The sequence below is a fragment of the Lampetra fluviatilis genome, chromosome 36 (genome assembly GCF_964198595.1).
Source record: "Lampetra fluviatilis chromosome 36, kcLamFluv1.1, whole genome shotgun sequence".
In the NCBI taxonomy this organism is placed as follows: domain Eukaryota; kingdom Metazoa; phylum Chordata; class Hyperoartia; order Petromyzontiformes; family Petromyzontidae; genus Lampetra; species Lampetra fluviatilis.
Window position 1 is genome coordinate 11,763,719 of NC_136310.1, and position 144,179 is coordinate 11,907,897.

Consider the following 144,179-nt stretch of genomic DNA (forward strand, 5'->3'; position numbering starts at 1 on the left):
AAGTGGCTGTGACGTCACCACGGCGCTTGTGCCAGGCTACGTGCACCGAGGCCCCGTGAAGTGTGGTCGGCTCGCTGCGGACAGGCTCACGCGACAGACCCAGGTGTCATGGGCTGAGATGGCTGGCCGACCCACAACAGCTGTGCTCCCTACGGTGCCAGTTTGCTGCGTTTTAACCGCCCGGTGCTCTGCTCGTTGTTGTGAGCGTCGCTCCTCCGCCCTCCACTGTTTCTGGAGAGCCACTGCCTCAAACTACCCAGCAGCAGCAGCGTCCTTCGTGAGCCTCCTCCAGAGGCCGATCTTGACCCCGCTGGAACCAGTCATCAGCAAATTCGATCATGTGCTGAACTTTTTTCGCACCGTACGTAGCCAACCGGCCAAAAAGTAGCTGCTTGGTCATACGGTGGCTGAGCATGCGGGCGACATGACGTAGCCAACGTCGCCTCAGCTGCCGGATGAGCTCACTGATGACGGGACCGTGTCCAGATCTTTCAAGGATAGCTGAGCTCCTCACACAATCCAGCCTGGTTAAACCCAGCTGATGAAAAGACAAAGCCCCTCGCGCACTGCTCACCCTCAAGCACCGCTCACCGCCACGGACCGCTCACTCTCACGCACCCCTCACCAATCACCGCTCACCCACAGGCACCCCTCACCTTCACGCACCGCTCACCATCACTCACCCTCACTCACGCACCACTCACCTCCACCACGCACCACTCAAAGTACAACCCGAAAACAAAATTGGGAAGAGCTAATACAGCACCAATCGCCATAACCTAAAAAAACTCGACGCAACTAGTAAAAACATTTTTTCACGAAAAGAGGAAAAAAAACCTGACGCACAATGCACGCGTGTATATATTTCGCAAAAAACCTTTTGCCTTTTTATTTCAAACGCCTCGTAAACGATCGTGTGGTCCACACGGCAGGGGAACCACCGCCACCATCTTGGTGGCCAAAGGGAGTGACCACCAAGATGGCCGCCGGCGACGGCGCCAACTCCGCCGCCAAAATTAAAACCATAACTGTACCTGAAGTTTGTGGAATATTAATGTTAGCAACGAACATATTCATGTGAGCAAGAGCGGTTTCGAAACAACAGATTTTGAACTGTGGGTAAATAGTTTAAATAAGTAAACGTGGTTGCCGGGTGGTGTTTAAATGCGTGTAAGTGGCGATGGTTTTTTTTGAGACCGGGCCACCGCCCGCTTGGATAAGGCTCGCCGTGAAGTCAATACCTGGACTCCGTTTCGTCTATAATCCAGGGAAGAAGGAAACTCATCGGTTTCACAAGGCCGATCCTATCAATCAACTTTAATGTATTAACTTTCTCTTATGAAGAAAAAAAAGTTGCCGTGTGATTAAATTAAAACATGTTAAATGATGGACAGACTTAAGCCTGTTCCTGGCCATGGAAATGTGAAATTGCCACCAGTGGCTCAGAAGGGGTGAGAATGCCTCACCTCCGACGCTTTAAAAATGGGGAGAAACTTTTTAAACTTTAACTTTTTTACTTGACCCAACGACTTTTAAACTTGCAAAACACGCTTATTCGTGACGCCGATAACAACTCTGCGGATCATAAACACAGCCGACAGTCGAAGTATAACAAAATAAACTCCCATGCCTCTCGTCGTTTGCGATGTGCGGCGTTCGACGCGGTCTAAACCGGGCAAACTCCAGAGGCAAGGTTGGTGGATTGCGATGGGATAGTGTTATATTGTGTGCATCAGGTGCCCACCGCAAAACGCCCGCCTATTCTGTCATCGGCGGATGCAACAGTCGAGCAGGTTGCGTCCAAGGATATTGCCCAACCCCCACCCCTGTTAAGTGGTGAGAGGTGCAGAGGGCCCTGCAATAACTCGCTTCACGCCACTGCTGGTAGAGCAGCCTCCATGAGAGGGAGCCCTTCCAGACGATATATTGGCCTATATTTTTGGCCTACTCATCCACGCCGGCGAGACAGACGTCGTGTAAGAGGTGGGGGATAACCCACACGCTGATCGACAAACTGGGTAGTTACCCATCTATACCGAGGCGGGTCCGTTAAAACAAGCTGCGCCGTCATTTTAACTGGATTGCAGTGCGCGGGGCGTGAACCGTTACACCAAGGACACATCCCGAAGCCAATTCGGGGCCCTCTTCCAAAAATAAGCCTCGAGAGACTGAGCGAGGCTGCTTAGGATCAACGGAGGGCGCGACTCAAGCGTGCCCTGCAGCAGCAGCCAGCAGGGTCTACACGGTGGGCAAGTGTTGTTCTATGCCGCCACATCAATGACTTCACCAACCCGGCACCGCCAAGCCTGATTACAGTCAAATCACCACCCCCGCGAGCTGCAAGGCGTGGGTGGAGAGGCCCTCATCCAGCAGTGGATTTACAACATGGCTATACATGTGGATAAAATCAAGTAATTTCAAGCAAGTTTGGTTGGTCAGTGCACTCGACTCCCAACCTCAAAAGTTCTCATTTCAAATCCTAACCGAGAATCGGCTCAGCCCACCAGCACCACCATGCTCCTGGGTCGGTAAAATACGTACCATTTTGAGGTAACTCAACAGTCGTTTCCCTATGCACAAAATGCCCCCCCCCTCTCCCCACCCGCCATAGGAATGCAGCATTTCCAGCAATGTCGCAGGGGCACCAACAGAGAGAGGAGCAGAGACTTTCTTACTGCTCCGACGTTTCCACTGTACGACCGAGGCGTACCACGCCAGCAGGGCCCGGTTTCAAGGAGGCGCCAGGTTGTTTTTTCCACTGCATAAGCCGAACCGTGCCGCCGACACACGCAACGAACTGGGACTCGGACACGCGCGCAGGTGACGCGTGGCGATGGGGGTCACGAGCACCCGCCCCTGGCCCCTGCATGGCGCCCCGAGCCAGATTCGGTTGCCTTGCGAGGCCAGCGGTGGAGCCGTTTGGTTGTGGCTCAGCTCGGCAAATAGCCGGACAAACAAAAAAGCCACCGGTAGCACGAGGGGCCCCACGCTGGCGCAGTGTGGATGTAACAGTTGGAAGGGACTCTCTCTAAGCCTTTAGAATGTGAGCTTTGCCCGCTTATCCTAAAATAATAAACAGCAACATTGGCTCGTATGGAATAATATGGTGGTCAATGTCAGCTGTGAATAATACAAATGAGGTTTGCTTAAGGTATAAAAAAAACACATTAATACTTCATTTAACTTAAAAAAAACGCTGCCGGTCGAGTAACGGCAAGCGACGAACCTCGAGGGGGGTAAAGCGAGAAGACGCAGCTCAACACGCAGGGAACTCGCTCACTCGCTCAGGCACCACATACTGACGCGGCGAGCTCCGGGTTGTTCACGAGCAACCAGGAAGAACAATCGTGTGCGTGCATGGACTGCGCAACGTTCTGCGACGCGTTTATCCTCGCAGGTGGCGAGTCGGCAATGGTGACGACGACGATTAACGGGAGGGCCCCGCTTCAAGCGCGCAAGGAAACACCACAAGCAGCGTGCGCAAAATTAGTTGCAGGCTGCTAGGAGGGGCCACCTTGTAGGCAGCAGAAAGGGGAAAGTGCAGCGACATCCACTGTTGTACCGCGCTCAGCTCCTGCCGTCACCAACCTGCACACTGACCAGCGTGGTTGAGAGCACGTGCCAGCAAATAACACTCCGCATGCCCAACGTGGCGTTGGAAGAAAGCGTGCGAGGCCCTCATCCAGCAGTGGATCGACTTAAGACAGCTGTACATGCACTTGTGGTGACATCACTGCCGCCTGTGTAGCAGCAGTGGCTTTTTAATCCGTCACCGCGGCACCCCCTCAAAGTCGCTTTGAAAATGTTTTTTTTCTCCCGTCAATAACGATCTTTAAACTCGAGAGGGGACAACCCAGGACACTGCCGGGGCCAGTGGCTGAACAAGAGGTGGTTGCGTGGCTGCTCTCATGCGCGGTTCCGGGTTTCGTACCGCGTGACGTTCGGCGCGACGTCCGACGGTCCGCACCACGCGCCCCGGGAGCTCGCTTCAGGAACGATGGTTCCGAGACCTGACGAGCCGTCAGGGGGAACCGGTTCCTGAAGAAGCTCCCGGAGAGCACCGTGGAGTGAAACGGCGGGGGACGCGGTGCCGAACGACGAGCGTTGGGAGTGCCGTACGGTGGCACAACCGCAACACGTTGAGGAAATGGAAGCTCTCGAAACCCACGATCCACCGTCGAGATGGATGCCACAAAAAAGCCGTCGCTCGTTCTACCTTCGTGGTGAGCGCCAACGTCGTATTATTATTTTCATCACGAGCAACTGCCACTTCCTCCAAGAACAATCAACAAACACCAGTGGGCTCCCCCCGACGCGGTCTTGGGGGGGGGGCGTGCCTAACCGCGCTGTCGCTCGGCGTGACGTCCGGACGTTTCGCCCCACGTGCCAGCACGTGGGGCGAAACGTCGAACATCGTGCCGAGACAAAACTACACGCTAACGGCGCGGTCCGAGAACGCATCGGAGAGCCGCGCGGCAGCACGATGACGACAGCACTTATGCAGTGAAGCCCATCGCTCCTCACTGGCCGTCTTCTCAACGTATCTAAACCCACCGTGCCGCGTAAATATTTGCCTTACTTTGAGGGTGGATTATAAAAAAATATTTTACAAATTTTCGTGGATGTCCGATCAATTTGAATGAGAAACCCAGTGACCTGATGTATGATGAGGTGTGGATGAAGAGGGGTGATACAGACTTCATAGGCCTGCATGCGCATCTTTAAGCTTAATCATCATCTCGTTTCCTTCTCTCTCAATAGAAATTGTGCGAACCGATTGGCAGCTAAGCAAAGGAAGGAATTCGAGGGGAACGTCAACCGGGGAGATGGATGAAATAAGATCATGCTCAGTGGATTATCAAATCTCAGGATCGTGAGAGGAGGTGGTGGTGGTGGCAGCTCAGGAAGGCTTTCGTCCAGCAATGGATTGACCAGAGGTGACGATGATTACTGGACTTTAAAATAACGCATTTGATACTTTCACAAATACAGCTTCATGAATGGTATATCATCTTGTTTTAGTATCATACACTTGTTAAACGAACCTTACTCTACTAGTGATTTTTAACGTTGGACTTTTTATCAAATAATGTTCTTCCGCCTGTGACGCGAGGAGAGTCGTGGTACCACGAGATGAAGAGATGCCCCCCCCACTCCCCCCACACACAATCAGCTGATTCGCATTGTACCAGGGAACAGGCCCTGCAGATGACATCCCATGGGCAAAGAGGATAAACTGGTATCACCCAAAGTAGGCCATAAACCAATGCAGTACCCCATTTATAAGTGCGAATTACTCAAAAACACCACCCATTTCCCAGTGGTTCTCACACAATGCACTGTTGGAAACCGAAAAATGACACTAACCTCAGGTGGTAGCGACGAGTGGGATATCTCGCCTGGGGCTCAAGGGACTCAGACCCCCCCCTCCAACACCAATAGCGGCGTTCTTCTTCCCATCAGGCCTCTCTCACCAACGTTAGACGGTCGCTTGTTCACAATCCCTAACCGGTGGTCCCCCCCCCCCCTTCACGTGTCGGTTATCCGATGTTCAATTTGTAAAGTCGGCGCTCGCAGCCGTTAGGTTCCATTGCACAGTCAAGCGACCGGTGAGCGTGCCGAGGCCGTCCACTCGCTACACTTGACAGGGCACCGTTTTTAAATCGTCGTGGGAGTTTTTAGTCAAGGTTTCCGCAGCCTTGATTACAATCCAGTCATTCACCCGGTCTCCATCCACCACAAAGGTCAAGCGCAAACCTTAACGCGGCTGGTGGTTCTCAGCCAATAACGAGGATCCATAATTGATTTCTGTACTTAGGCCGGCCACACAAACGATCCGATCGAAATTTGTGTTAAGATCCCTTCACCACCGGATGGGGCCAAAAAAAGATGGCTCGGTCAGATCGTTATGTGGCCTCGCCCAAGATATCAAATGAATCGCAAAACAACGTCCATCTGCCTTCGTGACCGGCGCACCCGCGTACATAAGAGTTTGAGCGTGCGTGCGCAAGCATTGCTTATGCCGTCGATGGAAACCGGGTGGAAGGTGGGCAGGCGACTTGAGCAACCAAGTGGTTATGAAGTCACTCGCAGTCACAGCCGGACATGGTAAGAATACGAGTCGCAAGCACGGGCAGCGGAAACCTAGACGCAAAAAACCCACCATCTCAGCAATGCTGAGTGCTGTGACAAAATCAGCCCTCGCTCCACCAAGGTGACAACTTCAAAATCACTTCCTTGCTTCTGCCAGATCCCAGAGCTGACGCATAGTCGACACCCAACCTCCAAGTTCCGACACGGGCCTTTACGAACAGGCCGAGCCAGCCAGGCTGACCTCATATATAGGTGGCTGTATATTAATAATGCTGCAACAGTCTGTGTCACAACTTTAAAAATATAAACAGATTTCCCTGCTTGGTTACCAAGCGCGAATTCGCCGCTTAAAATCAACGCCACCGCGAGCCGTGCAACGCGCGCAACCGTTTCGACGGCATTGGCATCAGCGCCTCACGGCGGGCAGGAAGCGTGAGTGTGGGTTGCCCGCCGTGTCAGAGGCCGGGAGGTCAATGTATCCCCCCCCCACCACCACCTTCCCCCCGCCCCCACCTCTTCCCCCTCCGCCGCCCCCCGCCCAAGTGGGGGCATCGCTAATTGTAATCCACGCACAAGCAAGGGCTTGGGTGCCTGAACCGTTTGTGAGCTCAATCCAGATGATGGGCCCAGAGAAATTTTCAAGTTAACGCCAGCAAAGTGGAAAACGTGTGTGTAAAAGGGGGTGTGTGTCTGTCTGTGTGTGTTCGTGTGGTGTGTGCGACTAACATCAGTTGCCCCAACAGTCTGAAAAGGCTATGTTTGTTTGACTTGTGTGTGTGCAGGGTGCGTGCATGTGATGTGTATTATGTATGTGCACGTGTTTGTACTTGAACGTGTTGTGTGGTGAATATAGTGAGTGTACATGTGCTTCTATTAAACAAAACATAATATTGTTTTACCACCAGGTAAAGCTCAGAGCTATACAGCTCTTTTTCAGAAGCGACCTGGCCACAAATGACAGCTCAACGAAGTGGCTTACCATGTGGAAATTTACAGCAGCCAAATACTCTAAACGCGTGATGTTGATTCTAAATGTGGAGGAAAAAACCAGAGGACCCGCAGAAAAATCCACGCGACCACGGGGAGAGAGACATGCAAACTCCAAATATACAGCAGCAGGCATTGTCAGGGTCGGGATAGAACCCACAACCTCCTGCGTACTAGGCGAGGGAGATAACATCTTGTCACCACGGCTTCTGTATTAGTGTGCATGTAAATACATACGAGTTTAGATCTGTGTGTGTGCGTGTAAGAACGTATACACGAGTGTATATACGAGCACATGCGTGTGCGCGTACATTCATATGTGTGTACGATTACGTCTGTGGGTGTTTGGACATGAGTGAGTGCGTGTGTGTGCGTGCGTGTGTGCACGTGCATACATGCGCGTACACAAGTGTATGCGTTTAACATGTGCTTACAACTGTGCGTGCATGTGCGCGTGTGCATGCATCTGTCAGTCACGCCCAACCCCGCTGGCATTCATTTCGACAGCCAAACGAAAATATATATAACAAATAACGCTAAATTATTACCGTTTGATAATTGCGATCGTACAAAACAAATGCGAGAAAACCGTAGGGAAAAATCTCTTTCGGCCAATGCGTAACCCCCTTTCAGTTTTGGACATTTATATAAAAACAAAATAACTGCAAACTCCAGCAGCGGCGGTCCAGTGAAGTCACAAGTCCCCATCAGAGTTTAGTATTTTTTCCACGTCGTGCAACCGAGACAATGGCGATGTCTCCCAACTGCTGTGGTGCCAATGAGTGCCAAAACTCCCGCGATCACTCTGAGACAGCAGTGGCGGCAGCTTCCGAGGGTAAGGAGAATTCCAACGCTGGTGAAACCCTGCTGTTGCGGTAATACCTAGCCCGCGGCCGGCAGTCCACAGCTCCTGCTGATAGCTACGAATCCCATCAACGGGGATCTTCCTAAGCGATGACTGCAAACAGGGGGTGAGGATCAGCAACAAATCCTTCCAAGAGACGTCAAAGGCTCCCAAACACTGACGACGGTGGTCAAGCGATGACTCCCACTGATGGCGAACCCCAGCATTGCTGTCGTCTTCCTCGAGCAGCGGGGCTTGGCGGCCCCAACTTGCGGCAATGTGCTCCAACCGCAGCCGACGACTCCCAATTGTAACGAGGACTCCTCTTCCGAGCACGTGGCAATGACTGTCCAGGCTCTTGCTCACCCAGTCTCCCGCTGGACAGTTGTCTAACTAGCCCAGGTCGCCCACTAGCCCCGGTTTCCCATTCACTTGGGTGTCCCGGCGAGTCAGTCGCCCCCCACTTTCTTGCCCACCTGCTCGCCACAGTTGCCCACTTCACCCGGTCACCCGTGAGCTGGGTCGCCAAATAGCCTGGTCATTCACAAGCCTGGTCCACCCACTTGGCCCGGTCACCCACTTAGTCTGGTCACCCCGGGGATAGACTGCTCATATCTGCACCACGTCCTCCAGCACTCGGTAGCAGATGAGGAAGTATGGGTAGCACTGGTCATTGTCGAAGACGACGTAGATTTGTGGGTCGGCCAGGTTGTCTACGCAGGAGTCGAACAGGTCGGAGGTCAGGTCGCACGGGTTGATTGGAGGCGGCCTGAAGGTGGTGGGGTCAAGGATCGCAAAGGTTAGGGGTTAAAGTCAGACATTAATACAAGTCGGATAGACAACAGAAATGCAGTCAGACAACCAGATATGCAGACAATGATAAGTACAAATGCAAACAATATGGAGCCACACAGATACACAGACACACAAGTACATAAATCAGTACACAACCAGATACAACACGACGTGTCTATGGCACATAGACACCATTGTAAGAACACACACACGCAGTGACACTGCAACAGTAACACACATCCATACGCACAAATCCACCCATCCACACAGTGACACACAGCACCACAGTGACACAAAAATACAAAGATCCCACGTATAGCCTTTAACAGACTATTGGGGCAAGTGCTCTTAGTGGGCACCTATGAAGGCCGGCACGGCACACGAGAGAGTGGGTGGTCAGCACCACGCCCGGCCGCCTTTGTCTACCCAGTGGTGATGTTTACACACCGTGCCGGGAACTCATTTGAGGCTGTGTCAACCTAGCGGATGCCCAGAACCGGTTCAGATAATCGTCACTGGTGTTGGCCCCGAGCGGGAATCGAACTCAGGATGCCGGGTTTAGCACTGCAGCACGCCAACTGCTACACTACTGCTCCCCAAACAGTGACACACACACCAACCATCACAACCCACACAGTGTCACACATAACCACGTACCAACAGAGCCAGACACAGTGAAACAACCACCCACCCACACAATGACACTCAACCCACCCAACCCACCCAAATCACCCAATCACCCACTAATCCACCCTACCCACCCACCAATCCACAAATCAACCCACCCACCAACCCACCCACAAACCAACCAACCAGCCCGCCAACCCACCCATCCGTCAACCGGCTCTCACCTGCGAAGCGTTGGCCTGCCTTGCGCGTGCCTGCCGACCAGCACCTTGGAGAGGAACATCCAGCGGAGGCCGCGCTCCCCCGAGGGCCGTGCGTAGCCGTGCGAGTAGACGGCGCGGCGCGCGAAGTAGCAGCCCTGCCCGTAGGCCGTGGCGTGCTTCCCCGATACGCGAGGGTCAAAGTTGTGCTTGCAGATGGCGGCGCTCGCCTCGGCCGACGTGCCGTGGAACAGGTGGCGCTCTGTGGTGCGGCACAGCGGCTCCGGCAGCCGGCGGCACATGTGCTCTTTCTTCCTGGTGGCGCCAAGACAGTTGACAGGCGAGAAAGAGAGACAGAGAGTTGTAGACGAGTGGTTATATCACTGCTCGTGGGTTTTGGATGTGGCTTTGGTCAAAGCGCTCCATCTCGCAATCACGGTCAACCCAGTGGCATCAAGACAGAGAGAGAGAAAGAGATCGACTTAAAGAGATACAAGAGAGAGGTGGTGTGAGAGACAGTCGGGAGTGGTTGACCGAGCGGTTGGTTGTACGAGTGGACGTGCGAGCGGTTGGTTGTATGAGTGGACGTGTGAGCGGTTGGTTGTATGAGTGGACGTGTGAGCGGTTGACCGAGTGAACTCTCTCTGTCTCACTATCTTCCTCCGTGTGTCGCGAGGCCCCCTCACCTGCAGTACTTCTCCCAGAGGAAGGGGTTCTGTACGCGGTGGATGGACACGATGGATGCCTTCGTCTCGGGCACCGTCTTGTGGAAGAGCGAGTAGACGGTACGGAAGGCATGCTCGCTCGCCGACATCTCCACCTGCACAAAGTCGGCGCTCGGCTCCATTGGCACCCACGTGGCCGGCAGCAGCGGCGCCGATGACGAAGACGACAACGAGGAGGATGAGGAGGACAAGGAGGAGGAGGAGGATTGCGATGGAGTCACCAGCATGGGGTTCGCCAACTCTGCCGGGTCGGCCAATGTCCTGCGGAGGAGCGGAAGGGTCGAAAGGGTGGTAGCACGGTCGGTTACAACATCTCTCTCTCCGCTCTGCTGTCTCCCACGCTGGGGTCGGCTCATAAGTCGGGGGTTGCAGGTTCGAGTCCCCGTTAAGGGTGCGACAGCACGATTAAAACCGCGGTGTCTACAGAGTGAGTTACCACCCTTGTGGTAAAGTCAAAAGTGGTTAAATTTAGACTTTAAGCTTTCGTGACTGCAGGAATTTTAACTTTCGTGACTGCAGGAATTCATATTCTTGGTTCTTTCGGTAAAGTCACGTAGATAGAAAACTTTGCAAGCCGACTGGCTATCAACAAAGAGTCATTCACGAAGCCATCCATATATACAGACACAAACACAATTTCAACCGAGACGATGGTTAAAAACTCAAGAATCATTGGAAAGATGCATCAACCACTTTGGGTCATGATATTAATTTGTGTTTCCTTGTCAAACTCTCCTGTCAGCAGTCCCTCTCGCAGCAGGTGCGTCACCATTCCTCCTCCTCCTCCCCCATTGTCTGATGGGTGTACCGAGGTGAAATCCTCCCTCCTCCCATCTCTACCCCTCTCTCCTCCCCCCCACGTCTGCCCCACCCCTCTCTCTCACCCTGTCTCTCCCCCTGTCTCCCGCGCAGCCCTTTCCCCCGCCCACTCACTCTGGAGCCCTTATAAGCAGCTACATCTGGAGGTTTTCTCTCTTTTCTTTCCACCTGAAGAAGACCGCTTGTGTTGCAATCGAAACGTCGTGGGTTTTTTGCTTTTAATTTAGATTTTTGTTTTCTATCTACGTGACTTCACCGAAAGAACCAAGAATATAAAAAGTGGGTGGTCTACAATAATAAAGACTTGCCCCTACCATAAGAATGTGGAAATTCCACCACTGGCTCAGGGCTGTAAACTGGGGATGAACAGTCTTATTCAATACTAATTAGAGCAGGAAATAGTTGTGAGTATACTCCGATTAGCACGGTTGCCTACGTAAGGTACGAAAGAAGTTACACGTACAAAACATAGGTTCGATGTTTGTCTATGGGTCTCCGTGTAAGTCAATGGGACTCTATGCTCGTCTATATGTATCAGTGGCATAGTCATTTGCATGGCCCCCTTCGGTGTAGTTGCATCACCTGCACACTCGATAGCTACCCCATTGCATGTCTCTCTGCACAACACGTGGGTGTGTGTGTGTACCGGATCTGGCCACATTCCCATCAGCGAGTTCCTCTGGCGGGCAAGGCTGGGTTGGCTGGGTCATGTAGCCCGCATGCCCAGCCACTGCATGCCCAAGCAGCTTCTGTTTGGCCGCATAGGGGGGGCTAAACGGGCACGATATGGGTTGGAGAAGAGATGGAGCTGATGCGGTACGGGAGGATGTGGAGCTGAGTGGACTTTCCTACTCGTATCAAAGGTGTCAAGATCGGCCTCGATGGAGGAGGCTTGTGAAGAACGCTACTGGGCAGTTGGAGGCGGTCCCCCTCAAGCAACAACAGAGGGTAGAGGAGCAATGCTCACAAGAAAAAGCGGAGCGCCGGGCGCTAAAATGCAGAAAGTTGACACAGCAGGGTGTACCAGCTGGTGCATCTACCAGTCATCTCAGTCAGCCAACCCATGGCATCTGGGTCTGTCCCGAGACCTCCTGTCAGCGAGCCTTCGACACTTCACGTGGCCTCAAAGTGCACCTGGCCTGGCAGAGGCATCGTGGTGACGTCACCGTCACAGGTGTGTGTACGCGAGTGTGTGTGTACGTGTGTGTATGTGTGTGTACGAGTGTGTACGTGTGAGTACGCGAGTGTGTGTGTACGTGTGTGTTCAAAATGTGGGGAGTGGTAATGTAGCAGTTAGCACACTGCGTTATGAACCTGCCGACCAGCGTTTGATTCCTGCTCCCAGCCAACATCTGTGGCGAATACCTGAACCAGTGCCGGGCCTACCCTAGGTCAACTCGGCGAGTACCTGGTGTGGTGAGTAATGGCACCGGAGAGACAGCCAGGCGCGGTGCCAGCAGCACCACTGCCTCGTGCACCGTTATCGGCCTCCACAGGCGCTCGCTAACAATGGCACACTCGTCCCAACAGTCTGCTAAAGGCTACATGGGAGGGGGGGGGGATCTTTTTCCATGGTGGGGCATCGTTCACCTGAGCAGAGGCAGCAGCAGCACGGGCGAGCGGTAGAGCGGGCGCCGCGCCACACGCTGCTGCGTCCCCAAGGCCAGGTCGTGCTGCACGGAGCTCGCCAGGTCCACGACCACCCCGCCACCACCAACACAACCGCCACCACCAGCACCACCGCCAGCACCAAGAGCCACACCAGCAACTGCACCGCTCTGCTCGCGCCGGGCGGGTACCACCACCTCCCGCTGCCCCGCACGCCAAGCTGCCTCCAACTGCAGAGCCAGTGGCTATGGTGGGGGGTGGGTCATGGGAGGGGGTCATAGGGTCACGGTCACGGGGTGCGGAAGGCAACAAGGGCAATGATAATGAGATGGGTGAGTGAACGAGTGGGTAGATAAGTGAAAGAATGAATGAGTGAGTGAATGATCGGGTAGATAAGCGAAGAAGCAAACAGAGGCAGAGGAGACAGGAGGGGGCAGAAATAGGCCGGAGAAGACAGCAGAAGAAGCAGAAGAAGCAGGAGGTTGCAGGGGCCAATAGGGGTCCAATAGGGGCCAGCAGGGCCCAACAGGGGCCAGCAGGGCCCAACAAGGGCCAGCAGGGACCAGCAGGGACCAGCAGGGACCAGCAGGGACCAGCAGGGACCAGCAGTGGACAGGAAGGGCAGTGCCCACCTCATCGTACTCCTTCCAGCACAGCTGGTCCTTCCAGTAGATCTTCCACAGGGTACAGAACTCGGGGTTCGCGCCTCCGGGCTCAGACACGGAGAGGCGGCGCAGGCGGTCATACCCGGAGTCGCGCACAAGCATCGTGTGCAGGTCCACCACCATGCGGCGCAGCCTGCACACCGTGGGGGGAGGCCAGTGGGTTAGTAAACAGATATGTGAATGGGTGAAAGAATAGCAGTGTGGTTGGGTGAGTGAATGAGGGAGTCAATGGGTCGGTGCATGTGTAGTACCGTCGAATACAGGTCGACACCCGGGGTTGAGGCACACTGAGGTTTATTACACCAAACGTTGTGACATACACACTTGAGGGGGTATTGGCCCCCTCACCCGTCTATCTGAGGACACACCTCCTAGCTAACCCTAGCCTGCCTCAGAGTCCTCCTCTCGTGGACTAGGGGAGGCTATCTTGGCCCGACACTGGTCAGTCGGGCCCGGTACTCAGAGTCCAGACCAGCACTGGCTCTGGCTCTGGCACCACGCCACTGGCTCGAGCCTGCGCGGTCCTGACAAGGACGGCGTACCAGGGGAAGACCAGGGCTCTATCTAGGACGTCTTCCGTCTTCTATTCTTAGCTAACCCAACTCTCCCCAGCCCCCCGATACATTCCCCTTTTATACATCCCCCTCCCTGAGGGGTGGGGCCCCGGGGGATCGTAGCGTCCGAAGCGCGGACGTCGTAGAGGGCACCTGCCCGTGCACTGACGTAGCCCCGCCCACTGTGCTAGTTTCCCGTAGGATCCCATACATATCAGCTCTACACATATTTCCTCCGTAAGACCCCTACACATGTGTAGGGGTGTTAGAGAGAGAGCCGTTATGCATGGCAGCTTATGGGAAACAAACACAGTGGGCGGGGCTACGTGAGTGCACGGGGGGGGTTGCTCTCAACGACGTCCGCACCAGGCAGCCCGGGGCCCCACCCCTCAGCGGGGGTGGAGTATAAAGGGGGATGTGTCAGAGGGCTCGGGGCAGAATGTTAAAGCTAAACCAGTGAAGACCGAAGATCGTCTAGCTAGAGCCCTGGACTCCCCTGGGACGCCGCCCTTGTCAGGGCCGCGCAGGACCGAGCCAACGGCGTGGTCCCGAGAACCAGAGCTAGTGCTCTGGGACTCCGGGTACCGTAGCCCGACTTACCAGTGTCGGGCCAGACAGCCTCCCCTAGCCCGTTAGTGGAGGACTAGGAGGTAGGTCAGAGATAGCTAGCAGTGTATTCCCAGCTAGCCGGGTGAGGGGGCCGATACCCCCTCTAGTATTGTATGTCCACAGTTGACTACTTGAACGGAATAAATACGTGTGCCTCACCAACGGTGTCCAAGAGTCATCAACGGTACTTCATCTGGTGTCAGAACAACTACGAACATGGACACGCGCCGGACAGTTCGAGCCGGAGTACCGCAGGTGGAGGACACCGCTGAAATTGTCGAGCCCGAGACGGCTCAAGAAGACATCGTGCAGCCGGGGCCGGACGCATTCTTACCGGGGCATCAGGATGAAGAGGAGCCGCCATCAGAAGGGCTGAGGCTGGCTCACGCGAGGCTGGCGGAGCGCCACACTCGAACACATCACGCGGCTGGGGGCTGGTGGACCACCACGGGGCGAGGAGAACCGACGTCCGATGCGCCTTCCCGCCATCTCAACGGATTCAAACTTTGAGTCTCCCGCCATCGCCGCAGCAGCTGCTGAGGGCGTGGCCGGCCTGAACCTCGCGTTCAACATCGCTCTCGCTGGGGCTGCCGCGTCACCGCCAGCGGAGGGAGCGTCATCACGGCTGCGACAGGCGATACCATCTGCCGTTCGCGCCGAATCGCAGCCGAGTTACGGGGACAGCAGCCTGCGAGCTTCCATGGCGACCGCTGCGCTGCACCAACGGCTGCCTCTGCTCAAAGAGTTTGTTGGCGCGGAGGGCGACTGGGGCGGCTTCCAGCGACGCTTCCTCGCCCACCAAGAAATGGCACGGTGGTCGGATGCTGAGGCTCTCTGCGCGCTGCCGGCGCTCCTCGACAGCGACGCACTCGCCGCCCTTACATCGGCGCCGAGGGAGAAGCGCTCCACGCTACAGATGGCGCTGCAGTTGCTGGCCGGGGTCTACGGACCTTCAGCGGAATGCAGGCAGCAGTTTTACGATCGCCAGCGGGGTGCAAAGCAGTCGCCCCTGGCGTACAGGACGAGTCTCCTGGCACTGGCGAAGACGGCCTTCCCTCGAATGGACGACGACGGCGTGGACGCCATGGTCACAGAAAAAATCCTCCTGCTGGCAGACGACCTGGACATCGCCGTCGTTGCACAGGAGGACACGGAGATGAGTTCCCTCCAGGCTGCGCGGCTCCTCCACGCCAACCTGCTGTCACAGCGTCGGAAAGCCAGCAGGGCAGCGGCCGGGCGTGCGGTGGCTGCAGCCACCCTCCCGGCGGAGGAGGTTTACGCCGTTGACCGTCGACGGCAGCAGGGGACGGGAGCACGGTCGGGCCGGGATGGGTCGAGCCGCTTCGACCGTCCGTCATCGCCGCCGGCGCTCCCGCGTTGCTTCAACTGCGGCGTCCGGGGCCATGTCGCCTCGGGGTGCCGCTCTCCTCGGCAGCGCGGGACGACGCCTCGACAGGACGCCGGCCCTCCTCCTCCCAAGCTCCATCAACATAATCCGGCGAGTCGCGGCACCCCTCATGTTTGGCCCAAGCACACACTCGTCACACACTCGCACACCGCAACGAACGGGGGGCCGACATTGCGCTGCGACGGGCCAACACGCACCACTATGGGGACTCAAATCGAACCCAGGCAGTGGTCCATGTTGGCCCATCGCGTTGTGGCCGCGTCGTCGGGGTCGTCGGCCGTGGTGGGACACATTGACGGGGTGGAGGTACGCATCCTGTTCGATACGGGGGCATCGGCGACCATCATTTCCGAACTCATTTACAATATTCTACCTGTCCAGAGCCGTCCTTTACTGCCGGTTAACGTCCCATTCTATGCTGCTAACAGGGGCTCTCTTGGCATCATTGGACAGATTCGAGCGCAAATTTGTATCGGGGATATCAAATTGTCGGGCCCGATTTTTGTTTCCTCCTCGCTGGCGGTTCCGTGCCTGCTGGGGACGGACTTCTTGGGCAAAATGCCGATTCGTATTTTAATAGACCAGGGATGCATTGAGCTCCCGTCGGGACGACGCATGGCGTTCCTGCCTTCCCCTACTGCGGCTCGGACGGCGTTCGTAACAGTACCAGCGTTCGTCGTTAAAACAGTTCGTGTGCCGCCGGGAGCTCAAATGTTGGTGCCTCTAAAACTTCGTCGGCCCTTCGCTGAGGGCATTGGGGACCAGGGAATTCTGCTGGGACCATCTAGGGCCGGGGTTAGTGGACCTTATTTGATTCCGGCCCAGACCGTCGTAAGAGGGGACGGGGACCCTTTCATCGCGGTCCTCAATATGGGGTCGCAGACAGTGGTAGTTCCTCAAGGGACGGTGCTTGCTCACGCGACGCCGGTGCCCTGCGAGGAACCTGTTGCGAATCACGTCGGCACTGCTCCCCGGCCGCACCCACATTCGGACAGTGATGGAGGAGGGCTCGATGCGCTTTGTGCGGGATCGACGGACCTGTCAAATTCAGAGCACCAACAGCTTAGAACGCTACTGCGGGAATTTTCCGACGTTTTCAGTCGGGACAAATACGATTTGGGTTGCACTCATCTGCTGCGTCACCATATTGACACGGGTGACAGCGCGCCAATACGCCAGAATCCGTTTCGGTTAAGTCCCGCCGAAAAGGACCATGTCAAATCGGCTATTGATGACATGTTAGCCGCCGACATCATTTCTCCTTCCACCAGCCCTTGGGGAGCGCCGATCGTCCTGGTTAAAAAGCAGGACGGCTCGTTGCGGTTTTGCGTTGATTTTCGGCGCCTTAACAAAATTTCGGTTGCCGACGCATACCCGCTCCCACGGATGGACGAATCGCTGGACGCCTTGGCGGGAGCGCGATTCTTCTCCACACTGGATTTACTTTCGGGATTCTGGCAGCTTCCTCTGGACGATGATTCAAAGCCTAAAACTGCTTTCCGTACACCGCACGGCCTGTTCCAATTCAACCGGTTGCCGATGGGCTTACACTCAGCGCCGGCAACTTTCCAGCGTTTGATGGAATTGGTTTTGGCTGGATTGCAATGGGAGTCGTGCCTGATTTATTTGGATGACGTTATCGTCTTTAGTAAAACTTTTGACGAACATCTCCAGAGGTTGCGGGCGGTTTTCCTAAAGATGCGGGCTGCTAATTTGAAATTCAAACCCCAAAAATGCCATTTGTTACGCGATTCGGTGCGTTATTTGGGGCACATCGTGGGGCGCTCAGGTATTGCTACCGATCCCGCCAAAACGCAGTGTGTCAGCTCCTGGCCGACTCCCACCTCGGTGGGAGAGGTCAGGAGTTTCATTGGCTTCGCGTCGTATTACCGACGGTTCGTCGCTGATTTTGCGACGATTGCCAAACCCCTACACGCTTTAACATCAAAAGGGGTTCGGTTCCACTGGGGTCAGGAGGAGGAGGCTGCTTTCTGCTCCCTTCGGGACGCCCTGGTAAAAGCTCCTCCCTTGATTTACCCCGATTTTTCGGAACCATTTTTGCTCGACACCGATGCGAGCAACACGGATATTGGGGGCGTGCTTTCCCAGGTGGTTGACGGCGTGGAACGGGTGGTTGCGTACGGCAGTCGGGTGTTGTCTCCAGCGGAGCAAAGATATTGTGTCACCCGTAGGGAACTGTTGGCAATTGTCTATTTCATCCAACAGTATCGCCCATATCTGTACGGTCGGCATTTCACCGTCCGCACAGATCATGCGGCATTGCAGTACGCCCTGCGAGTTCAACAGCCATCGGGACAATTGTCCCGATGGTTGGAGATCCTCCAGGATTTTGATTTCGAAACCACCTACCGTAAGGGCGTTCGCCACACCAACGCGGACGCTCTGTCGCGCATGCCAACCACCTCCGAATGTGCATGCCTCCTGGGGTCGGGACGTTGCAAACCAGCAGGGGACATGCCGGTTCCGGTCCTGGCGGCCGCCGCCGACGACGAAACATTGCTTCCAAATTCTATCGCACAACAGGGAAAAGATTCCCTGCTGGGTTTGCCTGTTAATGAATGGGGGCGCCTCCAGATGGAGGATACCTCCCTCCTCGCGTCGCGTCGTCGCGCCGGGGAGGCGGGGCGGGGGACGGGTGATGCCGACGCATGGGAAATGCACGCGGGGTTGCTGATGCATTGGGACGGGAAATCCCATCGACACCGGCTGGTGGTCCCTTCTGGGTTACGGGGTAGGGTGGTGTGGGCTGCTCATGAGCGCCTCCTCCACTTGGGTACCCAAAAGACCCTCGCCTTGCTCCAGCTTGATTTTTTTTGGCCAGGCATGACGAGGGATGTCGCAGATCTGTTGGCATCATGCCCTCGGTGTGCGCAGCGAAAACCACCAGCACGGGAGTCAAACCCGCCTTTGCAGTCTATCAGAGTCTCCAGAGTGAACGAACTTGTCGCGCTGGATATTCTGGGGCCATTTCCCGCCACCCCTAGGGGCAATAGATATTTGTTGACCGGGGTGGAATACTTTACGCGCTGGCCTATTGCCTGGCCCCTGGCCAACCAGTCGGCAGCAGCCATCGTGGAGGCCTTTGTCCAAGGTTACGTCATGGACAAAGGTGCTCCGGAGCGGCTGCTGACCGACCAGGGAAAATTTTTTTCCGGCAAACTCCTCCAACAGGTCTGTGAGCTCCTGGGAACGAAAAAAATTCGTACCTCTCCCTATCACCCGCAAACTGACGGGATGGTCGAGCGTCTGCATCGAACCATCACGTCTATGTTGTCACAGCAGGTTTCGGACTCACAGACCGATTGGGACTTGCAAATTCAAGGGGTCCTGGCAGCATACAGATTGGCCCCCCATGCTGCAACGGGATTTTCACCCTTCTTTCTCATGTATGGCCGCGAACCTGACCCACCTGTTCGGGCACAGCTGCAGATCCCCGCGCCGCTGGGAAAAACTAAATTGGCCGACCATGTTAAATTTAACCTTGCGAAATTGACTGAGGCACGGGATGCTGCCATGCTAAATTCCGACAGGCGTCAGAAAGCGAATGAGCGCCTCAGACTGGGTCGCGCGCACGTGCTACAGTGGAAGCCGGGGGACAGGGCATGGCTGCACTGTCCCCAGGTACCACTCGCGACCTCCTCAAAACTGGTGCGGCCGTGGCGGGGCCCCGTCGAGGTGGTCGAGGTTTTGCGGCCTCAGTGCGTTGGCATCAAATGGGGGAAGCGCCGGTGGTTTGTGCACCCCTCTAGGCTGAAACCCTTCGTTGCGGTGTGAGGCCCCACTCCACACATGCGTGGCCAAACATGTGGGGGGTCGGCCGACTCAAAGGGTCCGTCTCTGCTGCTCTCGCCTGACGTGTTGCCGGCTGTCCCGCCCCCAGGTGCACCAGGAATGACGGGCTCCCGCCCAACAACCCCTACGGGGGATGCCGAGGGTCTCGCGACATCAAGCGCAGACTCACTTCGAAATGGACAGCTGCCACCGGATGGTCCGCCATCCGGGGTTGCCCCGTGTGACGGGCCTGCGGCAAGGACGCGCGCAAGAATGCGCAGACTCTTGTGATGCACAAAAAGAAGAATTTTTATTTTATTTTTTATTTTCACGTGTATGGTTACTGTGCGCTGCGTCGGTGGTGTGCTCCTGGCACATTGTGTTGTGTTGTGTGTGTGTTGGGGGTTCCTTGCGATTTGTATATACGTTGCTTTTACGGAATTCGTATTTATTCGGGGGGGTGCGTCGGGTTGTTTTCCCTTCGGGGTTTTCTGGTTCTTGTTGTTGTTCTCTTCGCGTTATGTTGAAAAATAGTGAGGCACACGCGCGGTCAGGGGGTAAATGCGCTTTTATTGTCGTTTTTCTTGTATGTTGGCAGCCGGGACGGCTGCAAGCTATGCGGGGGGGGGTGATGTAGGGGTGTTAGAGAGAGAGCCGTTATGCATGGCAGCTTATGGGAAACAAACACAGTGGGCGGGGCACCGTGAGTGCACGGGGGGGGGTGCTCTCAACGACGTCCGCACCAGGCAGCCCGGGGCCCCACCCCTCAGCGGGGGTGGAGTATAAAGGGGGATGTGTCAGAGGGCTCGGGGCAGAATGTTAAAGCTAAACCAGTGAAGACCGAAGATCGTCTAGCTAGAGCCCTGGACTCCCCTGGGACGCCGCCCTTGTCAGGGCCGCGCAGGACCGAGCCAGCGGCGTGGTCCCGAGAACCAGAGCTAGTGCTCTGGGACTCCGGGTACCGTAGCCCGACTTACCAGTGTCGGGCCAGACAGCCTCCCCTAGCCCGTTAGTGGAGGACTAGGAGGTAGGTCAGAGATAGCTAGCAGTGTATTCCCAGCTAGCCGGGTGAGGGGGCCGATACCCCCTCTAGTATTGTATGTCCACAGTTGTGACTACTTGTACGGAATAAATACGTGTGCCTCACCAACGGTGTCCAAGAGTCATCAACGGTACTTCACATGCGTGGGTGAATTCCAGTGTGGATGCGTGAGTGGGTGGGTGAATGGGCGGGTTAATGGGCGAGTGGCTTCAAGTGTGGGGTTGCTGAATGGGTGACCCACTTCCATTGTGGATGAGTGAATGGGTGGGTGAATGGGGTGGGGTGAATTATTGAGTGAATGGCAGAGTAAATGGGCAAGTGGGCGCGAGTGTGGACACGTTGATGATCTTGCGGGTGGGTGGGTGATTACGTAGCCGACTCAAGGCCAAAGTTGCCGCATAAAGGAACCGAAGCCAGGTGGGGCTATTGAGACCAAGGGCAGCCCTTACAAGGGGAGGACATAAATCCATTGTGAGGTCGCGGCTCGGCTCAGGACTGGCTCTGGACTGGCCCTGGCTGGGGCGAGCCGGCTTCGAGCCACCACGCTTCACTTAAGCCGGCTACTGAGCACGGTCCGGGCCATGCTCAGGATTCCCACAAGCCCAAGCCCCGAGCAACAGCTGAGCCGCTCATTCATGCGATCTTTGGGAACCATCGAGTGGTTTGGGCCAGAGTCCAACCTGAGTGTTAAAAAGCCAAGCCAGAGCTGAGCGCCCGAGCCACGACTAAGAGGGTCACTCAAAGCGAACTTTGGAAGTCGCCAAGCGGCTTGGGCCAGAACAGAGCCTCGAATAACAACCACGAGAGAGCTTTCCTGGGAGGCCGCGGCATCTGCATTGACCGCAATGCAAGAATCCTGGCAGCAGGAAAAGAAGCGACGGGAGATGCACGGTAACGTCAACCGCACGGCAGCATCGCCGTCGGTTTTTTCCCCCCAAATTCTTGATGCGACAAAGTCGCCAACAAAAATGTGCCAAAAAAGTGCTGCGTGTTTACAAAACAAATCCCCCAAGGGAGGGGGTTTACCACAGAAAGACAAAGACGCCTCTGGCTCAAAACCCGTTGCACAACAACCAAAAACCCCACCACCCCCCCAGGTCAAAACCTGCAAACCGAGTTGTGAACTCGCGTTATGACGCATTCATTGCGGGTGGCCTTCAACCTGCCACTCGCTGCATTCCCGCGCCGTGCCGCCGCCGCAGTTGCCAAACGAGGTGTTGCAACTTTACATACAAACACGTGGCGGGAGGGGCGGTGTGGGGGACAAACGAGGCGCCCAGCCCGGCGTGAGGTTGCATTACCAATTGAAAGAATTTGAAGCTGTGGCCTCGTGACTCGTCAGGTGACTCACTACACTGCTCTGCAGAGATGTCAGGGTCCACCCAAGGTGAAATCGCAGCCTCAAAACAAACCTAAAACCTCACCAGGAGCCCACACAGCCTCGCCAGGAGCCTACAGCTGCAATGACTAAACTACACTTTTAATCTATTTGTTGTTTTACAAGGTAAGGCCCACTGAGCTATGCAGCACTTTCAGAAGCGACCGGGCCACAAATGTTAAGCACAACAAAGTGGCTGATTACGTTTGACTTTGATTGCAGCCAAATTACTCTAAACGCCCCTCCACAATTCTAAATATGGAGGGGAAAAAAAATCACGCCCAATATTCAGCAGGCGTCAGAGTTGGAATTGAACCCACAACCTCCTACATACCAGGCGAATGAGTTAACATCTCGCCACCGTAGCTCCCCTAAATGACTCCAGCCTGAGGTTACAACCTCGACATTGACCAAGTCTAGACACCGACACAATCTAGACACTGACAGTCTAAAAACCGACCCACAGCCACAACATGAACCCACAGCCTCAACCCGCACCGGGCTACGATATGGCAGCCGCTCCACAATCGTCTATGGAACACGGTGCATGGAAGGGGGACTTGTTCAGGCCGAGTATTAATAGCCCCACGTCGAAGCCGGATTTGAGAGGTGACTCTGCAGTTATTTTTTATTCTTTTAAACGCACAAGCAGATTATGGCCGTCAGATTTGCCTGACTCGGCACTGGTTTGATTATGGCAACAACAGGAAACAGCTGTGCTTGGGGCTCTCGCTGGACATTGCTGTACTTTTACATTTCATGGGAGGGACAAAAATAATTTCCAAGTGGGGGTTTATTTGGCTGCCGGGTGGGACTACACGTGTCCCCTTGTGAGGTGACACACTGCTAAGTCACAACATTCGTAACTCAAGCACCTGTAATTTAAGACTCGTTTTCAAATGTCTTCACCCCATTCCAAAGAGATAATGCTAAATTTGGCACTTGTTTTGTTTCCCTCTCAATCCATACAATGCCGCCTCACTCTACCTAAGCAGGGTTGAGCCCAGATCGCGCCTGGATGGGCGACCGACCGTACACAAGAGCAGGTGCCGCTATATGCGGTTTGCGGGGCCCAAGTTGTGGGCAGCAGAGGGGCCCAGCAGTGCAACAAAAACCATTATTGTACTGTACCATGCGGTACCGTCTACGTTCCAACCCTTCGCCAACCTGCCCTGGGTGACTGGCGTAGTGAAGTATTGCACGGGTAGGCTCTCATCCAGCAGTGGATTGACAAAGGGACGTGACATCTTACTCCTGAGTGTCCACTGCACGATTGTAAATATAACCGTTTGAAAAACTAATAAGGTGCATGCATGTGTAGTGCTTCAATAAAGACATACACACGACGCGAGTTGAGGCGAGTCTATTGAACACAGTGTAGCACCGTGTAACACCGTGTAGCGCCGTGTAGCGCCGTGTAATGCCGTGTAGCGCCGTGTAACGCCGTGTAACATTGTGTAACCCCCTTACGCACGAAGCTATTGAAGATCCCAACCCGACGGCGTGACCCGACCCACCGAGTGTGACCCACAATGACGACCCTTGACCGTATCCCTGCTGCCCTTTTATCCCCCGAGCGGGGCCTTCCCCACGCCCTCTGGCTAGGCCCTCCTTCTGGCACCCCCCAGGAGGCTGGCTCCCTTGATTACCCGAATGACGGGATGTACGGGGATTACACATGCATTAATATTTAATGTTTAATACATTCCATATTTGTCATTGTAACAATAAAGATCATAATTAATAATGATATTGCAGCATCTGTGCGGTGGGGGGCGGGGAGAGATTGTAGGGGATGGAGGCCCGGGACCGGTTCAGATTTCACTCGCGGCTGACGTTAGCCGCGACCGGGAATTGAACTCAGGTCGCTGAGTTTGCGGCGTGGCACGGCAATGGCTGCGCTGCGGAAGTGATTAGCGGCACTGTGCTCGGCACTTTGGCAACGGTGGTTTTGTGTTCCCTAATTCTGCCACAGTGTTCGCACACAACAATAAATCAAATTTGTACACAAGGAGAAAACCCCCATCACAACGGAGCACAAAAGCACAGGCTGGGAAACGAGACGCGCAAACGTGTACAACCGGTCCACAGTTTGTCTGCTGCGTCACTGCTGCTGTCAGTAGGTCACATTTCCTCAAATGTATTTCAATGGTGACCTCAGACAAGAGGACCACAATGCATTTCTTCAGGAACTGCCAAAGGTTTTGGTTGTATAAACGCACAAAGGCCTGAGGTCTTTTTACACACTTTTTGCATCTTGTTTAAAATATTATTCATGCCCAGATCATCCTCCCCTGCGATATTGACTCCTCGGGCCTCTCAATGAGCACTCGGCTTGCTATAAATAACAGGAATCAACTTATCTGAACAAACAAAACAACAAAAATGTCATTAATTTATCCAGGAAGACCCCTCTTCCCCCACGGCACAGTCTCAACACAGCAGGATGATACCATAGGCGCCTGGCCAAAAAATTATTATATACATGCTCAACATACAGGCATTTTTTGTCATGCAGAACCTACTTGCTGTATTGCCTTTGATTAAAAACAACTTTTGCCGCCATCTCATGCACAACATGATCTCCATCTCATCGCAATCCACCAACCCCGGTTTTTCCCAGGAGGGTCCCCCACTACAATGACTAAACTAAGACAACATTTTTTTTATTTTACCAGGTAAGGTCCACTGCGCTGTGTAGCTATTTTTGAGAAATGACCTGGCTATCACAAATGACAGCTCGACAAAGTGGCTAATAAACACATGTTTATAAATGTGGAGGGAAAAACTGGAGGACCCGGAGAAAACTCCACACGACCACGGGGAAAACTTGCCTCCCACACCCCCCAAAATCCCCGTGGCCCCTCCACCAACCAGAGAGGTCACATGCCCACACCTCTAGTCAACATGGTGTGAGGCATTTGTGTTCATGTTATGCATTAGTGCGTGTTCGTAAGGCGTGTTTAGCACAGTATGCATGGGCATAATGTGCAAAGCATTTGCTTAAAGCCTTGCGTGAATTGAAGGAACATTCTAATCTGAACCTCACGTTCATTTTAGGAGCACGACACGCACACACGTAGAGGTGCGTGTCACATTGCGCGGGTCTAATGAGGCTTAGTCAAAACAGATAAGACAGCCAGGTCCTCCGTGAACCCGCTGAAGATGAGCTTGGACCAGTGGATGTCCCTCCGTGCTGATAATGGGAAGGCAGCCGGATGTAGCACAGAGGTTACCAGTGGAAAGCCACGCACCTATCCTCATTACCATTACCACTTGTATCATCACCACCACAACTCGCCTTCATGACTTTCACTACCACTATCAACAACAACATCAATCGATATTCTCCACCAAGTGGCGGTGACGTCACCACGACGCTTGTGCCAGGCCATGTGCATGTTGAGGCCACGTGAAGTGTCGAACGCCCACTGGCAGGTCACGGGGCAGACCCAGGTGCCACGGGTCGACTGACTGAGATGACTGCACCACCTGTGCCCCCTACGGTGCCAACTTACTGTGCTTTATCTCCGCTTGTTGTTGTGAGCATTGCTCCTTTGCCCTCCATTGTTGTTGGAGGGCAACTGCCTCCAACTGCCCAGTAGCGTCCTTCACGAGCCTCCTCCACAGAGGCCGATCTTGACACCGCTGGTACCAGTCATCGGCAAGGCCACTCAGCTCCACGAGCGCCTGTACCACATCACTCCATCTCTTCTCTAGCCCGTGCCGCGCCCGTTTAGCCCCCTCGATCCGGCCGAACAAAAGCTGTTTAGACATGCAGTGGCTGGGCATGCAGGCTACATGACCCAGCCAACGCAGCCTTGCCTGCCGGGGACTTTGTCCAGATCTTTCAAGGATTTGTGAGCTCCTCACACAATCCAGCCTGGTTAAACCCAGGATGGATCGTAGGCAGGTCAGTCTAAATGTTTCTAACCGGCGAAGATGTTCCATTAGGGGGGTCCACGTTAAGCAAGCATAGAGAAGGGAGGGAATGACCGTCGCCGAGAAGACCAGAAGATTCATGTGGAGCGACAGACCAGGTAGCTTCCACACAGCGTTACGCTACCGATGAAAATATAATGCCGCTCTACTGATTCGGAGTGAGAGCTCTGCTGTCAAACCAGAGCCGGTCATGAGCACACTGTCCAGGTATGGGAAACTCTCCACTCCCTCCACAACTGCCCCGTCACCTATTGGGAGTTGTGGGGGTGGAGTGTCCGATGGTACAAAATACCCAAGCAGGTGCTTAGTTTTGGTGGGGCTGATGGTAAGGCCCCACCTCTTAGTGACAAGCTCCAGGTTCAGCAGCAGCGCCTCCAACTCCTACTCTGAGTGAGCGGCAATTACCAGATCATCAGCATACATAACGTGATTGACCAATAGGTAGCCATCCCTTGACCGCACCCGGGCATCGATCAGCCTCCCATTGTATCTGTACCAGATGGAAAATCCTCCGGTACAGCCATCGAAGGCTTCACCAACTACGTGGTCGAAAAATATGTTAAATAATGTGGGAACCAGAGGACATCCCTGTCACACCCCAAGGTGAACAGAGAATGGCTCCAACTGCCGGCCACATAGTTTGACCCGGGTCCGCTCACCATCATGAAGGTCCTTAATGATCGTGAGCAGAGGGTCAAGGACTCCGAAAGCACGAAAAATAACCGAGAGCCCAGGCCTACTGATGGTATCATAGGCCTTGACCAGGTCAATAAAGCAGAGATATAGGTTTTGTTGGAATTCCCTACACTTTTGCTGTAGCAGACGGACAGAAAATATGGCATCTGTGCAGGATCACCATTTCCTGAAAACGCATTGAGGCTCCGCAAGCCTCTCCTCAACGTGCCTGGCAAGGCGATATTAAATAATCCTTGCCAGGACCTTTCCCGGCACACTGAGGAGTGAGATGCCCCTGTAGTTGTTACAGTCTGTGTGGTCCCCCTTCTTAAAGAGGGGGACCACCAGAGGATCCTTCCAATCCTGCGGAACCCGTGCAGTGGTCCAGACTGTTGTCATGATATCATGTCGGGCAGTCTGTGCACAAACGCCACCCTCCCTCAGCATTTCGTTTGGGAGATCATCTCTGCCCGGTGCCTTTCCTAGTCTCAGACTCTGGATCGCCTTTAGTACTTCCTCAACAGATGGGACCTCAGCCAGCCACTCACCGGGGGTGACTTCTTCCAATATTTGAGACACCGCAGCCTCAGCAAGGTCATCCCCACTTTGTCCCACGATGTTTTCCATGCCAAGGGATTTCCCCTCCCCCAGGACTTCACAGAAATGCTCAGCAAATCTGCAAACCTGTTCCTGGGGGTCGGAGATTGGATCACCGTTTTTTCCCCTAATGATGGTAATAGGTGTGGCACTGCAGGTTACTTTTTTGATGGCGTTAAATAGCAATTTGTGATCACGGGCCATTGAGACAGACTCCATCTCCTCAGCAACCCGCGACCACCACCCATCCTTGCAGCGCCTCACGGCTCTCCGAACCTCCGAGCGAAGGCTCCGGTAAGCCTCCTCATTCTCTGACGTGGGATGCTGTCGACGATGAGAGTGGGCCTGTCGCTTTTTCTCAGCCAGCCTGAACACCTCCTCTGTCAGCCAGGGTCTCTGGGGAGGTCTGGACCGTGTACCCAAATCAGCCGTTGCAGCTGCATGAGCCACAGTCCCTAAACCTCGCCCATTTCACCTCGACATCTGGAGGAGTGGGGGACGATGCCAACCCCAGCCGCAAGCGATGATTAAATTCTCGCTTGCAACTTTCATCAGCTAGCTGAGACCAGGCCACCTTGGGTTTGAATGGGGTCCTGGGTGTACACCCACCACCGGAGTGGAAGAATGGCAAGCGCATATTACAGATGACAAGTCGATGGTCAGTGGGCAGATCAGCTCCACGGTAGGTCCTGGTGTCAAGGACATGGGCCCGCATCCGCTGTTCCGTCACTACATAGTCCAGTAGATGTTCTTGCTTGGACCCGGAATGCTTCCATGATGTTGTGTGGATGCGCCAATGCCGGAACAGCGTGTTGGTAATTACAAGCCCATTGGCTGCACAAAAATCTAGCAGCCTCCTACCGTTGTTATTCAGCTGATCTGGCCCATGCCTTCCAATAACTCTAGACCAGGCACCAGTATCATGACCAACTCGGGCATTCAAGTCGCCCAACAGGATGACTCTATGCCGAGGGACCACTTTAGCTAGCACCTGTGACAGGAAGTCATAGAAGCCTTCTGACTCATCGGCCTTGCCTGCATCCCTCCATGGATGTTCGTCTTCGGTGGGGGCATAAGCAACCATGACCACAACTCTTCGCCTCCAGTTGATGGGAAGGCGAGCCCAAAGTAGTCTGGGGCTTACTGCTTCTCACACCACACCACCAGGCTCCCACGTCCCCTTCATTATTTTGTTCAGAAGAAGAGCCATTCCCTGTTGTTTGGTAGTCTCCTACTCCGAGTAGAGGACTGTCCACCCCTCATGGTGGCAGGAGCCCGAGCCGGTCCACCGGACCTCCTGAATACCACAAAAATCCAGGCAGTACCGGTCCAGCTCCCGACACAGTAGTGGCAACCTCTCCTCCGCAATGAGCTTTCGAACATTCCACGTGGCCACCCTCAGTGTTTTTTTAAAAATAATTTCTGGAGGAGCCCCGAGGGTAAAGATTCAATCTCCTGGCTCCGCCAAATGGGGTTTGACCAGGAGACGTCATAGACGCCTGTCCCCCCGGGGCCTCTGGCACAAGCTTATTAATTAGATATTTTAGATTTGGTTTTGTGGTAATTAATTCAAGGTGGAGGGGTTACCAGCCCCTCGCACCCATCCAGAGCCCCCATTTGGCCGCTGTGGTGGTTACAAACGCCATGAGTGGAATGGCAAATCTAATATGGACATCCCCCCACGATCACCACCACTGCCACTCACCATCATCGTCACTACCATCAATATCACCACGTATGTTGAACTTCTTTTGCACCGTAAGTAGCCAACCGTGCTAATCGGAGGTGCAGAAGGACAACAAACTAAACACAACAAAAAGCAGTGATATCATTACCGCCCTCACCCCTGACCCCACAACTCTCACCCCAACTTCTCGACCTTGCGCCACCTCACCCTACCACCCTCACCATGCTCCTCACGCCACAAGCGCGCCGCTCACCCCGTGGCCTCCACCCGTGCACGACGCCCCTCTCTCCCACCAAAGCCCTCATCCCACGTCCCTCAAACTCATCCTGCTTACCGCCGCCTAACCCGTGCTCATGACGCCAACGGCATGTTGCTCACCACCCCCCACTCCCCGTGCCGCTCAACCCCCGCGCAGCTTGCCCCTCACCCCCCAAGCCCCTCACCCCCCACCCCCTGCACCGCTCGCCCCTCACTACCCACCCCCCCCAATCGACCCTCCAAACCCCCCCCCCGCGCAAATCGCCCCTCACCCCCCCCCCCCCCCGCTCGCCCCTCACCCGTGTTGCAGCACGATGACATTGCGGTCGGGGTCACAGTAGAGCTTCTCCAGCGGGTCCTGGGCGTGCTCGGGGAGGCTCTCCCACTCATCCCCTCCGGCCTTCGCCATGCCGACCGTGCCACCGCCGGTGTCGCCGCCGCGGTCTCCGCCGGGCAGCCCTGGCCAGGGCCCCGGCCTCGCCACGGACCTCCGCTTGCGCAGCTGCCAGTGGAAGGGCAGCGTGGTGTGGTGGCGAGGGCACGTGGCCCACAAGTCGCAGTCGCCCGCCAGGAAGGGCGCGCAGATCTCCACGCCGTCCACGTGGTGCGTGTGGCGCTGTACCGTCTGCGGGAGACACGCCGGAGACTCAATTAGGAACACGCGCTGTGCCAATCGTCGCCCACCTCCTCCCTACTGAGAATTCTTAACAATAACCCTCCTAAAAAAGAGCATCTTGAGACTCGGTTAGGGCTTAGTTGGGTAAACCAGCACGACAATAATCATAATCCAGGCTGAGATTCTTTTAGTAATGGACCGCTACACTCGTTCTTTGGATTGGCGGTTTCCAATTTCTTCATCGGAGGATGGAGTCTGAGAAATACAGTAGAAGCTTCCTCATGTCACGCTTGCAAATGCCAAGTCTTGGTGGCGTAAAGCAAAACGGGAGACAGAGAGAAACGTCTGGGACATTCCCAACGTGAGGCTTTTTCAATGGTTTTACTTCACTTGATTTCTGTTTGTCGTGGTCAAATCTTGTAATCTAAATTTCATCCACTTCCTGTTGTTCAATCAATTACACATTTTGCACACGTACCAAGATCCGGTGACAATGCATGCCTGTATCAAAATCAATTAATTCGCTACTTAAAAGCAATTTACATTTTGTATGGACGCCTTATTATTTTTATATTTGTGTAGGTCAAAAACACCATGGCCCCTAAACTGTGGAATCGGCTTGCCCAAGAAGCAGGCGTCGCGTGTCTCAGGCGCCATTGACGTACTTCGACCGTGAGTTAAACGAAGGAGTTTTTTTTACTGGACGTTAGCCCCAAAACATCTCCACAATATAGGAAACCAGCACGGTATGTCGATCCAAATCAGACCGCATGTCTTTACGATTGGTGGATGAAGTCTGGGCACTGTGCGAATTAGTCGTGTGCCACGTCTGGGCGAGAAAAGTCATCACTTCCCAAATCGCGTCGGTGAACGAGTAAGAGAAACTCAAAAGAAACGCGTTCGCAAAACCACAGAACGATGGAGAGACGACGACATTTTCTTGAGCGTGGCGTCCACAAGTGTTTTTGGCAGGAGAAATGAAGAAAGAGAAAAAAAGCCAAATGCCTTCAAGGATCTCGCTGTGCTGTCGAGCGACAAGTGTGAAACCAAACAAACCGAAACGGCACTTGGAAGCCGTTCGCGAAGAACGCGTAGGGAAGGCCCCAAGTCGTCGGTTTTTCAACGTGGAAAAGAGGAGAGTGTTGTGTCGGCAGGAACATTTTAAAATGGACGGGACAGACTGTTTCTGACCGATGCTCAAAGGGGATCTTTCGAGGTGCGCTACAGGATTTCTCAGGCTAAGGAGCATGCATACGACCGTGGGAAGTTGGGTTTCTAGCCCGCTGCGATCGACACGGTGAAAATAATGTGTGCGAGAATTGGACGCAATTTAACTGATATCTACACCACCGTCAAACGCTCTGAAGCAGAAAACTGAGGCTACAGCGGGTGATCAGGAACAGACACGAGTTGGAGCACCCGAAACGCACTGATTGTGCTCTTCAAATTCATGTGAACACCGACAGCCGTGATGCGCACACACACACAGAGTGGCTTTTGCGTGCTATGCTTGTGAGGATGCTGCTTATATTTGAGGGCATTCTTTTCTGTCGAACACCTCCAGAACACGAAACCGCTCAACCGAATGTTCCGTGCGTGCTGTGTGGCTACACCGAGGGCAAAACGATTCCTTGGGATGGCAGGTTTGGCTTCTCTACACAAATGCTGCTCCACATCTGTGGCACAATAAGGAACTCACATCTCCGTGAACAGTGTTTCTCCACGTGTTCTTTCGACGCAGAGCATGTGCATTAAGGAACTGGCAGGTAAAGAACATAGCGCAGAACTTGGTAAGACGTCATTTGTGAACCACATTAGACTCGATTACTGCGCTAATAATGGGGAGGTCGGCTGCGGATAATTCCAAATCACGGATAATCCAAAAATATAACCATTTTTCATGGGTCTCTATACCAAAACCTACATCATATAGGTGTAAATTAAAACTCACTAAATAAATAATCGGATAAATCACACTAAATTAAGCACAAGTGATGATTTCGATTGTTACGCTTTCGATTTAGAATGAATACTAACGATCGACCGCTCGATGCGCATGCTCAGTAATAACTTTCCTGCTCCCGTGCAGGACTCGTCCCACTAAGTGGATAGCAGAGCGACGCCAATCCAAGTCAATCAAACTCCACCCACTGTTGTAAAGACATGGCGACTACTGCACTGTAGAGGCGATCACTTGGATTTCTGATCAACTGGTGCAACATATTTGTTCGGTTTATGCACGTGACTTGTAATAAACATTTCCAAGAATAACAAGGTACAACTGTTTTTAGATTATTAACTTGGGCTTCAAGGAAAATCCACAAGTTAATAAATTTATGTCAAAATCTCAGTGTGTGCCAGTTTATCCGATTTGCGGATTAACCGGCACACCCTGAGATTTTCGAGAGTCTGCCATACGTCTTTTTGCATGGGGGTTCGATCATCACAATGGGATTTAGTTTCACACTAAGGCTCCTCGGGTGTCGAGAGGAAGGCTGTTGTGGAGAGATTTTCATGAACCGCGAAATGAGCTGATGGCATTTGCAATGGATGTTAAAAAAGTACGGAATTTGTTGATGTTGTCTTGTGATCAGCAGTCTCCTTGCTTACATCACTGACTTATTTGGGACAATAACTGAACTGAATTCGAGTGTGCAGCAAAACAATACGAACGTCAATCAAATAAGTTATTGAATCACAGCATTTATGGTAGAGTAAAACTATGTTATTTCGGTATTTGATCATTCGTAATTGGGGATAATTCAGCACGGCTTCGCTTTCGGCATATTTCCTGTATATTAGTAATTCACCACGAGCCGAATGGTCTCATTTCGGCATACACGTGGAGCGACGCCGCATGCCATGACCAAAACAATGACTCCGTCTCGTGGTGGCGCGCATGGTGAGCGTTAGCGCAGACTTATTGCTTTGGACTTTACCTTGTTTAAGCAAGCCAACCCTGTCAGAAATGTCATCTACACCTATGTAATAAAAGACTCCGTCAGGCGATGCTGGTCTCCGTTTGTCTTTTATTCAGGTTCTTCTCCGCACCCCCACTGGCCTCCTCTCGGACCAGAGTCGTTCCGCGCGCACCCTGCGCACGCTCCCTCTCGCGTGCCATAAACGCTCTCTCTCGCGTGCCCCGCACGCTCCTCCGTTAGCTCCTCTGTTCCCGCACTCCGCACACCGCTGGCCGACGGCGTGCAGAGGTCCTTCGGCCACGTGGCCGATGGCGCGGATCTTTACTCACCACCCAACGTGGCTCAGCCTCTTAACTTCCCTGACTGTCCCGATCTCTTCTGGGCTCCCACTTATATACATTCCCCCCACGTGACCCTGACTCCTCCCCTTCCGGATCGTCAGATCTGGCCTTCCCATACTACCCCGCTGGCTCCGCCCCCATTCACCTCGCCTCCCATTGGAGCCGAGGTGAACGGTGGCCCCTCCCACACGCCCCGCAGACCAGGCTCCGCCCCCTAATACCCCGGGCCGTGTGATTGGACCAGAGCCCAGCAACAACCCCATTTACGCTCGCATTACATGACCCCCCCCCCCTGATGAAAAAGCCAGCCGTCCCGGCTGCAATAAGACAAAATAATGCGAGCAACAGCATCACAATCAGGAATCACCAGACACAACAGAGAGTATAACAACACAATTAACGAAAGGGAAGGGATTTGGAACGAGTGCGGGTCGCCGGCCCATCCTTCACGAGAGGCGGCGCCCTCAAAGGTTGCAGTCCCGACAGGGTTTTAGGAGCGGCGAAACCGGAACCATCCGCCGCTGGTGGAGGCCTGTCCGTCCCAGCACCCCGTTCCCCAGAGAGGTCCGTAGTCGGGGCCCCCTGCAACTGCAACCGCAGCGGGGTTGGAGGGGCAGCGGGGCCAAGTGTCCCCGTCGCCGTAGTAGGCCCACCCGGTGCAGGAATCCCTGTGTCCGGCAGGATAATAGCCGGCCCGTGTGACACTGTTGACTCTCATGGCGTTGACGTCGCGTCCGCGCGAAGTGTCCAAGACGCCTGCAGCGGTAACACGACGAGTCGGCCCGCCGCCCGACTCCCCCCCCCGTCTCGACGATCCCTCAGCGGCGGGCCGGAGCCCGACTCCGCTCCCCCTCGAGGAACCCACTGGGCCGCCGCTGCAGAGAGATCGCCAGGCCCCCTCTTGTCCGGCATGAAGACGGCCTTTGACGGAGTCCACCCGGCGGCACCTCCCTCCACGGTCGGGCTCGCCGTCCAGGCGGTCACCTGTGCCCAACGGCGCAAGTTGAACTGCGCGTCGAGGCACTTGGCTGCCATCTGGGAGGTCAGCTGCTCATGGCCGCATATCGGCATCGGAATGCCCAAGTCCTTGGACAGCTCCAACATCTTACCCAGTATCAAGGGCTCCAACAAGTCGGGCTCCGTCTCTGGATACACGGCCATGGCCAGCTCAAGCACAGTGCCCCGGAAAGCCACAGGCGATTCCTCGGGTGCCCGTTGCCTCTGGACGAATCTGCGGTGTGCGTCGTCCGGAGGCTCGTACACTTCCGCCATCTCTTCGAACGCCCCTTTCAGCGTCGCTTTCTTCGCGGCCTTGATGGAGCGGAAGAATTTCAAAGACTTGTCGTCCAGGAGCGTCGGCAGAACTTCTAAGGCCTCCGCATCCGTCCACTTGGCGGATCGGACGGCCGACTCAAAACGCCAGGCAAATGCGCTCCAATCTCCTCCAATTGAGAATTCTTTAATCGTCGTCAGGCGATGGCTGCGAGTCCCCGAGCTGCTGTCTTCCGATGCAGGCGTCTCCTGCGGCGGCGACAAGATGGCATCTTCCCGTCGTGGCAGCGACAAGATGGCGGCTTCCCGCCGCGGCGGCGACAAGATGGCGGCTTCCCGCCGCAGCGGCGACAAGATGGCGGCTTGCCGCTGTTCGTCCGCGACCACACCCAAGATGGCGGTGTCCTGCCGCGTGTCGGAGAGGGCGGGAAGCGTCGCAGAGGCCCTAATGGCGGACGGCTCGGCCCCAGAAGGCTCCCCGCTTGAAGGCCCGCTGCGTGGCCGATCCGGCATCGTCGCTGGCACGACCAGGGTGACCAAATACAGCAGAACGGCCCGCAGCGAATCTGCCACGTGTCGCCAGCCGTCCTCGGCGCCCATCGACGTAGACGGCCCGGCCGCTCCGACGACATCTTGTACTCATGTCGTGTCGCTCGCCGCCACTTTGCCCACGCCTTCCATGGTCGGGACCGCCACCACCGGAGGAAGGTCCTCTTCGTCTTCTGAAGATGGTGCAGGTATATTCTTTTTCTTGAGATGTTTCGACATCTCGTTCCACTTCTGACCCCAATGTAATAAAAGACTCCATCAGGCGATGCTGGTCTCCGTTTGTCTTTTATTCAGGTTCTTCTCCGCACCCCCACTGGCCTCCTCTCGGACCAGAGTCGTTCCGCGCGCGCCCCGCGCACGCTCCCTCTCGCGTGCCACGCACGCTCCTCCGTTAGCTCCTCTATTCCAGCACTCCGCACACCGCTGGCCGACGGCGTGCAGAGGTCCTTCGGCCACGTGGCCGATGGCGCGGATCTTTCCTCACCACCCAACGTGGCTCAGCCTCTTAACTTCCCCGACTGCCCCGATCACATTTATATTTACGCACTCTAACCCAAAAACCTCTATCTATATATATAAAAGTCAAAAATTGTTTGTAGCGGGGTTTGTGGGTTTGTTTGTGTGTTCGCTCTCCCACGTAAAATAAAAATAGCCAGGTACCACGCCGTAAGCCCCGCCGTGAGCAAGCGCTATTCCTTTTTCACATACGTCAACTTTTAATTAGTTTAATTAGCGACTTTGTGCGATTTCTGTGTGATTTCTTATTATAATTTTTTTTATGACAGCGTGCACGACCATACCAACTCACGCGCCTTTGGTGGGGAGAATGGCCCATGCCAAGTCGCACGCCTTCGGTGGGAGTGAAGGGAACATTTTTTTTCACGTTAAAAATGCTATTAAAAAATACACTAAACGCTCAGGTAAATTCTTCACTGTGCGATGTCCCCCCACCACCCCGATGCGTACAGTTACTACTACACAGTCGTATAGGCCGTAGATATTACTGCAGAGCAGCCGGGGAGATCGTGGCTGAGGGGGGGGGTCAGGGATAGCAGCCCAGCCCCAGCCTGCCAAGGTGCCACCTCGGCCAACTGGACAATCTAGGCGAGGCCGGAGGCTCTGCACGGGACTAGGCCTCACCACGCCACTCTGTCAAGCGAGTACTTTGTGCTATAGAGTCGATAAATACTGCTATAGAATCAACATTTACTACTGTAGTGATAGCAGGTACCACCACAGTTAGTTTTTCTTTTTTAATTTGACCCGGGCAACGCCGGGTACTTCCCACTAGTTATGGATAAAAGTGGTCGCGAAATCCTATGTGTTAAACCTGCTTTTACTCAATCATCTCCACCAATGACGTTTTCCGCAATACAGTGATACCTCGGTTCACGAACTTAATTTGTGAACTTACTCTGGTCGCGAACCGAATTGGTTGTGAACCGAGGCACATTTTCCCATAGGGTTCAATGTAAATCCGGTTAATCCGTTCTGACCTTTTTTTTTGGTTTTTGAAGCACAAAAATATGAAACAAATTACAATACACATTAGTACTGTACAGTATAGTAATGTATAAAGAGAGAACACTAACCTTGCTTGAGATGACTTCAGTAAGCACTCAAACGGGTGAACTGTACAATACAGTAAGTACAGTATTGTACAGTACAGTAGTACAGTACAGTACTGTAGGTGCTAAAAAGCACACCAAAAAGCAAAAAGTCACTGAAAGTGTCTTCACAGTACTCACAGTACTTCTTTCTGTGTCTCTTCTTCTCTCCACGATCTTCCTACAGGAAGGCACGACCATGTGACAGCCTGGAAATAGCATTAAAATGGCCGCGGCTCCTGTTCGTGAACCGAAGCGGAGTTCGTGAACCGGAGCATATTTTTATGAACTTTTCTGTTCGTGAACCGAGTTGTTCGTGAACAGAAGCGTTCGTGAACCGAGGTATCACTGTATATTTTTTTACATCACAACATTCATTCTTACGACAGGCCACTATACCATCGCCTGCGGGCAAACCTCCTTACCACCGGGTACTCATTTCAAGCCAAGTCGACCTAGGGGAGAGGCCCAAGACACAGCTACGCACACACCGACCTGCAGAAGCTTGGTCATCGCATCCAGGTCGTCCATTGTCACGGCTAGATCCTCGTCCGACGATCCCGCGGGGTCGCAGTCCATCTTCTCCACGCCGCTCCCATCGCAGCTGTCACCGCCTCCAAACTTCTCGCCGGCTCCCGAGCAGGGCAGCATGCATGCTGGCTGCAGCACGCATCGAGGTTGTGTTGCACACGGAGGCGGAGGAGGCGCCGGCGCGCGCGGAGGAGGAGTCGCTGGCGCACACGGAGGAGGAAGTGGTGGTGCCGGCACCGAAGGCGGTTGGGCACAAGGAGGAGCGGGCGGTTGGGCACACGGAGGAGGCGGCGGAAGCGGCGAGCAGGAAGCGGGCGCGGGCGCGCGCGGGGACGGCGGCACGCGCGTGCCTGCCTGCGCTCTGCCATGACCTATCCCCGCCGGCGCCACCTGCGGCGCGGCCACGTCGTGGAAGTTCGTCGCCGCCACTTGCTCGGACAGCATCTGTACGCACAGCAGGGCGCTCTGCCTGGCGAGCAGCAGCGGGGGGGACGAGCAGAGGAACATGCGCTGGGACGGGTTTGGCCGCGGCTGCGCCGCCTGTGCCGCCTGTGCCTGCGGCGTTCGCGGCTGGAGGTCGCCGACGAGCCAGCTGGAGCCGCGGACGGCCACCTGCGGCTTGCGCAGCCGGTTCCAGCGGTTCAGCGCGACCCGGCGCAGCCACCGGCGCCGCTTGTGCCGGTCGAAGATGCGTCTGGCAGCGCCGCCGGTGGGTAGGCAGTTCAGACCGGCGACGGCAGCGGCTGCGGCGGCGTCGCCGAGTCGCCCGTCCATCTTCGCGCGGCAGGGGGGGGCGGTGGCAGAGGCGGCGCTGCCAGCGCCGATGTCAGGCCCGCAGCGAAGGCGCACAGCCTGCAGGGGCGCGCAGGGCACCGCCCAACGGCATGGGTGCCCGTCCAGTGCACCGGCAACTCTTCTGCCCAGCTGAGACGGGAACACAAGCGGACGTGCGTATGTCAAAAACGGGACCCTACCTCGATATACGCAGATATACACGTCCGGGTTGCACTGCAAAGAAACATATTTCTGACCTTAAACCTACGAAAATAACAACACTTTTCAACACAACCAAGATACTTTCATTCATAAATGTGGAGAATCAAGACGAGACCGGTAATTAAAAGCAAATACTGTACGCTGTAAAGGACTACTTAAAAATGGTTGGCAAACCGCCCCACGAGGTAATGCTGCAAGGAGAGTGGCTGAGGGATGGAGGGGTCACTGGTGAGAGTGATGGCGGGGGGGGGGCAGTGTAGATGAACCCATGGGGGTAGTTTGAATTCGGATGGCTCGTAAACAAGTGGTGAGGCTACGGCCTGGAACAGTATAAAATGCACGCACGGACAAATGACATGGGATACATTCACTAGAGGTATTTAAATACATTTTTCAAGGAAGGAAACAATGTTCGTTGAAGACGAACAAAATAATGGATTATCGTCAGTAGAATTGGCGTACATCGGGGCGAGGTTTCACGCGACTCAAAGTGCCTCGCAGAGTTTCACCTCAAAAGGCATTTTCGATGCCCCCCCCCCCTTACAAATTAGCAGAGGGGACCCCCAGCAGCAGCCGACACACGAAGCCTGACATTTTTGAGTTTGTCTCGGATCAGTCCTTGCCTTTCCATTCACAGATCAATCGGAGTGGCGAGGGATTCTCGATCTATCATCTCAGGAATGTTGCCCAGCTGTGCCACATTCTCTGTTCCGAAGATGCCGAGAGACTGGTTCGGGTATTCATCTCCTGACGTCTTGACTATTTCCAATGGCCTGCTCTCTGGAACCCCGTGTAAAGCTCCTTCGTAGAGCGCAACCATATCTCAACACCGATGGGTCGTGCGACTGCATTAGCTTCCAGTTGAAAACGATTATGACTTTGAGATTCGATAGTTTTAAACGATTTAAAAAAACAAATTTACCACCACTAGGTAAGGCCTCTCTCTCTTATTTCCCATTCTTTAATCCTCTTCCCTTTCCCATTCCTTTTCTCTTTGCCCGCATCCTTGTGACTCTGCTCTCCTTCCCGCGTCGCGTAGCCACGGGTTCAACGATTGCTGACAGTTATTAAAACGCAGGGTCCCTGAATAGATTTTCCGCCCGCCGCCCGCCACCCACCGCCCCCCCCTGCCAGCCAACTCGTCTCGAGGTGTGCGTCTATTGCCCCATCACCCGGGGCCATTGCCGCCACCGGAGAGAGTTTGTTGTTGTGTTCTCTCCGCGGGAGATGGAGGAACCCGTTGCTCGCCAACCGTGTCGCTCGCTAAGCGACTGCCAAGTGCAAGCAGTCACCACAGCCGAGAGAAAAGCCGCGTGGGGTAGGTGGTGCAACTCTTGGGGGGGGGGGGGGGGGACAGTTGCTGCCCGGCCATTCTGAAGCCCCATTGGATCCGCGAGGGACAGCGACAAAGACAAAGACGCCCACATCCCTCAGGGTGTGAACCAGCAACTCAAGTTGATGAGAGATTAAAAAAACCCTCTATTATGGATATTGGTCGCGAAAGCCGACGTGTTAAACCTTCTGAAATAGACGGAGAGAAGCACACAGACCCCTTGCCAGCCAGTTTAGTGGCTCTCGACATGGGCTAAATGGCTCTGGGGACTCTCATTATGAACCTGACAAACATTATGAACACCCTGAGAGCGAGGCACTCAGACCCCAAGCTTGAAATCGGGGTCTCGGTGGTGCTAGCTCAGTGGCACCGAAATGGCCATTATGCACCTCCTGTGGAAACGAGAGACACCCACACACACACAGGCCCCAGCATTTAAAGCAATAAGCCTCAGGTTATAACGAGGCTATACTAAACCCCCTCCGCTGTGGAGACAGGCACCCAGACAGGACTTGAACCTTGGACCTGCACGATGCCAGGTCAGCGTCTGACGAGGCCATTGCAAGCCACCTCCCTCTCGCATTGTCAAACGACGCGGCTCGCACGTTCAGTTGCTTCGGAGACCACGGACTCTCTCTCGCTCTCCCCCTACGAACACAAGCAGACACTCGCGTGCAACAGCCATCTCATAAAAAAACACAGCTGCGGTGATGTCGCTGTGCCGCTTGTGCCAGGCTAGGTGCAGATTCAACGCTTCCCGTTCACACAGGTGCACAAAAACAACAAAGGTAAAGATCGCTGGGGTGGGCTTTATGGCCCCATAGAGGAAAGTGCCGTTAGCGAGCGCCCATGAAGAAAGGAAATGCATATGAGGGGGCGGTGTGTCAACGAATGGCCATCGTTTAGCCTTATCGCAGAGCGAATATGCTACCCACACATGCAAAGACAACGGTCCCCTTGTAGCCTTTACCAGACTGCGGCGGCAAGAGCTGTAAGCGAGTAAACAATGTGCCACACGCGGCACTGCACCTGTACCGTTTTCCAATTAGTGGCACAAAACAACCGCCAGTTGCGCCGTCAACAATATTGGGTTTCCAGCCCCACGCATCAGCGGTTTACCGATATCACATTACTGGCACACACCAGCAACACGGACACACGGGGCACACGGCACGCCGACACCCACAGCACGCAGACACCCTGTAATAGTTAAGGCTATTACAGGGGACAAAGATCCCCTGCAATAGACTTAGACTCTTGGGGCAAGTCCTGTTAGCGAGTAACTATGAAAGCCACTGCAATGCAAAGCCACGTATGCCCGGTCACCCTCGTCTCCCCATCGGTGATGTTCACACGGCGCACCACGTACTTACTTAAGGCAGAGGCGTAGGAAGGCCAAGGATCGGTTTGAATAACTCGCCACCGATGTTAGCCGTGGCGAGCGGGTCGCCGGGTTCATAGCACAGCGCATAAACCTACCGCGGCGCCTCCGCCTTGCACGGCATCGATCGCGCCGTCTCTTAAACACACAGCAAGCACCATACCGACGACACGCCCGGCACACAGCGGCTCAACACGGTGACCGCGCACGAGTGTCGTGACGTGCGCCGCTGTTACCGCACGCGCCCGGACGCGCCCGTTCCCCTGCCAGGCTACCAGGCTCTTCCATGAGTCACGAGCCACAGGGCAATAACCGTTACGCAGCGGTAAGGTCAGAGAGTCACCCCCCCACCGCCCCCGAACGGCGTTCACGAGCAAAGGGGGCGGTGTCTCGCCTCTATCGAGCCCTCCGGAACGGTAGTGGAAAATCCACATTCCCACGGCCGAGTATATAACACGGTTTCTCGCGTGACGACAAAAAAAACACCGCCGGTTGACCACACTATTTGGTGGCGTTCGGCTAAGTCAACAGCAGATCATGGGATTACGAGTTGGGAGCTGATTGCGAGTCAGGCTCTCGCAAAACCACACCATGGCTTTACCAAAGCGATGATTTATATTTAACGACTCCAAGCAGTTTACGCAAAGCGGGGGGCTGCCCGGGAGTCGTTTAGCAACGTCTTGGGAGAGGACACCGCCGATTAATCAACCGTCGCAATGGCACCGCGTGACAATTCTCCACCACCCCCCATGCCCCGTGATGAACCCTACACAGGCCGCTGGGGAAAGGAAGAAACAAGCGATGCTGAAAGAGACAGATAGACACAGTGCGAGGCAGAGAGAGACACAGGCACACACAAGTACCGAAGAAGGTATGACAGAAACATATGAGAGACACACGCACGCAGACTGATGTAAAGAGAGACACAGAAAGACAAAGGTCCATTTTGTCGACTGCAACAGGCTGTAATGGTAAGTGCTGTTACTGAGCACATATCAAGGGCGACCCAGCGCATTATGATTGGGTGGTGTGACCAGAACCACAACCGGCCGCCTCGGTCTCCCCAGTATTGCTGTTTTATACACAGCATCAGGTATTAATGTAAGGCTTATTCAACCTACGGGAGGCTCAGGACCATTTTAAATCATTGCTACTGATGTTGGCCGTGGCTGAGAATTAAACGAGGTAATGCCTTGACCGCTGTGGCACACACATATACAAATACATCCATGAATAATGTTGTTTATTCATCATTACACAACAGCTGCTATTCGACACGAAATGGCAGTGACATCACTGTGCCACTTATACAAGGCTATTGAGCCCACGTGAAGTGTGGAATGTTCGCTGCTGGCAAGAGGTCACGGGACAGACCGAGGTGCCATGGGTTGACTGAGATGCAGCACCTGTGCTCCCCACTGTGCCACCTCGCTGCGTTTTAGCCGCCCAGCGCTACGGTCGTTGTGAGCATCCCTCCTCCGCTGTTATTAGAGGGCGACTGCCTCCAACTGCCCAGTCAGTAGCTTTTCCTTTACAATCCTCCACAGAGGCCCATCTAAACACCGATGGTACTGGGCATCGGCATGTCCACTCAGCTCCCAATATTCGCGTACACAAGCAGACGCAACTCACCCTACGTCCATCAATTATCCTGCAGGGTGCAGTGGCCCCGTTTAAATGGCTTAGAGAGATAGAGAGCATTTACAAGGATGCTCCGTATGCTTTACTTTATGTCCTGACACGGGGGTCATGTAATTACACCGACGCTCCCTCTCCCCTCCCGAACCCCGCACTCCACCAATCGGGGCTCTCGACTACCGGCGAATGCCCCCGTGTAGCGGAGGATGCAGCTCGCTGGACTCAGCCGATGACGGAGTGAGGAAGGCACGGGAAAAGCCTCCGTTCAATTAAAGATGCACTCATCTGAACGTTCATCGTCCCGTTTTGAATGTGGTGATCTGTCTGAAACACAGCCGCATAAAACTAGAAATCCATCTGACAAGGACTCAGAATAGATCTTTTTAAATATATTATTTTTACGTTTGTTTCCCCAGGAAAGCCTACGAGTCTCAAGACATCTTTTCAAGAGGGTCCTGCCAAATTTTAAAGAGTAGAGGGCAATGTTGCCATGCACTATTCCAAATTACTACATTTCAGTGTAATTTTGTTAAGCATTGCCAAGACGTTTGGCCAACACCAGTTACATTGAATGTTTTGTCTTAAGCATTGGAAGGAAAGCAGAGAAACCCGGGGAAAATCCATGCAGAACAAGGGGGGAACATGCAAACTCCACACAGCAGCAAGGTACCCGAGTCGGGAACGGAACCCAGGACTTTATTGCCGAGCCACACCTCTTACCACTGTGCTGCCACCCTGCCGCCCAAACACAATCATGCTTATGGCATTGGCTGAACAGCGATGGCTATGCACATGGCCTGTAATCCAGCACTGTGTAGGCAGCGGAGGGTTAATAGATGGAAAAAATGCTGTGAAACTCCCTTTCCGTGGGCATCAAGGAGGTGTCATACCCTGGCCCACCAGAAGGCGGTACACAGCATGTGGACAAATCTCCATCTGATGATATCCGTAAGAGGATAAGAGAGTTGCCCCCTCGCTCGATTGCGTAGATTTCCTCCCAAGTGTGCGAAAAACAAGGCAGCAGGACCCTGCTGAATAAGAGTCCTTCGGCCCTGCGTGACTCTCCTGGACTATTACGTAATTATTATGATCATAATCAAACTACTGTAAGTGTTTTTGCATGACAACAATGCTACACGCGAGGGGTGACCAGTTCAGAAAGATGCAAACCGCAATTTGGTTAAGAAACAGGAAGCTGCCCCATGCCTGTGGGCTTGCTTTGTAAGGCCCTGGTGGGGGGGGGTCCTGGAACGACCGCACGATGCCATGAGCACGCTAAATGAAACTGCACCCGTGCTAAATGCATCATCTGCTCCCGTCTCATTCGAGTTTGCAGTCGTTATCGGCAAGAGATGTGTGCGTTTACGTCACAAACACAAGGCGGTCGTCAACCACACCGTTTGTGGCCTTACAAGGAAATAAATATATATAATAAAATATATTTTTAAAACATTTTTTTAAACACGCTTTTATGAAATGTACTAAAACGTTTAAAACAAATATTTTCTGTTCAAGTACTTTGCATTATATGTTTCATATACTTTTGTTGTAACTCTAAATAAATGCTTGGGGCGCGCGTACTATTTTTGAGCAAGTGTCTGTATTCACAATGGGAAGTAAGTGTTCATATCTTGATAATATGTAGTAATTTGAACGTAAAGGTTTTAAGCTGTTTATTTTTGGGAATGTCTGCATTGAGAATGTAAAGTAAGTGTTCATATGTAGTGAATATTATATTATTGTTAAGTACAGCTTTTCATGTCTTGATGTTTGTGAACATGTCTGCATTGACAAGGGAAAGTAACTGCTCGTAAGTTGTTTGTATATGTTCTAATGTAAAGGTAACATTTTTAAGCCCTTTATTTTTGTGAATATGTCTGTATTTACAATAGAAAGTAACTGCTCATATGTTGGTTATGTTTGAATTTAAACGTCAAATTTTTATGGCGTTTATTTTTGTGAATGTCTGCATTGGCAAGTAACTGGTCATGTGTTGTTAATAGGTTGTAATTACAAGGTTAAGTTTTGAAAGCGGTTTGTTTAGTAAATATGCGTGGATTAATGAGCGCCCCACGCTTTTATTTAGTCAGTTACAACAAGAGTATATGAAACATATATAATGCAAAGTACTTGAACAAAAAATATGTATTTTCAACGTTTTAGTACATTTAATAAAAGCGTGTTTTAAAAAAGTCGTTTTAATATATTTTATTTAGCACTTTTTAGTGGCATCAAATACTGTTACCAAATAATATTTGATGAATTATGTACAAAAGTTAAAACATTTATAAGTATTAAAGCATTTTGATGAAAGCTAATTGTTCTCTTGATTGGGGTCGTACTTTCCCATTCGTCCCATTTCTTCTCGGGCAGCAGTGTTGCAGGGCTTCTTTCCCGTGAACAACACAATGCTACCGTACATTTACATTGTAGAACAACAACAACTAAAAGATGCATGTGCACATGACAGCAGTACACTGCAACTACAGTACCCATGCCCTCGTCAATAAAATGTGCAGTAAAGAAATAAACAGTGCGTCAACAAAGAATAGAAAGTCATCATTAGTGTGTAATGGTGTGCTAGCGATTTATCAGTTTTTTTTAGTATATGTGCAAAACATGTTATATATTGTTATAAAATAATTGGACGTCGATCAATAAGGACAGTAAATGATAAATGAAAGGCATTATTGAATGTCGAAAATGTTTGATATCAAATTAGTGCATAGAAATGCTGAAAACAAAAGATTTGCCATGACGTAAAAGAGAGTGGACAATTACAGGCAAGGCGAGTTGAGCATCGACAATTACACCGGGGGCAAAACAGAGCAGAAAAAAATGATTTTAGACTTTTTTGTACATTACCTAAAAGCGTGTTTAGCCATTCAGCAGTCGATGTATCGTCACATGGTAAACATGAATGTACTGTCGTTATGAAAGCAGTGCAGGACTCCAGGAAGAGGCCCCGAAGCTTGCCATAACGTAAGGGGGGCCGTGATCATTTACAGCCAACAACAGTTAACCGTGGACAATGAGAGGCAAGCCGAAACATAACAGTGTAAGAATGTTTTAAAATGTGTTTTTTTATTTTTTATGATAGAATATAGTATTGTCATCAGTATGACATAAGTAGAGCAAGTTTGCAGTCGATACCACATTGGAAAGTGGGTAATAATTGAGTCACAAGATTTGAGGATACGACAACGACGACAGATACAGTGAGTTAAATCAAAGCATGTAATAAAAAAAATGACAACGACAAAGTAACCATCACCCACTCACTGCGGTCACTGGCAAAACCCTGCTGAGCAAAAGTGGCAAGGCTTGTCCTTCCTTGGTGAACCCTGCTAAGAGCAGGGGGGTCGTTGCCCGAAACGTCTGGCCACTTAGACACGCGCTCCCCTTTCGCGTGGAGGTGGTGGTGTTTATGCTGAGCCCCACTTGCCAACTCATTAGCATACATGCAAATGATACGCAAATGATATGCTAATGATGCTTGCTTTTTTGCCAAAGGCAGAGAGCAGAACTTTACAAACGGGACGGGGCAGGCGATGAACACGAGGCCGGAGAGAATAATCGATTAGACACTATGGAATACTATTTTTGTTCCTGGGTATTAACCGTTATTTTTTAACCGCGTATGCCTCAAAAGTACAGAAAATGGCTATTATTCCCCACAAACTTTGCTTTTGTGACCAGGACTTCATTGAACAAAAGACACAAATGCACACGTTTTGTCATTGAAAATAGCTACATTTCAAAATATCACTGTCCTGGTCACAAAAGCAAAGTTTGTGGGGAATAATAGCCATTTTCTGTACTTTTAAGGCATAAGAAATTAGGAAATAACACTTACTACCCAGGAACACTTTTAAGTTAGTGTTATTATATTGATCACGTGATAAATTGTGGAATCCCGAGAGCGTGGGGCGATTGTTACCTCATTGGTTACCACTCTGATAGAGTTCCCGTCATCGTTAAAACCATCATGATAGTGTTGTCATCACCACCACCATCACCACCAGCGAATACAAAGCTATGCCGGCGATGTTTACACACAGCACCAGGTACTCCTTTGAGGCCGAGTCGACCTAGGGGAAGCCCAGGACCGATTCAGATGATCGTCATTGGTGTTGGCCGTGAGCAGGAATCGAACTCGGGTCGCCGGGTTCGAAGCACAGCGCGCTAACCAACAACACGACCACCGCCATCATGACCATCAAAGACAAAGATCTCCCCCGTATAGCCTTAACAGACTGTAGGAGCAAGTGCTGTTAGCGAGTAGGCACCTATGAAGGCCAGCACGGCATCACCACCATCAACACCACCACGACTGTCGTCAGAACTAAATAAAACAGGAGCACCATCCTCTTCATCATTCAATATTCGTCATCAGAGACATCATTTTATGGGTTAGATACAATAGGTCATAGCACTTGTCAGGAAGTCACCCAGCACAGCACAGCACCCAGTACAGCACCTAACACCACCCAGTACCACCCAGCACAGCACCCAACACCACCCAGTACCACATAGAATAGCACTCAGCACCACCCAGCACGGCACCACTCAACACAGCACCACCCACACGGCACCACCCACACGGCACCACCCAACACGGCACCACCCAACACGGCACCACCCAACACGGCACCACCCAGTACAGCACCACCCAGTACAGCACCACCCAGTATAGCACCACCCAGTACAGCACCACCCACACAGCACCACCCACACAGCACCACCCAACACGGCACCACCCAGTACGGCACCACCCAACACGGCACCATCCACACGGCACCACCCAGTACAGCACCACCCACACAGCACCACCCAGTACAGCACCACCCACACAGCACCACCCAGTACAGCACCACCCAACACAGCACCACCCACACAGCACCACCCAACACGGCACCACCCAACACGGCACCATCCACACGGCACCACCCACACAGCACCACCCAGTACAGCACCACCCACACAGCACCACCCAGTACAGCACCACCCAACACAGCACCACCCAACACAGCACCACCCACACAGCACCAACCACCCAGTACAGCACCACCCACACAGCACCAACCACCCAGTACAGCACCACCCAGTACAGCACCACCCACACAGCACCAACCACCCAGTACAGCACCACCCACACAGCACCACCCAGTACGGCACCACCCAACACGGCACCACCCAGTACAGCACCACCCACACGGCACCACCCACACGGCACCACCCACACGGCACCACCCAGTACAGCACCACCCACACAGCACCACCCACACAGCACCACCCAGTACAGCACCACCCACACAGCACCACCCACACAGCACCACCCAGTACAGCACCACCCAACACAGCACCACCCAGTACAGCACCACCCACACAGCACCACCCAGTACAGCACCACCCACACAGCACCACCCACACAGCAACACCCAGTACCACCCACACAGCAACACCCAGTACAGCACCACTCAGTACAGCACCACCCACACAGCACCACCCACACAGCACCACCCACACAGCACCACCCACACAGCACCACCCAACACGGCACCACCCACACAGCACCACCCAGTACAGCACCACCCAGTACAGCACCACCCACTACAGCACCACCCACACAGCACCACCCAACACGGCACCACCCACACAGCACCACCCAGTACAGCACCACCCACACAGCACCACCCAGTACAGCACCACCCACACAGCACCACCCACACAGCACCACCCACACAGCACCACCCACACAGCACCACCCACACAGCACCACCCACACAGCACCACCCAGTACAGCACCACCCAGTACAGCACCACCCAACACAGCACCACCCAACACAGCACCACCCAGTACAGCACCACCCACACAGCACCACCCACACAGCACCACCCAGTACAGCACCACCCACACAGCACCACCCACACAGCAACACCCAGTACCACCCACACAGCAACACCCAGTACAGCACCACCCACACAGCACCACCCACACAGCACCACCCACACAGCACCACCCACACAGCACCACCCACACAGCACCACCCACACAGCACCACCCAGTACAGCACCACCCACTACAGCACCACCCACTACAGCACCACCCACACAGCACCACCCACACAGCACCACCCAACACGGCACCACCCACACAGCACCACCCAGTACAGCACCACCCACACAGCACCACCCAGTACAGCACCACCCAGCACAGCAGCCAGCGTGCTGTCATCTCATGAATCCCCGCGTCTCCCCGCACCTCCCCCCGGCCAACTCCGAGCTGCCCCTCCCCGTGCTCCCTTCCCCCATCTCCCCTCCCCTCGGCCCACAAGCCCCGCCCCTCGGAGAGCCACGCTTGGCTCAGCACGAGCCACTTTGCACGCTCCGCGGACCCCGCGTCTCCGCCACGCCATTAACAACACAATAAGTAACATTTAAAAATACCTTTTTAAAAACACTATTTAATGAAATGTACCGTACTAGTAATGGCAGAACTCCACGACTCCAGGAAGTGGCCCCGAAGCTTGCCATAACGTAAGGAACCGTGGTGATTTACAGCCAACGTCAGTTGAGCGTGGACAATTAGACCCAAACCGAAACATAACATATAAAAATGAATGTTTAAAAATATTTTTTATATAGAATATAGTATTGTCATCAGTATGACATAAGTATACCAAGTTTGCAGTCGATACCACATTTGGAAGTGGGTTAAAATTGAGTTACAAGATTTGAGGACACGACAACAACACACAGCGAGTTAAATAAAAGCAACGTTAAGGGCAATGGCCCTCATCCACAGCACCTGCACAATGTGAAGGTTGTGCTAATATAAGGAATATTGCGCGAAACATTGCCTATCATATATTATCCCTTTTAAAGGCCGACACGGACACTCCAGTTGTGCTTGCGCGCCGCTGCCAACGCAGCAGCGCCAGCAGCCGCGTGACGACGTCACTGTGAGAAAAGTCAACCCTGATGGAGGAAACAGCGCGGAAACAAGATGCGACGTTGGGTGGACGCTAAAGATGCCGTGATGTCTTTGAAAATAGCGATGCCCATCATATGCCTCGGCGCTTGCGCCAAAGGTTGAAAATTACCCACAATTCTAGATTTGAAGTTTTCGTGACTGCAAGAAAATAAAAATATTTTAATTTTTTGCATTTTCACCTACGTGACTTTACCGAAAGAACCAAAGAGTAATTTACCCACACCCCCCCCCCCTTACCGTGAAACCACCGTGGTGCCTTCCCTCGTAACGATTGCCTTGCGCTCTGAAGGGCGAGAATACCAAATCAACTCAACCATTATCACTGTATTGTTAACCATTATCAGTACCGTGTCATCCAGGTTTGTGGACAGGACTTGGCAAAGAAGCGCACTCCGGATTGTTTGTCAATGCCGATCGTGGCAAACCCTCCGATTTGTAACGACCCTCTCGCATTGTTCGAAATAGGTGAATATTGGTAATCAAGGAAGTGATGGCTCCATATCCTTTGTGATAAAATGGTATTTTCTCTATTATTTATTCTCCCCGGTATATTCATGGGCTATTTCTAATCGGATCGCCCTGTACATTCTCTCACCCGGCTGTGTAAGCCGGAAGGCGGCTCAGTGGTCTGCGAGCATTGCACCATGAACCCAGTGACCCAAGTTTGACTCCTGCTCACGGCTAACTTCAGTGAGCAGTTAAATATATGAACTGCCCCTGGTCCCATTCCCACATTCCGCATTGACAAGCGCGGTTAGGTATGGCCAAAAAACCCCTCCGACCAACATGGCATGGGGAGGGGCCTCACCCGTCGGACGGCTTGAGAATGGCTCGAATTTATTGGCATCATCTTATTCACGCGTTTACAGTGCTCCAAGTAGCAATATTGCATTTCACACATCTTGTCAAACACACGTCCTCCTGCTAAGTGGCAGTGTCGTCGTCACACGTGGTGCTTGCGCCAAGATAGGCGCTCGCTTGAGTACTCAAAAAGTCCATTTCACGCGCGTACCGCAAAGAGCCACCACTTAGTGCTGCCAGCGACACCTAATAAGGCGGGCAATGTACCACCCACACACATACAAAAGTTCCCCCCACCCCCGTATAGCCTCTAACAGACTGGTGGGCCAAGTATCAACAGAAAGTATCTACGGTGCCCGGCACGGTGCACAAGGGGGTGGGGTGACCCAAACCGCGCCCAGGCCGCATTTTCTCTCCCCAGTGTTGATGCTTGTACACCGCACAGCTCATTTGAGGTTGAGTTGAACTATGGGAGACCCAGGACCGGGTTCAGATAAGTGTCTGGGAATCGAACGACGCAGGTCAAAGCAGGTTAATGGTGCAGTGCGCCAACCACTCCACCACCGTGCCACCTTAGCCATGTGCCAGGCTAGGTGCACTTTCAGCACTCAAAAATGAATTAACCAAACGTACCACAAACGGAAAGAGCATCCGTTTAGCCTTATTCCAAGATAAAGTGCTATTAGCGACCACGTATTACGTCTGGCATGAACAACCCACACACGCATACATACATACACCACATACTCATAGACTATCCACATATACAGTGCATACAAAAAAACACACGTAAATACATAATTTATTACTCTGGGCTGTGGCAGTGTGTGCATAAAATAAACAGCAAAGGTCTGTCCACATGACAATTACAATTTATATCCTGCAAGCTACGGGCCTGCTGGAACACACTGACTAGGCCACATGCTGCTGTTGATACTCAAAACGGTTGAAATGTTGGTCCACAGATCACGTGACTTAACAGAGAGGTGAAGGCGCAGCCCCTGTAAGTGCCTGCTCACGCCACTGCTGGAAGAAGAGTCTCCACGACAGTGGGCTCCAGAGGTCCCCTTTATAGGGAATTTGGCCTACTCTTCCACGCCAGCCAGACATCATGGAAGAGGTGGGAGCACCGACACTTTACCCCCACGCGAACTGCAGATCAATAAAACTGTGGTGGGGGGTACTCGGCCAACCACTGGGTAGGCAGACTGAAGAAATGTGCCCCATTGTGTCATCATCGGCTATGCCAGGGACACTGAACCGAACGAGGACCTCCAGATTGCAAGTCCAGCGTTCTGACCATTAATACCGCGGCAACATCCCTCGTTCCCTTGTTACAAAATGTAATACTACACCAAAAAAATCGGATTCTTATCCTACATCCTATGGGTCTTCTGGAACAAACTTAGCAGGCCGCACACTGCTGATGAGCCTCATAACGTTGAAAACTGGGTCCCCATGTCGCCTGCTTAAACAAACGCTGCTGTCAAACATCAATGTACAAGCCCCTGCAGGCTGATTGAGCAGAATCTGAATATTTACACTCGAGGAATCCGATGGGCGATAAACACATTCCTCCTGCGGAGGGAGCTGGTAGGAACGTTGGGTTGCTCGGTCAATGGCCAGGGTGAACGGCGGCGTGGTGTATTCCGCAAATATGGCCGACTGTGAGGGCGGGCACAAGCCGGCGTGAGTAGGTTAAACGTTGAGTTTTATAAGGGCACCACGGGGTGACCCACCCAGCCCCTCCCCACCCAGCCCCTCCCCACCCAGCTCCTCCCCACCCAGCCCCTCCCCACCAAGCCCCTCGCCACCCAGCCCCTCGCCACCCAGCCCCTCCCCACCCAGCCCCTCGCCACCCTCCCCTCCCCACCCAGCCCCTCGCCACCCTCCCCTCCCCACCCAGCCCCACCCTCCCCACCAGCCCCACCCAGCCCCACCCTCCCCACCAGCCCCACCCAGCCCAACACTCCCCACCCAGCCCCACCCTCCCCACCCAGCCCCACCCTCCCCACCCAGCCCCACCCTCCCCACCCAGCCCCACCCTCCCCACCCAGCCCCACCCTCCCCACCCAGCCCCTCCCTCCTCACCCAGCCCCTCCCTCCCCACCCAGCCCCTCCCTCCTCACCCAGCCCCTCCCTCCCCACCCAGCTCCTCCCTCCCCACCCAGCCCCTCCCTGCACGACGGACGGACAGAATAATCCACTGTGGGCTGGTGTAACCAGGAGGTTCCTACCAGTAATATTTTTCACAGATGTCCAGTAGATTGGTCGGGAATGTTATTTTAGTAATTATTTTGCAAACCCTTGGCATGTCTACATTACTACAGGCATGCCTCGGTTTACGCCCAGGATGCGTTCCTGAAAACCATAACGGAGTTAATTGAATCACTTAAAATCAAAGCAAAGAGATGGGATGGTGGATCGTTACGTGGTAGAGTGCCTAAACAGAGGTTACTCAGCAACCCCTATACTGTACAACCATCTGTTTGAAAAGTGTTAATTATTAATATTTTACGATACATTACCTTGTCTATTCTACTAGATGTATTTTAGTTGTTTATCATATAAGCATAGTTAACACTAGTATGTATGTACAGGGACTCTTCTACTTACGAACATTCGACTTAGGAACGTTCAGGGATACAAAAAACCTCTCTATGTCCAGTTGCCCGTTCGGACCGAGCGTCATAAGTTCAACCGCCGCACAATAGATGGTAGTGGTGGCACCAACATCTGCAGAACGTGAAGAACCAGTGGCATTTACATCTACAGGAGATTATCCAACTTTTAAAGCCATTCCCCGTGTTTAGTGTAAATGGTATACATGTGTAGTGAGTCCAACTGAGTCGCAGACGTTGTTCTTTAGAGGCAACACTTTTATTGTAACATCAACCCGCTAACACAAAGGGGCAACTGCCCCTTCACCAGATACAGCCTATGGTGGTAACCACCCAGCTAACTACTCTATACGTCGGAGTTACAGCTACGAAGGGTCAGACCCTCACTCGGGTCACCGACCACGTGTTGATGCCTCGTAGGACGTAGAGCTTCCAGCTTCTAGAATGAAGCGACCCCAGTCCCTCTCAGGGACCCACCTTATATCCCCCCCCCCCCCCCGTCGGGGCCGCTCGCCCTTGGCCCCGCCCGCCTTCTCGAGCGTTCTAGCTCCCTCTCCATCCCTCTCGAGAGCTCTCCCTGGACACGTGATCACCCCCTAGCCCCCCCACCTGGGGGCCTCTCTGTGGACACTCCGGATCACGTGTCTACGGGGTCAACCAGAGTGCCATGGCCCGGGGCAACCCTGCCCCTGGGCTGACACTCTCCCACTCCCCCTGGTGGGAGCCCGCATTACATGCCGTGCGTGGTGCCCGCGCTATCCCAGCGCTCACCAAGCCCTGCTCGGGCTGGTACCACACCCGCCCACGGGGTGTACGCGATGACCGTGCCTCGCACGCCACGGCCCTCTCAGGCCGGCACCATAGTGACATCCCTGATGTCACTACACATGTTTGGAATCGACAGGAGTAAAGTTGGACTTTCGAATAGACGTCTGGAACCCAACTCATTCGTAAGTAGAAGAGTCCCTTGTATGTTGAACTCTTTCGCACCGTACATAGCCAACTGTGATAATTAATCAGAGGTGTGGGGAAGGATACGATATATGTTTATATATATATTTGTTTACGTGACGAACCTTACTAGTTGGCTGTGTCTGGTGGTGGCAAGTTTAACGACATTCATATTTATGCGATCTAACCCCAAACAAAACCTCGAAATGAAAAAAAATTATGATACGAGTATACACATGAAAGAGACCATAGCCAGTGAGGGACGCTCACGCTTGGGCGACATCTGGCGCCCGAATGTTCCCTGTGGAACGTAAAATATGTGGGGCTTAGTGGTTAAGTTGGTAAATCTCGAGTGCGTTGTGGCGAGGTACCACAGTCCATAAAAAAGGGGATTGGGCATCAATAAGTTGAGCACGTTACAGCAAAAGTACGTAAAGCGGGAGGGCGTAAATCTGAGTATTGCTATATTTATTTCATCAGACGCGTATATACACGCACATTTTTTATGGCACGCCCACGCTCGTGCACACAAGCCCCACATCGCACGCACGCAACGTCAGTTGCACCGGTAAAAAAAAAAGACCACGTAAGCAGTTTTTATTTAGCTGCAGGTCTCACACATACACACAAAGAGATTAGTGCTACAAAGTTAGTTTTGGAAATTGATAATTTATTCCTTCACTCACCGCTAAATCTTAAACGCACAACAACGGTAACGGGAACGGTTGCCAAGAGACAGCGCCATGCAACGTTTGACCGCAATTATCGCCGGGTAATGATGATGACGGTGGTTAATTTATTTTTAAACCTCTTTTTTCGTCTTCATTTGAAACGCTGCCAATGGTTAAGCGATTTGCTCGTGCTAAAAACACAATGCGGGGATCCATGCAAAAGACCGGCGAGACTGAATGGGGGCGAGCTGGCTCGGGGCTCGGGGCTCACAAGGGCCGTGTTCGAGACACCGAGGCGGTACCGAGGAGAACCCGGGGGCACCCCCAAGTACCAAACGTCTTGCGCAATGCTATAAATTGCCTAGGCCAAGGTTTATCCCCATTTCGCAATTCGTTATGAGGTTGTCACACGCAAGGAGAATGCGTACATTGCAGTGAGATCCGGGTTTACAGCCGCCAGGGATTAAGAACCGGGTTTCTCAAGTGCAGCCGGGCGATGATCTCAGACCGGGCAATGACAGCATCAACGCCAAACCGGTGCACATTCGCAGCAGCATTCAATACACCCTTACTTCTAAGAGACACATAAAGGCCCCACCTCTATCTTAATGACCCTGCCTCTGTAATAAAGGTCCCATCTATTTCCTAAAGCCCCACCATGACAATGACCTTGGCTCCCATGCCTTAAGAGTCAAAGCTCATTTATATTTGTTAAGATAATGTGTGCATTATAGATTGCATTATTATTACGTGACGTGTGTCTGTATTTGTATGTATAAATCTGTATGTGTATAACGTGGGTGAGCGTGTGTTGTGTGTGTGTATACCGGCGTGCCTGCGGCCCTTTTTATGTCTGTGTGTGTATTGGTATGTGTCCGTGTGTGTGTGCGATCTGCGTATGTGGCTAGCACAGTGCGCTATGGACCCCTGTATAACACGAGTTAAAGTCCCACTCATGGGCAAACACCAATGGCGCATATCTAAACCGGTCCTGGACCTCCACGAGGTCGATGCAGCCTTAAATGAGTTTCTCGTTCAGTTTTTAAACAACGGCACGGGGGAGACAAAGGCGGTGGGACGTGGTGCTGGCCACCCACCCCCACGTGTGGCCTTCATAGAGGTGCTCACTAACAGCACACGTCTGTAATTGACCCCCAGTAGCATCTTCTCCCCATGGTTGTGAGGGTTTTTCTTCCGGGTCCTTCCGGTTTCCCCCCACATTTAGAATGAACATCGTGCGTTTTAGAGTATTTGGCTGCTATAAATTTCCACGTGATAAGCCACTTCGTTGGGCTATCATTTGTGACAAGGTCGTTTGTGAAAAAGAGTTACATAGCTCAGTGGGGCCTTACCTGGCAAAATAAAATAAAAGTTTGAAAGTTTCGTTTTTTTACACCTCTGCAGTGGAGGGTGGAGGTTGTGTTAGGGGTCAAATTGAGTATCTGGGGGGTATCTAACCTGATTTTATATCTGTTATTATTATTGACTGGATTAAAGTTACCACACACACACATGTGCAGCGGACACTACGGGCTATCTGACCATGGACCGTGGTGATGATGATGAAGACACGTAGAACCCGAATTAAAATGTCACAAATTATAACAAAGCCACAAGTAACGTTTGAATTAGCTAAGGTGTTATTTTCGTACGTCAACATTACTTTTAAATATAAAACAAGACAGGCACTCGTTGTACCGGCTCTCAAAGTGGGGCGGGGAGCTGATGGGCACTGTTGGTCAGTGAGCCAGTGGCCGTCTCTCCAGCAGCCTTGGTGAATATCACGGAGATTCGTAAACTCACGCAGACTCAGAAAGACCCAGAGACTCACAGTGAGACCCAGAAACTCACATGGAGACCCAGAAACTCTCATGGAGACCCATAGACTCACATAGACACCCGTAGACTTAAATAGACACTCAATGATGGAAAGGGCAGTGGAACGACAATGTGGTCCGTGGTTTGACATTGGTGGTGGCAGTCGCACTGTCAGCTATTCTCAATTTTTCATCGGTGTGGAACGAGACAGCCGCATCTGTTACTCACGCATACTCTGACACACACATAAGACAACAAATATCCCCCCTATGTCCCTTTCAGTCTGTTGGGGCAAGTGCTGTTAATCGAGCACCTATGAAGGCCAGCACGACGCATGAGAGGGCGGAAGGGTCCGGCTGCCTTCGTCTCCCCAGTGCTGATGCATTACAGAAACCTGCACCAGACGCTAAATTTAAGGCCGAGTCGACCTTGGACGAGGCCCAGGACCGGTTCCCATGCGAGGTTTGTCCGGACAATATAAAGAAGGCATTGATTGTGACTATGGTTCGGCAAGGGCGACTACGGTGGTGCAGCGATGAGCGCAACTACACTGGCACGATGCGACCTTACGATACTGGGCGACCGCTGCCTTCTTGAGACTGGTCCTCGTCGTAGGATTGTGGAACCTCCATCGCTGGCCTCAGCGGCCCATCTGCGCAGTATGAGCAACCGTACACCAGAATGTTTCAACGGCGACAATGCCGATGGCGTCCACGCCCGAGCCGCTCTCTAGCACGCACCTGCCGGTCACAATGGAGGATACGGACGCGCTGCGGACAAATAACCCCCCCACCCACGTCTCACCGAGAGTCCAACAGGAATTCAGACAAACGAGTTTCTCTCCCTCCCTAAGTCCAAACACGCACGTGCTCACAGGTGCAGTCCTCTGGCCAATTCACGACTTTCAGAACCGTGAACGAGGTCGATAATAATGACAGCGGAATTTGTTTTGCTTGGTTCCAAATGTACTTCCTCTTTACGCACCCTCACCCACCCCCCCAAAATTTTTGTTCAATTATGTTCCCAGCGTCATCATAATCTCACTCGCACAAAAATTCCCCCGCATAGCATTAACAGACTTTTTGGGGCAAGTGCTATTTGCGAGCACCTATAAAGGCCGGCACTGCACACGAGGGGGTGGGTGGTCAACACCACGCCCAGCCGCCTTTGTCTCCCGAGTGGCGGTATTTACACACCGCGCCAGGTACTCAATTAAGGCTGGGTCCACCTAAGGGAGGTCCTGGACCGGTTTAGATAATTGTTACCAACATTGATGAGCGAGAATTTAATTCGTGTTGCTGGGTTCATAGTGCAGTGCGCAAACCATGATGCCACCACTCCCCAATACCGCTCCCCACTACTCACACACACGCCGACACATTAGCTTGCAAGTTCACCACGTAAGGATGTGTATACACACAAAAAATAAAGATCCCACCTGGGTAGCACTGATTAAGGCCATCACATTGCACGAGGGCATTGTGGTAAGGACCACACTCGCCCGCCTTTGTCTCTCCAGTGCTGATGTTTACACACGGCACCAGGTACATATTTTAAGACTGAGTCGACCTAGGGGAGGTCCAGGACCAGTTCAGATGATCGTCACTGACGTTGGCCGTGAGCAGGAATCGAACTCGGGGTCATCGGGCTCGCAGCGCAGCACGCTAACCACTGCGCTGTTGTTCCCCACGCACACACACACGCATGTGTGTAAGTACACTACATAAGCGTGTATACACATGCGCACGCACGCACGCCCGTATTACGGGCTTCACACACAGGAGGCTGTGGTCATACCGACTCCGACAGGTGTTTCGATAAAAGGTAAACAGGTGAACAGGTCGTGCCACTGAACCTTTCATCGTCTGCCCCCCCCACCCCTCCCAGATCAACTTGTCCCTGTGCGGTATTGTGCCAGCATCTCCTCCCGTCTTCTCCTGTCATCTCCCACAGGATCCGGTATGGCCCAGGAGTGGTCGGACCAAGCCTTGAGTGCGATAACCAGCCAATGATGCCCCAGCAATGGTCATGAGAAACAGGACTGGCCCAGAGATCCCGTATCCACAAGGCCCAATCCAAACCGGACCAGCCCAGTGATCTCACACCCCTGCCGGGCTTGGTTCTTCTAACAATAATTATTAACTTCGCGTCTGACAACAAATGTCAATGTCAACTTAAAATGGGCATGGTGGCCCAATGCTACACAAACCTAACTTCAACTCAAATATTATTGCATACAAGCGATTAATGATACACTGGTTATTATTGTTTCAGCTCACTGGTAAGTTGAACAACAATTCTCATAACCAAATGTTATTTGTTTGGCTATGTCTGGTGGTTGAGGGTCTTACAAAAAAAAACTGTTAAGATCATTACACGGTCTAACCAAAATAAATAATATTGGCTGCTAAGACCTATGTGTTATTTAACCTTAAAAATAACCATACCTTGGTTCTTTCGGTAAAGTCACGTAGAAGGGAAATAATAAAAATAAAACATAATAAAATAATTCTCACGACGTTTCGGCCACAACGCAAGCAGCCGTCCTCAGGTGAAGACCAGGTCTGTCGGGGAGACAGCGTCTGAATGCTGTCTCCCCGATAGACCTGCTTGCGTTGTGGCCGAAACGTCGTGAGAATTATTTTATTATGTTTTATTTTTATTATTTTATTATTTCCCTTCTACGTGACTTTACCGAAAGAACCAAGAAGATGAATCCCTGCAGTCACGAAAGCTTTAAATCGAAAAATAACCATACCCTTATCCTGATCGAAAACCCTAACCCAAATCAATGCTAAACCTAATCTCAGTCCTTCGTCTGACCTTCTAACCCAGCTCCAACCCTCACCTTGGTCCTCGCCCTAACATTAGCGTGGATCCTAACCTGAGCCCTGATCCCTAGCCCTAACGTTAACCCTAGCCCTAACGTCAATCCCATCGCTATCCTCAACCTAAACCCCTGGCTATCTATAGTCTCTGGAGTAATTCTAAGCCTCGGCCGATGCCATGCCTTTAGTGCGACGCCAAAGTTGGCCCCCATGGCACTCGGAAGCTGCTCGCGGTCACGCGGGGATGAACTAACGAGCCGCTGTCCTCGCCGTTACCCCCTCACCAACCTACCCGCCCGCCACTCCCGTAATGAATGACATGGCGGGGGCCAAAGCCAGCACAGTTATCGAAGAAACTCAGCACATTCGTCAATGACCCTGTAGCCCCTATCAAGGGAAATCATGACACAGCAGGCCAAAATGTCACAAAAAATAACTTCACTTGTAATATATTTTGCTTTCAAGGCTACGGTGCCATTTAATAATGCGCTGAGCTATGTTTGTTATCTGTGCTTATTATGCACCACTGCCAACGCAGCATCACATTTGTTCAGATTTATTTTGGATATAAACAATTGCCACGACTCTTATGTTGAACTTCTTTCGCGCTGTACGTAGCCAACCGTGCTAATCGGAGGTGTGTGGGGGGGAAGGATACCAAACTAAACACAAAAAGCAGGTGTAAAAGAAATGAGTTATCAATTCAGAGTTTAAAGTGCAAAACTCCAGTGCCCTATGAAGGAGGGTACCGTCAATGTTTTTTAGGGTGGTAGGAGCAATTATTGCTGCTGCGTTGTTACGTGTCATTTTTTTTATTTGGCAAACGCGGACCAGGATGCCGGCACGCAAAGACAAACCCTTGTGACTGAAGTCACGATATCTTTGATGTTCACTGCGCAGCAAACGGCGAGTAATATTGTCACGGTTAATATGCACCGCGGTGTTGGTTAAAGCACCCGCATTAAGCGTCAGTATGCAGAAATTTAATTAGAAAAAGCCTATTTCTGTCCCTCCACAAAAAAATGTACGATAGTTTTTTTTTTTTTACACAACTGATCGCCTACACGATTTTCTAGGAGCGCATCTTCCCAGCAGCATTGATTCAATGAAAGCCAAATTGGGCCGGTTTCGACATTTCGGTGTCTCAGCAGAAAATAAAAGTCACGATGACGAAAAACTGCACTGAAGAGTTCGCTTGGCCAATCACGGGCGGCCAAAGCGATCTTTGAATATTCTCGAATGCCATCACGAATTGTCATAGCCACGGTCAGCAGATCGAGACGGCAAAAGGTGCGCAAACATTGACGACAAAATGACAGCGCCGCCGACCGCGAGTGTCCGTGCAGAGTGCAGAACAATGGCTGCAGAAATCCCGCACCTGAAGCTCCGAGTCTCATTCACATTCCACATGATTCAGCCAAACGCATATTTCCCCGCACTATTCAAACTCGTTCGAGATACCAAACCACCCCTGCTGACTCACTCGAGTCACTACTCACCTGGGGTCCCAACCCCCTCCTTACCTCGAATTTAAAGCTACTATTTGCACGTTTACTGTACCCACGAACTTTACGCATCTTTTCGAAATCAACCCATGCCAAGAACTCTATGCCAGACCCACCGTTTCACCTCATCTCACACTGTTCTTCCACTACACTTGCAAGCCACAACGAAACATTCACTCACTCATCTACTCACCCGGTCCCTCAACTCACTCGCTAACCAACTAACCTACCCACTCGCCACACCGCAGGTCACCACAATTCTCTCTCCACTTCCTCCCATGCGCTGCTCCACTTTGGAATTCATTCCCAATCTCCTTTCTCCAAGCTCTTGCAAGAACTTTGACAATTCAAGGAACGCGTTAACTCCTTATCTACAACAACTTCAAGCGCGCCGTTTGTTGCAGGCCGCTTAGCGATTTGAGCTTACGCTCAGCAACTGTCATCACCACAAAGGAAGCCGATATGTTTCAGAGTAGGGAGCAATGTTGCCATGCATTAACCCAACTCAGGTAAGTTGTGGTCTAACTATTCACATACGGATTGATAGGAGCCATGACTCGGGCACACAATGGCCTACTCCTTTCAAATGATGACGTGACATCTTCAACGTTCAACGTGAAGCAGACGAAGCATAACATTTTACGGTTAATACAAACCACGGTAATAATGATAGGCAGAGTTTCACTTCAATGTTTGGGGAGGCAGAGGTTCGCTTTGTCCCTCACATTAGGAATTGCGGAATTGTAAACTACTGAAAATAAATTAATAAAGGAGTCCAGGTTGGGGGGGGGGGGCACTGCACCACCGTGCCACTGGTGCCCCCCCCCACCTCCGCCAATGGTAATAACCAGGGTGGCCTGGGCGGTTGGGACACCGCGACACCTCCGCAACGTGTGCTGGGAACGTGGCTCACTGCGGGGGGCGTCACCGCCCAAAGTTGCAGCTCAACTGCGCACCACGTCCTGTTCTCCTCATCACGCACCGGCACATTCCAGACGCCAGCGTGCAGACACGCGCGAGGATTACCATTCCCTCGGCTCAAGTGTAAGGGAGGGAGGGTGTGACAGGGCGGGAGCAGGGGCGGGCGATGAGCGCTGAGAGATTAAGGTGTCTAGGGCGATGATATTGTAACAACGCTGGTGTCGGTCCACTGGCGGGTGAAGGCCTCTCCATGACTGGCAAGGCACGGAGATCGTTTGACCATACTTCATCGTGTCGATCAGTGCGGGTTGGAGAAGTGGCGGAAGAGAGGAACGGGGGGGGTGTCGTTCTAGCCAACGACCGGTTCAGCCGTCGCTAGCCAATTTTAGCCGTGACAATGAATTGAATTTGAGTATCTGGGTTCATCGCAGTGCACTAACCACTTCGCCACCACTCCACGACTACATATACAGGATATATATTTTGCTAGAATACACATTGGGGGATGTTGCCGTGGTGTTTTGATTCGCACGGTCAACTTGCAAGCTAGAGGTAGCTGCCATTGGAATCTCAATGGTGTAAATGCTTACCCCGAGCTCTCATACTCTGATGGTGCATTGTCTTTGAGTTGTGCGCCAAAAGGCGTCATCTGGTCCAACCCATGTGAGACTAGGCTCTAAGGAAAGCTGTGTCGGGTGTGGACCAATCAACTTCAAGGACAGTGCACATTATCAGAGTTATGTTTTTTGTTTGCATTATGACTGCAGGTATTGTGGTCTATGTAAACATGACTCCTTGTAAAAAAGGTGTCAGTTTTGTTGCCAGATAGAAGGGTAAAAAACCAATTATCATAGAGGTAGCTGGTTCGATTTACCGGCACGGTACCCCATCTCCACCACCTGTCCACTCAGCAGTGCCAATGAAATACAGTGCAGTACACCACGCTAGTCGACTGGCAGGTCACATGCAGTGGGGTCAAGTGGAGGTACTGCCACCTCGCCCAAGACCACATACTGGCCAGCATGGAAGATTGGCTAAAATACTCTCCAATTGGTGGGGAGAGACCCTTCCATCAGCAGTGGTGTGGGCGAGCAATCGCAAGGCTGCATCTTTAACGCAGCACTTTTCTTCACGTGACTAAATTACACATTAAACTAAAAGATGCGTACACGACATGAAGGTTGACCAACATGCGTGCTCAAAGAACAAGGCATAAGAGTAACGACACGATAAGGGACCACAAACTTCATTGGCTTTTACAAACCCACCGGGACGTCGTGGACCATTTATTAGGGCGCCACGGTGGAGAGATGTTAACTCCCGTGCCAGGTATGCAGGAGGTCGTGGGTTTCATTCCGACGCTTCTTTATTTAGAGATTGCATATTCTCCCCGTGGTCATGTGGATTTATCTCCATGTCCTCCGGTTTTTCCCTCCACATTTAGAATCAACATCACATGCTCAGAGTATTTTGCTGCTATAAATTTCCATGTGACAATAAGCCACTTCGTTGGGCTATCATTTTTGGCCAATTCGCTTCTGAAAAAGAGCTGTATAGCAGCTCAGTGGGCCTTACCCGGTTAAATAATAAATAATATTTTAAAAACTTTTTTTTAAACACGCTTTTATGAAATGTACTAGTAATGGCAGAACTCCACGACTCCAGGAAGTGGCCCCGAAGCTTGCCATAACGTAAGGGACAGTGGCCAATTACAGCCAACGTCAGTTGACCGTGGACAATTAGACCAAAGCTGAAACATAACACGAAAGAATATTTTTTAAAAATAAATACTTTTTTTATGATAGACTATAGTATTGTCATCAGTATGACATAAGTATACCAAGTTTGCAGTCGATACCACATTGGGAAGTGGGTTAAAATTGAGTTACAAGATTTGAGGATACAACAACAACGACAGACAGTGAGTTAAAAGAAAGCGTGTAAAAAAATAAACACTTTTCTAGGTTTTTACTTTTAGTTAAATTAGCGCGCCGCACTTTGGACCCAACAAGGCCTAGTTCGACTCCTGGCCATGGCTAACATCAGTGGCGAGTGACTGACTCGCCGCTGATGTTAGCCCCCCGGGACAGATCACCGTGGAGTTTGATCACACGACCCCGTGGACTGACATGGCGTGGGGGATTGGGGAGACCTCTAACCAGCGGAGGGTTGACACAGCCGCACACTGTTAACGTTATCGAGACGTATAGAGGACTGCGGTATTCACTTACAGATCAGTTTAACAACGTAAGAGGATTTCACGACCAACATTACCCATAAGGTTTTTGGGTTAGATTGCGTAAATATAAATGTGTCGTTAAACCCATCACCACCTGACACAGCCTGATGATGCTGTCGCCTGATTACGCTCGTTGTATTTACTGGCGAAATGTCACAGCACTCGAATTATAAATGCTGCGAGTGTACTCTCCAACACATCGTGTGCTGTACTAGCAACGAACTGCCATGTTTTGTTTAGGTGACAAACCTTACGAATTGGCTGTGTCGGGTGGTGGCAGGTTTAACGACACATTTATATTTACTCGATCTAAGCAAAAAACCTGTATTATTCACTCACAGATATTTGGGAGCAGTGGTGGCACAGTAGTCAGCACACTTCGCTACAAACCCAGCAACCCGAGATCAATTCCTGGCTACGGTTAACGTCAGTGGTAATTATGAAAACCGGTGCTGGACAATCCACGAGGTTGATTCAGCATTAAACAAGTACCTGGTGCATTGTGTAAACACCAGCCCTGGGGAGACAAAGGCAGCCAAGACTGGTGCTGGCTACAGCATCATATCTTGCCCTGTGCCAGCATTTACAGGTGCTAGCTGACAACATGTTTTTAATTTTGCCCCCAAGTCCTGTTAAAGGGCGATATTTGTCTGTGTATGTGTACACGGTGCGATATAGGCTGTGTGTGTAGTACACGGTGATATAGGCTCTGTGGGGAGCGGTGGTGTAGCGGTTAGCGCTACGCTGCGCTATGAACCCGGCAATCCGGATCGATTCCCGCTCACGGCCAACACCAGTGACGATTATCTGAACCGGTCCAAGACCTCCCCTAGGTCGACTCAGCCTCAAATGCGTACCCGGTGCGGTGTGTAAACATTGCCACTGGGGAGACAAAGGCGGTCGGGCGTGGTGCTGGCCACCCACCCCCTCGTGTATCGTTCCGGCCTTCATAGGTGCTCGCTAACAGCACTTGCCCCAACAGTCTGTTAAGGCTACACGGGGGATCTTTGTCTTTGTATAGGCTCTGTACACTGTGCTATTGGCAGTGTTTATACCGTGTACACCCTTATGGTGTGTTTCTGACCACACCGTTTCCTTATGAGCTGTACCCGGTCTTAATAGGTGTTTGCGAACAGCACTTGTGATCATTATCACGGCAACGAGGACTGTGTCGTGATGACGACGACCACGGCTGACATGCTGATAACTCGCGGGCACTCATCGCTGGAGAACCCTAAAACAATGCCCATTACAAACACTCCACGCCCCACTCGCACGAGAACACAATTCGCTAAGAAGGGACATTGAAACAGCATCGCACACGCAGCGGACTCAATGGGAAATGCAAAGTAGCAACCGTGACGCTGATGAACTATGTGTGGAAGAATGTGAAATGTCAAGAGCGTGGCATTTCATGTCGCCCACAGGGTGGGATACCGAGGACTGCTACAGAACGGAGAATAAGTCTGTCTATAGTATACAGCATTGTACAGGGTATACTGTCTATGTACAGTATACAGCACTGTACAGTGAATACTCTCTATAGTATAGTATACAGCACTGTACAGGGTATACTGTCTATAGTATAGTATACAGCACTGTACAGGGTATACTGTCTATAGTATAGTATACAGCACTGTACAGTGAATACTGTCTATAGTATAGTATACAGCACTGTACAGGGTATACTGTCTATGTACAGTATACAGCACTGTACAGTGAATACTGTCTATAGTATAGTATACAGCACTGTACAGGGTATACTGTCTATAGTATAGTATACAGCACTGTGCAGGGTATACTGTACCTGTACAGTATACCGCACTGTACGTGGTATACTGTATCTGTACAGTATACATCACTGTACAGGGTATACTGTTTCTGTAGAGTATACAGCGCTGTACAGGTTATACTGTTTCTGTACAGTATACAGCACTGTACAGGGTATACCGTCTATGAACAGTATACAGCACTGTACAGGGTATACTGTCTCTGTACAGTATACATCACTGTACATGTATACGGTTTATGTACAGTAGACAGCGCTGAACAGGGTATACTGTCTATGTACAGTACACAGCGCTGTAAGGGTATACTGTCTATGTATAGTATGTGTGTACACTGTACTACAGGCTGTGTGTGTACACTGTACTACAGGCTGTGTGTGTACACTGTACTACAGGCTGTGTGTGTACACTGTACTACAGGCTGTGTGTGTACACTGTACTACAGGCTGTGTGTGTACACTGTACTACAGGCTGTGTGTGTACACTGTACTACAGGCTGTGTGTGCGCACTGTACTACAGGCTGTGTGCGCACTGTACTACAGGCTGTGTGTGTGCGCACTGTACTACAGGCTGTGTGTGTGCGCACTGTACTACAGGCTGTGTGTGTGCGCACTGTACTACAGGCTGTGTGTGTGCGCACTGTACTACAGGCTGTGTGTGCGCACTGTACCACAGGCTGTGTGTGCGTACTGTACTACAGGCTGTGTGTGTGCACTGTACTAAAGACTGTGTGTGTGCACTGTACTTCAGGCTGTGTGTGTACACTGAACTACAGATACCTCGAGTTCGACTCCCGACCACGGACAACTTCAGTGGGCAGCTGACATCGAAACCGGCCCTGGGCCTCCGCAAGGGACTCGGCACTGGGAAGACAAAGGCGGCTGTGCTAAGTGATTTTCGCACCTTCCACCAATCGCGACGTGCCGTTCTTAATACGAGCTAACGCCAGCACTTGTCCCAGCAGCTTGTGCAGGCTACACGGGGGATCTCTATCCAGATTGTCGTTGATGTTTGTGTGTACAGTGCGTCATCGATGCGCTTCCGCGCTCCAGGCCGCACAAATCTGCGGGTTGCTCGTCCTGAACGCACAACACAAGTGGCGGTGACGTCACCACAGCGCTTGTGCCAGGCTCGGTGCACCTCGTAAGCCACGTCAAGTGTCGAGGGCTCGCTGGCAGGAGGGCACGGAACAAGGCCCAATGTGCCTCGGGTTGACCGCGATGACTGGCAAGATGCGTCGCCGGTGTTCCCCACTGCGCCAACTCGCTGCGCTGTAGCCGCCCGGCGCTCCGCTCGCTGTTGCTGGAGGGCGACTGCCTCCAATTGCCCAGTAGCAGCAGCAGCGTCCTTCACGAGCCTCCTCCACGGAGGGCCGAACTTAACACCGCCACTACCGGTCCACTCCAGCTCCATGCTACTGTGAACCCCATCAGCTCCATGCTGCTGTGAACCCCACCAGCTCCATGCTGCTGTGAACCCCATCAGCTCCATGCTGCTGTGAATCCCACCAGCTCCATGCTGATGTGAACCCCATCAGCTCCATGCTGCAGTGAACCCCATCAGCTCCATGCTGCTGTGAACCCCACCAGCTCCATGCTGCTGTGAATCCCACCAGCTCCATGCTGCTGTGAACCCCACCAGCTCCATGCTGCTGTGAACCCCATCAGCTCCATGCTGCTGTGAACCCCACCAGCTCCATGCTGCTGTGAACCCCACCAGCTCCATGCTGCTGTGAACCCCATCAGCTCCATGCTGCTGTGAACCCCACCAGCTCCATGCTACTGTGAATCCCATCAGCTCCATGCTGCTGTGAACTCCACCAGCTCCATGCTGCTGTGAATCCCATCAGCTCCATGCTGCTGTGAATCCCATCAGCTCCATGCTACTGTGAACCCCACCAGCTCCATGCTACTGTGAATCCCATCAGCTCCATGCTGCTGTGAATCCCATCAGCTCCATGCTACTGTGAACCCCACCAGCTCCATGCTGCTGTGAATCCCATCAGCTCCATGCTGCTGTGAATCCCATCAGCTCCATGCTGCTGTGAACCCCATCAGCTCCATGCTACTGTGAACCCCACCAGCTCCATGCTACTGTGAACCCCATCAGCTCCATGCTGTTGTGAACCCCACCAGCTCCATGCTACTGTGAATCCCATCAGCTCCATGCTGCTGTGAACCCCACCAGCTCCATCTCTTCTCCAGCTCGTACCGCGCCCGTTTCGCCCCCTCGATGCGGCCCAACACAGGAGCTGCTCGAGCTCGCGAGCTACGTGACCCACCCCATGTCGCTTTGCCGCTCACCCACGCGACTGCACCCAAGCCTCTCAAATATCTTACACGGAGTACACCACATTATATACACACACTACACACACACTACACACACCACACCACACACACTACACACACAAGCCCAACAACAACGCCATGTATTGCAAAGGGTCAATGCCCAAAACGTCGCATGTTTCCCCTTTCAAGGCCACATTGTGATTGACGAACGTGTCGAGTTAGTTCATTAATCGTGCTTGTGCACCTACTGCCAACGCAGCAGCATCCACAAATGTGTGCCAGGCTAGGTGCATACAAGTGAAACAGCCAGCAATGCACAGAGTTTCCGCATCTAAGCCTACACACAAACAACATCGTCAAGAGCCGTAACGAGGTTTGTAGTTGAGGTAAACGAAGGGGTTCGCGCTGACTGTGGGGTCGGCCGAAGGGGGTTGGAGGTTAAGTTGGGTTCACGTCAAACGTGACGGGAGGTGGCGGAGGCGGCCTTCATCCAGCAGTGGATCGATCATGGCGTGGTTTTGTGCCCCCCGACTACCCCCCTTCTAGTCACTCACCAGGCTCAGAGGGGACTCGGCGCAGCTCCACGGCTGAGTGGTGAAGGTTACAATCCCAACCCCGGAGTTCCTCGCCCGGTCTCTTCCACTCTTCACAGACTCCTCTGTCTCTCTCCTCCTCTTCTTCTTTCACTCCTCTGCACCACAACTCGTGCTCTCGGAGCTCTCCTCACGTCGCACTATCTCATCACCTCGCACCGTCTCCCATCTCCCTCCCACCTCTGCCGTACTCTTTACACTCCCGCGAGTTCTACCCCCTTAGCAAGTTACCTTGACACGTGCACAGCTCACGTCTGTGCGGCTCGTGGAGGTTTTTGTGTTATCAGAGCTCGTAGCGGTCGAGCTCTGAGGCCTCCGCTCCAGCGCGTAGAGGGACGGAGGGGGGCTCTGACTTATATAACTTGGGGGGTCGTGACGTCACGCAAGGGCGGGGTCACAATAAATGACGTCTTTGCGCGCGGGTTGTGGCGCGGGAGACATTGAGCGGGAACGTCACGACGCAAATGAGCGAATGCGAAGACGTCACGACGCACGGGGGGGGGGGCGGGATTACGGGGAACGCGGCGACGTCCTCGACGCACGGGAGGGGGCGGGGTTACGGAGAACGCAGCGACGTCACGACGCACGGGGGGGGGTGACGGAGAACGCGGTGACGTCACGACGCAAGTGTAACGAGGGTGCGGTGTGACGCCATTACGCAAGGGCGTTCGTCGTGACGCGAGGGGGGGGTCTTTAAATCGCATGCACTGAACGTGATGCCGTCATGACGTACAAGGCCTTTACATGACGTCATGATGTGGGTTTTCTCCCCATGCCTCAAGGTTCAGGTGCAGGAGGCCGGGCGTGGTCACGAGGCACGATGACAAAATAACGCACATTTGAGTCACCTTCACGTCACGGTATTGTCATGCAACTTTCAGGCTTCTGGAGTGTTCAGAGCAGGATGCGATTAAAACGAGGCTTAAACACCGACACACAATACAAACGAGACGACACGAGGGGGAATCAAGCCATTTAATGACGCTAGTGCAGCCCAAACGATGGAAACGTGATGACTTAACAACGCAAAGACCCCCACCTCCCCCGTGTTCGCGATGACTTCACGGGACAGTGGCGCACAGACGTTCCGTATGACGGACGCCACGTGATGTCATCGCTAAACAGTCACGACGTCATGGCGCGCAGTGAAAACGTTCCTACAAGATGACGTCAGGACGAGGTTTTGATGACGTCATTGCGGAGATGCTGATTTAGGCAAGGGCGAGGCGTTAAAAATGAGTCATGTCGACAATTAGGGAGTCAATAACGCCCGTAATGACTAATCGTGTGAGAAACCGCACGGGCAATTAGTTATGTGAATGAGAAATTCCAGACTCACTGCTGTCAAATATTCCCCCCATCGACTCGCCATCTCCTACCTCTCCCCTCTCATCTCACTCCACTCCCTTCCACCCCCTCTCCTGCCTCTCCCCTCTCATCTCACTACTCCCACGCTCTCTCCTTCCTCTCCCATCTCACTACTCCCCTCCAAGTCCTCTCTGCTCTAGCAGACAAGGGTTTTCTGTCGAAGCCTTCCCACATCCCCAAGTCAGTCTTCGTTCAGTGAGGGGGGGGGTCGCTTCCTCCTCTGCTGCTCCCATTGGGTTGTCGTGAACGCGTACAGCCCTTTTGTCAATCCACTGCTGGATGAGGGTCCCCCACGCCACATGGTTGACCCATTTACCACGCTGCTGCTCAGCGGATGTTCAAGGAATCGACATTGGTGCGCCTGGCTATTGCCGCACTGCCCTCTGCTGACAGATCGACGTCAGAGACGTTTTCTTTTTATTATTTTATTATTTCCATTCTACGTGACTTTACCGAAAGAACCAAGAAGACGGTACCTACCATTACACTATTGTGGATGGTGAATTATTCACTTGCTTTCCAGGATGACGATCGTTTTAATGATTGTGTTAATTACTGCCGATATTAAATTGACGTTAATTACGTTTAACATTCCATCGTTGCTTGTCGACGAGTCAATAACTGGCAGCCAAATGAGGGTACGCGCCGCAGAGAGATGGAGCGACGAAATGGACCCCTTGTGCAGAAAGGCGCTCGATGGGATTGCAACATCGCGGAACCGTGGGGGATGGCGGCACAGCTTGGCGAGGGCTCCATCCAGCAGCGGATTGAGATTGTTTTTTTTCCGACGGATCCTCCAATTAGCACGGTTGGATATGTAAAGTGCTGAATAGGTTCAACATGCGTACATGTATGCTGCAGACGGACAAGTCGACCCTCGAGAAGCAGACCCACCTCAAAAAAATCCAGACCACCTAAAAACTGAAATGCGTCGCAGGTGGTTACTTTTTAAAAACTTATTTTATTTTGGCCATCCCAAGTTGACAACGCGGTTAAAATCCCTCGTACAATCCTCCCAACACATCCGACGTCTCTCTAGGGATTTACGACACAAGATGCTACTAAGTTTCAGCAATATATACAGTGTTGTGGTTTTATTAATAACTCCAGCAACCATGGCTCACCCCCCGCCCCGCTCCCCCCCTAGTATCCATTTCCATTCTTGACCTACTCGCCAAATAACCACCCCAACCCCGCCACACAAAGATCCTTTAACTTCCTCGCCATTATTATAAGCGTTGGGTATTTTCTCCTGTAGCTAAAACTTCCGTCAATTTTCACACGGAGTAACAACGCAAACAGGGCTTTTGGTCAATTTCACGATTTTTTTTGCCCTAATTTAAGAACAGAGATAACTTTTACGACGTATTCTGCAGGGTTTCACGCAGATACAGCAGCATCTGCAAACGAGGCAGGTGGTTTTAAACTAAATTTTCATTTAATTTAACCAGGTATAGGCCCCACTGAGCAACGTAGCTTTTTATTTTTTTTATGAAGCGACCTGGCATATCACACACGATAGCTCAACGTAGTGGCTTATCATGCAGATATTTATAGCAGCCAAATACTTTATCAACGAGTTTCTATTGAAATTAAAGGATGCTGCCCAATGTTTGTTAACAATCTGGACCCATGCCGATGCCCACTGGTACCGATTGACCACACAAACTGAGGCCCCCTTGAGCTTCCAGAGAACACAGCGCGACACACGAAACCTTAAATTCAATTGAAGCCCCAATATATATTTGATTAATTTAACCCAGTGATATTTCCGTATTTGCAGAGCTATTGGGAATTTCGCTTAATATTTTCACTTTTTCATCGAGGGGGAAGTTTTAAACTTACGTTTGAGTTCATTTCTGCAACATGACTTGCATCTATTTCTTAGACTCCAAATTGTAGGTCTCCTTTAACAGGCGAGGTGATGACGAGCACTAAAAACACAAACTAAATACATAAAATGAAAAATCTGAACTCAGCGAGCAAACAAAACAGCCACTTGCTTGGTCTACACACGAATTCAATCCGATGCTGTTATTAGTTATTACAATAACACGATGACGCTATTCACGCACAAAGAAACGTGGTCACGGGAGTTTTCTTTTGGAATGGGACCTAACGACAGTCCACCTGAGTCCTGGTACCGATTAATTCGCGCACGAGGGAGGGTTCCACGTGGCCCAGGCACACGGCACGACCTCCAATTCCGCACCCGATAAAAGAGCACGACCTAGTGAAGAAAAAGTGGCGACACAAATACACGCACGACGCCCCCCCCCCACCGCACACACACGCATCCACGTGCTCCACCAGCTGTTTCACCAACGTCTGTCCATCACCAAACGTCGTTTCAAAATCGTACGTGCTTTTCAACGTTCACTAAAAAAAAATCGCGTACACTTATCATTTTCGCATGCCGTGCATCGCCGTTGCACGACGCCCTGACCGGGGGGAAAGGGGGGGGGACTGGACGTGTAGAATTTATTTTTACAGGAAAAGTTTTTTTTTTTAAATAAACACACGTTGTGCGTAATGGGATTTCTCGAGCCATTTTAAACTTGAGACAAACTCTGGATTGGGAGAGACTTGCAGGACATCCCCCATTTAGCTTCATCCCCCCCCCATCCACTGCTTCGCACAGCGCCCGGGGGTGAGAAGCCGCGGCAAGGTGAAACAACAAAATCGATGCAGACCCACGGACGCTCAACAGACTCAATTCCTGTTGGTGGAAAGGCAGTTTTTCCACTGACACTTGGTCGCAAAACAACCCAGTCGGCTTTCTCACATGTTTATTGTTTTCCAGAAATAAAAAAAAACATGGGGAAAATGCCTTCCTGAAGATTCATCAATCAGGCCACTTCATAGTTTGGGTGGGTGATAAACTTAACAAAAATAACAATAATAATGTAATAACATTTTGTACAAGACGACAATACCATGCTGATATCGATTTTTAATTTTTTATGATGATGGGGGGGGGATACTCAAAGTCTGTGGATGGAAATGTTTTGGTAAAATTAAAATCCATCGCCGAACGAGCGGCTCCCTTGCAAAACCCTGTCTCCACATCCAAGAGGCAACGGCAAAACAGCACGGGGTCCACAATGCGGAGCAGAGACAATGGCAGCAGCAGCAGAAAATAAAACGAGGACCAAAATCAGAGGTCGAGACACAGCCGACAGTTGCCAGACTCCCAAAAAGCCACTTAAAGAATCGCCACTTTTGACAAAAGTTTGCAAATCTCCTCCGGTTTGATTGCCACAAATGTGTGTGGGGTGCTGGGGGGGCAAGCGAAGGGAAAGTTTTACGCAAGTGCAAACCACTAGCAATAAGCCCTAAGAATTGCGAGGTTGCTCAAGTCGAGTCGGGTATGAGCAATGCGGAACCATCCGATTACCACAGTTGACTATGTATGGTGCAAAAGAAGTTCAGCATACATAAGCCATAAGAGCCTCAGGAATTACCCCTGAACCGTATTCCGAAAGAGGGCTCTGGGATTGAGTCTATGAAACTCCAGAATTAACACTGAAGCAACACGATTGCAAGGGCGTCCCCCTTTTAGTTCTTGGGAGACTTCGGAATTTATAATGAACCCGAAAAACATCTTGTGGGCACCTTAAGTCTGGTTCAGTGAGCATCACAAATCAAGACAAAACCCCAATAAATAAAAGAGTTTTCCTTGGGCTCTTAAAAAAATCACTTTATTACGATTGTGAATTGGCGTCGTAGTGTAATTGTCGTATCCAAGACCGTTTTGAACAGCCACTGCTGCAAACTTCTGAGAAGAACCCCAAATAAAATTGGGTGGACAAACGGAAATTTACATTGGACACTCCCCCAGTGAATTACAAAAGTTGGCAGCTGCAAGATAGAAACAGAACGCTGACGAGGAGAGATGAGATAGAGAAGGGAGATAAGAATGAGGAAAAGGGGATATAGAAGTTACGTGTGAAGGTTGGAGACAGACAACACAAGGAGAGAATCACAAGCTGGCCTTTCTCAAGCCTCCGACAAAACCGAAGGTAGCTCTCCTCCGTCTCTTCTTCTTGCACGTGGCTTAATTCAATGCGAATTAATCAAGACAGATGACGACGTCGCTGTTGTTCCCCTTCTTGTCCGCGCCACCGCTCACCCCCCCCTCCTTCGAGGAGCCGTCCACAGCCCCCCCTTTCTTATCTGTGCCGGACATCCCGTTCACAGCTGTGGGGACAGAGGCAAAGACGGTAAAGATTGGGAGGGCGGATGGGAACATGAAATATTCCAGACAAGAAGCTGGGCTACAACAGCCTTGCATGTGATAAACCTAGAAAGATAGTTTAATCTCAAATTCCCTTCCAGTCATAATAAGCTTGGGTTGTAATTGAGAGTGGATGGATGGGTCAGCGGATGGATGGGAGAGCGGATAGATGGATGGGAGAGTGGATGATGGATGGATGGGTGAGTGGATGATGGATGGGTGGTTAAGTGGATGGATGGGTGGATGAGTGGAGTAGGTGAACAGAGGTTTGAACCCTACCCGTGGCGTATGGCCCCGCTGGCATCTGGCTGAAGTTGATGACCCCGCCCTGAGTCCCAGGAAGGCCACTGGGAGCCCGGCTCACAGGGGGGGTCCCGTTACCACCCCCCACTGCCACTCCCCCTGTAGTGCCTCCACCCCCAGCCTGCCGGCGGTTACACGAGACAGAGACATTCGAGTGTCAGCGTATCCACGGGTAAATGAAGACGCAAGCCAAAGAGCAAACAGCTGTTGGTCATACAGTTCACTCAGTTTTCCACAAGCAGATTCACTGGACCGACAGAAGAAAACGAATAGAATATTAACAATGGGGGGTAAAAGCTCATTCACACCTTGTATGTGCTTACTTGTTCTATTATTAACTGATAACACACATTCCAAGTTAGCGTCATTGTTGAGAATATATATAAAACAAAATGAATAATCAGATGTCTCATTTACAAATGAAACTATTTACAGCTACACTGTCTTCTGGGGAGTGCATAGTTTCGGCGGCAGCAGATTAAAGTTTATTGTTGTGAATCAATGCTGCGGAAACTAAATCTGACCAGAAGGCGAATGAGTTGTGTAAAAAAAATCTAATTTTAATGTGGAGACACAGATACGTGAAGACGTTTAGTCTATTGTCTCGTGTGTGGAGAGTGGTAGTGCAACGGTTATAGCGCGCTGCGCTACGAACCCGGCGACCCAAGTTAAATTCCCACTCACGACCAACACCAGTGACGATTATCTAAATCGGTCGACTCAGCCTTAAATTAGTACTTTGTGCGGTGTAAACATCGCCACTGGGGAGGCAAAGGCGCAATTCTGGCCACCCACCCCCTCTCGTATGCCATGCCGACCTTTATAGGTGCTGCTCGGTAACAGCACTTGCCCCAACAGTCTGTTAAGGCTACATGGGGGGTCTTGATTTGAAGCTTTCGTGACTGCAGGAATCCATACTCTTTGGTTCTTTCGGTAAAGTCACGTAGGAAAAAATCTATATATATCACGACGCTTCGATCGCAACACAAGCGGTTGTCATGACTTTACCGAAATAACCAAAGAGTATGCATGGGGGGTCTTTGTCTCTTATATTACGCCTTCACCCTCACACAACGTAAACACGTTTTATAACCCAACTTACATGCGTGTTTATATTTATTGTTCTTATTTTATTACTAAACTATAAGTGACCTGTTCTACCATCGGAGTCAATGTTTTTACAAAACAAAGGAACGGACTCAACATTCTTTATCATGGAATCGCTGTCGCTTGCCATATATAGCTGGCGATGACTAGCTCGCTACACAACTATCTCTGGCTGCGTCCGGCTTTTGTTCTACTCGCTCCAGGTAACCAACTCTGGCTAATTCCACAAAGCTCCTTGCTCCAATTCCAGCTAGGTCTGCCTCATTACATGCAGCTTTAATCTAATTCAGGCCAGCGCCGGCCAACTCATAATTGCTCAGGCAATCAGCTCTCGTCTTGCTCGAGCCTTGTCCGGCCATCACCAGACCTAACCCAGCTGCACATCCGTGCAAGGCTACGGTGGGGGTGGTAGTGGCGCCGCACCTGTGTGGCGCCGGGAGGGGCGGTTGCTTCGCCGCCGCCGCCGCCGCCGCCGCCGCCGCCGCCCCGGCTAGCGAGTCGGGACAGAATACTGCGCTCCGACATCTGCAGGCGCGCCGCCACGGGCGGGATGCGGGACAGCGTGGATGGCAGACGCGTCACGTCTGCCTTCATGTCGCTCAGCAGCTCCTCCAGCTGGTTCAGCACTGCGGGGAGGGGACAGGGTGCGGCAGACGCGTGGGGGAGAGGTTAGAGGTCGAATTGGAGAAGAAATGGGGGGCGCCGGTGGTGGTGGTGGCGGCATGTGGGAGGGACCAAGGGCGAGAGATAGAATGTGAGGTGACGGCACTAACGAGGAGTCCGTGGTCAAAAGTAGGATGGGGTGAAACTATCACGGGGTCGGATGTTCAGATGTCAGGGGCTGAAGGTAAAGAAACGTCGGGAACGATATTGTTGAAAGGTAACAGGAATATATAAAAATGGGGAGCAGGAGCAATGGGGAAATGCTCACGATGGTTTGTTTGGGTAGGCGGCGTGAAAGAAGGCGAAAAGAGCCACCCTTGTGCATTGTGAGGATGATTTCATGCTCCTAGATTCCAGAAGTTCTGCATACGGCTCTCCCCATTTCCACTGTATGGCCATGCACCCTATGTTTCCCATGTGTCCACAATACCCTTTCTGTAGCACAATATATGGCCAACTTGTTTCCCTGTATCCCCCTAACCCCCCATGACCCCACCCCCCTCCCCATGTTTAATGAATCATCTCCCTGTGCCTCCCCATGTCTAATGAATCATCTCCCTGTGCCTCCCCATGTCTCTCGTATCTCTCTCCATGTGTAATAAAGCTCGTTGAGACGACTTCTGGAATCCGTCTTTTATTCAACTTATGTTACAGTTACTTCACGCTGCTGATAGGCAGCGTGAGAGGGACAGATTGACAGAGAGAGACACACCCGCGTGGCCCCCTTCCTCTGTTCGTTCCCGTTCTGACCACGTGTCATTCGTCTCCACCCCTATTTAATACCCGGGTCACGTGGTACGTTTCCGCCAATCCTCGTTAGCCTGCATCGAATCTTCCAGGCTCCCTCGTCAGCTCCCGGGACCACGCCCCTGACTCATCTCCCCATTGGCTGAGGCCAAAGCCAGCAGAACCAATCCTTATAGCTGTCACCTTTCCATCACGTCAGGGCCATGCCCCCAGGCTTCCCCCCATTGGCTGTAAACCAGGATCGGCAGAGCCGATCACCATGACGAGTTGTGATACGTCAGTGAGCCGGATATATCCTCATATTACACATGTATCGTTCAAGGCCTCCCGGTATCCTCGCGTACCCTCGCGCAGCACTGCACTGGGCCGGGCCGGCTTGATTTCCCATATCACCACCGCGTACCACGTCTTATTGTATCCCCACCCACACCATCTCCCCGTGCGTCTCTATGCATCTCTCAACATCTCCCCCTGCTGTCTCCGTGTGTCTCCGCATGTCTCTGCGCATACCCTTGTGCAGCACGGCGTTGGCCGGCTTGTTGCCGGAGAGGCTCTCCTTGGACAGGTGTTGGTGGCTCTCTGCCAGACACTCGACCTCGGCGAAGCGAGCGTTGAGAGCCATGGCTGGGTGGCCGGGATCCTGCGTCATGTTGAGGTAGGCGGCGCGGCGCAGCTGCTCCTCAATGACCAGCGCCTGCTCCAGCAGCTGAGGTGGGGGGGTGGTGGTAAGGATGTTAAGAGACCGGTGGTGGTAGGTGCAGGAAGATGCAGAGCGTTTTTTTTTTACTTCTGATGTGAAGCTGTTGCTTTTGCTCCAATTTACATTTGCTTCCTTGCAAAACTTTTAATTTCATTCGTTTTGCTTTCGTAATTTTTGGTGACCCAGGTCACTCTCTGCAAAGAGACTTATCGTGGTTGTCTGAGTTCTCACCTGGGTTAAACAAAATTAACTTGAACGAAACTAAACATCCTCCCTCCTACAGCGAGTCCGAAATTGGTGGATGGCCTGTAAACTTTTCGTACCTCACAAAATCGCATGTTTTGTGAAGTGGGAGTAAAGAATCCGGTTATAATTATGCAAGAACACTCAAATATAAACAATAATTTCACGGATGAACAAAATCACATTCTTGGGGTCTTTCGGAAAAGCCACATCGATAGAAAGATAAAAAATTTTAAATATCACGACGTTTTGATCGCAACACAAGCAAATCGTCATTCACCTGATGACAATTTCTTCTTGCGATCGAAACGTCGTGATATTTTAATTTTTCATTATTTTTCTATCAACGTGGCTTTACCGAAAGACCAAAAGAATATAAATTCTTGCAGTCACGAAAACTTTAAGTCAATAAAAAATCATGTTTATCAATATGAATGTTAACAACTAGCCAAATTTGAACGATAAATCGATGACAATATCAATAATGATGTATTGCTATAAACAATGACGTATCAAGGTCATAAATATAGCAAACATCAACAATGCTACGCACGGACTCCACACCCTGCTCACCTTGAACCTGCGTGCCAGGAACTTGTTCTTCATCTCCTGGAAGTTGCCCTTGCTCATCTCCATCTTGAAGGGCTCGTTGATGACGGCGTAGTGAGCGTCGTTCTGAATGTCCTGCCAGCGCGCATAGCCATGCCTGCCATTCCCAAAGGGGGGTCAAGGCTCAACAACAAAGGACGGACCGACACGCATACATACATACATACTGACTGACAGCAAAGCGGGCGGACAGAATGACCAATGAATAAACGAGATCGAGAGAGATTTGGTTGCGAGAGGATTGTTCAACTTACCAGCGTGTTGGAACAATAATAACCGGCACGTTAAATGCTTGTGCGCGTGACCATTTAAAATGCTTGGCTGTGGCAGGTGGAGGATCATAAAATGACACAAATTTGTCCAGATCATTACATGGTCTAACCCAAAAATCGATTATATACAAAAACGTAAGAGTGAGGACATATGGGACAAATTGTATTAAACGGACAGACGGCAGACAGACTGACATACCAATGGATCGACTGAGATGAACAGACAAAACAAATGGACATATCGACAAATGCTTGTTACAACTCACCCATTCCCCAACACACGAGTCTTTATACGGCCACGTATTATTGTTGTGGTGTTACTTTAAAAACGAGATGAAAGAATGGGATGGCAACGCTCGGCAGACGCAAGGATACGTGACGATGCCGGCGAGCAGCCAGTAGTCGTGCCGCCGGTGCCAAATCTCGTTCATCTTTTTAGAAGTCGTCGCGGCTCGCTCCTCGTTCTGCCACAGTGTGTGCAGCTCTGCAGGAGGGAGAGGCGGGGGGATTGAGGCGACGTGGGGATGTATGCATAAACACAGGCGTGGACACAAATGGGCGTGTACGCATAAGTACGCAACACATTTCACAGCTACGTACGCAAGCATGTACATGCATGAACACTCAAAGCCACGTACAAAAGCACACGCGCAAACAGAGAGGTTTGCGTACACACACTCAGCTTTAACACCCCGAGTCAAGCCTGGCACCTCACTCCATCTCCTCTACATCCCACGAATACCAGCATATCCGCACTTGTGTTTGCTAGCCTTTAGCCCTTGGATATCTGTGAAAAAGAGCTTCATAGCTAATCGGATTTCTCCAGGATAAATATTGCGATTACGATTTAGTTCTTGCTCGTCCTAGCTAGCCTGCCAGTCCTTTCTCTCGCCCCTGCCATCCCATGCGAAGCACCCCGCTTACTCTCAGTTCACTCCTTCGAGGACCCCCCCCCCCCCCCCAACTGCAATCCATCCTCCCCCGTGCTCAGAGCAGTCCACAACAAGCATCCCCCCCCTCACCTGTGAAGCCACCGTCGGCGATGTTGAACATGAACTTGGGCTTCTCGGGCCTCTCTTCTTTCTTCTCCTCCTTCTTTTCGTCAGATTTCTCCGCGGGCTTTACGGCCGCGGCCGCTGCCGCTACCACCACCTCCTCCACGTCCTTCGTCAGCACCGGCTTCTCCGTGGAGTCTGCACGCGACATTCCGCGAGGAGCAACAACGGCAACGGGGAGGGGAGGAAAGCGAGCTGTGTTAGAACTTCACAATTTCGTTACTTGAAGGAGAGCACAGGATTGCGGTGAACATCAGGGGTGGAGGGGGGTGGTCCTGCTCAGCGGCGAGTAAAGCAGCCTTGCTCAGCATGGCGTCAGGATGATTGTTGCTTGTGCGATGAGCAGGTGGTGCCCTATGGTCAGAGCACTCGTCCCCTCAACCAGTGGTGGAAATCCCACATTGACCCCGCGGTGCACAGCCTACTAATCGCACAACCACTGTTGACTTACCGGAAAGCATTATTTAATTGATCCATTAACAAATGATGACATTGATGCCAGTGGATGATGACGATTATTATTATTTTATAATGGGATCAGTCATACCGGACCACAATTTAACTCATTGTGATTGCGATGGAAGTGCTCCGACCGCTACAAAACCACCCCCAAGGATTGTTGTGAGGAGGCAGGAATGAATACCATGACAATGAAATAAATTTATGAAAAATAAATTAGACAAATGAAGAGCAGGAAATGTTAAAACAATATCAACCATTTTTATCAGGCTTCTAACAATTCTCAACCCACACAAGCACTTGAGATGTGGTGCCATGATTCAAATTAGGATTCGATGGAAGAATAAATTATTTTTTAAATTCAACAAGTATCCTTTTTTTTCTCAATTGTTATTGTATTTGTAGTGTTTTAATGTCGTGCTTGTACCAGTCTCCACCGATGACGCCTTACGATGAAAAAGCTCATTGGATTCTTCCAGTCCAAGTAAAGATTCCGATGCAACCGCATTGGAGCGAGCCATGCGGTTTGAAGGTTCGCATGTGCCAAATCGGTTCAATCGCAACTAAAATCCAACTAGATTTAATTATCGATTGCAAAAATCAATGACGATTACCAAATAAACTAACCAAAATCAACTGACAAACCCAACATGATTAATATGCTTGTGGTTTGCCTACCACACAGTTTTGGACTTCCAAAAAAATCACCATCGTCACCCACAAACCCACCACGAACAACCACCATCCAACAACGCGACCACTGCCGCCCTGCCCTAACCCAAGAGACAGAAAGGTGGAGGGAGAGACAGGTCAAAGGTTGATTAAAGGGGATCGTGTCGGTTCCATTAACCTTTGCTCCCGTCACCCTCCCTCTCCGGGGCAGCTGCCTCCGTGTCTGTCCCCTCCTTGGGCGCATCCGTGCTCTTTTCCGCCGGCTTTTCCGCCGCCGGACTTTCCGCCGCCGGCTTTTCCGCCACCGGCTTTTCCGCCACCGGCTTTTCCACCGGAATTTCCACTGGATTTTCCGGCGGTTTTTCCTCCGATTTGCTTTCGGCTGAACGGGGGGGCAAGGAAGGTCGACGCGCAAAAAGGAGGTCGCGGCGTATGAATTATAAGCGGCACACGGATGGGTGAACGTAAAAATAAATGAATTAAACAAAAAAAATCACACATTCGGGTAAAGAAGGACACAACCCTAAACAGCTCATGATATTATGCGGCAGACTCGCAAGCTTGGCTGTCCCCCATGAACGTAAAAACTTTGTTCGTGGTCAAAAAATTATTTTCAAGTTGTGGTTATGTGATTATCAAGAAAGCCATCATATATACTGCGGTCTACTATCGTTGTTGCCAAGCGTGGTACGAGCCGCATTGTGGGGGACCAGCACGAAAAAGCTACAATGGGGATTGTGGGAGCAGGCCATGTTGATCCAATGAGACTCAGTGGGCGCCGAAAATTTTGAAAATAGATGGCGATGCTGGGGGCTCTGGGAGGTGAATGGGAAGGGGGCGTAAAAAGCAAATTCACAGTTGGTCATTTCACAGCGGCAAAAATAAACGACCACGCTGGCTCGGGGCCGTGTTGATTTCGTAACTAAACAAAACGGCACTCTCAACTGTTATCGGGTTGCGACTTCCTGGAAATAATAATAATAAAACGGTCAAGAGTTTTACCTTCAGAAAAATTCTGCTGCATCCATCTTTTGGCCAACAAAAGGGGAATACACAGCTAATACGACGTTCTAGTTTTATCTAGCGTCGGTCAGACAAATTGACATCTCAAAACACCTGATAAATTTGTAATGCACGCAGTTTTCGCACCGAGACACGGGAAACCACAGGACGAGCAAAACGTGCCAAACTATTACCCCAGCTCCATGGTCCTGTATTCGGATGTTTGGCCAACTCTTGCATGGGTATTCTTGGTAGTCTCTAAATGGGCAAGGCTAACACTGATGAGCCTTAATCAAGGTAAATCCCATCGCTGTGCTCCATGCAGCAATGTACCCATGGCGTCTTTCTTCTGTTGTCTAAAGGACTCTAACAGAATCTCTCATTGGGTAAAACTCGCCGTTTTATTTTATTCCAATGCTTTTTTTTTACAATTATTAATGTCAATGAAGCAGCAATGTTATATTTTACAGATTAACAAGCCAGCAAACTAAGCAAAATAAACATCAGCTGGCACCATCATGGCAAGCAAAGTCAAGCATGCACACGGGTGCGGACAAAGTTCAGAAATTAACAACGCCGTTGCTTCACGTTGGATGAGTGTTGCAAAACAAGAGTCCGCTGGCCAGTGCTTTTCAAAAAAAATAAACGCACGAGTGAGCAAGTGAAAATGAAAAATAAAAAGCAGGGACGTTGAAATCTAGGACCTCAGCAGTGTAAGTATACACGATGAATCCCTGAATTGGACACCTTGAGAACGAGTGCTGGAACTCATAAAAAGTCAGCAATGCAGGCTGTTTTATTCGTGATTTGCTTGCATTTCCTAACTTATACTTAATTTTTTCGGTAAAATCACGTAGATAGAAAATAAAAAAATAGATCACGACGTTTCGATCGCAACAAGCGGTCGTCTTCAGGTGTTTGTTGTTATAACTTACCTGACCCTACTGAACGTCCGTGAAAAAAAAGCCGCATAGCTCATCGAATTCCTCCTCCAGTATAAATAAATATTCCGATTCTGAGGTCGGCAACTGAGTGAAGCCCCTAAGCCAGTTGGATGCGATGAGACCTTGTAAGAGCGGTCCCTTGGAAGGACGTTTTTACTGTATTACAAGACGACGCATAGTCAGATAGCAGTGCTGAGCCTGAGAACTGTCCTTTGAGGTCAGGAGTCGACTTGGCAAAGGACCGGTGGATTATCTGGTAGAAGGAAGGAAGCAATGGCGATAGGCGCTGGCTTTTCAGCTTCATGCCGTAGCCCGGCAACATCATGGGTTCTTACCGGGTGCCTCTGCCGGCTCCGTCTTTATCAACTCTTCCTCCTCCTCTTTCTCCACGGTTGCTTCTACTGCTGCTGCAGCATCGGTGGTGTCAGTCTTCTCGCTCTTCTCCAGTTGCAAGGTCGTGGGGTCGGAGGGCTCGGCTGAAGGGGTCGGGGATGCCGAGGGGGTGGGCTCCTCTGTCGGCTTTGCTGCCTGCACAGGGTACGATGGAAGGCGACCGCAGAGAGAGAAGTGGTCAGTCACAACAATAAGTGGCTAGCAGGTTAATAATGGGTTGTGTTGGAGACACTTGAGCCAGCACTGCTGGCATAGCTATCGAGGGAGTGAGAAGGTGGTTCGACTGCATTGGCAACAAAGGGGCGGATAGTTCCAGTCACCAGGTGATTAAGGGGAGAGGGGGGCTGGGAGGGGTGTGAAATTGGACAGTGGGGGAGCCCCCCATTTCATTACGTGCACCAGGGTCTACACACAACCATGCTACACCTCTGGCTACACCACTGGTCATCACCACTGGGAATCTCGGGATCAATCGCTGAATTTTGGCGTCTCTCCCGCTCTCTCTCACGGAGTTCGTAATGGGTTTGAGCCCCAGGCCTGGGTGTCTCTGCTCAAACGTGATTGAAGCCAACTCTTTTTATCCACTGGCATGCTCGAAGACATTTGGGAGATTGCAAGATCAGTGACAGTACCTCAGTCTCCATTGGCTCTTCCTTGCATGCCTCGGCTTCCGTGGGTTTCTCTGCGGGCGACGCTGTGTCAGTAGCAGGAGTGGCCGGCTCGCTCACAGCCTTGTCCACCGGAACCGGTGTGGCTGTGGTCACATCACATACATGGACACGTTTATTCCAGGTATATACGTGTGTGTGTGTGGGCATGTATATACAGGACGACTCAACTTCAAACGAGTAACTAGTGTGGTGCGAAAAGATCAGTACTAGGGAGACAAAGGCAGCCAGGCATGGTGCTGGCCACTCACCCCCACGTTTGAAGTGCTGGCCTTCTTAGGTGCCCACTAACAGCACTTGCCCCAACAGTCTGTTACAGGCTAGATGGGGGATCTTTGCCTTTTCCGTTTATGCATGTGTATACAGGCTTCCCTCGCTTTATACAGGTTTGGTTTGTGCAATTTAGCGTACACGCGGGGTTAACCATATTTCTACCCAAGATTCCCGAGGGGATGCGGTTTGATTTCACTCATATGCAGCTATGCGGTCAGACGTTGGACAACATTGTGAGTGCACCGTTTGCTCTGATCGACAGGCAGCTGTCTTGTGCCGCTTTGCGCGCCCTTTAGTTGGAATGCATCGACCGCATAAGGCAAGCGAAAACCTGTATAGATACGAGCGCGTGCCAGTGTACATGCGGCGCATACAGCTCTGTGCATGCGTGTGCATGAACATGCAAGCATGCGTGAGTGGGAAGCGGGAGTATAGCGACTAGCACGCTGCGCTACCAACGCTTGAGCAACTCAGCAGGTTTATGAGTAGTGCCTGTTGAGTGTGCACGTGCGCTGCAATGCGTTTGGATGTCGGCACATGTGCGTGATGTAATGCACTGGGGGATCAGAGGGGGCTGGTGTGCGTGCGTGCGTTACTCAGCGGGTTTAGATGGCACCGGCGTGTTTGTGCACATCCATGCCACGTGCGTGCAGCCTTCTCACTGGGGTTTGTGTGCGTGTGTGTGTATCGTCAGCGTGGCACGTACGACCGGTACCCACCGGGTTTGGAGGGTGCCGGAGTACTGGCCTGGCTGTCCACGGGCGAGGGTGCCACCTTCTTTACCTCCATGCCCTCTGGAGGCTTGTGCTCTGGCATGCTCCACTTGCCGTTCACACACTCGAATTCTTGCACCTTCGCCCACGACACGATGCGGGTTAGAACAAGTGACAACGTGGGAACTAAATACCTACAACACCCTGTGTGTGCTGGCAAGTGGCAAACATGAGCCCAAGTCATGTATTTTGGAGACATTGATTTTAGTAAGAAAAATTGTATATTCCATCAACTTCACCGTCATCGTCAACATCATCAATTGATCATTACTATAATATCGCCTCACCATGAAAATTGCCAACCACACTGGCTCTCATTGTCTCATCATCATCAGAATAATCATCATATTAATCATTCTAATCTTATCATCATCAGAATAATCATCATATTAATCATTCTAATCTCATCATCAGAATAATGATCATATTAATCATTCTAATCTTATCATCATCAGTCATTGTCTCATGAAGAATCTCTTCACCGCCATCACCATTATCGTCGTATCACCATCATCTTCATCTCATAACCATCACCTCTTAATGACCGTCAATGACTACTGCCACCATCGTCGGGGGGGGGGTGTGCGTTCCCACCTTCTTGCGAACGAGAGACATGACGCCGATGCGGGTGAGCACGTGCTGACGGGACAGCCCCTCGCGCGGGACGCCATCTGCAAACGTCTCCGCTCCGTCCGCACCCGGCTCACACAGGTGTCTCATGAACAGAGACACGTACGCCCTGGTGAGACACGGGGGGGGGGGGCACACAGGGAGGTAAGCATATTACACTGGTGTTTCATAACATGAGATGTACACTCTACAGATACGGGAGGGAAGGGAGACAAGCACGTTACTGGTGTCTCAGTCAAAGACAACTGCCATGGAGACAAAAGAAAGACCAAGGAACGTCAGCTGGCACACAAACACAAATATATTGCAGTGGGGCATACATAGGTACCGTGAAGAGGAATGTACCTCCAATATTGGTGTCTGTGTACGTGCAAAAATCTGCACATGTGTCTATGTGCGTTTGTCATTGTGGGGAGTGGAAGTGCAGCGGCTTGCATGCTGCGCTACAAGCTGCACCACCCGAGTTTTCTTACCGGCCAGGACTAGCCCCAGTGGAGAATAATATGTCAACCAATTCTGGACCTCCCCAATGTTGGGCGTGCGTGGTTCTGACCACGTATCACACGGTCCTTCAAAGGTGCTCGCTAACAGCACTTTCCCAAACAGACCATGTGAGCTACAAGTGGGATGCATGTGTGTACGTTCTATAATTCAGGCGCACTGCAGGCACGTGCAAGCTATGACGATAGTCACTTGTCCCGTGAAGCCTTTAAGAGCTAAGGTCGGCCCTCCTGCCCGCCCTCCATGATTCACGGAGTTAACGTTGCTCTGTGTCAAAACCAGGGTGACCACGTCCACTGCTGGAGACCGGGTCGAGGCTGGGCATGACACACTGTGGTGTGTGCAGCAACAAGTGTGTGCGTGAGCGTACACGTTACACCTGCGAGCTCGCATACCTGAACTCGCGCTCACTCTTTCCACGGAGGTCTCTCACAAGCCACTGGGAGCCGAACGCGTCCTGCGGAGGCATCCCATAGCGCATGATCGCGTTCAGGAACGCCTTGCGCTGCCGTGCGTTGAAGCCCAGCACCTGTGCAGTGGAGGGGGCGGGGAGGGGGGGACGAGCAGATCAACAAAACACCCAAGCCTCACAACTAACAACAACCATAAGAGTTTTTATTTTATATTGGTTGCGAAAGCTTACGTGTTAAACTAACAACTCTGCCACTTACACAAGCTCCCCGTGTCTAACACTCATCCTCCCCCTAACACACGAGAAACAGTTCAGCTCCTCCCATGTGCTCACTCCCTCCACTCTATGCCAGGACTTGGGGACAATTATAGTGGACGCCACAGTGGCTAGGAGATGTTAACTACCTCGCCTGGTATACAGGAGGACGTGGGTTCGATCCCAACCCTGACGCCTGTATATTTGGAGTTTGCATGTTCTCCCTGTGGTTGCGTGGATTTTTCTCCGGCTCCTCTGGTTTTCCCTCCACATTGAGAAACATGCGTTTACAAGTATTAGGCGACTATACATTTCTACATAAGCCACTTCGTTGAGCTATCATTTGTGGCCAGGTCACTTCTGAAAAAGAGCTACATAGCGCAGTGAGCCTTACCAGGTAAAATAAAAAATAATCTAGTTATAATTACAAATAGTGTCACTGCAAATCATTATCCATTGCCCACGAACACCCCCTTGTACCTCAATGTTCCCTCCGACGCGGGCGAGTAGAGGGGGGAGCGGTTTGTCGCGCTCATTCTTCAGCTGGCGCTTGGATTGGCGTCGTCCGCCGCCTGCAAAAACCGAACGTGAAATATTTTACAAACATGCGCCGCATGGGCAGCGCATACACACACGAGAGGATAAGGATAAACTGGTCCACGTCACAGGAACGTGGAGCTTTCCACAGCCGGCTCAGGACTGCCAATAAACGAGCAAGAGAGCAGAAGAATGAGATCATCTCACTTGGACAGGCAAATAAACAAGTGGACGAAAGTTGATTGAAGAGTTGATTAACACGTGAGAAATCGAAAAAGAGTGAATTACCAAATCACAAAACAGGCAAATTAAATTACGCAAAGAAAAACAAGAGTAAACAGATAAAAAGGAAAGAGGATTAACAGATAAATTAATACTCTTTGGGTCTTTCGGTAAAGTCACGTAGATAGAAAAATAATAAAATAAAAAATCACGACATTTCCATCGCAACACAGGAGACATGGGTGGGGTGAAGATGAACGAGGAGATAGTGGGGCAATCGTCTTTAATCGTCTTCACCTGAAGACGATTGCTTGCGATTGCTTGTGTTGCGATTGAAACATCGTGATTTTTTTTTTTTCTACGTGACTTCACCAAAAGACCCAAAGAGTATGAATCCCTCCAGTCACGAAAGCTTTCATTCAAGATAAATTAACTTAATGAGCCAGTTTAAATGAGAAAGTAATCTAACAAGTGAACCACAAGTGAATGAGCAATGAGCAAACTAAGGAAAGAGAATGCTTGTCAAACCTCAAATTAATGAGCGACTCATTTATTTGAGTGAGCTTTATAATGAAGGAATGCATGGAGAAAATGTACGAGATATTGAGTGAACATCAAACAATTTAACAAGTAGATAATCGAGAGCGATTGATTGAGCGAATAATCGAAAGAGCGAAAAAACTGATTGAGTGATTAAGCGAATGAGTGAGCCTTGCAACGAATGAGTGATCGGACCTTCTGGTCTCTCCTCGAAGTCTTCGTCCTCCTCCTCGGAGCCCACCGAGTAGTCTGACTGGTTGTCCGACAAATCGTCCCTCCAGTCTGAAACACGATAGACACACGGACACCTCAAGTCTCGTCCATCAACCTGCGTCCCCTCGTGTTCGTCTCCAACTAAGGGTCCCCCCCCCACCCGCCGTCTCCTCGTCATGTCTCAAAGACTACGTCCACCACGTGTGCAGGAGCTAGATGGATTGTTACATCGCTGGACCCATGGGAGATGGCGACGGCATGGGGAGGCCTTCATCCAGCAGTGGATTAATCATGTCTTACAATGATGTAGTCATGTCCACAAAACCTGTACACCCCCCTCCCCCCGTGTTTCCTGTGCTCAATGTCGCCATGCATCTCCATGTTCCCCACGTCTCCATTCCACGTCCGTCCGTAGTTTCTGCACAACATTGTAGTCACTCCTGCTCGTGTTTCCACCTCTCATGTCCTCACCTACTTGTACCCATGTCTGTGCCTTCAAGGCCTCATCACGTACCACATTTATACAACTGGCGTGCTCGAACGTCTCTCCCCCCACACCCTCATTGTCCCCATCACCATCGTGTCCCCCCCCCCCCATGTCTTGTGTCGTGTTGCAGCGACTCGCCATGTCGGCCTTCAACTATCCGCATCTCCCCCGTTTCCTCTCAGACTTCCTTTAACCTCCTGTCCCTCCCTGTGCATTGCCATGTCGCCGGACCCATATATCCCCCCCGCCCCATGTCTCAGCGTCTCTTCAATGTCCCCGTGTCTCCCCACTATCTCCTCGTTCATCCCCACCCCACCCGTGTCTCCCGTACACCCGGGGTCCTTCCCAAGCCACGTCATTTTATTTGTCTTGTGTGCATCCCTCTATTGCTCCATAACATCTCCCGTGCCTCCCTCCAAACTCGCCGTGTCTCTCCATGCGTTCCCGTGTCTCCTCGTGCGTGCTCCATACCCGGGTCTTCCTGCGCCGCGTCGTTGTAGTTCACTTGCTTGCGAACGCGCTTGCCCTTGCCGAGGTTGCGCGCTAGGTCCTCCTGCTGCTGCTCATAATGGTGGCGCAACAGCTTCTCCCAGTAGTCGGGGTCCACCGTCTCCTCCTGCTTGATGATCTCCCGCTCCACCTCCTCCTCGGGCTGCACGGAGGGAGGAGCACAATTTATCATGAGTTCATAAATGTTGTAAATATTGTATCGGCGCAATTCTTCAAGTGCAAGGATCCGGGCGTCACTTTGTGCAACCCTCGCCTCCTCGACAATGCACTGTGTTGTGCGTGTTGCACATGTACTCTGGGTACTCTGTAGAGGCACACCCCCTCACCTCTTCCTCCTCCTTGACGATGTACTGCGCCACCTTGAATGAGCTCAGGTACTCATTCATGCTCTGAATGTCTGGCTCCACCTCAGTGCTGTCCTGCTGGTCCCGGTCCAGCAGTTTCTCGATGGCCTTGTCGTCGTAGTGGATCACGCTCAGCTCGTCATTCTCCTTTATCTCACCTGCCAGCGGAAAGATACTTGTAAATATCGACATCACCATGAGGCACGTAGCCGATCCATAACAGAGTAATTAGCAATTAAATTTATTTTTCATGCAATGTTATGCCAATGTCTCGCTGAGGCTAATGAACTGAACAGGACTGTATAAATGACGTGGGGGCACCCCCAATATTCCAAAGGACTATTCCACTGCCGCTGGCTTTTGAATATCTCCTTGAGTCCTCGTGTCATGTGTCCCAGTACACCCCCAAGCATATCCCCTGTGTACCCAGATGGCCCAATGTTCATCATCCCTGCATCCTTGTTGCCTACTGTCTCCATGCCTCCCCACACATTTCTGAATGTGCCCACGTGTATCTCTACCTTCCACGTCATCCTTGAACAGCTCTTCTGTGCCGAACTTGAGGATATCATCCAGCTCCTGCTTGCTCATGGAACCGGTTTTGGTGGAGCCAAGACCAGGGCGCACCACCAGGTGAGTGAGCATCATCTTCTTCTTTGCCACCTGTGCGATTCAGGGCAGGAGGGTCAAGAGGTTGCTGCATCCAAACATTTTGCTCAGCACTGTACACACCAATCCACTTCTAAGACTGAGTCAACCTAGGGGAGGCCTAGGACTGGTTCACAATTTTCCACCGATCTTAGCTGTGGCCAGGAATCAAACTCAGGTTGGCATGTTTATAGTTGAAGATACGAACCACTTCAATACCGCTCTTCATTATTCCAGCTGCCATTCACCACGAATAGACACTGACCTCACCATGGTAGTTGTACTCTGCTAGGCACACGTTGAGGACACGTTTAGTATGCAGGCTGGCTGCTGGCAACTCATGAGACAGACCCAGACGTTGAGGGTTAAATGAGACCACTGGCAGATGCACCACCTCTGCTGCCCACTGTGCCACCTGCTCATTACTAAGACAAAGATCCTCTGTGTAACCTTAACAGGCTGTTGGGGTAAGTGCTATTAGCAAGCACCTATGAAGGCCGGCACGGTACACGAGGGGGTGGATGGCCAGCACCATGCCTGACCACCTTTGTCTCCCTAGTGGCAATGTTTACACACTGCACCAGGTATTCATTTGAGGCCGAGTCGACCTAGGGGAGGCCCAGGACCAGTTCAATTAGTCGCCACCGACGCTGGTCGAGAGTGAGAATCGAACTCAGGTCGATGGATTTCGTAGCGCAGCACACGAGCCGCTATTGCTCTCTCCCCATTACCCATACACTCACACGCGTTAACATTCATTCCCCGCCTGAAGTTGAATGCAGACATCTCACCTGTGTGATTCGCTCCTCCACACTGGCTCTGGTCACGAATCGGTAAATCATCACCTTGTTCGCCTGCCCGATTCGATGGGCTCTGCTGAAGGCCTGGCACACAACAACAATAACAAAGTTAAGGGTGCCCAGGTCTCACTTTCGAAAAGAGACTTTGTTATTAAGCTTCACATTCTTGTGTTGTCTGCCGTGTATTGAATCGCGTGTTTTGTTTCGGTTTACGCTGCTTTATCTCATTGTCCTGCGTGTCTCGTGTCATGTTACCATGCGATTCGTGTGTTTCCTCAGTAAAGCTTCAGTCTTAAAAGGCTTTCATAAGGAAGGTCCTGGCAGGTTTTCCCAGTGGCGGGGGCAACAAATGCCACGCACGCGGCCCGAATCGCATAACTGCCACTGCCACTTCTGCAGATGGTGGAGGGACATGCACTGCACGGTTGGCATGAAGATCTGTGTAATCCCAATTTGCAAGTAATTTCTCAGCAGTGCGATGTTTGTGTAATACCAGTTCCACTGTACGTTTTTAGCTATGGGATGAAATCAGAGAGCCCGAAGGAAACCCATGCAGAATGGGGAAAATATACAAAGTTAGGAATCAAACCCAGGCCCTTCCGACTGTGAGGCACGAGTGTTAGCACAGCGCCATCCTGCCGCCCCTCTGCAGTTCCGTGTGTTGATTCAGATCAAGCCCCCCCCGTGTGTCTCAAATAGTAGAGCTCCCCCCCTGTGTGCCATGTCGGGCACCTGGATGTCGTTGTGGGGGTTCCAGTCAGAGTCGTAGATGATGACCGTGTCGGCCGTCGCCAGGTTGATGCCCAAGCCTCCCGCTCGCGTCGACAGCAGGAAGCAGAACTGCTGAGCCCCGGGAGCTAACGCAGGCGACACAAGCGGCAGATCGGCACCATTAGACATCAAAAAAACTATTTTATTTACCAAGGTAAAGCGCACTAAGCTCTGGGGCTCAAGTGGCTTATCACGTGGAAATTTATAGCAGTAGCTAAATACTCTCATCCTTTTTGAATCTAAATGTGGAGGAAAAAACCAGAGGACCCGGGAGAAACATCCTAATGACCATGGGGAGAACATGCAAACTCCAAATATGCAGACGTCAAGTGTGGGATCTAAATCACGACCTCCTGTATACCAGGTGAGGGAGATAACATCTCACCACCAACAAAGCGGCCCTGACACCGCACTCTCAATGACAATGGGCCAGTTCTGACATTAAGAATCGTCAGGAACATGACAACACCGATGGTATCTATTACGGAAATGGTGATGATGTTAGTTATGTTGGAAACTGTAGTGATGTCGGTGAAGGTGATGTTATTATGTTGGTGGTGGTGTTGTTATTGCTGGAGATGATGGTCATGTTGGTGATGATACACAACCTTATCGATCCTGCCAGAAGCTCCTTGTGATATTAGTTATGTTGGTGATGATGGGGTGATGTTGGTGGAGACTATGGTGATGGCGATAGTGAAGGTACCCACCATTGAATCGGTCGATGGCGTCTTGCCGGAGGCTGCCAGTGATGCCTCCATCAATCCTCTCGTATTTAAAGCCCTCGTTGTCCAGGAAGTCTTCCAGCAGATCCAGCATCTTGGTCATCTGTGTGGCGAGAGGGGACGAGGGAGATGGACATGAGTAGATGGACACGTAAACGCAAAAACAGAAGGATCACAAAACGAGTTTGTGGATGATACACGCACACATACAAGTGGATAAAATGGTGACCAGCTTGACAAAATAAGAGACAAGTGGGTGAGGAGAAATGAAGTGATAGCCAGATGGATAAGTGGATAGATAAACAGACTTAAGTTTGATTGAACAGACAAAAGGAGGAGCATAGTCAGAGGAACATGGAGTGGCTATGGCTGGTGGTGACTGTAATACCTCGTAGTGACCGACAGTGACTTGTAGTGGTGGATAGCAGTGAGATTGTGGGTGGAAATGACTCATAACTGCAATTGACTGGTGACTGGTGGTGGCCAGCGATTACTGATGACTGGAGATGATTGACAGCAGGCCGACAGAAGGCGGGCATGGCAATGAACCTGGGAGAAGATGGGCACAGTGCCTCCGTAAATAAGACAGGACGCGGCTCAAAGTAGAGATGAGCGGCAATTGACCTGGGAAAAGATGAGCACTCTGTGGCCCTGATTTTTTAGTTTGCGCAGCATCGTCTGCAGCAGCATGAGCTTGCCAGCGGCGCGCACCAGCGATGTTCCGTCATAGACGCCGTTCGGCAGCTTCGGTGCCTCCTGCACGTGGGGGATGGTGAGACAGCACATGGCACGATTAGCAGAGCACACACGCGTGTGTCATCTCAGCCTTGACACTCCGACCCGGTGTGCCTTTGTTTGGGTCTGCGAGTCTTCAACATTGACAAAGGAGTCCGAGAATCCTCAACGGTGTCTGATTTTGGTTTTCAGCGTTTTAAATCGGTGTTTAGGTGTTCACAATTAAAAACTGAGAATGTTTAAATGCATGATTTGGGGTGTGAGTTTCATGCATTTACACGGAACCCCATGACCCGACATATGTGTTTACGTGGGAGTGTGTGCACGTGTGCATTTTCCTCCTCGAAGCAGCTTTTGGCAAGCCGTCAGCTTTTGGCAAGCCATCGTACAAACACGGTCACAAACTGCATCGCGCTTTCAGATGAGCTTCTGCGACTGTCTGGAACGCTCTTTCTTCTGATATTAGGAAGCCACTGGAGGTATGCACTTTTAAATCTAGATTAAAAAGAATTTCTTTAGAACTACTTGTGTTTAGTTTGTTGTCCCTGCCCCACAAATCCAATGAGCATGATTGGCTACATACGGTGCGAAAACAGTTATACATACAGAACGCCTTTATGAGTGTGCCTCGCATAGCCCAAATCATTGTGAGGTCACCTCCACTTAAGTGGTTGAATGGCAGACGTTATGGTTACATGGGAATATCTGTGTGCGAGTGCGTGTATGTGTCGTGTGAACAGGCGCATGCATCCGTACGTATTTACACGTGCACATGTGCATGTAGGGAAGAGCGAATCAACGAGGTGGTTACCATGGCTGCGACCGGGAAGAGGTAGGGGTGGTTGCAGCACTTCTTCAAGTCCATCATGATGTTGATGAGCGACACCTGGTTGCCACCACCCTTGGACTTCAGTGCCTCGAAGTTGCGCGTGAGAATGAATTTGTAGTATTTCCTGAGATTGCACCATAGCGTAACACACACATACATAAGGGACTCCGTTTCGTCTCACCCACACCTGTGTTCTACCGCCACACTGCAGGTCATTACACTCACTCAACCACCACACGCTGCACCTTCAATTAGCACACTTGGTTGCGTACGGTGCAAAAGAAGTTCAAAATATATACACTGCAAGTCACAACATGCCTCTTTCTGTTTCATCCCGCCCACTGTTCGAATTTGGAAATCACTCCCATCATATATCTTGCCAAACTCTTACACAACAACCTGGCTCAATTCAAGACACGTGATAACTCTGATCCAGTACAACTTTGATCGTGCCGTTTGTTGCTGGACGATTAATGTTTTGGGCCCGTGCTCAGCAACTTTGTTCAGGGAAAAGAAAAGTAACTCTGGAAAATATTGTAAAAGCTTTGCAAAAAGTGTTTGTTGTAGAGCGTGCCAATCAAACTTACCAGTATATGTTTTAATTCTCTAGAATTCGCCCAAATTGAAATGACAAGCCAAATTATATTTGACAGTAATATTTGGTGCGCATTAAGTTAATCGTGACCGTCAGAGATACATTCAGTGCCATTGAGGTCAGGGGTTTGGAACCTACAAGCCCACTATGAGATAGATAGAGCCACAAGAGACTTATCACATCCAAATGGCCTGATGGGACTCAAAGTCAAATGTCAAGACTAACCCAGGTCTGTAATTGCGAGTGTCATAGCCGCACGAATCGGGTACTAGATAGAGGGGGGAGCATTTTCGATAGCGGAAACCCTCCGGTGCCGTCAACGCTCACTTCTGCATGGGGCTGAGCTCGACGCGCACGATGAGCTCCGTCTTGGAGGGCATGTTCTTGAAGACGTCGGCCTTGAGACGCCGCAGCATGTGGGGCCCCAGGAGGTCGTGCAGCTTCTTAATCTGATCCTCTTTGGAGATGTCAGCAAACTCCTCCAGGAAGCCCTCCAGGTTGCTGCACGAAACGACGGCACGTACAGTTTACAAACACGTTTCGTTTCGGACAGTTACACAGAATGGGCTCAAATGCTGGATGATAGAATACATTTGTTACGATTGATACGAATTCGATGGGTACTCCACAGTTAAATTGATCGGCAGGTCGCCAGCGTGGTGAAGTAGGGTGAAGTAGCCCACGCGACCCACATGACATGGAGAGGCCCTTATCCAGCAGTGGATTTAACCAATGGGGAGTACACGCACGTGTTCACCGTTAGGCTAACGGAACAAACAAGTTCTAGGTAGGGATTCAAGGCTTGACGATGATGTGTTTTCAGTGTGCCAGTGCACAGAACGAAAACAGCTTCACCAAGGCTACTCATTGCTCTCAGCGTCAGACACTTTCCCATCGCTGCTCCAATTTACTTAAGATTTGGCAAGAAGAGGGGCAAGACGAGGACCGATACGAGGACCGACACGTACTTGAATCGGTCGGATGTGAGGAAGTTGAGGAGGTGGAACAGTTCCTCGAGGTTGTTCTGCAGAGGTGTCCCTGTGAGTAGGAGCTTCGTGTCGATCTTATAGCCATTGAGGATTCGGAAAAACTGAAATGGCACAAGAGAAGGGGAATGAGGACACAGGCAGGCAGACGGGTGTGATTGGTTGAATAAGAGATTTGATTGCTTGGGCAAGCAAGTGGGTAATTGGTTGAGCAAGTGGATGAGAGTGAGGAGGTGAGCTAGTTCACCTTGGACTGGTTGTTCTTGAGCCTGTGGGCCTCATCAACCACAAGGCAGGCCCAGTCGATGGAGCCCAGCACAGCCTGGTCGATGGTGATCAGCTCGTACGATGTGAGCAGTACGTGGAACTTCACCATTGCGTCCTTCTGCTCTCCACCACGACCACAACAACAACCACAACAACCATATCACAACAACCATACCACCACAATGTCATCCCCACCACAACATGCACCATCACCGTTACAATCGGAACACCACAACCCAACAACGAAACGGGCAATGAACAGCAACACCACAACAATAAACAAATCAGAACATGGCAGTAACAAGAAAACTTGCAAACATGATTGCGAAAACAATATCGTCGTAACACTAAGAACATGTAACAATGACACATTACATTGCCAACAATATATTACCAGGAAAAAAACACTAGCAGACAACACAATGGGATGTGATGACAAAGTAATCCGACCATCAAGACAATGCAAAGGATAGCAAAAACGACACCACAATGAGAATAGACAATAATGATCAACAACAAATCAACGAGCAACAAAATTAATACATACAACACACAATAGCTACACAAACGACAACGTGAGCAACAGTACACACAGAATATAAACGCGACACTGACAATGCAAAGACTTGCTAAGAAACCTCCGTGTCATGCACCACAAAGTTTTACGTGAAGTTGTGATAACTTGTGGCAACACAACCCTTACAATTGTGGATTTTGGTAAAAAAACCTCAAGAGCACGGAAATGGGGATGTCGATAACATTAACTTCGCTGTGGGACCGAAAAAAGTTAACATATTTGTATCCGAAAACTACTTTTCATGAGTCCCGCATGGTAATGTTTAGCCAATTTTTAGAGTGTTTTTGTTTCGTGTTGGAGGAAACCAGAGACCCCGGAGAAACCCCAGGCACACGCAACGAGAAGGTTGTTGGGGCAACATGTGCGGGATCTTTGAGTATTCTCTTCTCGTGTGCGTGGGTTTTTTTCCCCGGGCTCTCCCATTCCCTCAATTAAGAAACGAACAACTCAACCAGCACTTGACAAACTTCCCAAACAGCATCCTCCTGAAAAGGACTCTTTCAAATCATTGAGGAAGTTTCTGGAAAAACAGCAAAACTGAAATCATCCCCAATACTGTCAAAAGGTTAAGTGATGAAGACAAATAAAGCCACAATAGTTGACCAGGAGACTAAGGAGGTTCATAATGGCCATGTCAGTCAGACACTGAGCCAGCACCAGCTGAGACGCTGCGCTTTCAACCTCCTACAATTAAACTGGGCTCTCCGAAGTGTGGCGATTTTATGGTCTCTGTTGGCTGCAGGGTACACACGATCCAACTACACACAGAAGCGATACGACTCGAAAGAAACCGTTCCTCCCTCGCATGGTTCGACGCGCAAGTCCCGAGTGCAAGAGTCGATTCTCATCGAGGAATGAATCCAGTCTTTGCTTGAAGGCCAAAAGCCTTTTAGGCAAACCCAGTGTGTCAATGACTAATTCTGCTAGGCTGCCAATAGACTACAGTGAAACCTTGGATTGTGAGCATAATTCGTTCCAGAAACGTGTTTATAATCCAAAGCACTCGTATATCAAAGCGAATTTCCCCATAAGAAATAATGGAAACTCAGATGATTCGTTCCACAACCCAAAAATACTGTATTCATATAAAAATTATTAATAAAAAATACCTTTTTATATTTTTATTATTTAAATTTAATATGAAGTAATCAAATTTATTAATTAAATTTTATCGTGGCTGGTGTGAGGGAGACGAGAGAGAGGAGAGGAGGGGTATTGTGGAGGACGACTTTCACTTGCAGTACAGTTACTAAAAAACAGTCACTCCACTTGGACACAAAATTAAAAAAATGCTTTACGCACACACACGTGGTCACAACACTATAGTAAACAGTATACGCTTGCACGAATGTTGACTATACGAGTGAGGCACGCCGACCGAGACCGAGCATGGGAGACGATTACCCACAATTCCGCAGCGAGAGAGAGAAGAATCATTGGCTCAGTTGTGATCAAGTGACGCTCTGCAGACAAAAGCGTATACTGTACGTACACTACAGTACTCGTTTTGCAACCTACACAGACTGCCAGGACCACAGCAGTGTTAGCGAGCACCAATTAAGGCCGAAATAGCGGACAAGGTGTGGCCGACACCAGACCCACATGCCATTATTTCCGCCGTGCTGATGTATGCACACAACACAAGCTACTAATTTATAGCCAAGTCGACCTAGGGGAGGCCCCGTACCGGTAAAAAAAATCGCTACAAATGTTGGCAGTAAGCGGGAACCACAGGTCGCGAGGTTCGTACAGCAGCGCGTTATAACCACGACACTAACGCTCCCCACACATACACAATCGTACACGGGCAGGCGGGCACGCACTCACCCTCATCTTGGAGGCCTTCTTGCCACCGCGAATGGCGCTGTCGTCAAACGAGAACTCATTCTCGCGGATGACGGCGCGGCTGTCCTTGTCGCCCGTGTACGTCACCACGTAGAAGTCAGGCGCCCACATCTCAAACTCACGCTCCCAGTTGATGATGGTGGAGAGCGGCGCGCTGACCAGATACGGGCCCTTTGAGTGGCCCTGCAGAGATAGACACCGGCGTGGTCAACGCAATGTTTTCCTAGCACCCTCCTTTTCTTACCAGTGATGTAAGAGTGGTCCTTGCTATGTGTAAAACTAATTAAGACACCTCAAGATCATTTCTTGGCACTGGGATGTTTTGGCTAAAACCAGTTGCATTGGGCGCCACGGTGGCGAGATGTTAACCACCTCGCCTGGTATACAGATCGTGGGTTTGCTCTCGACCCTGAAACATGTGTTCAAGAGCATTTGGCTGCTATAAATTTCCAGATGATAAGCCACTAACTTGTGGTCAGGTTGCTTATGAAAAAGAGCTGTCAAGCTCAGTGGGCCTTTCTTACCTGGTAAAATAAAAAAATTAGTTTGAATGTGCTGGCTTTTTTTTGCCTTGCGAGGAAACCGGAGAACACGAAAACCCATGCAGAACAGTGAGAACCCAAACTTAAAACAGAAAAGTGTCCAAGTCAGAAATCGAAACAAGGCCCTCCTTGCTGCGAGGCTCAAGTGTTACCATTGCCCCAGCCCGTCACCAACAAGATCCGTGATGTACGTATTGCTTTTTTGAGGGGGCTAACACATCTTTACCGTAAATCTCACCTCACACAGGCGATGTGGCGACATGGCCATGACCTAGGCGGCTGTCGTTGTCATGCTGAAGCATGTGAATGAACGTGTGTTATGGGCAATTGTGTACGAAGCACAACCGCCGACGACTCCACGTCACGGCGACTCCCACCTCTTTGTAGAGCGAGTAGAGGAAGACTATAGTCTGCACAGTCTTTCCGAGACCCATCTCATCCGCAAGGATTGTGTGTGTGCCCTGGGCCCAGGAAAAGCGCAGCCAGTTGAGCCCCTCCAGCTGGTAGGGGTGCAGCTGCCCTCCCGTCACCTCCACATAGTCGGGCTGCTTCTCAAACTTGATCGTCGGCTGTGGGGAATGGAGAGGGAGGGTGGCGGTAGTGAGCAAAGATAGCCATACGGACGGTTCAGACAAGCACTAACACGTTAACACACTAACACTCAAACGAATGCAGACGCACAGGGACACACATTACGCACAAACATGAACACACAAGGCAAGGCAGGCACGTGAAACAAACAAAAGACGTTCACACAGACTAACACACCTGACACGGCATTAAAACACACTGCACTAAGAAACCCCTGTAGTTTTTTAACACAGAGCGCTCATTGGGGGAAAGTGCCATTAGCTAAAGGTGCTCGCTACGGCTGTAGTAACTCTCCACCTTGGCTACTAGTGACGTGATACCTGCTGCAATCTACCAGCAGCTCGGGTAAATTTCCATGAGAGCCCCTGGCTGTGTACTGGAAACTTACATCAACGATAGGGGTGTCTGGAGGTTTCGGAGACTTGTTGCTCTCCTTCAGCAACTTCTTGGTCTTCTTGAGCTTCTTGGGACACTTGCCCGGCTCGCCCATCATCATCTCTCTGCACGACAGAAATCACGCATAAAAAAGGTGGAAGTTAAAATCACGCACATGCACGGACACTAACACTTCACAAAGAACGTGCGTTTTGTCCTCAGAAGTATTTAATTAACGAAAACAATGCAAGTTCCAGAGATGGGTTAAGGAATTAAGAAACAAGGAAAGGTCGAGGGTAACTGATGCGGTTGTTGTCAACTCAAAGGAAATAAAGCGTAAAATGGGGAAGGAAGGGGTCATGAGAAGTCATGAGTGACAAACGGACTACGGAGTTGGAGATCGAGAGGAGGTGAAGAAATGGTAGCAGCCAGAGTTTGTAGGCAACTTCTAGAGAGGAGCAACTGGGGAAAAAGGAGGAATCTGAATAGGGCAGGCCTTCGCCCAGGAGTGGGAAGTTTACAGGCTGACGGTAACAACGATAACGTTACCTTATGCGCCACGCAAGCTATGAATGCAATTATGTCACAAGGTGCGTGACGTCGCAAGATGACACCACGCATTATGACATCTTCACAATCACGGAAAATGGATGTAAAGATTCAACTAAAAACGTAACTATTTGTATTCATCAGATAAAGCCCATGAAGCTATTAGCTCTATCAGAAGTAACCTGGCCACAAATTATAGCTCAACAAAGCAGCTTATCAAGTGAAAATTTATAGCAGCTTTCTAATTGAAACGCATGCTTCTAAATGTGGAGGAGATAACCAGAAGAACCGGAGAAAAAGCCACATGACCGCGGGGAGAATATGCAAACTCGAAATATACAACAGGCGTCAAGGGACTGGATCGAACCCAAACCCTCCTGCATACCAAGCAGAGATATGTCGCCGCCGCAAGACGAGACAATGTTGGGGAGACAAAAGACGTGGAACGGCAACAGAAACTCGAGTAATAACGATGATCACCCACACGTGGGTGAGAGCCCTCCGCACCTGTGCGTCCAGTAGGAGGTGCGATGGAGATCGTAATCAAGGATGTCCAAGTCATCGCTCTCCCAGGTTGACTGGTCATACAGGAGGTCGCGCCACTTGATCAGGTAGCTGATGTTGCCCTTCTTGTCGATACTGAAGGGAAGGGGAAAACGGTAGGGGTTGATAAAAAAAACACATTTGAACCTTTACACTTTAACAAATAAACAATAATTGCGCTGCAGTAGCTTAAAGTGTGTTCCTGCAATTTAGATGCAAACATCAACTTTGGGGCAGCCTGGAAAATGTGCCAAGCCACACATCACCGGTGGCTTGTGTTGTGTTTTTCTGTACTTCCGTGACTGCAAAGAATACTCATTTAAAAATTTACAAAAGTCTCAGGTGCTCTTTTGCGACCCACCAAAAACGGCATTGTACCGGTAGAGCGCAGTTTAAAACACAGTTTTCAAAAAGACCCAAAATTAAGTCAACCACTGACAGGCAGGAAAGGCAGCCAGAATGGGTGCCGACTGCCCAAGCTCTGTGGCCCTATATTGGGATGTTTGGCCAACTCCCATTGAGGAGTATTTATTTACGCTGGGAGGAAACCAGAGTCCCAGGAGAAATCCCAAACGTGCGAGAGGAGGGTTACACTCAATCCCCACAAAGATAAGCCCACTTGCTGTATTGCATCCATACAAGGCCAGGAAATGGCATCTGCACAGCCCAGCACATTTAAACAGCTAAATAATGTGCGCGTAACCACCAACATGCACCTCCACAGTGCTCCATTACGGACGCGTGCACAGTCATCACCTGTGATTTATGATGCGGTGGATGATGAGCCACTCGGGCTTGATGCCGAAGCGGTAGAACCTCTCCTCCATCTCGGCGAACTTGGGGTCTTTGCTCTTGCGCCGCCGCTCCACCTTCCCTTCTTCTTCGCCCGAGCCATAGTCAAATGCCGGAGGGTCGTCCATGTCGGTTTTGCGCTGGTACGTGCGGTACATCACCGGGTGGTAGATCTCCAACTGTGGCACGGGGGTGCGGGTTTGTTTGAAAGTGTTGGACAGACGGGTCATTAAGCACAGACGGACAAAAGAGCAACAGACAAAAACGGATGGAAGACAGGGAGACGAAAGTAAAAAGGGATTGACGGACAGTGGTAACCAAAATATAGAAAGACACAGACAGCGATAAGCAAATGGAAAGATTGGATGTAACAAGGTAAAAGGACAGAAGGATGGGCGAGTAAACAAGCAGACATATGTGAGCAAACAGAGAAATGAACGGACCGAAATACCAACAGACAGATAAACAGAGGGATGGGTCAGAGGTAAATACATGTGTACAGATGGACAGAGATAAACAAACGAAAAGGCATCACAGACTAGATAAAAATAAACTAACAGAATGATAAACAGATAAAGGGATCGACAAAAACATAACCAGACATACAGCAGAATGAGCTAACAAATGGACAAAGGTAAAACAGACAGATGGACAAAAACAAATGGACAGAATGCTGGGGGACGACAAGCTGGCCTCACACCTGCAGCTCTGTGATCCAGCAGCAGTGCCAGTAGGAGAGATTGCTCCACTTCACGAAGAACTCGCGCTCCGGTCTCCCCTCCAGCGGCTTGGGGTCTGGCGCGTCCGGAGGGGCATCCGCTGGTCTCGCCACGGGTGTTGAAGGGGGGGCCACCCCCCACTTCCAGTGCAGGATTTTCTGAACCTTTCCCTCCACTGGGGGGCACTGTAATGGTGGGCAGGAGTGTGGGAGAGCACAGGGGAAGATGATGCCGATGACTGAAGTCAGTGGTGTGTGGAAACTCTAGTGAGTGCAAGCAATTAGACATCAACATCAGGGTCAAGATGCAAAGTCCCTACACCCCTTCCACCACCAGCCAAACCATGCCCACCCACCAGCGAGCCCACATGTGCCGAACAACCTGTGCACACCCTCCCACCAGCCAACCCATGTGCCCACCCTCTCCCCAGAGCCCATGTACCCACAAAACTGTGTCCCCACCCACCAACAAAGCTCAGCCGACCACTAGACCATTATGCCCCACCCGTGCGACCACTCTCCCAACAGCTCGCAACGGGTGTTTCCACTAGCTCCACGTGTTGCCCACTGGCCCTGTTTGTGCCCACTGCCCAGGGAGCCCCTCACCGTGCAGCGTGGGCAGAGCCACTCCCCGTTGGGTATCTCGGGGAGTGGAGGGTTGAGGCAATGGATGTGGTACGACGAGGGGCACGTATCGCAGCACAACAGTTCCCCGCCATCCTTGCACACGCGGCAGAACTCCATGTGGTCGTCCTCCTCCTCCTCTCCACCCACTACCTCTTCGTCCTCCTCGTCACCCTCCTCCTTGGCCTCCCACTGGATGCCCTCCTTCTCCTGGGGGAGTAACCGGGGACAAAAGGCAGGTGAACAAGTGAAGGTGATCGACTCTCTCCCCCGTTGCGTCTCTGGCTCTTTGCCTATGAAACAATGACCCCGAGTGTGTGGCACTGTGTGTGCGCGTACATATAGGGAATGGTGATGCAATGGTTAACGCACTGCACTCTGAACCCGGAGACCAGCGTTCGATTCCCGCTTATGGTTAATGTCAGTGACAAATCTGAATTGGTCCTGGATCTCCCCTCGATCAACTCGGCGTGTAAACATCACCACTGGAGCAAGCGAGGTGGCCGGGGGTGGTATTAGCCACACCTCCCCTCGTGTACCATGTTGGCCCCCACTGGTGCTTGCTAACAGCACTTGCCCTAAACCGCTTATTGTGGGTATACAAGGGATCTGTCTTGTGTGTTTGCCCATTTATACATATTCACCAACACGTGTGTACGCATGCATGCATACGTTCGGGTGTACACGTGTGTGCACATGCTCGTGCGTACATGCACATGAGCGCTTGCACATGAGAAGTTACTCTGCACTCAGCAACAAGTACCCAGGAAAATAATGCTGACAGAGATGACAATGTGAGAATAAACTTATTACGTGAAATTCACGCCATTCTTATACACGAGGCTATCACGAAGGAAGCTACTTTGTTTCACAGAAACAGTTGGGGGTTTCTATGTGTAATCCCAAATGAGTAATTTGGGGTGTAACTTTTAGATTTTGGCAAATTTGGTCCACAACACCAGCAGGTAATGGTACTCATTTCAAATTACGTCAAAGGTCTATTTTAAAGTTTGCTGTACAGCAAGATACCCGTAGTATTTAACGGTGAATATACAAGCTGCAGGAATAACCGTGACAGAAAAAAAGTGTTTAAGTATATGCATTATTGTGCATCCGTGCGTGCATGAGCGTGTGCGCGTGCATGTGTACACGCGTACGCGAGTGTACACATGAGTGCGTGTACACACGTCTCCGCCGCGTGTGAGTGCGCGCGTTACGCAGTGCGGGCAGCTCCAAGTTCCCTCGGGCGCCTTCTCCAGCTCGGGGTCGAGGCACACGAGGTGGTACGCGCGCGGGCACGTGTCGCACAGGATGATCTCGCCGCCCTGCTGGCACACCTCGCAGTAGTCCTGGTGGTCCGTCTCATAGCCGTCTTCATCATCCCCCACTGCAGCACGACATGGAAGGGGGGGAGGGGGAAACATACACAAGAGAAGAATTACAAATGATGACATCAATAATAAATCAATAACCACGACGACAAACACAACATCAGTAAAAGTAGGGCCTGTTAAACCTCCAAAATTTTTTTTGGGAATTCTGATCTGTTCATAAATTGCCCTTCTGGACCAGTGTTTCCCAAAAGCATTTGTTTAAGCAAGATAAATCCTGGACAAGTTCCAAATAATCTGACACTGATCAGCAGGGCTTGGCACGTTAATCAAAAGCCACTGGGGATTTGCCCGGATACTTTTAGAGACCACAATTTAAATAGTGTGACCCTGCAAAATTCCATAACTCAACCACGACAACGGACAAAACTTCCACCAACAAGCCACGTGCCACAAAAACACAACCATGTAAACACGCGCACTAATAAGAACCACATCAACACAACCACGGCAAGACATCCAAACAAGCAACACAAGCATGCAAACTATCGCCACCCAATGCAACCACACAATTACTCCCCCCTCGGCACAAACCACACCAATGCGCACACACACATGGGCCCCATACCCTTTCTTTTCTTTTTGACCATCTTTACTCTCTTCTTGGCTTTGCGAACCTTCCCCTGCGAGCTGTCGGACCGCACCGATGAGCTGTTGATGCTCGACTCGTCAAAGTCCTCAAACTCCTCCTCCTCAAATTCTTCCTCCTCGCTCTTCAACGCATGCGCAAGAAAACGCAAAGCACGCACACGTACACGGCAGCGGACAATAGACGCTTATCAAACTAGGACCAATAGATCGGGGTGGCTTTTCATCCAGCAGTGGACAGATAACCGCTGATGACAATGATGAAAAGCGAGCGATTGAGCACACAACGGATATGCCTGGATTGTGGTTGGGCGAGCAGGCGAGTAAGTGGACAAGAAGATGAGCGGGTGGACAAGTAGCAGGACAAAAAACAATTACGAATGGACAAGCAGTGGGCGAGTGAGTAGACAAGCTGATGAATGCATAGACAATAGGTGGGTGGGCTTTGCATGAGTGAACAAGCAGATCAGCACGTTGACTGGTAGACGAGTGAGCGATCGAGTATGGACCATGTTACTCACTGAGGAGCCCTTCTTGCGCTTGCTGGTGAAGGCACCCAGTTTGATTTTGAGTGGCGCCAGCTTTTTACTGGCCTTGGTGGCCGGCGTCACGACCTTCTTTTTGGCTCCCTCGCCCACACGTGCGCTCTTAGTTCGTCGGCGCGCATTGGGGCCTGTGGGCAACATACGCACAAGCGCGCATACTTGAGTGTGCACGCACACAATAGGCATATAATGCACCAACACATAAGGGAACACGTCTATTATAAAATCGCAGCGTTCCGTTTGTCCGTTAACTATATTGAAAGCCTTTCAGAAGGCTTGAATCAAAAAGTTATAGAAAGTGGACCCCCCCCACCCCCCGATGTGGGGGTAAAAAGTTCATCCCACAGGTTTACAAAATGTTCGACTCCCAACCCCCCCCCCCCAAAAAAAAGAAATGTATTTTGTAGGCATATACGCCTACATACCCTACATATAATAGTCAGTATAATCTGTACACAGGCCGCCAGAACTCGAGAACACACAAATACGCAAAAAAGCACGGGCACACTTATTTACGTACACACAAAGATCCCCCTTATAGAGTTTAACACATTTTTGAAGCAAGTGCTGTTTGCAAGCACCAATTAAGGTCTACAGAGGACACAAGGGGGGGGGAGGTGGGTGGGTAACACCGTGCCTGGCCACCTTTGTCTCTCCAATGTTAATGTTTAGACAACGCAATAGGTACTTTGAGACCAAGACAAATAGGGAGGCCCAGAAATGGTTTATATATTTGTCACAAAAGTTGGTCGCAAGTGGGAATTGAACATGGGTTGCCGAACTCTGTGTGCATGTAAACATATTTGTATGGACAAACAAAGACAAAAATCCCCCATATAGCCTTCAGACTGTTGGAGCAAGTGCTGTTAGTGAGCACCTATGAAGGCCAGCCCACGCACGGTGACACATGCATGTGGACAAGTGTACACGCAACTCCAGACCCATACATGCATGCACACACTCGAACAAAGATGCCACATTTAGCCTCTGTCTCAAAACTATACTTTATAGAAGGTAATTTTATACACCTGAGTGGCGAGCTTTGACGTGGGCAAGACGATCAAACTAACTTCTCCCCATCAAGCGGGAAGTTGCCAAACGAATCTCAAAAAATCATGAAGTAGACATTCTAAAGTTGTAAAAAATATCCCCAAAAAATTCCCAATATTTCAGACAGTAACCACACTGGAGCTTGAATAGACACACCTGGAATCTCTCCTAAGTCTGCACAATGTCCTTTTTCCCAGAAAGTCGAGAGACTGTTGCTCATCGCTTTGAAAACCAAAAGGCCACGAAAGATCTAGCGACAAAATCGTTGAGTTGGCAACGCTGCCAATCCCTCCGAACCCCGCCCCCGCCATTCATCCAGCATCACTGATTCAGTCCATTTGCTCGCTCATCAGCGTTCATATACCTCTTTATCACTCTTTTATCACTTAACACCATGGATTCTTTTTCCCACAGACTTTGCTCCTCAATTCCTCCACACAAGCCGAAGACCAGACGGATTGTTTTTGTCTCTATGGGGGCCTGTGCACAGCAACTGTGATTTATCCCCCCACCCTTGCACCCCTTGCCCTGACCTTTTCCCTCTTTGGTCTTGGCCTTCCTCAGTGGTACAAGTGGTGCCGGTGTCGCAGCGGGTGTTGCTACTACTGCTTCCTCAGTGGAGGTGGTGGCGCTTGTGACTGGCGTCGTCTCCGTGGTGACGGTTGCCGGGGCGATAGTGGGCATGGAGACGGAGGGTGGCGCAGCTGGGTCCCTGGGAACCGTCGCCATGGCAGCGGCGGTTACCGTGGAGCCCTTGAAAGGGCTGTTGGCGCCAAACTCACGCCACTTGGCTCCCAGCACGGTCATCATCTTCGACACGGGGATCTTGGGATTCTTTTCCGCTATCATAGGCCTGGTGTGGCAAGAAAGAGAAAAGTAGCCATGGAATTAGCGATGTTCGTTTTGCAAACAGAGAAAAACAAACAGAACCATGATACGCATAATCTGAAGGAGCTATAAGGAGCCAAAATATAAGGCTGGCAAGTGCAGAAAAACGGAGAGAAGAAAATGAAGGACCAACAGGCAGCAAAAATTACACAACAGGTTGAAAATACCCAAATGACATGTTCATATCAGTTGTTAAATTAAAAGTTTAAAGTGTTTGTGCATTAGCTCGGTCTATCTGCAAAGGGGGGTGACAACTCTCGTAAAGTTAATCCAAAATGAATTTCACTTCAGTTGAAATTTGTGTTGCTATTAGGTACTTGCCCGAGAAAAGAACCAGGCGAATTGGTGAAAACCGAGTAACAGCAAGATTCGGGCAAAACTTTGTGATAAAAACCAGTGCCAAATCAATTTGTCTTACTGCTCAAGGCTATGAGGTATTATATTTTTTTGTGAGGTAACATCTCACCAAGCAGCTGGACATCTGTGAAAAAGAGCTTTATAGCTCAGCCGATTTCTCCATTATAATAAAGATTCCGATTCTGACTTTTGCGCATTAAATATTTTTCAGTTCTGTAATTGTCAATGTCCTCTCCCATCTCGTTTGCTCTACCACTAGAGGGCACTATAGAAGCACTGAAAAGTCACATGACCATGACGTTAAAATATTTTCTACTAGCTTTACTACCCGCTTCGCGCGGGACTTGGATTCTTGTTTTGGATTAATACACGGCCTACGCGGAGGGTTGGAGGGGGGCGATGCGTGACGTCAGCAGGCACACTACGTAACGCTGCCGCATGCGGGTGACATCACAGATGTGACGTCTCCGCTCACTTTCCGTGAAAAATATTATATGCATTATTGCGCCCCCCCCTCCAAAATACAAAAGTCAACTTTTATACTTTTTGCATTGTGTACAGTCTGGAAGCTACCCACATGCCAAATTTCAATTTTGTTGCATGTCGGGAAGTATGCTAAACATTTCGAACAGACACATATTCACAAATTTCCCTTTTATATAAACTAAAAAATTGTTTTGGAGGAAAAAATAACTGAATCCCAAAGGACTGAAACTCTAGTAGCAATGCCCATGACAGGTTTGGTGTGCAAAGGCAGCCCCGATTATATGTATTGCTATGCTAAACAAATATTTGTACACCTCAAAAGTAGAATCTCAGTGTTTCCAGCTCACTTCTAATAATCCCCCGCGGCAGCACAAAAAGGTGTTTATATTTATCAAAAATTGTGCTGCATACCACTGCCCTTACTTGAGTGTGACCAAAGCCACACCTGGGGTGAATTATAATTACAATACAGCAGCATCGTTAGCCGAAAATACTTTTACATTGCGGTTGCAATTCAGTAAGGATGACAGGTTTGTACAGGAAAACCTTGGATTGCGAGCATAATTCGTTCCGGAAACGTGTTTGTAATCCAAAGCACTCGTATATCAAAGCGAATTTCCCCATAAAAAATAATGGAAACTCAGATGATTCGTTCCACAACCCAAAAATACTGTATTCATATAAAAATGATTAATACAAAATACCGTTTTATATTTTTATTATTGAAATTTAATATAAAGTAATAAAATTTATTAATTCAATTTAATCGTGGCTGGTGTGAGGGAGACGAGAGGAGGGAATTGTGTAGGACGACTTTCAATTGCAGTACAGTTACTAAAGAACAGTCACTACACTTGGACACAAAATAAATAAAATGCTTTACGCACACTCGTGGTCACAACACTATAGTAAACAGTATACGCTCGCACAGATGTTGACTATACGAGTGAGGCACGCCGACTGAGACCGAGCATGGGAGACGATTACACACAATTCCGCAGCGAGAGAGAGAGAACTATTGGCTCAGTTGTGATCACGTGATGCTCCGCAGACAAAGCGTATACTGTACGTACTACAAACCTCGCTCGTTTATCAAATTAATATTTATTTTAAAAATGTGCTCGTCTTGAAAAACTCTCGCAGACCAAGTTACTCGCAATCCAAGGTTTTACTGTAATTGTATTTGACTCCAGTTCTGGCTATGCACACCTGATGTGTGTATACGTTTGTGAGCTCTTTGCCCATTTCCACACATACATTTCATTTTATACGATTCTATTCCCTAACAAGAAAACAGGAGGCTCCATTAATGGGCTGAGTGTTGAACTCACCGTACAAACTGGCTGAAGGCCTTGTAGTTTGTCAGCGTGCGGTAGTCATCCTCTGTGTACACGTGGTCCACGTCTGAGAAGCCCCAGTCTCCAAGCATCTGGGCAGCGTTTTTCTACAGAGAACAGAAGGTAGCATTAAACAATGCACACATCTTAACAGCCCTTTTGTCAATCCACTGCTAGATGAGGGCCTCCCTTAAAGCCGTGCAGATCACGGAGTTATTTGACCGCACTTGATCACGCTAGTGAATGCTGGTTCGTGAATGCAGGGAGCATAAAAATATGGAGGCATAGACGTAGTGGAACAATGGGTTTAGATGCATTGCCCTCTACTGGAGGAAAATCATGGTCACACAAATATTCATCTACTTGCTGAATTTAGTGAAGAAACGAATGATGAACAGACCAATGAAGATACAGAAATATAAACGGATATGACAAACATTCTAATTAACAAACAGAAAGCGTATTATATCTAAATGGACAAAAACCAAGATCTCACGAGTCACATGTTGGGTAAGCCACATCAGCAAACACCAATTATGGTCATCACAGCACGCAAGAAGATGGTGTGCCAAGTAAACACAGGGACAGATGGTGGAGTACGCAATAACTTGGTGATCTGGCCATAGTCTACCGAGACATCGACCAAAATAAACTCACAATAACCGAATGACCTATCAATCGACCGAATGGTCAACCGAGTGTGTAAGTGACCGACCAAACGATAGTGGAACAGATTCACTGGCCGGGAGATCGACCGAGCAATTTACCAACCTGTGGTGCGTCGTCGTCATCGTCGTCATCCTCTTCCTCTGCTGCAGCCGCCGCTGCCGCCGCCGCCTCCTCCTTACGCCGCTTGCTGTTCTTCTTCTCCTTCTTCTCCTTGGCTTTCTTCTTTTTCTTTTTGCTGGGCGCGTAGTCGCTGCCCTCGCTATCTGTCTTGTTCTCGTCCTCTGCGTCAGTCAGCTCACTCTCGCTCTCCTGTACGTGTCATCGCAAACACAAACATCCAACCCCTCGTGAACCTTTTCAACCACACGCTTGCTCATACCCAATCCCACACAGACTATGAAGGCTGGCACAGACTGTTGGGACACAAGTGCTGTCAGCGAGCACCTATGAAGGCTGGCACAGTGCACGGGTGGGTATGGCCAGCACACCAGTCACCTTGGTCTCCCCGGTGCCGATGTTTACACACCGTACCAGGTACACATTTAAGGCTGTGTCAACCTCGGAGAGGCCTAGGACCGGATCAGATATTCATCAGTAATGCTGGCTATGAACGAGAATTTAACTCAAATCACCAGGTTTGTAGCGCAGTGTACCAGCCACTGCACTTACATTCCCCTCACAAACACAACAACCGCCATTCGCCACTAAGTGGCGGTGACGTCACCACGCCGCTTGTGCCAGACCACAAACACAGGCACACACAAACACACTGCAACATACAATCATACCACATGCACAAACACTCCCCTTGTTTAATACATCACTGGAGTGACATCACCGCAGCATGAAGGCTACATTGCTGACAAGCTAATTTTAAGTATTTTCCCACCGAGGAAGCTTTAAACTAGTATGTGGCAGCCCATGACAAGGCCGGGAAATTATGTGACTGGAGAAGAGCTCAATCTTAAGCTATAGACCAGAAATTAAACTAAAGTTAACTTACCCACTGCACCAATATCATTACATAAGGCGCTTAAGCACATCACTAACAAATCATTATTGCACACACATCAGTGCAACACGACTCCGAAGTTTTTAACAAAGTACCAATTGAATTGTATGTCACTCGTAGTCATGTAACTAATAATATTCCACAACACAAGCAGAACTGTGACAACTGACCATTGGATCGGTCCTCACATCATGCTTTGCATGTCAACGAACTTCACCATATAAAGAACCAATCAAATTCCATTGCACAATAAGCACAGCAATGACCAGATTTTAGACATGGTATCAATTAATTTCTATAGATACGTGTGATACTTGTAAATAATATTAGACCCTTTAAAACGGTGCCCACACTCGCATACTGCGTCCTAAAGTTGAGACACCTACAATCCACGCCTACCAGCGAGACGCACCTGATTATGGACGTTACAAATCCTTGACCATCACTTCCCATCCAGTGGCAAACGTGGGAAATGCTTCCAAACTATTTACATAAACGTCGAGTAATCCAACTGAAAATCAGTTGCGTAATCTATTAATTAAATAATGAAGTTGCAGACTGTTGGGGCAAGTGCTATTAGAGAGCACCTAAGAAGGCCGGAACGACACATGAGGTAGTGTGGCAAGAACTACGTCCAAGTTCCATATCACAAACGGGCATGACTCCCATCAGACACGACACAATTATTTAATGGAGTGCAAACTTTCTAAGCACACACAACTCCCATCCTCACCTCTTTCTTCCTCTTCTTTGTCTTGACCGGCCTCTCTTTTGATTTCTTTGACGATTTCTTCTTCTTCACTTTGCCGCTATCGCTTTCCGATGGGACGTCGACATCCTCGTCAAATTCGTCTGAAGGAGACACGACACAAACGAGGTCAGGAGGCATTCACTGCACGGGAAACTAGTCGCAACCAGGCATGTGATGAGTCAGTGATTCAAATTAATTACCACACTCGCAATACAAGAATCAATTCATGGCCATGCGAATCAATTGTACATAGCCTTTTGTCAATCCACTGCTGGATTAGAGCCTCCACACACGGTAAGGGTTGTGGGATTATCTTATATTTCACACTGCTCAGTGGGGATTGGTATCGGGAGGAGGACCATGACCAATTCAGATTATCACTCACAACCCAAATTAGCCGTGGCCAGGAATCAAACGCAGGTGGCTGGGATCAGGGCAGCACCGGTCCTCTTAAAAAGGGCTTTTTTACATTTACACAAGATAAACACAAATTCTTACTTTAGTCTGAGACAGAATGTGGCAATACAACGCAGACAAAACAGAATAGGCAAGACAGCAGAGGCAGAAGTATAGATGAGACAGCGCAAATAAGTTGATACAGATGAGTGACAGCACAATCTAGAAGATGATAATAGTGATGAGGATGGAAATTGCAAGACCACGAAAAATGGTGTTTGTGTAAGGGGAGGCCTTCATTTAGCAGTGAATAACCCATGGCTGATGATACATATAAAAACCTACTAGCATTTATCTCACATTCGTTCAAATGCAGCAATGCTTAATTTCAGACGTGCAGTAGTATGTTGCTGAAATTCATTGTATGTGCGAAATATTACTTTAATGTCACTTACTGGTTGAACGACTTTCATATTTAGCCATTTAAGAATGCACTTTTAAAAAATGTGGCCGAATGTCTTAGAAGGTCCAAAATGGCTGAGCCAGTGCCACTGATGTCCCAGGTTCAATTCCTGGTCTGAGCTGCCCATGATTAAAACAGGTTCTGAAGTACAGCGAGTTGGTCTCACAATCCAGACAACAAAAGCAGATTCTTATCCGCAATATAACTGTTGATGGAAACCTAAAACATAGCATGTTTCCTCAATGATATTACCATGGCGCTAATTAAATTGCCAAATTCCATTGGTGTACTGTACTATTCTCCAATATCTAGGCTTTTCACCTGTACATTCTCTCAAAAAACTAAACTTGTTATTTTACTAGGTAAGGCCCATGGAGCCATATAGCTCTTTTTCAGAAGGGCCCTGGGGATCACAAAAGAAATGCTCAACAAGGTGGCTTATCACGTGGAAATTTATAGCAGCCAAATACTCTAAATACATGTTTATACATGTGGAGGGAAAAACCTGAGGACTCTGAAGAAAATCGACACAACCAGAGGGAGAACATGCAAACTCCATATATTAGGGTGTCAGGGTCGGGATCGAACCCACGACCTCCTGTAAACAGGCGAAGTAGTTTACATCTCGCCACCTCGATAGGTGGCATAGTGATTGCACAATTACCCCAGTGACACGAGTTAGATTCCGGGCCACGGCTACCTTCATTGGGCAAGTGATGTCTTAACTGGTCCTGTCCTCCAACTCCTTCACCAGCCCACACTAACCAGCATGAATATGATCAAATAGTCCACACGACCTGCATGTGGGAAGGCCCTCATCCAGCAGTAGATTGATAAGATGCAGTACACAATACAAGTCAGTGTCTCTGCTCAAAGCATTGCTGTTGGCAGCACTGAACCATTGGAGGAAATTCCATATCCACACTGCGACCAAGGCCAGCCATCCACCAATTCACCACTGTGTATTAAACAAATTGGTTATACTGCATTTGGCAATGTTGCACAAGCACAAACACCAAAAAAAAATTTACATTCGTCAATAACACATTGGCCTTCAAAGGAAACATATACAACCACCACTTTTCAGCCAATGGGCTTTTCTTCATAGCAGAGGTCAGAAAGTTAAAAAGAGTATCAGATCAATGCGCTATTGTCAATTGATAGCCAAAAATCACATGAGTCGCATCCTAACGTCAAGGCGCCGAAATGATGACGTCACCATGCAGCCCCCCACCCCGTTTCGTCGAATGCATTATCACAGCGTGGTGTTGGGGGATGACCAATCAACCAGAGGCACGCATTAAATTACCAGCATCAACCAATCACAAGGGGGTGGGGGGCGTTCAGAGAACATAATAACCTGAGACAACCGGAAGTTGCATCACGCTGGAGCGGAATTCATATTTCCCACAGCGATTTAGACCCCCCCCCACAACATCCACCCCTGCCCCACAAGTGGGACGCGATTGGCAGAGCGCCTCGACCAATGGGATGTAAGTATTCACTACGTCAGCACGCTATGAAATTGGAAAGCGCGGAAACCCAAGAAACGTGCGAAGTGATGGTGGCGGGGAGGAGGGGAAGATGGCGAGTGGGGGAGGGGTAGAGTGGAGGGAGGGGGGTCGCTGGGGGGGGGAAGTGGAGGAAGGGGTGGGGTGGCGGGGTGGGGTGGCGGGGTGGGGTGGCGGGGAGGGGTGGTGGGGAGGGGTGGTGGGGAGGGGTGGCGGGGAGGCGAGGGGGCGGACGAGGGGAGGGGGCGGACGAGGGGAGGGGGCGGACGAGGGAAGGGGGCGGACGAGGGGAGGGGGCGAACGAGGGGAGGGGTGAACGAGGGGAGGGGTGAACGAGGGGAGGGGTGAACGAGGGGAGGAGGAGTAGCCCCCCCCCACACTCCCGCCCCTCGCCCTGCGTGACAAAGGGAGGGAGAGTGGGGGATGGGGGGTGGTGGGGGGGATGGGGGGTGGTCGGGGGGTGGTCGGGGGGGATAGGGGGGAATAGAGTCTCATTAAAGCGTTATGTTGTAATACTAGAGCAGAGGCAGACAGTATTATCATGTACATATACACAAAACCACCACGCAGACATAACATGCAATGTGTACAAAACACCAAATCGCGATACCGTATGTATATATCGGGCAGACATACATATCATCTGGGTTCATGTACTCTATACAATAAACACATGTCAAATGCACTAACACAAGCGTGTTACATAAATATGTAAAACCAAGAGAAGCTGCACTCTTTAGAACTTTACCCATCTGTGGATTGATGAAATATATTTATATGAATGTACGTGTATAATCACAGCCCACACAGGATACAGAAAAAAAACTGACATTACAAAACACCACATGAGCTCATGATGTGAATATACTCAAGGCATACAACAGGAAGGTCATATATAAACACATAGACAACAATCTTGAGACAACAAGAAATTGTGTACAATACAGCACCCACAAGGGACAGTGTCGACACTGGGACACACGAGGCAGACACTGGATTGAGATTAAACTACGATAACATACACGGCACGGAACATACGGAAATATGCACGACACGAACACAATATGCATTGAATACATGGACATATACTGTACATGGAAACAAACAACATACCTCGTGTTGTGTATGCGTGACATTATGTAATATGCACACACAATAACACAAACGCGCGATACTTAAAAGATGTCATTGACAAGCAAGGAAAAACCCCACGTCTTGAGACACAAACGTTATATGCACAGAGACACGCAGGCTGCGATACAATAAAGGCAATTAAAAGATCCCCAACAGACGTTGAGACTGCCAGACAGAAAACACACAGACACAACGAGACTCAAGACACATGACAATACACATAAGACACAAGCCACAAAATATGGGACACAGGATGCTAAGACACAATGACCATACACAATCGGAACACAACGCCACGACCTATAACAGCTGAAAGCTCAATCACAAGGGTCCATGCACGCCATGTCCTGATTAGGTTTGCAAGAGGATCTTGGGTTTCGTCGATTATGGAACTCTTGCCTTAAAGGTTTTGGTGTCTCGTGAATAGAGAGGGGGTGTGATTGTGATATTATGGTGGATGGAGAGAGGGGCGAGACGGGGGAGATGTGGAGAAACACGGGGACGTATTGAGACACGGAGATATGCGGGAAACGCTAGGAGATGAGACGGGCATACGAGCAGTACAGTACTGTATATGGGATATCCAGAGCTAGGAGAGACATGTGGAGATCAGGAAAGGGACTGAGAGGCGGGCAGAGATGGTAGGGACGCTGAGCGATGCGAAAGTAAAATGTGGATGAGAGGACAGGCAGGTGGGGGAAGAGACGGGGAAGGTGAAACACGGAGATGCGAGTGGAGATTAGAGACTCCCGGGGAGTAATGGCGTGAGCTGTGCAGATCTTATGGAGATTTTAAAGAGGACCGAGGACGAAGACGATCATCTACAGATGCCGAGGATGACGTGATAGTGAAAAGCAGGGTAAGAAGCGTTGTGACATTGTCGAGGCAAATTGTTTAAAGGTTAGAAGATGTCCGTGACTGTTTAAGAAGATGTTCACGACGATGACTGTGCTACTATGTAAAGGTTCCATATTTGATAAGTTATGCGTTAATGATTGTTGAAGATGTGAACGATGTCCGTGATATTCACGTTCGTGTAAAACAATTGTTAATGCTGCGTATGATATTGATGTTAAGGGATGTTCAAGAGGATTTCAGATTGTGCGGTTTCGTTGTTAGCGATGTTCATAACTTTGATGACAAAGCTAATAGTAATGTTAACGATTGTGTAAATGTTAAGGTTGTTTTTTAAGACCAAGCACGTGTGTGGCCTGGGAGCGCACGCGTCCTGCCCTCGCCTAGCGCCGGGGCCTAGTCGCGGCACGGAGCCTTTCCCGCCCTTTCCCTCGACTAATTTCGCTTCAAATTATTAAAAATGTCAAGTACAAACACACAATGTAACGTTACTTTAACTCCGTCTCGGATCGCCAAAACTTTAAACACGAAAATTTAATCTAAATTTGCTAAATGTTTGCCTGAAATGCCACCGAACGCCGGGTATGCGAAATAAAGGAAACTCGGACCCCCTGAGGTTTTCTAGCGATTACTCTCACACAAGTAGACACGATGATTTACATACAATACACAAACACAAAATACACAAAGCGCGTGTAAACATTACAATAAACACATTACACTTTTCCCAACCCTGCTTATTTAAGCGGTAGGGTGCCCCACATACCGCATTATGTGTCAAAGCACACAATTCATATTATTACATTATCATCACCAAGTATTTGCGTAACGCAATATAGTATTGCGTTGAAGTTAGGTATTCGGATCATTAAAACCTGGTTTAAAGTTCGGACGCATACGGCTAAGATCGGTACGATTGAACAAATGCCATGCGACAATGGCAGCAGAAGGGGTTTGGGGGTGAAGTATAATCTAAGTTCTTATACCGGCGTTAAAGAATATTTAACTCGCATTGCTTATCCAGATATGCCCAACGCAAGAACCACGCCACTCTACTAGAATGTCATTGTACTGTACAATACTTTTACATATTCAGGATTACCAAAAGTTTAAACCAGAATTGTGCACAGCCACACACTGCATACACATTATACACACAAAAGCTTAACATTCTACACCGTGCAGGATTAATGAGCATGGACAGTACTGGAATGTTAGATGCGATGTGACCACGACAATCGCACAAAAAAATCACCCTCCTAACGCGTTGTTAGCGAGCACCTATTAAGACCAGCTCACCCCACAGACGCAACCACGACACACTCATTCACACCGCTACACACACCAGAGGTAGACACACCACATACCAACACCACATACCAACACCACACACACATCGAAGACACCACACAAAGTCATAATAACCACGACCGCACCACATAACGACGACAAAGTCGCACACAGGCACGGAGACAAACGCGGCGCTCACCTCCCAGGCCGTCCAGTGGGTCCATGCTGTCCCTCGCCCTCGGCTTCAGTCCTCCTCAGCTCCTAACAAAGCGTCCCAGTATTAATTACCAATCATCGTAAGTTTTACCAAAGTAAGCATTGATCGATATTCAGCAGTGACGTCTCACTGGGTGACGAGGAGCGGACTTCCTCCTGGCGCCTCTCCCGTGAGCTCACAATGAGGAGGAGGGTCTGCATCAAGATGGCCCAGGGCCTGTGATCACTGTGACTCCTCCTACCCATGCCTCGACCTTCCTCCCACACCCCCCACCACTCTCGTCTCTTCCTACATGATTAGCTCCTCATCATGACGACGACGATGGCTGTGGTGATTGTGAGGGTTAGTGTGTAATGAATGGCTGGTGATGGTGGTGATGCTGATAAATTTAGTGATCAAAATCCCACCAAGTTGATAATTACAAATGAAATTTCAGTAAATGTTGACGTAAACCAGAATCCTACACCTCTTAACAGTCAGTAAAACTCAAATGAGATGAGTATTGATGAGGATGCTATATGGTGATGTTAAAGACTCAATGATGATGATCTGACGAGGATGATGACGATCATGATGATGAACCTATATATTATACATTCTTGAACCAAACCTTCCCACTACGTATTACAACCTCACGGGAAATTGAGAACTTCGAACTCAGCTGATGGTGATGATCCAGACGATATGGAAAACGATTTCCACACATGACATCCTGTAACCTCCACCCACATGGACTACAGTACTCGACAGTACATGTAAACTGTATGCTATACAGTACACAACGCAGTATACTCCGCGCAGTAGGTGCCCACCACGAATGGTAACACGGTTATAATTAATGTAACTAATAATAACGCGAATAACAATGATGCCGTGAGGAGCGCCACCTTTTAGTGTCTTAACTCTTCCACTTCCAATGGAGAATGAACGTGGGGGAAGAGAAGGGAGGGGGAGGGGAGGGGCGGGGCGGGGGGAACAGCCCCTCCCCTCCCCTCTACCCCCACCCTCCCCCTTTCCCCCCAGAACAAAGCGGGGAGTGAGTGGGGGATGGGGTGTGGGGGGGAAGGGGGGGGAAGTTGGGCGTGACGTCACGGGCCGGTTGCCAGGGCGACGGCTACATCCCATAATACTAACCTGGCTAGTTTAGTTAGGGGCGGCATCACGTGGTGTGCGTTAACTAGTGGAGGGGGCGGAGAGGCTGTGGGGGAGGGGAGGGGTGGGCAACACTCCCTGCGTGTGTCAACCCCCATTGTGTGTATGTGTGACCCCTTTATGTGTGTCACCCATGTGTGTATGTGAATGACCTCGTTATATGTATGACCCCTTTATGTGTGTATGTGTGTGCATGGCCCCTTTATGTATTTGTGTGTATTTGTTTCCGTCAACCCTTTGTGTATGTGCGTCTATTTGTATGACCCCTTTATGTCGGTCTGACCTGTTTAGGTGGGTGTATGTATGATCCCCTTTGTGTATGTGTACATATGTGTCACCCATCTGTATGCATTATCCGTGTATGTGTATGGCCCCCTTTGTGTTTATTTACGTTTGGTACTTTGTCATGAATATTTTGAAATGCATTATCCTTTTTGTGTACGTGTGCGTGTATCACTCATTTATGTTTATTATGTGCACGTGTATGTACCATTTGTACAAACTGTACATGTGCATTTGTGTGGCATTTGAGTACAGTATATATCCATGTATATATATGACCCTGTGTGTGCATATATGGTGGAGAGCGGTAGTGTAGCAGTTAGCGCGATGCGCTATGAACCCGGCATCCCGAATTCGTGCTTGCCAACATCACTTGCCCCAACAATCTGTTCAGGTTACACGGGGGATCTTTGTCTTTGTGTATATATGTGTTGTAGTGATTATCGCACTGCGCTACAAACCTGGCTGTATTGGTTTCATTCTCACCCACGGCTAACATCAGTGGCAAATTTCTCACCGGTCCTGGACCTCAGCCTTGAAATGAGTACCTGGGGAGCCAGGCGGCAGGATGTGTGAGATACAATGAGCCCAGTACTGCTGAGATCCTGGGTTCAAGCCGTGGGTCTCTGGGTGTCTATCTCAAGGGGGTTCATAATGGCCATGTCGGTGACACTGACCCAGCACAGCTGATTTAGGTTTAAATCCATGTGTCATCCACCTATAATTAATTTAAAGTTTCATTTATTAGGTATAGCCCTGTGAGCCATGCGGCTCTTGAGTCGGGTGCAACCGCAACAAACTAAATATGAACAGAGAACATCTTAAAACGACGACGCGCAACAGAAACATCCTGGATAAACCAGCAAATCTTCCAGAAAAAAAACACCGTGTGATGCAAGACAAACAAGAACAACCATAAGACAATTTAGATTCAAGGTATCAGGCCAACTCCACACTTCCGCAAGAAACATGGCTTAACCATATTAAACCGGGTTCTCAAGTGTGGTAAGTCTATGGTCTCAGCCAGGCCACCATTAAAATGCACGCAATTTTGACAACTGAAGTAGCTCACCTCAATTATAATTGTTTATTAAAGTCTCAAACAAGATGAGTAGCCTTGTGTTTATGAAAATGCACTTAACTGACCAACAAAGGTAAAGTAATATTGTGCATGAAATGGCTAATAAATATCACTGCCACAAAACTGTTTTCAACAAGTAATTTTATTCTGATTTAAAAGTCACTGTTTACGTGGCAAGTTAAAAGCCGCCAATGATAATTTCAAAAAAATACCCTTAATTCGCTAGTCGGATATCTCTTCTGAATTGTTTGCGGAGCTAAAACATGTACAATATGTTATTTTGACACGATTATTATTTATTGGAGCCTATTTCATACATTGTGAACTCCAAGAGTGCAACATTGTGGCTCTTTCCCAGTAACAAGGTTCATCATTTGGGGCTGACAATTTTAGTCTGAGTGGACCGATGAACCCCAATGATAATGATGACTCATAACAACACCGAGCTCTCATTGAGAGTCTGCATCTGGACATGGCCCATTAATGAGTTGTATTGATTTACGAAGACCGATATCACACTCTGGGCTTTCTTTGGCAGTCGGTATCTGGCTGTGGCTCACTGGTGAGTTCTAATGATTATGTGAACCAATATAACACGTTCCGCGTGCTAGGAAGTGGTCGTGGCAAGGATTATGCAACATTGCCTCGCCAGATACGCTCAGGATAAGCTTGCGGAGGTCTCAGTGTGGGTTCGGGCCACAGCAGTCCTGAATGTCATTCTCTACAACAGGAACCTACATCTCTGCTTTATTGACTTGGTCGATGCCTACGATACCATCGAGAGAGCAGGGGTCAACTACATATGGTGATGGGCAGGTCCGGGTAAAGCTCTGTGACCCGGAGTCAGAGCCATCTCCTGTTCACCTTGGGCTGTGACAGGTATGCCCTCTGGCCCCTACACTATTTAACATGGATTTTTTTTTGACCACGTAGATTGAGAAGCTTCCCATGGCTGTACCAGTGGAATTAAATCTGTTACAGGTTCAATGGGATGCTGAACGATGCTCAGATGCAGTTAAGGTATGGCTCACAACTGGTCAACATTGTTACGTATGCTGATAACTTGGTAAATGCTGCTCTGCTTAGTAAATGCTGCTCTGCTTGGTAAATACTGCTCTGAGAAGTTGGAGAACCTGCTGTTGAACATGACGTGTCACCAAGAGGCTTACTATCAGCCCAACTAAAGCAAAGCACAACCCTCTAGACTTCCCCACGAGTAATGGGGTGGCTGTAGGAGAGAGTGGAGAAGTTTATGTACCCTGAGCTGTGTACTCATGGCCAGCTACGGTTTGGCAGTGGAGGTCTCCGAATCAGTCGAGCAGCATTCTTTTAATTTAGCTACGTAACGCTGAGGAAGCTACCAGGTCAATGGCTCCATACAAAGCTCCTGGTCTTCTCAGCCAAACTGATGCCGCACCTCCGATTATCAGGGTTGGCTACGTACGGTGCAGAAGAAATTCAACATACATGCCCTCGCTTCTGTATACTTGCTAAATGTGGACCCCTTTTCAGGAACACCTGTATCAGCTTGCAACATTTAGGCTTGCGTGCCTTCGATCCATCCTGGGTTTAACCAGGCTGGATTTTGTTAGGAAATCACAGCTCCCTGAAAGATCTGAACACTGGCCCATCAGTGGGCTCCTCCCGCAGACGGACACGAATTGTCTGTGTCGTGCCCAACCACCGCATGCCCAAGCAGCTTCTGTTTGGCCGGAATAAAGGGGACTAAACAGGCGAGGCACGGATTGGAGAAGAGATGGAGCTGAGTGGACTTGCCGATGTCTGGTGCCAGCGGTGTCAAGATCGGCCTCTGTGTAGTAGGCTCGTGAGGACGCTGCTGCTGCTGCTACTGGGCAATTGGAGGCAGTCGCCCTCCAGCAACAGCGGAGGGCGGAGGAGGCACGCGGACAACAACGAGCGGAGCGGCTGCGGCGCAGCGAGTTGGGGGCGGTGGGGACCACCGGCGATGCATCCGTCAGTCATCCCAGTCCGTCGACCCATGGGCAACTCGAGTCTGTCCCGAGAGCTTGTGTCAGTCTTTGGCGGTTCACGTGGGCTTAGAGTGCACCTAGCCTGGCACCAGCGCTGCGGTGACGTCACCGCCACTTCGTGACAAAGAACAGCTGTTGTCATGTGTCGGGTGGGGAGCCGTGGTGCATCGTTTAGCGCGCTGCGCTACGATCTGGCAGACTCGAGTTCGATTCCCGCTCACAGCCAAAACCAGCGGCTATTATCGAAACCTCCGATTAGCACGGGAGGCCACGTACGGTGCGAAAGAAGTTCAACATACATTCACACGCAACCAGTCCGAGGCCCCCCCTATGTCGACTCAGCCTCAACGATGAGTACCTGGTGTGATGTGTAAACATCGACACTGGGGAGACAAAGGCGGCCGGGGCATAGTGCTGGCCCCCCACCCCCTCGTGTGTCGTTCCAGCCTTCATAGGTGCTCCCTAACAGCCCCAACAGTCTGTTAAAGGGGATATCTGTGTTGTGTGTTTGTGGATTGTGTGAGTACATGTACTGGCGTGATTGTGTGGCTATGGGTGAGCGTGTGTATTCCGAGTGGTTCCCGCTGGGTTTAATTCCGTATCACGGCTAACATCAGTGGCGAATATATAAACTGCTCCTGGGTCTTTGTTAATATTAGGAGTCGTATGAGTGTATGTGTGTTGCTGTATGAGTGTGTGTATGTCGCTCTGTGTGTGTGTGTTGCTGTGTGTATGTGTTGCTGTGTGTATGAGTACGTGTGTTGCTCTCTGTGGGTGTGAGTGTATGTGTGTTGCTGTGTGTATGAATGTATGTGTGTGTGTTGCTGTGTCACTGAATGTATGTGTGTGTGTTGCTGTGTGTATGAATGTATGAATGCGTGTTGCTGTATGTATGAGTGGATGTGTGTTGCTGTGTGTGTGTGTGTCGCTGTGTGTATGTGTTGCTGTGTGTATGAGTATGTGTGTTGCTGTCTGTGGGTGTTAGTGTATGTGTGTTGCTGTGTGTATGAATATATGTTGCTGTGTGTATGTATGTATGTTGCTGTGTGTATGTATGTTGCTGTGTGTATGTATGTTGCTGTGTGTATGTGTTCCAGTATGTATGTGTGTTGCTGTGTGAGTACGTGTGTTGCTGTGTGTATGAATATATGTGTGTCGCTGTGTGTATGTGTTTCTGTGTGTGGGTTTGAGTGTATGTGTGTTGCTGCGTGTATGAGTTTATGTTTTTGTGTGTATGTATGTTGCTGTGTGTATGCGTGTCGCTGTGTGTATGTATGTTGCTGTGTGTATGTATGTTGTTGCGTGTATGTATGTTGCTGCGTGTATGTATGTTGCTGTGTATGTGTGTTGCTGAGTGTATGTATGCTGCTGTGTGTATGTGTGTTGCTGTGTGTATGTATGTTGCTGTGTGTATGTATGTTGCTGTGTGTATGAGTTTATGTTGCTGTGTGTATGTTTGTTGCTGTGTGTATGTATGTTGCTGTGTGTATGAGTTTATGTTGCTGTGTGTATGTGTGTTGCTGTGTGTATGTGTGTTGCTGTGTGTATGCGTGTCGCTGTGTGTATGCGTGTCGCTGTGTGTATGTATGTTGCTGTGTGCATGAGTGCAACGAACTCAGCGACCCGAGTTCGATTCCTGCTCACGGCCAACACCGGTGACAATAATCGGAGCCTCCCCTCGGTCAACTCAGCTTCAAATGAGCACCTGGTCCGGTGTGTAAACAATTGGGGAGACAAAGGCGGCCGGGCGTGGCTCTGGCCACCCACCCCCCAGGTGCTCGTGAGCAGTGTCGGTGCGTCACGAACCCGGCGACCTGAGTTCGATACTCACGACCAATAACAGCGGCGAATATTTGAACCGGTCGTTGGCCTCCCCGATGTTGACTCAGCCTGAAATGAGTACCTGGTGGGGAGAATAAAACGTCCGGCATTGGGGAGACAAAGGCGGAAGGGCGTGGTGCTTGCTAACAGCACTTGCCCCAAGAGTATATTAGGGCTATATGGGGGATCTTTGTGTTTGTGTGTGTTGGCGTGTGAGTGTGTCAGTCAGTGTGCCTGCCCTGATCATATGTGTATTTTAATCCACGTGTGCTTGTTAATATATTGTATTTATCATGTTTGTATGTGTGCTAATGTGTGCCTGTGTACGTCAGTGTGCCTGTATTTGTGTATGTGTCAACATCACTTGCCCCAAAAACAGTCTGTTAAAGGCTACATGAGATATCTTTGTGTGAATGTGTACCTTTGTTAGTGTACCTGTCAGGGTGTTAATATATTAACATGTGTGAGTGTGCTGTGTGTATGTGTCAGTGTGCCTGTTAATGTGTGTCAGGGTGTTAATATATTAACATGTGTGAGTGTGCTGTGTGTATATGTCAGTGTGTCTCAGTGTGTTCGTGTGTCAGTCTGTGTGTATCAGTGGGCTTTTGAGAGTGCACCTATTATCAGTGAGTGTAAGTATGTTTGTATGTATGTGTCAGTGTGCCGGTGTTAGTGTGTAACAATGTTCCTGTGTGTTAATGTGTCTGTGTGCCTGTGTTAATGTGTATGTGTCAGTGTGTGTGTCAATACATGTGTAATTCCATGTGTCTCGCCATTGTGCTAACCTCTCTATCCTCGATTCCCTATTAAACTCCCTCCCCCCATCCCCCACATCCCCCCGACCCCCACACCCCTCCCCCCACACCCCCCCCCAAAAAAGCAGCCTCCATTTCACTCACTGAGCTCAGTTGGGGTCACGTGACGTGAATCCTAAAATGGCTGCTTTGGCTGAGTGCCCCCCCACCCCTCCCCCCACCCTCCCCCCAGCCCCCACCCTCCCCCTCCAGCCCCCACCCGCCCCTCCCTCCCTACCCTCCCTCCCACCTCCTCACCCCCCATTCACCCCCCCCCTTCTTCTCTCCCCCCCCAGCACTGCACTCGCCCCCACCCTCACAGCCCCAATCTCTCTGTGCATGCAAGTGGGCAGGGAGGGCTGTTAGCAGGGTACATACACACGTGTACACGCACGTGGACACGTGTGTGTGTATGGACGCATATGCACTACCCACTCACTCCACGTACTTTCACGCATACGCATCCACTGCCATACAAACACTCTGCTGCAACGTGTGCATATGCATACACCTGCATGTATAGGCATATACATACACAAGTGTGCATATGTACACTGGCCATTCACTCCCATGTACTTTCACGCATATGCATGCACTCCCATACACTGCTACAACACATACAAATGCATCCACCTGCATACGCACGTGTGTAGATGCATGCGTGCACGTATATGTATGGATACACACATGCGCTAAATAACTTATTATAGCTATTCATGTTCATTAAGTTCACTCCATTAGCGACACACACATATGTACCAATCTGCCCACGTGTATGTGTAAACATGCAATACACATGTGTACTACATGTACTGAAAACTAAACCAATTATATTGGTAATGTAGTGGTGCACAAGCACAGACAACAACTAAAACGCTACATATTCGTCAATAACACTGACCTTAAAGAGAAAAAGTATATAATGGTCAACGTTTCGGGCAATTGCCCTTCTTTACAGCACGCAGAGAGGCCAGAAAGCTAGAGTAAGTAGTACATATGAAAGTTGCATATGCACACACACATACCAAAGTCATACATTATCATACACATACATACAATAATTGACATACTTATAAATGTACATATATGCATATGTATGGACTTCAATAAGGTGAATTCATTGCACATGTCAGTGGCGATTATCTAAATCGGTCCTGGGCCTCCCCTCGGTCGACTCAGCCTCAAATGAGTACCTGGTGCGATGTGTAAATCGCGCCACTGGGGAGACAAAGGCGGTCGGGCGTGGTGCTGGCCACCCTCCCCCTTGTGTACCGTGACGGCCTTCATAGATGCTTACTAACAGCACTTGCCCCAACGATCTGTCAAGGCTATACGGGGGATCTTTGTTTTGTGCATTAGGTAGCACTGCGCTTTGAACCCGGCGACCCGAGTTCAATTCTACGTCACGGTCAATAACAGTGGCGGATATCTGAACCGCTACGGGACCCTCCCCTAGGTCGACTCGGCCTTAAACGTGTATAAACCTCGGCATTGGCCAGGCGTGGTCGCTGGCCACCCATCCCCTCTCCTGCCTTCATTGGAGCTCGTTAACACCACTTGACCCAACAGTCTGTTAAAGACCAAAGTGATCTTTGTCATTGTGTAAATACAATGCATACTTGCTATATAAATACATACGTCCACAAATATACACATATACACACCGATACATGCTCACACTTTTTCAATGATTATTTTTTATACACTGATACATATGCAGATATACAATGCTACACACTCACAAGAACTGTAGACATACACTCATGCACGTGTTTATACTGGTCGGAACCTCCTGGTTACACCAGCCCACAGGGGATTATTGTGTCCGTCCGTCGTGCAGGGAGGGGCTGGGTGGGAAGGGGAGGGTGGGGAGGGGCTGGGTGGGGAGGGTGGGGCTGGGTGGGAGGTGGGAGGGGTGCGGCTGGGTGTGGAGGGGCTGGTCACCCCGTGGTACCCTTATAAAACTCAACGTTTAACCTACTCACGCCGGCTTGTGCTCGCCCTCACAGTCGGGCATATTTGCGGAATACACCACGCCGCCGTTGACCCTGGCCATTGACCGAGCAACCCAACGTTCCTACCAGCTCCCTTCGCAGGAATGTGTTGTATGAACGTTCAATCGAACACGTGAAATCAAGACTTAACACACATTTACACAACACATAAATCCAACACAAAAACAAAAGCCAAAGATCCCCCCAGAGGCGTAGCTAGGATATTTTGTGCCCGGGGACGAACTATAAAATTGGCGCCTCCCCCCCCCCCCCCCGTTTAATCAAAATGTAATTACATGACATGTAGGCTGTGTGTGGCGGGATATATAAACTTTTAGGTTGAGGTGTAGATTTGTGCAGTAGTTTCAGGCTGCCGCGCCCGCCGCAATAAGTTATAATGTAACGTTGTAAGCCTCATTTTGGCGCCCCTTTACCTTGGCGCCCGGGGACAGATGTACCCCCCTGCCCCCCCCCCCCTAGCTACGCCTCTGGATCCCCCGCATAGGCTGAACAGACTGTTGGGGCAAGGGCTGTTCGCGAGAACTTATGAAAGCGAGCACAGCACACGAGGGGTTGGATAGGCATCACGATGCCCGGCCGCCTTTGTCTAGGACTCTAGGTACTCATTTGAGGCTGAATCGACCGAGGGGAGATCTCGGACCAGTTCAGATCATTCGTGACCGATATTGGCCGTGAGCGGGAATTTGAATCGGGTTGCTGGGTTCTTGATTGCATTGTGCTAACCACTACATTACTGCTTCCCACACAATTACTCACACACACCGACACACGCATACGGAAAAACACTGAAACACACAGAGATCTTGGAAGAAGTGAGAGTACTGACACGTTACCCCACCACACACACGACCTGCTGATGGACTGTGGTTGTTACCATTAAGACTGCTGAGTGGACAGAGGCGCGGGGTTGGTGGGCATCTGGGTATTTACGACTACAATGAGCCAAGAGTGTCTGTGTGTCCCGCGCGTGACGTTACTCCACGTCGGCCAGCTTCCCTCATTAATAATCATGAACAGGGACGTACTCCACATAATAATAATAGTTCAATTTGTAACGCGCGCAAATTTGCAGACGTAGTGGCCGCAACTCAGAGGCGCGGAGCCAAGCTCAGAGTCGCTTTACGGTTGATAAACTGTGAGAGCGATCCGGGACTGCAGCCAGCTGCGGCGCTGTCGCCCTCATTAATAATCATGAGTGGGTGACGTCACTCCACATGTAGCACCCCCCCTCATTAATAATCATGAGCAGGTTACGTCACTCCATATCAAACAGCCGCCCACATTAATAATCATGAACAGGTGACGTCACTCCACATGGGGGGGCGAGGCGCCTCCTCCCCCCTCCTCGGCGTCAACTTACAACCCTCACGTCACGCGATCTCCGTAACGCTATTGAGACATAGAAGTAAAAAGGACGTCATGATGAACAAGCGATTATAACCTTTAAATGAAATAAGTCTGTGTCACCATGAATTGATGCAATGAATATCACGTCACAGTCTGCTTTTCGCTTGCAAATTTCATATTTACTGAAATACACCCGTCCTGGACGGGCCAAAGGCGAGTTTAAGAATATTGCTACAATTGCAACACCGGGAGATCGAACCGAGAACCTCTGGATTTCAAGTTTAAAGTGCGAACCAATATTCTTGCTCGAGGAATAGCAATCCTTTATTTACCCAGGAAAGGATCACTGAGTCTCAAGACTCCTTTCAGGAGGGTCCTGCATTGGGATGTATGGCCAATTCCATATCGTCATCATCATAATGTAATGACGATACCAACCCTCCCATGCAATACATCTCACGGGGAATTTGAGATAATGACTCAGTAAGGAAGTGATTGCAGACCAAATACAAATTTCACAAATAATACAGCATAGACAAAATACACTCACTGACCCACCGCCTAATTTACTCACCCACCCACTCATTCCACCCTCTCACCAACTCACCCACCAACTCACTCACTCATCTATCCACTTACTCCTTTACCCACTCACTCACGAACTTATCCGCTCACTCACTCAATCACCCACTCATTCATCATCATCAGGATGTAATATTGATACCCCTCCTTCCATGCAGCACATCTCCACGGACCAAATCACCGGGGAATTTGGATAAATACTCAGTCAGGAAGTGAGTGCAAACAAAAATCTAATGTGCAAAAGCAATACAGCATAAAAACATGAAATTTAAATGTAAAAGCTAAACTTTTCTCGACCCTACTCACTTGTCCACTTCATTCCAGTTACTCATACGCAATCTGAAAATATTGAGTTCAATTTAGGGTTACATTGATTAAACGTTGATTAATATATTCTATTTCTGGGGGGAAGAGCTGGCACACCAAATTCCCGTTTAGTAATTATATTTCTCGTTTGCCGCAATTATCAGAAGCGAGCTCCATCGGTGGCAGATACCTTTGCGTTTTGGGATGTCATTTTTCGATAATTTTGCTAAATATTACGGCAGCAGAGTTTTGCGTGAAAGTTGTCAACAAGTGTGGATATGACAACCGACGACTATTTGGAAAGAACTTTGGAACACGAAGGTGATAAACATGATACCTGCCAAAACAAATACAATTAAATTAAAACTACGAAACAAAAAACTTACAAATTGCGCAAAGAAGGATGGAGAGATGCGTGCTGGGAATTTCCACTGACAGAGAGAGAGAAAGAGGGGAGAGGCACGGGTTCGAGGACACGCGTAGAGGTTCATAATTCGATCATCCAAACCGTTAATCAAAGATCAAAGTGAGCGGAGCTTGGGCTGGATGCGTCGTCACAGCTAGAAGGGACGATGGCCGATGGTCGAGACTAATAATGGAGCAGCTGCCAAGGAGCTTCTGGCATGATCGTTAAGGTTGTCTATCATCACCAACATGACCATCATCGCCAGCACTGCAACTCCACCACCACCAACATAATAAAATAATATCACCACCAACATAATAACATCACCACTTTCACCGACATCACTATAATTGCCAACATACCTACAAAAATCACCCAGGAATGTCTGTCCTTAACGCTCGTGACGTTACTCCACATCGACCAGCCCCCCCCATTAATATTCATGAGCAGGTGACGTCCTCCAAATGGACACCCCCCACCCCCTCCTCATTAATAATCATGAGTGGGTGACGTCACTCAATATGTAGTGCTCCCCCCCTCACTAATAATCATGCGCAAGTGACGTCACTCCACAGCGAACAACCCCCCTCATTAATAATCATTATAAGGTGACGTCCTCCAAATGGACACCGCCCCACCCAATTCATAATAATTAGCGGCTGACGTCACTCCACATGTGGGGCGAGGCGCCTCCTTCCCCTCCTCGGCGTCAACTTACAACCCTCACTACAAGGGCAGAACCCTCACGTCACGCGATCTCCGTAATGCTGTTGAGACATCAAAGTAAAAAGAACGTCACGATGAACAAGTGATTGTAACCTTTTAATTAAATAGGTCTGTGTCACCGCGCCCTTACAAATTGCAGACACATTACTGCAATGAATATCGCGTCGCGGTCTGCTTTTTGCTTGCAAATTTCAGATGTACAGTGAGGGGAAAAAGTATTTTATCCCCTGCTGATTTTGTACGTTTGCCCACTGACAAAGAAATGATCAGTCTATCATTTTAATGGTAGGTTTCTTTGAACAGTGAGAGACAGAATAACAAAAACAAAATACTGAAAAACGCATGTCAAAATTTTATAAATTGATTTGCATTTTAATGAGGGAAATAAGTATTTGACCCCTCTGCAAAACATGACTTAGTACTTGGTGGCAAAACCCTTGTTGGCAATCACAGAGGTCAGACGTTGCTTGTAGTTGGCCACCAGGTTTGCACACATCTTAGGAGGGATTTTGTCCCACTCCTCTTTGCAGATCTTCTCCAAGTCATTAAGGTTTCGAGGCTGACGTTTGGCAACTCGAACCTTCAGCTCCCTCCACATATTTTCTATGGGATTAAGGTCTGGAGACTGGCTAGACCACTCCAGGACCTTAATGTGCTTCTTCTTGAGCCACTCCTTTGTTGCCTTGGCCGTGTTTTTTGGGTCATTGTCATGCTGGAATACCCATCCACGACCCATTTTCAATGCCCTGGCTGAGGGAAGGAGGTTCTCACCCAAGATTTGACGGTACATGGCCCCGTCCATCGTCCCTTTGATGCGGTGAAGTTGTCCTGTCCCCTTAGCAGAAAAACACCCCCAAAGCATAATGTTTCCACCTCCATGTTTGACGGTGGGGATGGTGTTCTTGGGGTCATAAGCAGTATTCCTCCTCCTCCAAACACGGCGAGTTGAGTTGATGCCAAAGAGCTCCATTTTGGTCTCATCTGACCACAACACTTTCACCCAGTTGTCCTCTGAATCATTCAGATGTTCATTGGAAAACTTCAGACGGGCATGTATATGTGCTTTATTGAGAAGGGGGACCTTGCAGGCACTGCAAGATTTCAGTCCTTCACGGCGTAGTGTGTTACCAACTGTTTTCTTGGTGACTATGGTCCCAGCTGCCTTGAGATCATTGACAAGATCCTCCCGTGTAGTTCTGGGCTGATTCCTCACCGTTCTCATGATCATTGCAACTCCACGAGGTGAGATCTTGCATGGAGCCCCAGGCCGAGGGAGATTGACAGTTCTTTTGTGTTTCTTCCATTTGCGAATAATCGCACCAACTGTTGTCACCTTCTCACCAAGCTGCTTGGCGATGGTCTTATAGCCCATTCCAGCCTTGTGTAGGTCTACAATCTTGTCCCTGACATCCTTGGAGAGCTCTTTGGTCTTGGCCATGGTGGAGAGTTTGGAATCTGATTGATTGATTTCTTCTGTGAACAGGTGTCTTTTATACTGGTAACAAGCTGATATTAGGAGCACTCCCTTTAAGAGTGTGCTCCTAATCTCAGCTCGTTACCTGTATAAAAGACACCTGGGAGCCAGAAATCTTTCTGATTGAGAGGGGGTCAAATACTTATTTCCCTCATTAAAATACAAATCAATTTATAACATTTTTGACATGCGTTTTTCTGGATTTTGTTGTTGTTATTCTGTCTCTCACTGTTCAAATAAACCTACCATTAAAATAATAGACTGATCATTTCTTTGTCAGTGGGCAAACGTACAAAATCAGCAGGGGATCAAATACTTTTTTCCCTCACTGTATTGCAATTCACCCGTCCTTCGCCAGCAGAGATACCATCGGCGTTGTAATGTTCCTAACGATTCTTAATAATGTCAGAGCTGACCCATTGGCATTTAGAGTACGGTGTCAGGGCAGCTTTGTTGGCGGCGAGATGTTAACTACCTCGCCTGGTTTACAGGACGTCGTGGGTTCGATCCCGACCTTGACGCCCACTCTATATTTCGAGTTTGCGGTGTCTCTCTCCCCCTTGGTCACGTGTTTTTTTTTTCTCCAGGTCCTCTGGTGTTTCCCTCCACATTTAGAATCAACTTGATAAGCCACTACGTTGAGCTATCATTGGTGATAGCCAGGTGGCATCTGAAAAAATAGGTATGTAGCCTTACCTGGTAAAATACAAAAAAATTATTGTTATAATGGAACACGTCTGAAAGGAGGTGCACCGTGGCGATGAAGTAATGAGATCAGTCCATGCACTGGTGCTCGATGGATCGGTTGCACAGCAGGATTGTGAAAGATTGTGAACGTTTTTCCAATCCGCGTATTCGTCTTTCTGTCTCTGATTTTAGTTCCCAGCACGCATTTCTCCATGCTTCTTCATGGGGTTTTTTCTTCAGTTTTTGTTCCGTTTTTGGCTTGATTAGGCACGTTTCTGAACTTTGCCCCGACAGGTAGCATTCACTAATTTTAGTTTATTAAAGAAAAAATCCTTCTTTAGGGTGGGTACATCGATCCGTTTCTCGTCATTACCAAGTTCACCTTCCCAAAATCTCTGACAACCCACTGATGTCCTTTGACTCTTTCCTTAATAATTTGTACCAGAGCAATTTTTATCCACAGTGATGTGCATTGTTTTGTAGGACTGTTAAATCCTCACCGGTAAATCGGTTTAGAAAGTAAGGAACCGCCGGTAAAGCGACTCCAGCGGAATTGCAGTAAAAAAATAATAATATGTAATGATGCAAATTGTTAACGGGCACAATATTATACAGGTGTAATGGGTTCGAATTAGGTGCACACACACGCAGCTTGGAGGCAACACTATTTATTAAACGGTAAGTAATATAACACTGTACATGAGGTGGTGACAACCTTCCTCAACTCACTAACACTCTGGAACACGACACAGACTGGACCAGGCAGGCAATGGCCTGCCTGGCCCAGGACGACGACTCGGGACTTGACGACCGATGATGTCTTCACTTTGGAGTACAGTACAACAGCCTTGCTCTGCGTTCACACCACGCTTATATCTGCTTTGGCGTGGCCGGCTCCGCCCAGGCGTGGCTGGCTCTCTCCAGGCCACGCCTCCCTTCCCAGGACACGCCTCACTTCCCCCACCTCTGGGAAGGTCCGGATCCCTCCAGCACGTGACCCCCCAGGCACCCCCTTGGGGCCCCCAGCCCTCGTACGGGCCAACACAGTAGTGACCGTTCTATGTCACTACATCACCCCCCCCCCCTGTATAAACACACAGCCGTCCCCGGCTGTAACACAACTGTGAAACATCGAAAAGGTGTGCCTCCGAACCAGCAACATCAATAAATGACCGGCGACCGATAAGAAATACAATCACGTAATATATACAGAATCGACGAGGGTAGAAGGGAACCGCACAGAAAACGGGGAATTAACAACAAATATACATGAAAACTGGCTAACCCACTTACGCTCCAGCACAGCCCCCCCCCCCCGTTAGAATCACACATGCAATGACAGTCACCCGTTAGCACCCCCCCGCCTTTCCGACGTGGCGTCACAACCAGTAGCACGCGTCGGCCATATCGGGGGGGGAATTTCCATGTTACCACCCCACCGCCTTTCCGACGCGGCGTCACAACCAGTAGCACACGTCGGCCATATCGGGGGGGGAATTTCCATGTTACCACCCCACCGCCTTTCCGAAGCGGCGTCATCAACCAGCAGCACGCGTCGGCCATATCGGTGGGATTTTAACCCAGTCTCTCTCCAAGACTCGCATCGCAGCATATAGCTGTACCGACCGAGCTGAGACGACCCAGTCTCTCTCCAAGACTCGCATCGCAGCATATAGCTGTACCGACCGAGCTGAGACGACCCAGTCTCTCTCCAAGACTCGCATCGCAGCATATAGCTGTACCGACCAAGCTGAGACGACCCATCGTTCACTCACTGCACAACATGCACCCTAACAACTGAGGGATACAGTCTCAACGTAACAGGACAACTCCACCTGAACCTTACGAATCTCCAGCCCACTGTTTCAACGCGCCTCGGAGGGTCTCAACCTCCGAGCCGTCAGGTCAAGCTGTCAGCCATAGCATGATGGGACCACACTCCCCGAGCCATGTGAGTGCACAGCCCACAAGGCTAGACAAGCCACAGAGTGTCTCGATCTCAGGGCTGTCAGGTCAAGCCGTCAGACACAGCATGACGGGACCACACTCCCCGAGCCATGTGAGCGCACAGCCCACTAGGCTAGACAAGCCACGGAGTGTCTCGATCTCCGGGCTGTCAGGTCAAGCCGTCAGCCATTGCATGACGGGACCACACTCTTCGAGCCATGTGAGCACACAGCCCACTAGGCTAGACATGCCACGGAGTGTTTCAATCTCCGGGCTGTCAGGTCAAGCCGTCAGCCATTGCATGACGGGACCACAACGTTCATGTTAGACACGCAACACTCACTGGGCCATCCTGGTCAGGATCTGCGCCCAAAGATAAGTGACAGCCAGCACAACAATTCCAAATCCCTGGCAGCATGTCACCATCGCAATTTAACACCATCACAACACATACAATTTGAATTATGATCCCCCACAGAACTGATCCAATGCCGAACAGGTACGCACAATTTGTGACGATCCCGAATATTCAATGGTCACAACAATACACCTCACATCCCGTATCCGTACACATCATCTCCGAGACTCGCATTGCAGCATGCAGCTGTACCAACCGAGTGGAGAGAGCAACGCAATTTGACGGCAATTAACGGAAACGCACCCCCGATCCATGTAGAACACAAGGAGCATTCCCGCACAAACGACATCATCTGTGCAACAACGGACAGGAACCAACCAGTGAGTTTGAAACAAACCGAACCTGTCATTTCAAAATCCCCTTCAACATTAACCATGGGACTTAGGGCATTCGAATTTTGAGAGCAAAAAAAAACTAGACACAAACGTCAAAAATCGCCGAATAGATTAATACAGTATATGCAGTATACGAAGTTCGTACAGTCAATCATTTGGCGCAATGCTCCATCCAGTCCCCACATGGCAACACACACAATCAATACTCCAGACAATCCGTACATAGTAAATAATCACAAGCAAGTACCCAACAGTCCCTACACTGTTAACAATTTCAAGCAAAGCTCCATACGGTCTGTACATTGGCAACAATGACGATCAAAGTTTCTGACAGTTACAAGAGACAATCACGAGCGAAACTCCATACAGTATACATAATAACAATGGCGATTTCGCAACACAACGATGTAACAACACGAGTCATTAACACGGCAACATACAGGATATCAACGGAGCTCGGGACACCAACAACGAATTAATCATTAACTACACCCAGAAGATACCGATCTCGACGCCATAATTAACAACAACACTGTTACAAGCAGAAACCCGCATGGTCGCCGCGTCACTTTATCACGCACACAACCGGACGAACACGCTCCGCAAACCAGCGAGTTAAAAAAAAAACACCCGCGATCGCAACCCGACACACGCAAGATGGGTGAAGTTATTATTATTTTTCTTGAGGCCGGGTGCTTGTCATGTCACGACTCGCCTGGCAAACTGTGAATAGCGGAGGGCGGCAAGGTGGAGCACTGGGACACCCCGAAGAATCTTGCATGGTGAACACGGCCTGCTCTTGCGAACCCATCCACCATCTCGCGCTCGAGCAGAAGACGGGGGCGCCACCCGAACGTGTGGAACTCCACCTCCGCAGGCGTTGATGTCGGCGGGAGCGGCATTTTGGCAGCAGGAGCGGCGTTTTGGCGGGAACAGCGCCCCGACCCGCCGCCGAAATGGCGGGAGCGGCGCTTTGGCGGGAACCGCGCCCCGACCAGCCGCCGAAATGGCGGGCCCACCACGTGGCCCGCATGCCCGGGCCTCCCCCGCCAGCCCCCGCAGCGACGATGGTGTCCTCTCCCCGCGGCTCCGTCGCTCCGTTCCCGATGGCGGCGAAGCAGCGGTGCGATGCCAGTCCCGCCGCTCCGCGTGCAGCGCCATCTCTCTCTCTCTGTCACCGGGGCTGCCATCCCCGGGGCTGTCCGAAGGATAGTCGTCACACCGTCCCCGTCGTACGAAGACGTCCAGATGAGTTTTATATTTGTTTTTCGTGTGCCCATTTTACTTCCCTAGGATAACACCTAGCAATATTTATTTATCCACCTTCTGACGCCAAATGTAATGGGTTCGAATTAGGTGCACACACACGCAGCTTGGAGGCAACACTATTTATTAAACGGTAAGTAATATAACACTGTACATGAGGTGGTGACAACCTTCCTCAACTCACTAACACTCTGGAACACGACACAGACTGGACCAGGCAGGCAACGGCCTGCCTGGCCCAGGACGACGACTCGGGACTTGACGACCGATGATGTCTTCACTTTGGAGTACAGTACAACAGCCTTGCTCTGCGTTCACACCACGCTTATATCTGCTTTGGCGTGGCCGGCTCCGCCCAGGCGTGGCTGGCTCTCTCCAGGCCACGCCTCCCTTCCCAGGACACGCCTCACTTCCCCCACCTCTGGGAAGGTCCGGATCCCTCCAGCACGTGACCCCCCAGGCACCCCCTTGGGGCCCCCAGCCCTTGTACGGGCCAACACAGTAGTGACCGTTCTATGTCACTACACAGGCATTAATAACCGTGACTCTGAATTTACGCTGCTGGGAGCGCGCAGATGCAGGAGGGGGTAGAGCATTTGAAGAAAAAAAAAACACGTGCCCCATTTTTGCACCTGCCGCTCCGTGAGATCAAAATCGAATGGGCTGTGACCTCTGTGACCTTTGGGAAGTCCCACATGTTGCCCAATACTCCCACCTCCGTCGCGGCAGCTTCCTCTCATTTCACTGTTTCGCAACGGTACAACAAATGCTATCGAGTAATTATTGACGGATATTTTCTACTCGTGGGGAAAACTGGTAACCGGTTTTTACCGGTTTTCCACAAGCAATTATCGGTAGTGCATGTTTCAAGAACCATACTAGAAGACTGTATTGTAGTTAATACATTGTGGTTAATACGACACTGCAGAGTCGGCTGTTGTGAACCTGGTTACATAAAGGACGTCAATCAAGAGACGCAATGAATTTCAATTGACACTTATCTAGTATGAAGGATATATCTATATATAAATCAGTCGAGGAAAACATAATCTGCATGGTTAAATTAAGGACACCGATTAAGATAATGAATCTCTACCGACCCCCACCTGGTTCATTAAAGAACTTTGAAGCATTTCCAGAACTTGTCACGTGCTCGGTGTTGTTCGCTCACTGGCCCGCCCAAATCGGACATCTGTGAAAACGAGTTTCCAAGCTCATCGGTTCCTCCTGCGGTCTAAACAAAGATCCTGATTGTGAAATCAGAATCGAGTCTTAATGCCCAAACTGTTCATAGTCTTGGTTCTTTCGGTAAAGTCACGAAGATAGAATAAAAAATGTTATAAATAAAAGCAATAAAACACGTTTCGATCGCAACACAAGCAGTCTTCATCAGGCGGAGAGAATGATGAAGACCGCTTGTGTTGCGATCGAAACTTCATGTTTTTTTGCTTTTAATTTTAATTAAATTTTTATTTAATTTCATCTTTATTCTCTATCTACGTGACTTTACCGAAAGAACCAAGAATATGAATTCCTGCAGTCACGACAGTTGACTTAAAGCTTTGGTGACTGCAGGAATTCATATTCTTGGGTCTTTCGGTAAAGTCACGTAGATAGGTTCAAAGAAAATAACAAAAAATTACAAAAAACTACGACGACTCGATCGCAACACAAGCGGTCGTCTTCAGGACCTTTTCCTGAAGACGACCGCTTGTGTTGCGCGATCGAAACGTCGTAGTTTTTTTGTTATTTTTTTTTTACCTATCTACGTGACTTTATCGAAAGACCCAAGAATATAGTCACAAAAGTTTTAAGTAGAAATCCCAAACTGTTACAAGAAACACCTGGTACAATGAGATTAATATTTGTATTAGTATCGATTACTACCGATTTAACTTGTTTTTGTTTGCAGCAATTTGTCAATCCACTGCTGGATGAATGCCTCCCCACGCCTTGTTGGTCGTGTGGCTTTGTTTGACCATACTTCACCACGCTGGTCAATCTGCGGTTCAGATGTCGCTCGGCCATTGACGTGGTGACCGTGACTCGATCTCAGGTCATGGGGCAAGTGTGCTGACCACTGCGCCACCCCTCCACCCCGACTGCCCTTGTACGTACGCACATGTACAGATATTTTGGCAATTCACTGCTGGATCAGTCACTCCAACCCGCCCCCCACGCTCTGCGGGTCGTGGAGAGGGGGTGGGTAAATGGCCATATAAAATTAGTGTACTAAATATTAGTGACACTATCATTTAAGTCCATCCAGGTGCCTCCTTGCTATTCTATATGCGCCTGTTTATCTAATGAGAGCATCAATAATCTATTTAAAGGGGGGGTCCTGCTGAGTTTTTCCAATAGTGTGATGTTGTTGCCGCTGTGTGTAATCCCAATTGAGTAGTTTGCAGGTATTTGTTTAAAATAAACACGTGAACCGTACGTGTACATTGTATGTGTTTATTTTTTTCTTTTAACTATGGGAGGAAACCGATGAACCCGGAGGAAACCCGTGCAGAACAAAGGGAGAACACGTATGTACGTTAAACTTCTTTCGCACCGTGCAAATCGGAGGTGCGGGGGAAGGACAACAAACTAAACACAAAAAACATACAAACTCCACACACTCAATTACACCCACACTCTGTGAAGCAGGGTAGAATATACAAACTTCACATACCACACACACTCTCACTGTGCAGAACAGAGGGAGAACATACACACACCCCACAGTGTTGGGAATCCAACCCAGCTCTCTGACTGCTCTCTCTCCTTGTCAAATCTGTGCGAATTCCATTCCAGATCCTTCCTTGTAAAAACCAACCCAATCTAGCTGAATATGTAATCCGTTGTTTAAGTAATGGATTACTCTACCGATAATTTGCGTTTCTATTAATCGAGTAATCGGATAAATGCGAAAATATTTGGGGGGGGGGGAACCATCTCACATCTGGTCACAATAAGTGTGCCACTGGATGGGGAGGTGATGGGCGGAGCTTGGTTAAAATCAGTCACATCGCTTGGGGCGTGGCTTCTCTTTGGGGGAGGGGGGTTGCCCGCTTTCACCGGGGGGATGGCCATCTTTTTTTTCTTGAAAGTAGTCAGGAGTCATTTACCACACATTGGTGTAGACGACGTTCTAAATCGGTGGATTAATCGACTACATTTGTGGTTGATCGTTGTTGTAGTTTCAAAACGTACGCAATGTCACGGAGGAAGATGATTTGTGGTAAAATTAGATTTCCCACCGAAGATGTAGATTCTCAGTGCCTAGAAAAACACGCTTGTCAGGATTGAAAGATATTAACAAACATACACTCATCACACACACACATAAAGATTCCAACCTATTACATCGCCCTAGAGTGACTGTTGGGGAAAGTGTTTTTAGCGAGTAGCACCTATGCTATGATGACCAACCATGGCAGCAAACAACTACTCTCGGCCGCCTTTTTCTCCCCAGCGGCAATGTTAGACAAAGACAAATATTCCCCGTATAGCCTTTAACAGACTGTTAGAGTAAGTGTTGTTTGCGAGCACCTATTGAGACCGGCATGGCACATGATGGCGTGACCTGGTGATCACCTCTCAAGGCCGTATTTGTCTCCCAGTGCTGATGTATACAAACTGCACCAGGTGCTCGTTTTAAGGCCGAGTTGACCTATGGGAGGCACGGCATCGACGTTAGCCGTAGCCGGGTTCTTAGCGCAGTCTTAACAGACTGGTGGGGCAAGTGCTATTGGCGAGCACCTGTGAAGGCCGGCACGGCACACGAGGAGGGGGTCGGAAAGGCAGCACCACCCCCGACCGCTTTTGTCTCCCCAGTGGCGATGTTTACACATCGCACCAGGTACTCATGTGAGGCTGAGTCGACCTAGGGGAGGCGCAGGACTGGTTCAGATAATCATCACCGGTGTTGGCCGTGAGCGGCAAACGAACGCCGATTGCTGGGTTCGTAGTGCAGTGCTCTAACCACGAAACCACCGCTCCCGACAATACATAAACACGTAGCAGGCAGGGTATGTTGGAAACACGATCATGTGTATCAAGTCGTAGACTCTTATCAGAAAGAAAGGAAGTGTTGTTTGCGAGCACCTAATAACTTTTTCCATGGTCAAAATGATGTCTCTCACACTTGCGTGTGTTCTTTAATCCACGTGTTCCATCATCATCCCACGGTTAGAGGGGATGATGATAATGGCTGATCGTCGAGAATAGACCGATATATATATTTATTTTACCAGGTAAGGTCAACTGAGCTATATAGCTCTTTTTCAGAAGCGACCTGGCCACAAACTTATTACAGCCAAATACTCTAAATTAATGTTTCTAAATGTGGAGGGAACCCTGGAGAACCTTAAGAAAAATCCACGCGACCACGGGGAGAACACGCAAACTCCACATATACAGCAGCAAGCGTCAGGGTCGGGATCGAAACCACAACCTCCTGTATACCAGGCGAGGTAGTTAACATCTCACCACCCTGACCACCCCAATTAGGGAGTGACAACCGAGGGAACGTGTCAGAGTGGACGAACGCCGGAGAGACGGAGCGATTTAAAAAATCAGCTCGTGAGCGTAATACAATTCAGAATCACCAACTCCTGAGTGTGCCCTGCGTGTGAGACAAAGGCGGCTGGGATTGTGACCCTAGCCACAAACATTGCCCCTATAATGCGCGATTCAGATCAACATTAATCACCAGCCATGATCTATTCACAGCTGGATGAAGAGGGGGTGGGGCGGGCATCCCCTAGGCCACTGACGCAACTCACCGTCTCACGATGCGACAAAATCCACCTCGCTCCTTCACACGAAGTTCATTTCATCGTTCCACCTCCCCCAATATTCAAATATGTTCCAAATCTCCACCCCAATATATTGTTATAAACAATATAAAAACAAATTCTATGCTATGTAAATAAAAATAAAAATTAGCTAACCCTTGGCCACAATTCTTTCGTGACTGCAAGGATTCATACTCTTAGTTTTTTTCGGTAAAGTCACGTAGGGAAAAAATAAAAAATAAATAATAAAATAATAGAGGAAAAATCTAGAAATAAAATAATAAATCACGACGTTTCGGAGGCAACACAAGCTTCTGTCTTCAGATGGAACCGTCACAGCACAATTGCTGTATCAAGTAAAGAGAAGTCCCAAGAGACCCGACCTTATATATACTGGTTAAGGGGGGGAGGAGCCAGGGTGGGCCGCGGGAGATGAGTTGTTGTGAGATGGTTAGTACGGCTGCTGCTGGGACTGAGCCTTTGTCATGTAGATGTCTAGACTTGTTTTCATATAACAATGCATAGATTTCTGTTTATATGATTGTGGTTATGGTTGTACTTTATAAGTCCCTAATCTCTGTCATTGCATACAATGAAACAAGAAAAGGTAAAAAAGAAAAAAACAGAGCAATGTAATACAATACACTATTTGACATTATTGTAAAAAAGAAATAATAAACCCATGTGTTAGTGAATTTTAAATATTTTAGGCAGTAAATGGCAGGAAATTCGTTTTCAAATTTAGATTTTTTTTCTGGGGGGTAGGGGGGTCCTAGACCCCCTGGAAGATTTGGTCCCCCCCAATGTTGACTCGATGGTTACGGCCTTGACAGAAAATAACCAACAAAAAGTTGACACATTCGTTAAGTGTGCGGGGCCTTATAATGAAAACATATCGTAGGTGACGTTCCGGCCAATGGCCCTCATTCATAGCAAGTACGTACTTCATGTGCGCGTGTTCGGGAGATCAGACTTGCTCGGGGCCTCTTCCCGCAACGCCTCCTGTTGTATGTTGCTTCTTTCAAGGCCACAGATTGTTCAGTTTGTTCACTTTGAGCACCACCTCCAACACAGCAGCCGAATAACACGTTTCATGTTCCCAAGGACAGAAAGCAGGCTGCTAATTGCACTCCGCACCCAGCAATAGCGGAACGCGGCCAAGGCAGTGCCACAGTCTTCGTCTATTCGATTAACTTGGCCTCCCACCCCCTCCATAGCTGTCAACCCATACGGATCACCAGTCGTGTCAATACGGGCAAAAACATGTTTTTGTCTATTTGATTGTGTTTCTCCCTTGTGATGGGATTTTGTAGAATGAACGTTGATATTTATAAGGGCACAGCGTGACCAATAAGATCTGCATTGGTCTGTAATGAAGTAGGCAGCACTGATAAGGGGTTGACAGGTATGCCCCTGTATCTTAAAGCAAGTCGAGAAGGCGACATCTGTGGTGTTGTGCGCCTTGCTGACACACTGCGACACATTTGGGTGGAGGTTACTTGCCGCAGTCTTGTCATCCGCATAGGGTGAGAACAAGGAGAAACAAATACATGCAAGGGAAAGTCTCGCCGAAGTTTCGGAAGCTTCTGTAAAGTGAATTAGCTAACTTTACATTTATAAAAACAATCACCAACAAATTCCCTCGCAACCAATTTCGCTTGCCTATTCATTGTAAGATATTTGAAGGGGATTTCGCATCGCACGGCCGCCTGTTGTATATGGTAGCGTGGATGAGCTCATAGGGTATTTGCCCGACCGTCACAATTTGTAAATTCGACATAATTAGCATCAATCACACGGCCTAAGCTGATTAATTGAGTCTCGATCGCTGGGCTGAATTACCCGCAAAAGATTGATTTACTTGGGTTCCACTTTTTTATATATATACGAACTTTACAATTTTGTCACTGAAACACTATTACATATAAACACGAAACATGACGATACATATTACATATAGTGTGGGGGTCATTATTTGTCCAGCACGCTGAACTTGAAATCCAGAGGTCACGGGTTTAATCTCCCGGCGCGGCAGTTGTGTAACAATGGCGAAAGTAGAGGGTGAAGTGTGTGGAGGGTGGAGTATGTGGAGGGTGGAGTGTGTGGAGGGTGAAGTGTGTGGAGGGTGGAGTGTGTGGAGGGTGGAGTGTGTGGAGGGTGGGGTGTGTAGAGGAGGGAGTGTGTGGAGGGTGGAGTGTGTGGAGGGTGGAGTGTGTGGGGGGTGAAGTGTGTAGAAGGTGCAGTGTGTGGAGGGTGGAGTGTGTGGAGGGTGGGGTGTGTAGAGGAGGGAGTGTGTGGAGGGTGGAGTGTGTGGAGGGTGGAGTGTGTGGGGGGTGAAGTGTGTGGAAGGTGCAGTGTGTGGAGGGTGAAGTGTGTGGAGGGTGGAGTGTGTGGAGGGTGGAGTGTGTGGAGGGTGGGGTGTGTAGAGGAGGGAGTGTGTGGAGGGTGGAGTGTGTGGAGGGTGGAGTGTGTGGGGGGTGAAGTGTGTGGAAGGTGCAGTGTGTGGAGGGTGGAGTGTGTGGAGGGTGGAGTGTGTAGAGGAGGGAGTGTGTGGAGGGTGGAGTGTGTAGTGTGTGGAGGGTGGAGTGTGTGGATGGTGGAGTGTGTGGAGGGGTGAAGTGTGTGGAGGGTGAAGTGTGTGGAGGGTGGAGTGTGTGGAG

General features: G+C 50.2%; 2 protein-coding genes across 5 annotated transcripts; both read right to left on the minus strand.

Moving 5' to 3' along the window:
* Window positions 1-6,617: 6,617 nt before the first annotated feature.
* Window positions 6,618-68,859, minus strand: LOC144945123 (protein mono-ADP-ribosyltransferase TIPARP-like). The gene is made up of 8 exons (XM_078873398.1): window positions 68,476-68,859; window positions 37,107-38,066; window positions 29,605-29,930; window positions 13,331-13,496; window positions 12,681-12,943; window positions 10,233-10,532; window positions 9,571-9,861; window positions 6,618-8,693 (listed from the first exon to the last, which is right to left on the minus strand). The coding sequence occupies exons 2-8, from the start codon at window positions 37,914-37,916 to the stop codon at window positions 8,534-8,536; spliced, it is 2,316 nt and encodes a 771-aa protein (XP_078729524.1). The 5' UTR covers window positions 37,917-38,066; window positions 68,476-68,859; the 3' UTR covers window positions 6,618-8,533.
* A 1,964-nt stretch (window positions 68,860-70,823) lies between these two features.
* LOC144945124 (chromodomain-helicase-DNA-binding protein 5-like) lies at window positions 70,824-119,078 on the minus strand. 4 transcript variants are annotated; one of them, XM_078873402.1, is made up of 42 exons: window positions 118,993-119,077; window positions 118,088-118,149; window positions 112,222-112,340; window positions 110,579-110,785; window positions 109,802-109,914; window positions 107,273-107,592; window positions 105,666-105,817; window positions 105,125-105,269; window positions 104,383-104,552; window positions 103,148-103,375; window positions 102,524-102,727; window positions 101,788-102,002; window positions 100,996-101,127; window positions 99,953-100,064; window positions 99,351-99,542; window positions 98,414-98,614; window positions 95,990-96,127; window positions 95,725-95,846; window positions 95,084-95,257; window positions 94,144-94,285; window positions 93,222-93,353; window positions 92,583-92,700; window positions 91,834-91,958; window positions 91,093-91,185; window positions 90,175-90,316; window positions 89,636-89,811; window positions 89,271-89,451; window positions 88,295-88,381; window positions 87,281-87,372; window positions 86,529-86,662; window positions 85,597-85,741; window positions 84,949-85,081; window positions 83,921-84,042; window positions 83,231-83,423; window positions 81,128-81,331; window positions 79,786-79,956; window positions 79,139-79,247; window positions 78,456-78,588; window positions 77,450-77,645; window positions 75,953-76,155; window positions 74,399-74,543; window positions 70,824-74,082 (listed from the first exon to the last, which is right to left on the minus strand). In XM_078873402.1, exons 2-42 carry the CDS (start codon window positions 118,110-118,112, stop codon window positions 73,955-73,957), a joined length of 6,273 nt encoding a protein of 2,090 aa, XP_078729528.1. In that variant the 5' UTR covers window positions 118,113-118,149; window positions 118,993-119,077; the 3' UTR covers window positions 70,824-73,954. The 4 variants fall into 4 exon arrangements, with proteins under 4 accessions (XP_078729528.1, XP_078729525.1, XP_078729527.1 ...); XM_078873399.1 differs by having other exon boundaries at window positions 104,353-104,552; XM_078873401.1 differs by lacking the exon at window positions 118,993-119,077 and adding an exon at window positions 118,236-118,302 and having other exon boundaries at window positions 104,353-104,552.
* Between the last annotated feature and the right edge of the window lie 25,101 nt (window positions 119,079-144,179).

Excerpts from the sequence above, each read along its gene's own strand:
- LOC144945123 (XM_078873398.1), bottom strand. The coding sequence starts at position 37,916 with ATGGACGGGCGACTCGGCGACGCCGCCGCAGCCGCTGCCGTCGCCGGT. Across the intron at positions 13,497-29,604 it reads GTCATCGTGCTGCAACACGG|GCTGCGCCGCATGGTGGTGG; the intron begins GTGAGGGGCGAG and ends CACGGTGTGCAG. Across the intron at positions 10,533-12,680 it reads CTGCTGCTGCCTCTGCTCAG|GACATTGGCCGACCCGGCAG; the intron begins GTGAACGATGCC and ends GCTCCTCCGCAG.
- LOC144945124 (XM_078873399.1), bottom strand. The coding sequence starts at position 118,112 with ATGGACCCACTGGACGGCCTGGGAG. Across the intron at positions 105,818-107,272 it reads CAAGACCAAAGAGGGAAAAG|GCCCCAATGCGCGCCGACGA; the intron begins GTCAGGGCAAGG and ends TGTTGCCCACAG. Across the intron at positions 74,544-75,952 it reads CCCCTCCCGGCGCCACACAG|GCTGGGGGTGGAGGCACTAC; the intron begins GTGCGGCGCCAC and ends AACCGCCGGCAG.